The following is a 118,792-nucleotide window of genomic DNA, read 5'->3' as shown; positions in this document are numbered from 1 at the left end:
GGCAAAATTATTTTTAGATTAATTTAAAATTTTAATATTATCTTTGTAACAACTTTTATTAATAATATGTTATTTGTAACAACTTCTATTATTATGAGAAGAGATCATTGACTCCAAGAGTAACTCTAAACACTTACTCCAAATCTAGATTCTTCATTTTAAAAATAATTAATGGTTGTGATTAATTCATAATAATTGTTAAGGTGGGGTGTTAATGGCTGTCATTAATTCATAATAATTGTTAAGGTGGGGTGTTAATGGCTGTCATTAATTCATAATAATTGATTAACAATTGTAATTCTCATCTCAATTCTGCATATCCAGATATTGAAAGTTTTTGATCCTTGCTCAGCTATCGATATTTCTTTCAACAATTATCCGTTCTCTCTTTATTTTCTTGTGAATAATTTGTTAGTTTTTCATTTCCTCAAAAAAAAGTTTGTTAGTTTTCAATAAACCTATGACATCTTATGTTACGCAAGTGTATGACCATTAAAAAGGTTGCGTGAATTTCTGCCATTACAAACCTATAACATCTTGTTAATTTGTTTGTTTAATCTCATATTTGGTGTTTTCTGCCATTACAAAGGTTGTGTGAATCAATTATTTTGTTGCTGAACAAGGTTGTATTAATCAATTAAAAAAACCAATGGTGTTGTATGCCATCAATTAAAAGCCATGAGACACCACAAAGTAGCAATTGAAACCAATTATTTTATGAAGTATGTTAGATTTTTATTTATTTTTCTAGATTATTAGAAATAAAAAAAATATATTGATGGAGTAAAGTGTAGATATTAACATAAGAGGGGAGGGGAATGTAATTCAAGCTTCTCTTGGGGGAGGGGTGTGAAAAAATTTCTAATATGTTTTGAATAAGAGGGGAGGGGAGTGTATATTTTAACATAAGAGGGGAGAGGAGTGCAATTCAAGCTTGTGTCAGGGAAGGAGAGTGTAATTTACTCATTATATTATCCTTGTAACCACTTTTATTATCACTAGCGAAAAATGGACACTCACGTTCCTGTTTTTCCGCTCTTTTATTGCCTTAACTCGTCTAAATTATGAATAGTATTTTTTATGAAATTTTGATTTTAATTTACCTTATAGATACAAATATTTATGACTTCGAATAGTAACAAACCCAAAAAACAATGTTTTTCTTTTTCAATAACAACAATAATTTAACAAATATAATATAAATCCCTATCGTAGTGGGATATTTCCTATTTTAATAGAATTTAATTTTTAAATTAAAATTTAAAATAATATTATTAAAGGATAAATTAGTAAAGAAAATAGTTTAAATGAAGGGTAAAATAAGTGATGAAAAAGTTAGCTCAAACTAATGTATTTTAATTCTATTTTCATTATATATTTTTAATCTTTGATTCCAATTTGATGGGATTGCAAATGAGTTTTATTGGAATCAACTATGGGGACTAAAGATGTTTGAGAAAATGACCAAAAGAGCATGAGACAGAGACGATGGCTGGCAGGATCGCCGTGTGAGACATTTGAATGTAGAAATTATTAAAAAATAAAAAAAAATAAGTAGAAGGGTTTGTCAACCTGTTCAACAGGTTAATAGGTAAAGGAAATAAAAGAGTGGATGAAGTGGCTAATTTTTATTGGAGTGTGTTAGAGGGTGTGACTCTAGTATTCCTCATCCTTGTAATAATTTTACTATTCTTAGGTTATATTATTCCTTTAACAACTTTTATTATTAGATGATTTTTTTTTTTTTTTTTTTTATCTTTTGTCGGTCTATGAAATCGTAAAAACAAACATTTTTGTATATTAATTAAGTTTGAGGGTAAAACAGTAAATTAATTTTAAAATCCCTCCTCTTATGAATCAAACACATTTTTAATTAAAATTTCTCCATTCTTTCGAACCAAACATATATTTATTTAAAATACCTCATATTCCGTCCCCTCCCTTTCTCCCTCCTCCATTAAAATCCATCCCCTCTCATCCCCTACGTTGAACCAAACTGATCTTTAGGGTGTGTTTGTATTGAGGGTTTAGGAGGGAAGGGAGGTGAAGACTCACTTTTGTTTTTAAAATTACAAACAATGTAAATTTTTTTTTAAAATAAATTAAATGTTTTTTTAAAATAAATTAAATGTTTTTGAAGTACTCCTTCGCGAGGTTTGACATGGAAACACTGGTTGATAACAATGTCAGTGGGGTTGAGGAGGATAGGAGGAAGGTGAGGCCGATGATAATTGTGAGGGGTGAGGGAGAAAAAAAAGAAAGTACATGAATCAAAAAGAGAAGCGAGATAAAAACAGAGAGGAAGGGGAAGGAGGTAGCTGGGGAGGGCGATAAGGGAAGGAAAGGCGAGGGAGTCAGTACTGCGTGTGTTGGTCAGGTGGAGGTTAGTGTTGGGGTGGGGGGAGGGAAGAAGAGAAGAAGGTCAAAGAAGAAGAAGGAGGGTAAGGGTGTTACAATGGTGGTGAAACCGCAAGAGAGAGGTTACGCATGTGGGGCTAATGGCACATGAGTGGAACAAGAGCAGAGGGAGGTGGAAGGAAAGGTGTTTCTTAAGGCGACAGAGGAGGTTCCCATGCAATGCAAGTCTGTTCAACCAGAACAACGGCAAAAACCTGTGTATTAAATAGCTACTGACTATCATACTTGGGTATCTGCGTGTTTAGTTGCGACGTTGGTGAAGGGGGATTCTTCGTTAGACTTACAACAACGGGTCAAGGATGCCAGTTTCCACAACGTCGTGGTTACGCCTATGGGTGGTCATAAAGTGTTTTTGCATTGCTTAGGAACGGACGATATGTTACAAGTGTTCAATGACGCTATTGACTTCTTTAGCATGCTATTTTTTTATTTGCATAAATGTACGTTGTTAGATGCTCGGTATGAATGGGGGAGAGTGGATCCTTGTGTATGGTACTCCCATTCATGCATGGAACGAATCGTTTTTCAAATTATGTGTTTCAGAATGTAGCAGATTTATTTGGGTCGACAATTGTACGGTGGATAAGGCGAGGCTTGATTTTGCACGTATTCTCATTTCTACTCCCCTTTTGGAAGTAGTGAATACGTCAAGGGATATCCTTGTGGAGGTCTCAATTACACTTTGAATTTGGAGGAGGAGTGGGGTTGTTGCCTCGGGGAGGATACAATTTTTTAAGAAGATATGGATGAGTCTAGGAAGGATGCGGTATCTGATTTTAATGATGTTCCGGAATTGGATGAGGTGCTAGGGGAGATGGAGGTTTTAGTCAATGATCTTCATAAGGATTGGTGTTCTAAGGAAAATCCTCAAGCTGAAGATGCTTCTTTTATTGGTGAGCAGAAGCCGGTTTTAGATGTCAGGAAGTCCGAGGAGGCGGTGTATACTCACGGACACTTGGATGAGGCGATGGATCAGATTAATGTTCCAGTTTCCAATCCCATTCAAGCAGCTAAGGAAACTTCTCATGGTTGGCCAGTGAATGTGAAGAATAAATCAACACATGCTAATTCTTGTACGCCGAATCGGTGTCGTTCAATACATACGGGGACGTGGAGTCTTGAATGGCTCACTCATATTTCCCATGGTGATGTTGGAATCATCTTTTCTTCAAAATTAAATAAAGGTCACACCAAGGAGGTTCCACAACCGTATCTGGTTAGAAAGAGGAAGGTCGAGCGAGGTCTTAAACATCCGGTCCATAACTTGAAACGAGTAGCAAGGATGCCAGTCAAAGATAGAAAAGAGGTTTTGAATGTATTAAAGAATCATGCTAAGAAGCAGAAGGATCGTAATTCATTTCATTTTTCACATGTCGAGGTAAAGAATTATTCTGAATCTTCAAACAATTCACGTTCTTCCACGAACAAAGATTGGGAGAATTGGGTTCTTCTACATGGTACTTGTCATACCCCAATTTTTGACCCAAGATCTCACTGACACACGCCATTTAAACCTGATCGGTCTCACGTCTCAGTAAAAAATTCGGCAGGGAGGTATTTTGAAATACCTCATAAAGTTCCGAATCGGGCCCTCTTCTCTCAGTCTTTAATTATTTATTTCCATCTTTTAATTTAGAACTCTAATTTTAATTTTAGTCCAAGTTAGATTAAATTTCTTTTATTCCCATTTTAAAAATTTTTCTTTTTTATTTAAAACCAAAAATGTAGATATTATCCTTTTAATTATTTTTTCTTTTTAAGTCCAAAAAGTCCAAAATCCAAAAAGTCCAGGTTCAAGATAACAGCATCACGCATATGCTGTTCTAATCCAAATCCGGATTCACGCCTCATCTGAAACAAATCCAATAAAACAGACGCGTTTCCCTTTTTCTCCTCCACAAGCCACTGCTTTTTTTGCTCATCAGTAACAAACCCTAGCCTCAAACTCACTCTATAAATAGAGACCCGCACAACAAAGAAAAACACGAAGAAACAGAGGACGGCATCGCAACACAACACACAACAGAAGCCAGAGAGACGCGCATAAGAAACAAAAATCGCACAACAGGAACCAGAGAAGCACGCATAGAAACGGAAACACGGCCGCGCGCAACACAACACACACACGCACACACAGAGGCGCGCAAACCGTTACAACAGCGACAATCACATCACAGAACCGGCCACAAGAAAGCCGAATCCATTTCTTAAACAAAAGGTATAAATTTCTTTCTTTTTTTTAGATCTAGGCGTTTGGGTAAAGGTTTTGGGAACTTGAAGGCTAGAAGTGAACAGAGGGAGGGAAGTAGAAGAGAAAGAGCGAAAAAAATCAAAAAAAGGAGGAGCTTTTTAGCTCCGGCGCGGCGGCGCAGCCGCGATGGCTCGCCGGCCACCGCGCCGGACTTCTCCCGGCCGCCCCATCTCCAACCGGAGAAGAAGAAAGAAGTAGAGAGAGAAGAGAGGATTTGAGGGATAAGAGAGAGAAAGAAAAATGAAAAATGAAAGAAAAAACCCTACAACCCTTATATATCCCCCAAACCGGGTCGCCCATGACCCACGACCCGCGACCCGGTTCGTTTCCTTAAAGCCCAATTCTTTTTTTTTTGCTTTCTGCACACCCCTATTTACTACTGCACCCCACCTTGTGTTTGGACCATTTTTTTTTTATTTTTCCTTATTCCTTTTCGTATTTGTTTATTTATTTTTAGCATTTTAATTTTTATTGCAGACCTTAGAATGTAAATAGGCTTTTTATGTAATAGTCATAGATTTTACGTTTCTAACTTAGGGTAGCCGCGCTTTTATTCTTTATGCTCCGTTAGTTTATATATTTATCCAAAAATCACAAAAAAAAACATGCAAATAACCAAAAATCACAAAAAACATTTTTTCATAATAAACCTTGATCCTAAATCAAGTGATCGTCCTTTTTTTCATTTTATTTTCTTAATCAAATATCAATCAATTTAATCATACTTCGAGTTATCTTTTTTTAATAAAAAACACAAACAAATTCTTATTTGCCACTTGGCTTTTATTTTTTAAACCTTTTTTCAAAAACTAATAAAAAACACAAAACCAATCAAACGTCGTTTTCTACCCCGAACTACGAGGTTTTGATCCTTCACGGGTACGTAGGCAGAGGACCATGTCCTTCCAAACAATAAAAAATGTAGATAAATTAGGTCTCACTTTCTTTTTCTTTTAATCATCACATTAACTTCTTTTTCAAAAGCAAGCAAGTTATAGCACATTAAATTAAATAAAACCAAGAGGTTCCCGTAGAGTACTACGGACATAGAGGGTGCTAATACCTTCCCTTTATGTAACTAACCCCCGAACCCTAAATCTTTTCAAATAGGGGTAATTTGAACTTTTTTCCCCTTTTCTTAATAAAATTAAATGTTCAGTCGTGAAATAATTAGTGAGTCAAAAGCTAATCAAATAGCCTTGATCTCCAAAAAATGACGCGACAGAAATGGCGACTTCACTGGGGACCCCCCCTAAGAGGGTTGAGCCTAACTTGGCTTTATTTAATTCTTTGTGCTATAACTTGCTTAAAACAAAAACAAAAAATAAAGATGGAAATAATTGTATATATCCTTTATCTTCTCTCTTTCTTCCTTTCTTTTTAAATATGAGTGGTGAGATAAAGCCCTACACCCGGGCTTGAGAGAAACATAAGATAGGACGGTGGTATAACCAAAGTGCCTTTCCGAGAGTCAAGTCTCGTGTTTAGGTTCATGTGGTACAACCCCACTCAATGGAGGAATCTTGAAAGTAATCTATGTTGGCATGAATAGTCGTGTTGGCATTATATTTTCAAGTGACCGTCGAAGTTGAGGACCTTTAGTTACCCTTAACCCATCTTAGCCTTTTTAGGACGTAGTGCGGTGGCTAATCAAGAGTAGTCTTGAATTAGTTGATACGCGATACTACACTCAAATGAAACTTTCCTACGGATATTATTGGATCAAGAGTAGTCTTGTAACCTGATAACATTCGGAGGTAGTTGATGACTTTGGGAACTGGATAGAACCCGTAATACAGGTACAAATGAAACCATAGTCCTTACCAAATGGGGGTTATTACCTTTAAACTCCAACATGATGAGCTTAACCTACGCATAATCATGCATACATGCATTCATTCATAATTTTATCTTTTTTCATCAAAAAATATCGAAGGGCTTATACTTGTTTTTGTAAATATCAAAGGCATGGAAAGAAGAAATACTAGGAAGTTTACATTCAGGAAATTGGATCTAGAGAACTTAAAGAAGCTTGCATTTGAAGTAACTAGCTTGGAGAATTTTTGTGATCGTCATGGGAAGTTGCTTGGTGTCCTCTGGACAAATATCGATAAGGGGTGCTTGGAGACCTTGGTCCAGTTCTATGACCCTGCTTACCACTGTTTCACCTTTCCCGACTACCAGCTTATGCCTACCCTCGAAGAATACTCTCACTTAATTGGCCTACCCGTACTTGATAAGGTACCTTTCACTGGCTTAGAACCCTTTCCCAAAGCTGCCACTATTGCAAACGCCCTCCACCTCAAAACCTCTCTCATAAAAGAAAAACTCACCCTAAAAGGGAATTTCCCAAGCTTACCTACTAAATTTCTTTACCAACAAGCCTCCGATTTCTCCAAAACAAACAATGTTGAGGCCTTCTATTCTATCCTAGCTTTACTCATCTATGGCCTAGTATTATTCCCAAATATTGATAACTATGTTGACATCCATGCCATCCAAATTTTCCTCACAAAGAACCCAGTCCCCACATTGTTAGCTGATATATATCATTCCATTCACGATCGAACCCAAGTAGGTCGCGGAGCTATCCTTGGTTGCGCACCCTTACTATACAAATGGTTTACCTCTCACTTACCTCAGACCCACTCCTTTCAAGCCAACCCAGAAAATCTCTCCTGGCCCAAAAGAATCATGTCCCTTACCCCATCCGACATAACCTGGTACCGTGCCACTTGTAACTTCACGAACATCATTGTCAGTTGTGGAGAATACTCAAATGTACCCCTTCTCGGTACGTAAGGAGGAATCAGCTACAATCCTATCCTTGCCAAACGTCAGTTCGGATGTCCAATGGAAGCTAAGCCAGATAACATCTACTTACAGGGTGAATTCTACTTCAACCATGAAGATCCCTCAAACAAAAGAGGGAGATTTGTCCAAGCATGGCATGCCATTCGCACACTCAATAGAAGCCAGTTGGCGAGGAGATCAGACTCTTTACAGGGGTCTTACACTCAATGGGTCATCAATAGAGCTTCCGATCTGGTCTTACCATATCATTTGCCGAGGTACCTATCTTCAACAACCCCAGCGCCGGCTTTACCCTTGGCCCCCGCAACTGTGGAGGAATGTCAAGAGAAGTTGGCCCGATCGGAATGTGTGGGTGCTACCTGGAAAAGGAAGTATGATGAAGCTATGCTCAAGATGGAAACTATGAGTGGTGAGATAGAGCAACGAGAGCATGAGGTTCACAAGTTGAGACGACAAATAGTAAAAAAGAATGTTCAGATCCGAGCTCAGAGCACAAGGCTATCACAATTTATCAGCGCAGGGGAGCGTTGGGAATTCTTCAAGGATGCACATTCAGATTCCGATGAATAGTCCACTTCAAAGAGCTTGAGAGTTCCTAGTTTTTCTTTTTCTTAGCTTTAAGTTAGATATTTATCTTATTTTATTTAGAAAGGGAATTATCTCGTAGTATGCAAATTATTCAATGGAATTCTCAACTATGATATTTACAAAAATACTTTCTATAAGTCCTTCGATAAAAAAATACGTCTATATTTTTGCATAAAAATCATGCATCATCCTGCATTTCATAGTCTCAAGTCAAAGTCTCACACAAACTTTCTTTTCCAGAAAGAAAAAGGTCAACTCGTTTCAAAAGGTGGCCCCACGTATCATCTACAAGTCAACCCGTACTCACTACACTCGAGCAAACGTAAAGAAGAAGATGGATTATCTTGAGCAGGAAAATCGGGTAATTCGTGAAGAATTGACAGTCATGCAGACTAGGATGGACGAGATGGCTGAATTAATAAAAACAATGGCAGAAACTCAGACTCAAGCTCAAGCACAGATTCAAGCACAAGCGCAAGCATTGGCACAAGCGCAAACTCAAGCTCAGGCCGTAACAGAAGCGCAGGCCCGATCACAAGCACCTCCACCTCCTCCTCCTATCAGAACTCAGGCCGAGGCATCTTCTTCTTGGACACTATGTGCTGACACTCCAACGCAGTCCGCTCCGCAACGTTCCACGCCTTGGTTTCCACCTTTCACTGCTGGAGAGATATTTCGTCCTATCACTTGTGAAGCTCAGATGCCCACTCACCAGTACACGGCTCAAGTACCCCTACCTGCCATGAGGGTCACTCCAGCCACCATGACCTACTCAGCACCTGTGATACATACAATCCCGCAAACTGAAGAACCTATCTTTCATTCAGGGAATGTAGAGGCTTACGAGGAAGTAAGCGACCTACGAGAAAAGTATGATGAACTACGCCGAGACATGAAAGCCCTCCGTGAAAAAGGGAAATTTGGGAAGACTGCGTACGATCTCTGTTTGGTACCGAGTGTGCAGGTACCTCACAAATTCAAGATCCCAGATTTCGAGAAATACAAAGGAAGTTCTTGTCCTGAGGAACATCTAAAAATGTATGTGAGAAGGATGCCTGCGTATGCCCAGGATGATCAGATTCTTATTTACTACTTCCAAGAAAGCTTGACCGGCCCTGCTTCAAAGTGGTACACAAACCTAGACAAAACAAGGGTTCAAACTTTCCGTGACCTTTGTGAAGCTTTTGTGGAACAGTACAGTTACAATGTAGACATGACTCCGGACCGAAGTGATCTCCAAGCCATGACTCAGGGAGATAAAGAGACGTTCAAAGAGTATGCCCAACGGTGGAGAGACACCGCTGCCCAAGTCAGCCCACGAATTGAGGAGAAAGAGATGACCAAGCTCTTCCTAAAAACTTTGAATCATTTTTATTACAAAAAGATGGTCGGGAGTACACCAAAGAGCTTCGCGGAGATGGTTGGTATGGGAGTCCAGTTAGAAGAAGGAGTCCGAGAAGGACGCTTAGTAAAGAATACAACTCCTGCCAGTGGGACCAAGAAGACCGGGAACCATTTCCCGAGGAAGAAAGAACAAGAAGTCGGTATGGTGACTCATGGAGGGCCTCAACAAACTTATCCAGCCTATCAACACATTGCTGCCATCACACCCACCTCTCACCCTTTTCAACAAACAAATAACCATCCTCAAATACCACAATATCCTCAAAAACCACAATATCCTCAAATACCACAATATCCTCAATTCCCACAAAATCCTTCACCACAAAATGCCCAACAACAAAATTTCCAACAACAACCATACCAACAACAACCATACCAACAATTCTCATACCAACAATACCCTCAACAAAATTTCCAACAACAACCTTATCAACAACGCCCACAACAACCGCGACCACCAAGAATGCCGATTAACCCAATACCAGTCACCTATGCAGAATTACTTCCCGGCTTACTCAAGAAAAACCTTGTCCAAACTAGAACAGCTCCTCCTATCCCAGAAAAACTACCATCTTGGTATAGACTTGACCAAACTTGTGACTTCCATGAAGGGGGCCGTGGCCATAACATTGAAACTTGTTATGCCTTTAAAAGCACAGTGCAGAGGTTGATCAATGATGGAAAAATAACTTTCACAGACTCGGCGCCAAATGTCCAAACAAACCCATTGCCGAATCATGGTGCCGCAACAGTCAACATGATCGAAGATTGTCAAAAGACTCGTCCCATTCTGAATGTTCAACATATCAGAACACCCTTGGTCCCGTTACATGCCAAGTTATGCAAAGTCGACCTTTTTGAGCATGATCATGATCTCTGTGAAATATGCCTTATGAACTCCGGAGGATGTCAGAAAGTAAGAAATGATATTCAAGGGCTTCTAGACCGAGGAGAGCTTGTGGTCGAAAGGAAGTGTGATGATGTGTGTGTAATAACTCCCGAAGGACCTTTGGAGGTATTTTATGACAGTCGAAAGTCAACTATCACCCCTCTGGTGATCTGCTTACCGGGTCCACTGCCATATGCTTCTGAAAAAGCCATTCCATACAAATACAATGCCACCATGATTGAAGAGGGTCGTGAGGTTCCAATACCGCCCCTATCTAGTGTGAATAATATTGTCGAAGACAGTAGAGTTCTGAGAAATGGGCGCGTTGTTCCCATAGTGTTCCCAAAGAAGATTGATGCTACAATAAATAAGGAGGTTCGGACTAAAGATGCTGGTATCGCCAAAGAAGTGGATCAACCCAATGGGGCTGGTACAAGTGCAGAGTTTGATGAGATTCTCAAGTTAATAAAGAAGAGCGAGTACAAGGTTGTTGACCAATTGATGCAGACTCCATCCAAAATATCCATAATGTCTTTATTACTAAATTCTGAGGCCCATAAAGATGCATTAATGAAGGTTTTAGAACAAGCTTTTGTGGATTATGATGTAACGGTGGGTCAGTTTGGCGGAATAGTAGGGAACATCACTGCATGCAACAACTTGAGTTTCAGTGATGAAGAGCTCCCAGCAGAAGGAAGGAACCATAATCGGGCGCTGCATATATCTGTGAACTGTAAAACCGATGCTTTGTCAAAAGTGCTGGTGGATACTGGATCATCTTTGAATGTATTGTCCAAAACAACTTATACCCAACTCGCTTACCAAGACGCACCTTTGAGACGAAGTGGGGTAATGGTGAAAGCATTTGATGGCTCGAGGAAGGATGTCCTTGGTGAGGTGGTTCTACCTATCACAGTTGGGCCACAAGTTTTTCAAGTTAATTTTCAAGTCATGGACATTCAAGCTTCGTATAGTTGCCTACTGGGTCGACCCTGGATTCACGAGGCAGGGGCTGTCACCTCCACGCTGCATCAAAAGCTGAAGTTTGTGAAGAATGGGAAGCTAGTAACTGTAAACGGTGAAGAGGCTTTATTGGTGAGTCATTTGTCATCTTTCTCTTTCATTGGGGCAGACGATGTCGAAGGGACACCTTTTCAAGGGTTTACTATAGAAGATAAGAATACCAAGAGGAATGAAGCCTCTATCTCGTCTCTGAAAGATGCTCAGAAGGTCATACAAGCAGGGGGGTCCACAAGCTGGGGAAAGCTGATAGAGCTTCCAGAAAACAAGCACCGAGAAGGTTTGGGTTTCTTCCCATCTACTAGTTTGTCCACAGCAAAGAAGGGCACTTTCCACAGTTCGGGCTTTATCCATGCAATCATTGAAGATGATCCTGAAAGTGTGCCACGAGGTTTTATAACGCCAGGAGTATCCAGCCACAATTGGGTTGCTGTAGATGTCCCTTTTGTTGCTCACTTGTCCAAGTAATGCATTTGTCTAGTTTATGCTTTTCTTTTCAAAAAAAAAACATCCTTTCGCCCCGCCCCAAGTGAAAGTGAGCTTATCTAGGGCTTTTTGTTTCAAGAAATTATCATCAATAAAATAAAAACGTCGTTTTTTTTCCCGATGTTTTGTCTCATTTTCTTTTATGCTTTTCTGAAAAGTGGTAATACAAAAAAACCCAACATGAATTTTCAAAAAAATCTGCATGTATCTTCTTTCTAAAAATCATCCATCACATGTGCAGATTAGAAATCGACGAACCCGTTGAACAACATAACCCTATGATCTCTCCCAACTTTGAGTTCCCTGTGTATGAGGCGGAGGAAGAAGAGAATGAAGAGATCCCTGACGAAATCTCTTGACTACTCGAACAAGAGAGGAAGACCATTCAGCCTTATGGGGACGAACTAGAAGTGATTAACTTGGGCACCAAAGAAGACAAGAAAGAAATCAAGGTTGGGGCATCGCTCGGAACAAGTGTTAAAAAGCAAGTAATAGAGCTCCTCAAAGAATATGTTGATGTGTTTGCCTGGTCCTACCAAGATATGCCGGGTCTAGACACTGATATTGTGGTACATCACCTACCTTTGAAACCTGAGTGTCCGCCAGTCAAACAAAAGTTGAGAAGAACACGTCCTGACATGGCTCTCAAAATCAAAGAAGAGGTACAGAAACAGATCGACGCTGGTTTCCTCATCACATCAAATTACCCCCAGTGGTTAGCTAACATAGTGCCTGTTCCAAAGAAGGATGGTAAGGTCAGAATGTGTGTTGACTACCGTGATTTAAACAAAGCTAGCCCGAAAGACGACTTTCCTTTACCTCATATTGACGTGTTGGTTGACAGTACTGCAAAGTCTAAAGTCTTCTCATTCATGGATGGATTCTCCGGTTATAATCAAATCAAGATGGCACCCGAAGATAGAGAGAAAACATCATTTATTACACCTTGGGGCACTTTCTGTTACAAAGTAATGCCGTTCGGTTTAATCAATGCCGGAGCTACTTATCAGAGGGGTATGACTACTCTTTTCCACGATATGATACATAAAGAGATTGAAGTCTATGTGGATGATATGATAGTCAAGTCAATTACTGAAGAAGACCATGTCAAGTATCTACAGAAGATGTTCCAGCGCCTGAGGAAGTACAAACTTCGTCTGAATCCCAACAAATGCACTTTTGGTGTTAGATCCGGAAAGCTTCTAGGTTTCATTGTCAGCCAGAAAGGCATCGAAGTAGATCCTGACAAAGTCAAAGCCATCAGAGAGATGCCTGCTCCGAGAACAGAAAAAGAAGTAAGGGGTTTTCTTGGACGACTAAATTACATCTCCCGGTTCATTTCTCATATGACTGCAACTTGTGGGCCGATATTCAAACTACTCCGCAAAGAACAAGGTATTGTGTGGACCGAGGATTGCCAGAAGGCTTTTGACAGCATAAAGAAGTACTTGCTAGAACCACCGATTCTCATCCCTCCAGTTGAAGGAAGACCTTTGATCATGTACCTAACAGTGCTAGAAAATTCCATGGGTTGTGTGCTCGGACAACAAGATGAAACCGGAAGAAAAGAGCACGCCATTTATTATTTAAGCAAGAAGTTTACTGAATGTGAATCTCGCTACTCCATGCTCGAGAAGACGTGTTGTGCTCTAGCCTGGGCTGCCAAACGCCTCCGTCATTATATGATTAATCACACTACTTGGCTGGTATCTAAAATGGATCCAATCAAGTACATATTTGAGAAGCCCGCTTTGACAGGAAGGATTGCACGGTGGCAGATGCTACTATCTGAATATGATATCGAGTACCGTTCCCAGAAGGCAATTAAAGGCAGTATTCTTGCTGATCACTTAGCTCACCAACCACTTGAAGACTATCGACCTATCAAGTTTGACTTTCCTGATGAAGAGATTATGTATCTAAAGATGAAAGATTGTGACGAGCCACTATTCGGAGAAGGACCTGATCCAGATTCAGTGTGGGGTTTAATATTTGATGGGGCTGTCAATGTATACGGCAACGGCATAGGGGCAGTACTCCTTACTCCTAAGGGTGCTCACATCCCTTTCACAGCAAGACTCCGGTTTGACTGCACGAACAACATCGCTGAATATGAAGCCTGCATCATGGGTATTGAAGAAGCCATTGATCTAAGAATCAAGAACATCGAAATATATGGAGATTCAGCTCTTGTAATCAACCAGATCAAAGGAAAATGGGAAACTCTTCACGCAGGACTAATACCTTATCGAGACTATGCAAGACGTTTATTGACCTTCTTCAACAAAGTGGAATTACATCATATCCCTCGGGATGAGAATCAGATGGCTGATGCCTTGGCTACTTTGTCTTCAATGATCAAGGTGAATCATCACAATGACGTGCTACTAATCAGTGTCAAATTCCTTGATAGACCCGCTTATGTGTTTGCCGCTGAAGCAGTTTTCGACGATAAACCTTGGTTTCATGATATTAAGGTGTTTCTCCAAACTCGAGAGTATCCTCCTGGAGCATCCAACAAAGATAAGAAGACTCTCAGAAGATTATCTAGTAATTTCTTCATGAATGGGGATATCTTGTACAAAAGAAACTTTGACACGGTCTTGCTCAGATGTGTAGACAAATATGAAGCTGATTTATTGATACATGAAATACACGAAGGATCCTTCGGAATTCATCCTAATGGGCACACAATGGCTAAAAAGATATTGCGAGCAGGCTACTACTGGATGACAATGGAATCAGATTGCTACAAGCATACCAGAAAGTGTCACAAGTGTCAGATATACGCCGACAAGATTCATATGCCGCCAACTACACTCAATTTGCTTTCCTCTCCGTGGCCTTTCTCTATGTGGGGCATTGACATGATCGGAAGGATTGAGCCCAAAGCTTCAAATGGACACCGTTTTATCCTAGTGGCTATTGACTACTTCACTAAGTGGGTTGAGGCCGCATCGTATGCCAATGTGACCAAACAAGTAGTGGTCAAATTTATCAAGAATCATATCATTTGTCGTTATGGCATCCCCAACCGGATCATCACCGACAACGGAACAAATCTAAACAACAAGATGATGAAAGAATTGTGTGATGATTTCAAGATCGAGCACCATAACTCTTCACCTTACAGACCCCAAATGAATGGTGCTGTCGAAGCTGCAAATAAGAATATAAAGAGGATTGTCCAGAAGATGGTGGTGACTTATAAAGATTGGCATGAAATGCTTCCCTTTGCATTACATGGATATCGTACTTCTATACGCACTTCAACAGGGGCAACTCCCTTCTCCCTGGTGTATGGCATGGAGGCAGTACTTCCTGTAGAAGTCGAAATTCCATCATTAAGAGTTCTAATGGAGGCTGACTTATCAGAAGCTGAATGGGTTCAGAATAGATACGACCAGTTGAATCTAATTGAAGAAAAGCGCATGACAGCCCTATGTCACGGACAATTATATCAGAAAAGAATGAAACAGGCCTTTGACAAGAAAGTTCGTCCCCGTGAGTTTAAAGAAGGTGATCTTGTGCTCAAAAAGATTTTCTCTTTCCAACCAGACTCCCGAGGCAAGTGGGCTCCTAATTATGAAGGTTCGTATGTTGTTAAAAGAGCCTTCTCAGGTGGTGCCATGACTCTACAAACCATGGACGGTGAAGAACTTCCACGACCTGTGAACACGGATGCAGTCAAGAAATACTTTGTCTAAAAACTTTAAAAGAACAGCTCGGTAAGTCGAAAACCCGAAAAGGGCGACTTAGGCAAAAATGAGCGTCTCGGTGGACTGAAAACCCGAAAAGGGCGGTCCAGGCAAAAATTAGAGACAATAAACAGAGATCATTATCCTGATAGAGTGAAAACCCGAAAGGGCAGTCTATGCAAAAATTAAGGATTTAAAAAAAAAAAAAAAAAAAAAAAAAAAAAAAAAAAGAGAGACAAAGTAACTGCATCCAGTCGAACACAGATACACTTGGGGCATACCTGATATCAAAAGTATTCGAGCCACAAGATAACGGATTTCAAAGTTGTTAGAGAACGATAGAGTTATGAAGTTCAACGTACCTTTCCATTTTAAATTACCATTTCTTTTCAAACTTTGTAAAGAACTCCATGAAGTCATGCCATTGGCATAGCGTCATTCGATTAATAAACTTTGAGCTTTTACCTCTCTTTTGACTCCTACTTGTTTTGTTTCTCGATTTTTTTTTTTCCCTCTTTTATTGATGATAATATTTTGAAACAGATTTCTAAAACATTATATAAAAAAAAAAAAAAAAAAAAAAGCATAAACAAATAGATACAGCTTGGCACTCGGGAGTAAAAGAGGCATATATCAACTCAAAAGAGGTTAGATCCTGCTAAAAGCGTGGCTCGACACTAAGGAAAGTCTCTGAATAAACAAATACAAAAATAATACAAAGAAGCTCGCTAAGTTGAAAACCTGAAAAGGCGACTTAGGCAACAGAGGGCGTCCCGGTGGACTGAAAACCCGAAAGGGCGGTCCAGGCAAAAATTAGGGGCAAAACAAAAAATATTCCCGGTGGACTGAAAACCCGAAAGGGCGGTCCAGGCAAAAATTAGGGATTTTCTTTTAATAAAACAAAAGGTATGACTGCTGAAGCATACCAATGGAAGGACACTCTGTGCCGGTTTACAAATGGCGACTTCTTCCAGACTTCTTTCATCGACAATGGGCTCACCCCCCAGGAGGCATCGGTGGCTACCTAGTGCCAGGTTCTTACACCATCAACGGCTCGATTTGCTCACAATAATATCATCTCCAAGGAAGGTTGCCGAGTGTTTGTAATGCAATGTCGGTCCGACTCCCATCTTACCTGTCTTGTCTCGGTTCATCGACTCACGTGTCATGTACATTCATATATCCATACATTCATAGAATCATGCATTCACCAATATTTTCACATAATCATACGTTTATGCGTACACGACATATGCATAACATCAATTCACACATAATTGCATCAGTCAAAGCTTACCATTGTGTCAAGCCGCAAGTTTCTACAAATGAGCGTCTTCCATTTCAAATTTCAAATTCAAAAGTGTCATCCCCGGCGTAAAGCCGTGCTAGTTATGTCACTAATCAATGTCAATTTCAATTTCAAATTCAAAAGTGTCATCCCCGGCGTAAAGCCGTGCTAGTTATGTCACTAATCAATGCCAATTTCAACTTTAGTTTCGAAGTGTCATCCCCGGCGAAAAACCGTGCTAAGTCATGTCACTAATCAATGCCAATTTCAACTTTAGTTTCGAAGTGTCATCCCCGGCGGAAAGCCGTACTAGTCACGACGCTAGTTAATCTCGATGTCAACTTCAAACTCCAGGTATCATCCCCAGCGTAGCTGTTCTAGAGATGTCACCAATCCAAACTTTTCAAGCGACCGATTCCAACAAACGAATAGCCTATGCCAGTTTTTTTTCCTTTCGAGCAACCAGTTCCAACAAACGAACAACTCATGTCAATCTTTTATCTTTATGCCCAGCGACCGATTCCAACGAACGAATAGCCTATGCCAATGTTTTTACCTTCCGAGCAACTAGTTCCAACAAACGAACAACTCATGTCAATCTTTTATCTTTATGCCCAGCGACCGATTCCAACAAACGAATAGCCTATGCCAATGTTTTTTACCTTCCGAGCAACTAGTTCCAACAAACGAACAACTCATGTCAATCTTTTACCTTTATGCTCAGCGACCGGTTCCAACCAACGAACAGCCTGTAACAAGTGGCCAATTTCAACCAACAAATAGCTTGTATCCTTCTATTATTTCATTTTCAAAACCAAGTCCACAAATGGACATTGGAGTCTGAACCATTTGCGCTTTGTTTCAAGATGTCGAGACAATGAGGAACAACCATTTTCCCCAGTGAAACCAGATTCCCCAGTGAAGTCGGATCCCTTTCTTCGAAGAATTTGGGTATCCTAGGGTCTTTTCATTCCAGTCGAGCCGTCATTGTCATCATGCATTCATAATTAAATCATGAACATTCATAGTATCTTAGGTCAAAATTGGTGCACTTTTGTATTTAAGTCTCTTCGGCTCATCGAATCAAAGATTCCATCTTCAAAATCTCTGAACGAAGAAACTTAAATAGGGGCATCTGTCATACCCCAATTTTTGACCCAAGATCTCACTGACACACGCCATTTAAACCTGATCGGTCTCACGTCTCAGTAAAAAATTCGGCAGGGAGGTATTTTGAAATACCTCATAAAGTTCCGAATCGGGCCCTCTTCTCTCAGTCTTTAATTATTTATTTCCATCTTTTAATTTAGAACTCTAATTTTAATTTTAGTCCAAGTTAGATTAAATTTCTTTTATTCCCATTTTAAAAATTTTTCTTTTTTATTTAAAACCAAAAATGTAGATATTATCCTTTTAATTATTTTTTCTTTTTAAGTCCAAAAAGTCCAAAATCCAAAAAGTCCAGGTTCAAGATAACAGCATCACGCATATGCTGTTCTAATCCAAATCCGGATTCACGCCTCATCTGAAACAAATCCAATAAAACAGACGCGTTTCCCTTTTTCTCCTCCACAAGCCACTGCTTTTTTTGCTCATCAGTAACAAACCCTAGCCTCAAACTCACTCTATAAATAGAGACCCGCACAACAAAGAAAAACACGAAGAAACAGAGGACGGCATCGCAACACAACACACAACAGAAGCCAGAGAGACGCGCATAAGAAACAAAAATCGCACAACAGGAACCAGAGAAGCACGCATAGAAACGGAAACACGGCCGCGCGCAACACAACACACACACGCACACACAGAGGCGCGCAAACCGTTACAACAGCGACAATCACATCACAGAACCGGCCACAAGAAAGCCGAATCCATTTCTTAAACAAAAGGTATAAATTTCTTTCTTTTTTTTAGATCTAGGCGTTTGGGTAAAGGTTTTGGGAACTTGAAGGCTAGAAGTGAACAGAGGGAGGGAAGTAGAAGAGAAAGAGCGAAAAAAATCAAAAAAAGGAGGAGCTTTTTAGCTCCGGCGCGGCGGCGCAGCCGCGATGGCTCGCCGGCCACCGCGCCGGACTTCTCCCGGCCGCCCCATCTCCAACCGGAGAAGAAGAAAGAAGTAGAGAGAGAAGAGAGGATTTGAGGGATAAGAGAGAGAAAGAAAAATGAAAAATGAAAGAAAAAACCCTACAACCCTTATATATCCCCCAAACCGGGTCGCCCATGACCCACGACCCGCGACCCGGTTCGTTTCCTTAAAGCCCAATTCTTTTTTTTTGCTTTCTGCACACCCCTATTTACTACTGCACCCCACCTTGTGTTTGGACCATTTTTTTTTTATTTTTCCTTATTCCTTTTCGTATTTGTTTATTTATTTTTAGCATTTTAATTTTTATTGCAGACCTTAGAATGTAAATAGGCTTTTTATGTAATAGTCATAGATTTTACGTTTCTAACTTAGGGTAGCCGCGCTTTTATTCTTTATGCTCCGTTAGTTTATATATTTATCCAAAAATCACAAAAAAAAACATGCAAATAACCAAAAATCACAAAAAACATTTTTTCATAATAAACCTTGATCCTAAATCAAGTGATCGTCCTTTTTTTCATTTTATTTTCTTAATCAAATATCAATCAATTTAATCATACTTCGAGTTATCTTTTTTTAATAAAAAACACAAACAAATTCTTATTTGCCACTTGGCTTTTATTTTTTAAACCTTTTTTCAAAAACTAATAAAAAACACAAAACCAATCAAACGTCGTTTTCTACCCCGAACTACGAGGTTTTGATCCTTCACGGGTACGTAGGCAGAGGACCATGTCCTTCCAAACAATAAAAAATGTAGATAAATTAGGTCTCACTTTCTTTTTCTTTTAATCATCACATTAACTTCTTTTTCAAAAGCAAGCAAGTTATAGCACATTAAATTAAATAAAACCAAGAGGTTCCCGTAGAGTACTACGGACATAGAGGGTGCTAATACCTTCCCTTTATGTAACTAACCCCCGAACCCTAAATCTTTTCAAATAGGGGTAATTTGAACTTTTTTCCCCTTTTCTTAATAAAATTAAATGTTCAGTCGTGAAATAATTAGTGAGTCAAAAGCTAATCAAATAGCCTTGATCTCCAAAAAATGACGCGACAGTACTGCTAAAGCTATAGTTGAAGAAGTGTGGGGCATTTGCAAGTCGATAGGAGTTAAATATAAGGGAGATAAAATGAATAGGTTTAATTTGCTTTCGAGATTGGGGATAAAAGAGTGGAGGGCAACATTTCGACGTCAACATCCCTCTATTTTATTTTATTATTCATCTTATGGACATACTCTATTTTCTCATCTATTCTAGGATATATATAAACTTTATTTCCGATATCATTCCCTATTCCTCATTCTTAGTCTCAAGATGTTTTCTTATTCATTGTCTCGCTATATAACTTGGTTCTTCCTCACCATTGTCATTAACTCTTTCAAACTTATTCTTCTCATTAAAGCGACTTTATATCTTATTATCTCATTCTCACATTCCTCGTCATCTATACATTGACCATTCTCCTAATCTTAATTTTGTTCTAATTTGAAATTATTATCACACCTTATCATTACCTTCAACTTCAATAACTTTCGTCACTACGACTTCATTATAATTCAAGGTTTTATTCTCTCGATACCAGTTGTTATTATCATAGTCTAACCTTATAGCTAATATCTCATATCCTCTTTCCTATCCATCTTTCTCTCTTCTAATCGATTCCTATCCTAACTCACAACTCTTACTACCCCTCACGTCATTCATTTACTTCATACACAACTCTATATCTTCGTCTACATTTCATAACTATCCACTCATCATCAACATCAATTCTCTAATTCGACATCATTATTTACACCGTTATGATCTTGTCCCATTATTCATGAGTGCTCGACATTCATCCTTACCGCGACTGATATCTCTCACCTTATCCCTTTATTTAACCCACTCCCCTTTATCATCGGTTACCTACACCTCATCGTATCTTTATCAGTATCATCTACCTTGACTCTTCTTCTCTTCAACCTAACAACCTTCATACGTTCTCGCTCTTCATATATACTCGTCGCTAAATTTATCCTTTACTCTAATTTACTATTATTTTCATCCTTATTAGTTCATGAATTAACCTCTTACAACTCTCTCTACTTTACCTTCAAGTCTTTCTTAAGCATCATCTGTTACGTCGTTCATCATCATCATCATCATCATACCTCATCATATTATAACTTTAACATCTCATTCATCGATTAACATCATATCTACCTATCATACATATTGTTTACATCTTCGATATTTCGACATCATGTTTAAAACACACATCCATCAATAGTTGTATCTCCATTTTCTATATCTTTTGTCATGGTGACAGGTCTTACCCTTCGCTCTCAATCTTAAGATATTTTTCACTCTACTCGTCATTCCTCATAATGTCTTTCCCCTATTCTTTTAGGCTTACTAAGTTTAGGATCCTATCTTCATATATAGTTCCATCGTTACTATCTTCTATTGTTTTACGCCACTATCACTAGTTCATGTTTTAGACTCGCCATTTCCATAAGGTAATAACTTCTATTTATGCATAAACACAGTTCCTCATTTAGATATATAGTCTAGGGATCCTTACTTTTACCTTTCACGTTAACACCTTTATTAAAATCACAATTATTTTCTATGATGGTCTGAGGTCCATTGAAAGGATTGTGCCGAAGTTCCATGAAAAACACATTATGACCCATGTACAGTAATTTGATCATAACTCAAGTTGTAGGAGTCTAAAAGGAGTCCCTTCAAAGACACATCAAAGCTGACATCCATATCTACAACTTTCATGCAGACATCTAAGTATGAATCAATTCACATTTATATGAATCGATTCAATCAAGTCCAAAAACTTTCTGTGATATGATTCAAGGAGTATGTGATTCGATTCAAAATCCCCAGATGAAGATTGATACGATTTACATAAATTTGAATCGATTCAGATGCCTGAAAAACATATTTTTCGGCCTTAGAATCAATCATAAGTTGTCCTAAACTCCTACTTTTGGACCCTTAACTTACCCAATTTGTCCCTAAACATCACTCTAGGGTTATCCTACTGTTTAGACGTTATTAATTCCCTCTTATCCTATCCAATTTTACACTCTTTCGGGTCAAATTCTTAACCCTAATCTCTAAACTAGGTTCCCTTAGTTTTACTCTTTCAACAACAATTTTATTCATTCTTCATAATTTTTTAGTGGAATTTTTCATCATAACAACAATCATATCTTAAGAATTAAACAACACATCAATAATTTCATCACCATTATAACATCACTCACTCTCTAATCTCTTTATAGCCCCACAACAAAATATTAACCCTATAGATGAATAGATTCTCTCCCTTACCTCAAATCCATAGAAACCTTTGGTTTGACCCGATGTTGCTACACTAGGGTTTCGCTTCTCTCCCTATGCTTCTCTTCTCCCTTTTCTCTGATCAGCAAAACTGATTTCTAATCCCTAATATTCATATTTATATCTAGGCTCACTATTCTCTATAATTGCCTTCCTTTTTTATGCAATACTCTTTTACTTCCCCCCTTCCTCACTTATTAAAATCTTACTTTCTACACCCATGACTCTTTATTTATTTTGTTGGACTCTCCTCTTCATTTCTTTTAATTTTCTCAAACCACCTCCCACTCCACATCATTATTTCTATTTTATCGTCAACAAAATAATACTCAAGCACAAACTACATCAACAATAATATTAATCGTCTTCGTGAGCTTAACTCAGTTGGTATGAACAATGCATAATATATGCATGGTTCGGAATTCGAACCCTGACCACCACAAAAGAGAATATTAATCAAAACTCCACCTATTAAATATCATTGAATTAACTAAAAATAGAAAATTAGGGTGTTACACCACAAAGCCACAATTCTATTATTAGAATGAGTCAAATTTAATTTACAAAGAGAGTATATTAAAATGAGTAAGTTTTTAGTTTACAAACAGAAGAGATATAGATGGATGGATGTTAGTTGCATTCCACTTTCCTTTCAATATGTATATTAAAATGGATCAGAGTAGCTAAACTATAATATTTGATCATAGCATATTCTTTGGAAGAACTTTTTTTCCCTGATGACATATGACCTAATTTCACACATCTATTTCTGTTCATTTTGTTTCCCACATTCATGCCATGTAGCACAGATCATTACTAGTAAGCAGCATATATGTAATATCCCTAAGAGTAAGTGAAAGGGGCAAAGAAGTCTTTTCCCAGTTCAACCCATAGAATTGGTCAATACCGATTTTTCTACATCTTCCACACACTTCCCCTCACAAAACTTAAAATATCTCTCCCTCTTATTTTCTTTCTCAGCTGAAGGCTTTCTTCACCTCCTAACCCCAAAAAATCTTCCATTACTATTATCCTTTCAAGCTTACATGTCTTTCTTTTTTCTTCCACTCAAGCTAAAGGAAGCAAAACTCATTCCTTTCTAGTGCTACAGTGGCCGAACCAGAACCAATCCCTTCTTTCCCCAATTTCAATTTTCTCTCAAATCCAAGGATGAATGGCTTACATGTAGAGAAATCATTGACAATCCTTCATGTTGGAAGAAGAAAGTTTAGAAGAAAGTAAGAGTTTGGAGCTTTAGGACATCTTGTATCAAGAGGGTATTTCCAAATGAGGTGAGTTCTTTACTAAATTGGGATTAAAGAAATTGTGAAATTGTTAAAGGTTGTAGTAATTGTAAGTGTATGTTATTAGAGTTCATGGTAACTAGAGAAGTTGATAAATTGGGATTACAGAAATTGCTATGGAATTGGATGAAAATAGTTATATGAGAACCTTGAAATGAATTATTTTTGCTGTATTATGGAGTGGTGGTGTTGAAACTGAGTGTGATGGTTAAGACTTTACGGCTGAATATTTTGGCATGTTAGTTTAAAATTGGTAAGGACAGATTTATGGTATTTGGGTCATATCTCTGGCTGTGTAACCCATAATTGAATAATTATTGGATTTTTGGACTCTACACTTAATTCCCTTCAGTTTGGATATAAATTTTGTATGTTTCGGATTAGGAATGGATTTAGAAAACGGGTTTGAAGTTTGGATTTTATGCTGAAAAAATTGCCTACGGCTTTGTTTGCGAGTTTGGAGGGGAAGACTTGGGAAAAAAGGAATGAGCAAGTGGAAGAAATAGAGGAAAATGGGAGATGAAGGTTTTGGGGGGTTAACTTTTCTTCATAATACAAAATCTTCCTCATTTGGAGGAACTACAAAACTGTATTGGAGGAGGGTTTTGGGGCGTTTTGGAGGGTTAGTAAGAATTTTTCAAATTTAATCTATGTTGTTATAATATTTTTAAAATTAAAAATAAAGTAATCATATGCATTAAATTATCATTCTCTAAAAAACTACTCTTTTAAAAAATTTGAAAGATTTCTCTATATTTCCTTATATTTTGCACCCCTCAAAGCCTTTCCTTTCCTTCCCCTCCAAACTCCCAAACAAAGCCTACGGGTTTGGCCAGGATTTTTCCGAAATAAGCTAAAACGTGAATTTAAATTGTGTGAATAGTTCCAGAACTTAATATGTATGTTCGAAGGGCTGAATAAGTGTTTGTTTTGAGTTGAAATGCAGAAAATTGGAAGCTGACGTAAAAAGCCGCAATAAACTGTTTAGTAGAAAAGCGCTTATGAAACTGACAAGAGTTTATTTGAGACTTAAATGGTATAGAGAATTCAGGAAAATGCCAAGGTAAGTTCCTTTAGTTAGTTAACTCTCCCTTTGGGTAGTTTGAATTATGTCATTAAAATTGTGTTATTTACTTTTACTCAATATAAACGAGGTTTTAATGGTTATGCAAAGTTATGATATAATGCGAATGAAACTTTATATGATATCAATGTTATGAAAGTGTTGATCATATGAATTGGTTCTAGAAATAAAACAGTAAGCAAGACAATGGATGTATATACTTATAGAAATGATTTGAAAGAAAAACTGAAATGAGTAACATACTCAAAGAAAGAAAAAAAAAGATAAAACAAATGCGAAGATAAAATTGAAAACTCCGTTTGCTACAACGAAGAGATAATGTAGTCTATGAGGTACGGCTCATAGTAATAAATGTGAAAATTCCGTTTGCTACAACGAAGAGATAATGTAGCCTATGAGGTACGGCTCATAGTAACAAATGTGAAAACTCCGTTTGCTACAACGAAGAGATGATGTAGCCTATGAGGTACGGCTCATAGTAACAAATGTGAAAACTCCGTTTGCTACAACGAAGAGATAATATAGCCTATGAGGTACGACTCATAGTAACAAATGCGAAAACTCAGTTTGCTACAACGAAGAGATAATGTAGACTATGAGGTACGACTCATAGTAACAAAAAAAAAAAAAAAAAAGTTATTGTTGCCACCACGAAGAGATATATGCACATAGTAAAATGTATAATTAATGGCATGAACTTTTAGCTAAGAATTATGATTATGATTACGAGTATGTGTATGAATAAGAATATGACATTATGAAAAAAAATCATGATAGTATTCTTCGTAGAGATCTTAGTTATCCCCGATCGCTCAGTTATGTATGATAAAGACTGTATAAACCTGAAATGGGTTGAGTTTAGAACATATGGCGATCCTAATTTCCCTGAAATTGCCTATAGCCTAGGATAGGTGGAACTCACTGAGACATCCTATCTCACCCCAATCCCTTTTATTTGTTTCAGATATTCAAGTTACCAGAATGGTTCGTGATGAAGAAGCAGAAGTCGCTGGACCATATAAAGTTCACGTAAGTGGTATTATTTCAGAGGTATAAGATGAGAATTTCTATATCTTATTCAGAGGAAATTTTTATTATGGTAATTAGGGGTGGACATGGTTCGGTTAACCTAAAAAACCGAACCGAACCGAAATTTTGAAATGGTTCGGAAAAACTGAACCGAACCGTTTCAGGTATGCTGGTATACGAACTGAACCAAAGTTATGGTTCGGTTAACCGTTTTCTTACCTATGAACTAAACCGAACCAAAACCAATATTTTGAACCGAAATGTATTTTTTTTTCCTTTTGTGAATTTAATTGTGTTTTTTATATCCAAAATGCAAAATATTTTTTTATTTACTTTTTTTTTAAAAATATAATTTTTTTTAGTAATATTATTATTACACAAACAAAATAAAATAATAAGTTTAATGCAAAATATATTAAGAAATAAAAATTACAGAATGAAAATTATTATCGATTAATTTTTGAAAGATATGAAGTAATAATAATATATATTAAATTAATGTAATATATAAGATTAAACACGGTAAAAAAATATGTATTAATATTTACTTTCGAGGTTCGGTTTAGTTTGTTTCGGATTTGAAAAAAACGATCTGATCCGAACCAAGTCAAAAAAATCAACATAAGAGCACATAAACCATAAAAGCTTAATCATTAAGTAACAATAAAATCAACTTCAGTTTGAAGCATAAAAATGCACAATAATTCCTTAGTTACTCTCAATACATCATACTTGCATAAGTTAATAGAGTCAACATCCTTCCAAAGAAAACTATTACAATGGCAAAACAAAATAAAGCTAAATGTTTATAATAGCAGACATCTTCTCTCAACAAGTAGCTAATAACTTCAATTTTGCAGTCCAAATTGATCTCTGGCTTTATGAATTATGTTTGATCATTCATATGGTATTGGCCTTGTAAAACAAAAAGACAAGAATTGAAGTGAATTGACATAGAAAGGGATTCAAGACATTTGACAGTAACTAATACTATATATTAACCAAACATATTTATCTCAAGTGTTACCTTTATGATTCAAGTGGATGGTTTTCAATTTATATCATCTAAGTGGACTGATTCTTGAGATGTAATCTCTACAAAAAAAAAAGATATATATTAACCAATGTTGAAAATAAGAATCAAAATGCACAAGAGTAATAATATAGATACGAGTAAATTTACCTTTCTCCAATCTATGGATGTCATCAAGGTCCTCTTCAGAAAACAAGGGGATGGCCTTTCCTTTCAACCCGTCTTGCGTGGAAACAAGCGCTTCCATTATTTTGGGTGTTAGACAAGTTCTATAATCACTAACAACCCTTCCACCAGTGCTGAATGCCGACTCTGAAGCTACTGTAGATGCAGGAATATCTAACATCTCTTGAGCTATGCTTGCCAAAATAGGATATCTAGTTAAGTTGGCTTTCCACCAACCTAAGATGTCAAAATCAATTTCTTTCTTGTAAGGCACTCGAGCTTCTTTTAGATATTTTTCAATTTCATCTTTAGAATCAGAAACATGCCTGGTTTCTTGACTGTAGTGGCACCAAATATCATCGTCATCCTTCTCATGACTAGTTTCTAGTAGACTAGATTGAGCGTAATCTGTACCACCATATTGAACATAAATTTTTCTAAAATCTGACATCAATTTGTCCTTCAGTTGTTTAGCTTTTCCGACGCTTGCATATAGAAGGTCAATATAAAATTCAGCAAAATGCAGTTTCGCCCGTGGATCAAGAACAAAAGCAATCAATAGCAAGATATTTAAGGTGTCTGGATCTCCCCAATACTTGTTAAACTTAATTTTCATCTTGTTCGCTGTCTCCATGATGTACTTATTTGTACTACTCATATGCTTGTTGATCCCTTTCCCAATGGCGAACACCTCTGCCATATACGAAGCACTTGTCACATACAAAGAACCAGACAAACGAATTGTGGATTTATAAAACAACTCAAGCAAGGGAAGCACAGATTCAACATAGTCCCAATCTCCATCTGTTATTCCATGCGTTGTTTTCTCTTCCATTTCTCGACGAAATGTGACCTCTCGTACGCTTAACTTGTGAAAGGCCTTTCTATACTTCAAGGCAACCGACAACATTGAATACATTGAGTTCCAACGAGTGTCAACATCAAGTACAACAACACCTTTGTATGGAATTTTCTCATCAGAAGCACATCTCATGAACTTTTCCAATCTAGATAGCGAGGATTTAACCCATTTAACAACATGACGAATCTTTGAAATAGACCCTTGTTTATCCTCCTTCAAGCCAGATTTCACAATAAGGTTTAATACATGCGTGCAACACCGCATGTGAACATAATCCCCATTTAGGACGTGATTGTCCCAAGAACTCATCATGTTATGCAGATATCGAATCATAACATCATTTGCCTTGGCATTATCCACCGTTATCGTTAATATCTTACCATACAACCCCCAATCCCTCAAATAAGTGTCAACATATTTACCCAACATGTCTCCCGTGTGACCCATGATTTGGCAAAAGTTGATGATTTTCTTGTGCAGCTTCAATTCACGATCAACAAAATGAACGATGAAACTCATGTAATTTAAGTTTTGATTTGATGTCCATGTATCAGTTGTCAAACAACTCTACCACAATTCTTCAAGAATTTTTTCAATTTTCCCAACTCCTCGTTGTAGAGCGCCCAGATGTCACGCCTCAATGTATATCGTGAGGGGATGTTGAATCGAGGCTGCAAGATAATCAACAACTTTCTAAATTCTTCATTTTCCACAAATTGGAATGGGAGCTCGACACACACAAAAGTTCTCACTAATTGCGCTTGGCATGCCTCTTGATCAAATTTGGAAAAGCTTGGAGAAGAAAGAACTTGACCCTTTTTAACGATTTTTCTCCTTTTCCTTGATTGGGTCCCTTGGGTGTCACCAGAGTTATACTTAGCGCATCTTCCTAGATGATTCCACATACCACTTGTCCTGCTAATCACAATGAGCTTAGGGCAATAATTGCATTTAGCCTTTTTCTTTCCATTTACCAGTAGATTGAACATCATGTTCAACATTAGATTCAAGTTCATTTTATAGTTCATTCGACGCATTGAGGTTTGTATCTTGTGGCACTGTGAAGTCTAAGATATTATCTGACATCTTTGTAACAAGAAAATGGACAACAGATCAGAATGTGACCGAAATAATGAAGAATCGCAACAACAGTGCAGTAGTAGCAGTAACAAGTTGAATATAAGTTATCTTAGTAATGTAAACAAGCTAAGAAGCCAAGCCATCACACAAGGTCATTATCATAAAAGGGATGTGATTATCAAGGTGGAAATCACTATCAGGATGCTTCACAACAATAGCAATATAGACACTAACTGCTTCATCCATTCTACCATCAGCACAAAGAGTAGTTACTATTTCTGCAAAACAATCTTTATCTGGTTTAAAACCTTCAGAATGCATGGCATTGAACAAATGTAACACATCATCCACCTTGTTAGATTCCAGAAATGCCTTAAATAAGACAGACATCAAAAGTTGATACACGGGTGGCATGACATCGAATCTTGTCAGTATAGTAATTCAATTTACAAATGGATTCCAGAACCTTGTTAAAAGAAATCCATATAAGTTATCTTAGTAATATGAGAGTAAGACTACAAGAACTCATGACTTTGCACAATGATACTAAGACAAGATTGACAAAGAAGATTATCTTAGTAATGTAAACAAGCTAAGAAGCCAAGCCATCACACAAAATATTCACACAATCTATTATTATAAACTGACAAGGATCTATAGCAACATACTTGCTGTTTCTTAACAGTTACACTAATATATTCTATCTAGACTCTAGAGCCAACCAATGTGCATGCAAAACTTGTGCCCTGTTTTTTCCATAATGAGAACAACGATAAATGCATGAGGAAGAACAAAACCAATGAATTGAAGTGATATCCCTAGTGCAGAAAATTAGTATGACAGATTTGAAAACAAAAATCTCAAGTTAAATTCTCTTAAGACACAAGTGATTCTGGTAGTTTTCTTGATATACAGTGATCAACAACTTGAACAAGTTTCACCTCCATTTGACACCTCCAACTTGAACAGTCTACTGGTAAATGGAAAGAAAAAGGCTAAATGCAATTATTGCCCTCAGCTCATTGTGATTAGCGGGACAAGTGGTATGTGGAATCATCTAGGAAGATGCGCTAAGTATAACTCTGGTGACACTCAAGGGACCCAATCAAGGAAAAGGAGAAAAATTGTTAAAAAAGGTCAAGTTGTTTCTTCTCCAAGCTTTTCCAAATTTGATCAAAAGGCATGCCGAGCGTAATTAGTGAGAACTTTTGTGTGTGCCGAGCTCCCATTCCGATTTGTGGAAAATGAAGAATTTAGAAAGTTGTTGATTATCTTGCAGCCTCGATTCGACATCCCCTCACGATATACATTGAGGCGTGACATCTGGGCGCTCTACAACGAGGAGTTGGGAAAATTGAAAAAATTCTTGAAGAATTGTGGTAGAGTTTGTTTGACAACTGATACATGGACATCAAATCAAAACTTAAATTACATGAGTTTGACCGTTCATTTTGTTGATCGTGAATTGAAGCTGCACAAGAAAATCATCAACTTTTGCCAAATCATAGGTCACATGGGAGACATGTTGGGTAAATATGTTGACACTTATTTGAGGGATTGGGGCTTGTATGGTAAGATATTAACGGTAACGGTGGATAATGCCAAGGCAAATGATGTTATGATTCGATATCTGCATAATATGATGAGTTATTGGGACAATCACGTCCTAAATGGGGATTATGTTCACATGCGGTGTTGCACACATGTAGTAAACCTTATTGTGAAATCTGGCTTGAAGGAGGATAAACAAGGGTCTATTTCAAAGATTCGTCATGCTGTTAAATGGGTTAAATCCTCGCCATCTAGATTGGAAAAGTTTATGAGATGTGCTTCTGATGAGAAAATTCCATACAAAGGTGTTGTTGTACTTGATGTTGACCCTCGTTGGAACTCGATGTATTCAATGTTGACGGTTGCCTTGAAGTATAGAAAGGCCTTTCACAAGTTAAGCGTACGAGAGGTCACATTTCGTCGAGAAATGGAAGAAAAAACAACACATGGAATAACAGATGGAGATTAGGACTATGTTGAATATGTGCTTCCCTTGCTTGAGTTGTTTTATAAATCCACAATTTGTTTGTCTGGTTCTTTGTATTATGTGACAAGTGCTTCGTATATGGCAGAGGTGTTCGCCATTAGGAAAGGGATCAACAAGCATATGAGTAGTACAAATAAGTACACCATGGAGACAGCGAACAAGATGAAAATTAAGTTCAACAAGTATTGGGGAGATCCAGACACCTTAAATATCTTGCTATTGATTTCTTTTGTTCTTGATCCACGGGCGAAACTACATTTTGCTGAATTTTATATTGACCTTCTATATGCAAGCACCGGAAAAGCTAAACACCTGAAGGACAAATTGATGTCAGATTTTAGAAAAATTTATGTTCAATATGGTGGTACAGATTACTCTCAATCTAGTCTACTAGAAACCAGGCATGAGAAGGATGACGATGATATTTGGTGCCACTACAATCAAGAAACCGGGCATGTTTCTGATTCTAAAGATGAAATTGAAGAATATCTAAAAGAAGCTTGAGTGCCTTACAAGAAAGAAATTGATTTTGACATCTTAGGTTGGTGGGAACCCAACTTAACTAGATATCCTATTTTGGCAAGCATAGCTCAGGAGGTGTTAGCTATTCCTGCATCTACAGTAGCTTCAGAGTCGGCATTCAACACTGGTGGAAGAGTTGTTAGTGATTATTGAACTTGTCTAACACCCAAAATAATGGAAGCGCTTGTTTGCACGCAAGACTGGTTAAAAGGAAAGGCCATCCACTTGTTTTCTGAAGAGGACCTTGATGAGATCCATAGATTGGAGAAAGGTAAATTTACTGATATCTATATTATTACTCTTGTGCATTTTGATTCTTATTTTCAACATTGCTTAATATATATTCTTTTTTTTTTTTTTTTTTTTTTTTTTTTTTTTTTGTAGAGATTACATCTCAAGAATCAGTCCACTTAGATGATATAAATTGAAAACCATCCACTTGAATCATAATGGTAACACTTGAGATAAATATGTTTGGTTAATATATAGTATTAGTTATTGTCAAATGTCTTTGAATCCCTTTCTAATTCAATTCACTTCAATTCATGTCTTTTTGTTATGCAGGGTCAATACCATATGAATGATCAAACATAATTCATAAAGTCAGAGATCAATTTGGACTTCAAAGTTGAAGTTATTAGCTACTTGTTGAGAGAAGATATCTGCTATTATAAACATTTAGCTTTATTTTGTTTTGCCATTGTAATAGTTTTCTTTGGAAGGATGTTGACTCTATTAACTTATCCAAGTATGATGTATTGAGAGTAACTAAGGAATTATTGGGCATCTTTATGCTTCAAACTGAAGTTGATTTTATTGTTACTTAAGGATTAAGCTCTTATGATTTATGTGCTCTTATGTTGATGTCAACTGTATCTTATGTTGATGTCAACTCTACAAAAGATATACTTCTATTGCATTTTTTGAAATTTACCAAAAGATGTGCTCTTGTGATTTATGTGCTCTTATGTTGATTTTTTTGACTTGGATCAGATCAGATCATTTTTTTCAAATCCGAAACAAACTAAACCGAACCGCGAAAGTAAATATTAATACATATTTTTTTACCGTGTTTAATCTTATATATTACTTTAATTCAATCTATATTATTATTACTTCATATCTTTCAAAAATTAATCGATAATAATTTCAAAAATTAATCGATAATAATTTTCATACTGTAATTTTTCTTTCTTAATATATTTTGCATTAAACTTATTATTTTATTTTGTTGTGTAATAATAATATTAATAAAAAAAATTATATTCTTAGAAAAAAAGTAAATAAAAAAATATTTTGCATTTTGGATAAAAAAAAAAACACAATTAAATTCCCAAAAGGAAAAAAAATACATTTCGGTTCAAAATATTAGTTTTGGTTCGGTTCGGTTCATAGGTAAGAAAACGGTTAACCGAATTATAACTTTGGTTCAGTTCGGATAGCTGCATACCTGAAACGTGCAGTATCCTATTGTAACGGTCTTCCCTTGGCTTTGGAGGTGATAGGTTCTCAATTGTTTGGAAAAAGTTTAGCTGTATGGAAGTCCTCATTAGATAAATACGAAAGAGTTCTTCGTAAAGACATCCATAAAATTCTGAAAGTTAGCTATGATGATTTGGAAGAAGATGAGAAGGGAATTTTTCTAGACATCGCTTGTTTCTTTAATTCTTATGAAATAAGCTACGTCAAAGAAATACTATACTTACATGGTTTTCATGCGGAAGATGGCATACAAGTGCTAACTGACAAATCTCTCATGAAAATTGATACCAATGGTTGTGTGAGAATGCATGAGTTGATTCAAGAAATGGGCAGAGAAATTGTGAGGCAGGAATCGACATTGGAGCCTGGAAGGTGCAGTAGATTATGGCTTAGTGAAGACATTGTTCATGTTTTGGAAGAAAACAAGGTATGATTGCAAGAGTATCCCCTCGTTTGCTTTCTTATATTTCAACATTTTGATTAATATGTATTAGTTAGTTTACAGGATTGTTAATTTTCCATGCTAAACTATAAATGTTTGATGAAATTTATTACTACTAGGAGATAAGGACATTATGATTAAGAAATTCGTTTATACAACAAAATATGTAAATGACAAATTCTCAGCCTTTAATTTGTGTTTGAATTGTGATTTTGAATTGAAAGGGAACTGATACAATTGAAAGTCATAATCGCCGACTTGCGCAAAGACAGAAAAGTGAAATGGTGTGAAAAAGCCTTTGGGCAGATGAAGAACTTAAAAATTCTTATAATTCGAAATGCACAATTTTCCAATGGTCCTCAAATTCTTCCAAATAGTTTGAGTGTGCTTGATTGGAGCGGATATCCATCCTCCTTCTTACCATACGAGTTTAATCCCAAGAATCTTGCAATACTTAACCTGTCTAAGAGTCACCTTAAATGGTTCCAATCACTCAAGGTATGTATTCTTTTAAAAGCCTCAAACTAATATATATTTGCAGTTGTATCCTAACAATTTGAGGCATCTACTTCTTATAGGTGTTTCAGATGTTGAACTTTCTGGATTTTGAAGGATGCAAGTTCCTAACTAAAGTACCTAGCTTATCTAGAGTACCAAATTTGGGGGCATTGTGTCTTGATTACTGCACTAATTTAATTAGAATCCATGACTCGGTTGGGTTTCTTGACAGGCTTGTGTTATTAAGTGTTCAAGGATGCACCCGACTAGAGAGTTTGGTTCCCTACATTAACTTGCCATCTCTGGAGACTTTAGATCTTAGAGGTTGTTCGCGTCCTGAGAGCTTCCCAGAAGTACAAGGAGTGATGAAGAATATAAAAGATGTTTATTTAGATCAGACTGACCTATACCAATTGCCTTTTACAATTGGAAATCTTGTTGGTCTCCAACGTACGGTTGTAGAGGATTTCGATCATCTGAAGAAAATGAAGAAAAAGTGAGACCAAAAGTGTTTGCAAATGCCATGTGTGTTTATAATGAATATGGGAAATCCTTCCTTAATGTGTATTCTCGTAACCTAAGCTCAAACGATGTGATAGAAGTAAGTCATCCTTGGTGGAGTCAACATGGTTATAATCTCTCAAATTTTGAATTTGACCTCTTTTGTTTGAAACTTGAACTGGGTAAGCTTAAAAGGAATGAATCATCAGTGTGTTTTTGGTTCCGAATAAAATTCCCCATGACAGCTCTATGGTGTCTTGTAAAACTGGACAGCATTTGGACAACATGGTGTTGGATTTCAAGTTGAATGTACTTTTAACTGTCTATTTATGTGCTACTAGCAATCATAAATTGACTACAAGTCTTTACTTTTGTGTCTGATATGAAATCAACTGAAATCTTACCATCTTGGCTATCCATGTATTTTATGGCGCCTGTATTATTTCGGTTTGATACCCTGGTAGAAAGATTGTATGCTAAGTTGTTTATTTTTATTAATGTTTTGTTTTCTGCCCATTTTAGAAAGAAGAAGGCTGTCCACAAGACAGCTACTACAGACGACAAAAGACTTTAAAGCACTCTGAAGAGAATTGGAGTGAATAGTATCCCTGCCATTGAGGAAGTCAACATCTTTAAGGATGATGTAGTTATTCAGTTTCTATACCCCAAAGGTAATATTAATTCACAATACTATTGTATATATTTTATTTTAAGATCTAATTAAGCTAACTGTTAAACTTTAATTGTTTACAGTACAAGCAGCTATTGCTGCCAACACTTGGGTTGTTAGCGGTTCTCCTCAGACAAAGAGTAAGCATATATATCTTTTTCTTCATATGCTTAATGATTCATTATCAAACATGGCTTCTGCTGTTTATTTACTCTAGTGTGGCGCACAAAACTGCAACACCTAACATAGAACACTGTCAACATCTTTGAACATTATCTGTGAATGAGTTATCCACAGTTTTCTTTCCATTAATGTTTAGAAATTGTAGATTTCGTAAGCACCATTGTTTGCATCAATGTTCAGAAATTTTAGACTTCGTAAGCACCATTGTTTGATGTGTATCATATTGAAATGTTCAAAATTTTGTACAATTTGTAGTGTACCATACCATGCATTGTTTTCCTCATTTCGAGTGAGACTTGACATTAGTGATCCTTTTGATTTTGATCTGATTTCATGCTGGACTGACATTTTCACTTGTATAAATTTTCCCTTTTGTAGAGTTGCAGGATATTCTCCCCAACATCATTCACCAATTAGGTATGTGATTGATATCTTATCTAAGTTGTATTATAATCTTATATATTTTTTTTTTGTTGGAAAAATGTAGGGCCAGATAACTTGGAAAATCTGAAGAAGTTAGCTGAGCAATTTCAGAAGCAGGCTCCTGAAGCAGGAGCTGATGCAACTGCAGCACAAGAGGATGATGATGATGCTGTACCAGATCTTGTCCCCGGGGAGACTTTTGAAACCGCTGCTGAGGAGACCAAGGCTTAAGTGTTATTCTGTGCCCTCTTTAGTTTTGGATGTCATTTTATCCTTTTTTTTTTCTCTTCAAAATTATGTATTTCAGGTGATTTTTGTTGCTCCTCTTTTAGATACTTAAAGTTGTTAAAAACTCTTAAATCTGCTCTATGATCTAACAAAGTGTATCTAACTGCAGCACCCAAGTTTGTCTGCTGAGTTTGTCTATTGTATGTCCACCATTTATGGAGGTAGCAATCAATTTTGGTATTTGTATTCATAATATGTGGTCTCACTTATGTGTGTAAAACTAAATGTTTAGGGGAGCCATAATATTTTTATGGTTCTTGTTGATTCTCCAATGGTTATTTTGGACTGCTGATCCATTACCATCTGCCATTTCAGTCATATCTGTATGCGTTGTTGGAAGGATTGCTCTCCTTTTGCAGATGAGACTGCAAATAGATGGGTGTTAATATTGAGTGAAGTAGTACTTTCTTTAAAATGAACGAGACACAAGGATTAAAATTGAGCAATGATATTTGTACAACCATTTTAACAATTTTTGAGACGATCTTCCCTCTTCTTAATAGTAAAAAACAATAGAGAGAGGAAGACTCAGCAAGTACAAAATAAGAGTATGAGACATAAAGTGTTTCAAAATAGTTGTACAAATATTATTTTTATTTAAAGTAGTGTTTTGAACTTATTGGGTAAATCCATGTAAGTTCTACACTTTGGAAATATATCTCACAAATGATGAGTGTTGTCGGGGTTCTTTTACCTTTATTTTACCATAAGTTTCTAAACTGGCATTCAAGAATCCCGTTTGTTTCTTCTATTGTGGTCAAGATTCCCCTCTTAAATGTTTTTTTTTTTTTTTTTCTTGTTGTGAAAGTGCCTTAAAATTGAAGAAATTGGAATTTTGGAAGCTGAAAATCGGTGGCTGATTTTCAGAGCACGGTGGCCGATTTTGACCTGTTTTATTTGAGCTTCTGGTTCGACATTTATCGATGGCCGATTTGGTGAGCACGGTGGCCGATTTTGTGAGCACGGTGAAATAAAACAAAAACATATTTTACGGCCTAGATTTGTTCCAAGTTTATTGAAGATTCTTTTACTATAAATATAGACATTGTATCGGTGTAAACCTTGAGATAGAGAGGGCTGAAACAAGGGTTTAGAAATGCAACAACAAAACTAGAGTTTGTATAGAGTTTGTCTATTTGGAACAAACACTAGGGTTTGAGGGTTGATTCGCCTTGGGAAACACTATTAGGATTGAGTCTCTTGGTTACGGGAAGAGATTGGGACTTTTGGTAGAATTAGGCGGGAGACTTATTCTTGTAACCCATTTATATATCTTTTGTAAGGTTACTCATCATATAATGAAACGGATGACTGCTCTCTCCCGCAGACTAGGTCAATTTGGACCGAACTGGGTCAACAAATTCTTTGTGTTCTCTTTTCCTTTCTCTCTCGTTGTTTTCTACTTTTGCTTGTGTTTATAATTGTTCCTTACACTTTGTTTTGGTTACTTGATTATTCCTTACTTCACACATGAAGTTTGTTATTGGTGTGAGTTTTCATCGAATTCACAATATTTCTTTGTATGATTTTCCTCTCTATTTTATGTATTGTGAATCTTGTTTTTGGATGCAAGGATTGTCAATAACTGGAAATGGAAATTTCACAACACATGTAATTTGATACCTCAATTCCCTTTTTTATTTTATACAACTTAATTCACTTTTCTTTTGTACAATAAAGGACCCAAATTATCTTAGATACGAAAATGAAGATAATCATTCTGAGTATTTGACTCCACAAAGTTAAATTAATGTTCGGAATAGAGATTTTCGTTGAAGACAAAGAAGATAATTGAAGGCGTGGATATATTTTCATTGGATCTCTCCCATCAGAAAATTTCATATAGTTCCACAGCCAGATATTCAAAGGCATGAAAAGATCAATATAGAACCTAACAAATAATTGATTCGATATCATTAATCGAATAGAAAACAATTACAATTGAAAAATGAAATTCAAGAAACGGAAATTAGAAGCATCGAGGAACCTCCCCCTCGATTTCATTGCTATTTGATTCATAATTTTTTTTTCCTTTTTAATTTAAACACTCCTAAATTCAACGATTGGAACCATCGACTAAATAAATTAAGAGACATCCTCGCGAGCTTAGTTCAGACTGATATGGACAATTCATAATATATACATGTTCTAGGATTCGAACCCCGGCTACCACAAAAAATAAATAAATTAAGAGACTTACTCAATTTTAATAAAGGAGAAAAATATTAACGGCCATGTGTTAAATAAATTAAGTGACTTATTCAAATTTTAATAAAGGAGAGAAATATTAACCAAACAAACAATACATACTAATATTTTTACATTTACCCCTAAAAAAAAATATTTTTACATTTACCGTTTAAAATCTACTTTTCAACTTCGAGGTGAAGTTTATTCGGCGACAAACGAATATGATTGCTCACTCTTTACCTAGAGCAGCCATGGGCTAGTCACCATATTTGAGTTTCTTTCTTTTTGTATTGAACCCTTCCTTATTAATGATACGAGTTAATTTTGCTTTTGTAAGAAAAAAAAAATTATTACTCCATCCGTCCCAAATTGTATGACGTTTTGGGCATTTCACACATATTAAGAAATACAATTAATATTGTGTGGAAAAGAGATATTATGAATTATTTTACAAAATTATCCTTAATAAATAATATGAGAAAGATAAATGAAAGAATTGAAAGAAGAGAGTAATAAATAGTTAAGGTTATAATAGGAAAAATAACATTAATGTTGCATTGGTATTGTAAAACGACATATAATTTGGACAAATTTTTTCCCTAAAGCGACATACAATTTGGGACGGAGGGAGTAATATTTACAAATATTATAAGGATCTATTACAACGACATTTGAGTTTAATGTCTTTGGTCAAGAAATGTTCATTTTCATAAGGATACTATATTACTACTCCTGCAGCTCGTTTGTCTCATCCCATCTTAGATATTTTTCTTCTTTATTTGAAAAAAGGGAACATTTAGATCAGAAATCAAGGAGGAGAAAAAAAGTTAATTAGTTAATTCTTAATTCCTAATTAATTCTCTAGTACCGTTCATGGCACTACCTTCTCTGTCTTCCTTCACTTGTGACTGGACTTATGATGTTTTCCTCAATTTTAGAGGCAAAGATACCCGAAACAACTTCACTGGTAATCTCTACAACTCTCTACAAAATCAAAGAGGTATACAAACTTTTATGGATGATGAAGAAATTCAAAAAGGAGAAGAAATCACACCTACTCTTCTTCAAGCCATTGAAGAATCTAGGATTTTCATTGCTATTTTCTCACCTAACTATGCATCTTCAACGTTTTGTTTGACTGAACTTGTCACCATCCTTGAGTGCTCCATGTCACAAGGAAGGTTATTTTCGCCGGTGTTTTATGATGTGGATCCATCTCAAATTCGATACCTGACTGGAACTTATGCCGAGGCTTTCAAAAAACACGAGGAGAGGTTTGGAGATGACAAGCATAAGATGCAGAAATGGAGAGATGCTTTACATCAAGCTGCTAATATGTCTGGATGGCATTTCAAACCAGGGTATGTACTTCATTCACACCATCCCTTCACATAAGATAATTGAAATTATCTATTTATCTATTCTATGAATGTTAAGTATGACTCATGTTCACTTATAAATTGTATCTTAGTATCTAAACATTATAATTTATTCTATAAGTATTGCTCAGTCGAAAAAAGACTGCAACCACTCTATTTTCAGAGACTTAGACACAATTGTCCGAACTCCGTGATCAATTCATTGTATTCTTGTGTGCTCTTATTTTCTTTAGAACCCGATTTTTTGTCCTAACATGTTCATTCTAGGAAAAGTTTTTCCCTAACGATACATGACAAAACATATCTCTTTTTTTGTTATTTTTTCTCATATTCGTGGAATCTTGCGCTATGTCTTTACTGGTGAACATATAAATCTGGATGCCCAAAATATAGCAAAGATGTAATAATTTATATGCAATTAATTTTTGTTCAAGTGATTAAGTTAAACTAAGGACATTCATTGATTCTCTTTCATTTTACATGTACTACTTCTGTAATGTGCAGGTATGAATTAGAATATAAATTTATTGAAAAGATAGTTAAAGCAGTCTCTGTAAAGATCAACCGCATTCCTTTACATGTTGCAAAGAACCCTGTTGGCTTGGAGTCTCAAATATTAGAAGTGATATCTCTCCTTGGACTTGACTCGAATGAGAAAGTCAACATGGTAGGCATTTATGGAATCGGCGGAATAGGCAAATCAACAACTGCTCGTGCTGTGCATAACTTGATTGCTGATCAGTTTGAAGGTGTGTGTTTTCTCGATGACTTAAGAAAGAGGGAAATTAATCATGATCTTGCACGGCTCCAAGAAGCACTACTTTCTGATATATTGGGGGAGAAGGATATTAAAGTAGGAGATGTTTACAGAGGAATGTCGATAATTAAAAGGAGGCTTCAAAGAAAGAAAGTCCTTTTGATTCTTGATAATGTCGACAAAGGTAAGCAGTTACAGGCATTTGTAGGAGGAGATGATTGGTATGGCTCCGGAAGCAAGATCATAGTCACTACAAGAGACAAGCATTTGTTGGCCAGTAATGGGATTGTGAAAGTATATGAGGTTAAACAGCTAAAAAATGAAAAGGCCCTGGAGTTGTTTAGTTGGCATGCATTTAAAAATAAAAAAAATTATCCAGGTCATCTGGATATCGCAAAACGTGCAGTATCTTATTGTCAGGGTCTTCCCTTGGCTTTGGAGGTAATAGGATCTCAATTGTTTGGAAAAAGTTTAGCTGTATGGAAATCCTCATTAGACAAATATGAAAGAGTCCTTCTAAAGATATCCATGAAATTCTGAAAGTTAGCTATGATGATTTGGAAGAAGATGAGAAGGGCATTTTTCTAGACATAGCTTGTTTCTTCAATTCTTTTGAAATAGGCTATGTTAAAGAAATACTATACTTACATGGTTTTCATGCAGAAGATGGCATACAAGAGCTAACTGACAAATCTCTCATGAAAATTGATACCAATGGTTGTGTGAGAATGCATGACTTGATTCAAGACATGGGGAGAGAAATCGTAAGGCAGGAATCAACGTTGGAACCTGAGAGACGCAGTAGATTATGGTTTAGTGATGACATGCATTGTTCATGTTTTGAAAGAAAATAAGGTATGCTAGTTAGCATATCCCCTCTGTGCTTTCTTATATTTATGCGTTTTGATTAATACGTATTAGTTAGTTTCTAGGATTGTTAGTTTTCCATTCTCAACTGCATATATTTGATGAAATTTATTTACTTGAAGAAAAAGACATTATGATTTTGACATTTGTGTATACAATCAAATATATAGATCACAAATTCTCAACCTTTAATTTGTGTTTGGATTGTGATTTTGAATTGAAAGGGAACTGATACAGTTGAAGTCATAATCGCCGACTTGCGCAAAGAAAGTGAAATGGTGTGGAGCCTTTGGGCAGATGAAGAACTTGAAAATTCTTATAATAAGAAATGCCCGATTTTCCAACAGTCCTCAAATTCTTCCAAATTGCTTGAAAGTTCTTGATTGGAGTGGATATCCATCCTCCTCCTTACCATCTGAGTTTAATCCCAGGAATCTTGCTATACTTAACCTGCATGAAAGTCGCCTTAAATGGTTCCAATCACTCAAGGCATGTATTCTTTTAAAAAGAAAATAAATAATCATGTCTTGAACATTTTCTGTTGGCCTTAAACTAATATATTTCCAGTTGTATCCTAAACATTCGAGGCATCTACTTTTTTTAGGTGTTTGAGAGGTTGAGCCTTCTGGATTTTGAAGGCTGCAAGTTCCTAATTGAAGTACCTAGCTTATCTAGAGTACCAAATTTGGGGGCATTGTGTCTTGATTACTGCACTAATTTAATTAGAGTCCATGATTCAGTTGGGTTTCTTGACAGGCTTGTATTATTAAGTGCTCAAGGATGCACCTGACTAGAAATTTGGTTCCCTACATGAACTTGCCATCTCTAGAGACTTTAGATCTTAGAGGTTGCTCGCATCTTGAGAGCTTCCCAGAAGTACTAGGAATGATGGAGAATGTAATATAGGAGAATTAATATGAAATAATAAAGAATTAATGAGGAGCAAAAGTCATACCACAACAAATCAAAGCATGGAACTGTTACAGCTCAAAAGTCAATGAGACAACAAAACAAATCATGTAATTATAGTAATTGTATTATATGTATTTATGTAGTATTGTATATTTCCCTGATTGTAGCATAGTGCATGAATGCACTCGGTTCACTCTCTATCTATTAATAGAGATTATTCTCACAATTGTAATTCATTCAAAAATAATATAAACCACTGTTCTTATATGTAAAAGATGTTTATTTAGATGAGATGGACCTATACCAGTTGCCTTTTACAATTGAAATCTTGTTGGGCTGCAACGTTTGTTCTTGAGGGAATGCAAAAGGATGATTCAGCTACCAAGCTACATATTGCCAAAATTTGAGATAATAACATCTTATGGTTGCAGGGGATTTCGATCATCTGAAAATGAAGAAAAATTGTATCCAAAAGTGTTTGAAAATGCAATGCGGGTTTATAATGAATGTGGGAAGTCCTTCCTTAATGTGTATTCTCGTAATAAAACCTCCAATGATGTCATAGAAGTATGTAGTCCTCGGCGTGAATCTTATCTCGATCTTTCACCAGAGAGAATATGTTGGGGTGAGCTTAGACATAATAAATCATCAGTGTGTTTTTGGTTCCGAAAAAAATTCCCCGAGATAGCTCTATGGTGTGATGTACGACCTCAAAAGCATTTGGACAACATGGTGTTGGATTTTAAGTTCAATGTACTCGTTAATGGTACTAAGCACCTTACTTCTTCATGTGTCTACATATTTTATGCAGAAAGAGAGACGGGCCAAATTCTTTGTTGTGATCTACAGTGCAGAGTGGAGGGTGTATTTTCAGAGAATGAGTGGAACTTCGTAGAGATTTTTTGTGAGATAGAACATCTCATTCCATGTGATTCTAAAAGGTTAATGGCCTACCAGTACTGGACCACTAAGAATATTCTAAAGAATTCTTTCATATATGTCTACTTAGAAAACGAAGAGGATGGTTACCACTTATGTGGCAATTCTTATTGTCTTCCGTCAACTGAAGATAAATTTCAAGAGATGCGGGAAATAAAGGAATGACTATGGGTCATCTTCTCCAAACCTTGTAGATTGGAACATGCATTACTTCATTTACTTGCATATCAAGGCACGTTTGATGTGGATTCAACACATGACACTACCAGAGGTTCTAAGCTATTCTAGGGAAATTGGGTCTAACCAGATTAAGCATGTGTGAGGCTAGAGGCCTGTTCGAGTGAGGAGAAACTCAGTAGTCACATGGATATTAAAACACGTGAAGAAAGCTGTGGGATTGACTCAGCTATTTCATAGTTAGCAAAGAATAGTTCTAGAAGCTTAGATATTTTTTCCCAGATGCTTAATCACTTTGTTAGAAGATTACATTTCCTGAGGTAGCAATCAATTTTGGTATTTGTATTCATAATATATGGTCTCACTTATGTGTGTAAAACTAAATGTTTAGGGGAATTAACAACGTTGTCGTAACATTTTTATGGTTATTGTTCTTGTTGATTCTCCATGGTTAAGTTGGAATAGATATTCATTTTATAAGTCAACAAGGAAGGATAACACTTGCAGTTTGTTTGCCACGTTGACCTTTCTTCTATAGTCTAAACTGAGATTTGGAGATTAAGGGTGTTAATTTTTCACTCCTAGTGCAGTGGTTTAATTAGTATCATTCATGGCTATATATGATACCCATTTAGCTAAATATTCGTTTATTATACCCACGGATACCCATTTAGCTACCCGCCCCGTACCCATGACAGATTTTATCCACGGATACCCATGGACACAGATTTTTTTGCCACCCTTAGTTCGGATTACGTAATCCACATTGTATCTCATATTTTTCTGGATTACATAATCCGAAGAACATTTTGGTCTTTTTTGTAGGACACGTGAGAATAAAATAGGGTGGAAAAAGTAATAGACATCCCCTAATATACACACGAAGCCCAATGTCAGACATACAATACATGGGGAAAATTGTTTTTTGACAATTAAAACATCCTTAAAAACACAAGTAAATGACGTTTTTGCCCCATGATAGTTAACTACCGCAGAATTGATCCGGCGGTAGTTAACTACCGCTATATACCAACACAGCTTAAAAGAAAGATTAAAAAAAAACTCCAATGATAGTTAACTACCGTGGAGTATGAAACAATAGGGATTTGTATTAGAAGATGCATCAGCAAGCAGCACACTTCCCACACATGTGTCTGCCTTGATTATTCCTATTTCCTAGTTAAATAGGCATTTAATTCGCATAATACAAGCATCAAGGTGGAATACACTTTACTAAGCAGTACTGTAAGTGCTTATTTAGTGAAAAAGTAGTAAATGCAGGTAAGTTGAAGTTGAAGCTTACATTGATGGGATCCAGTATAGAAACTCTACGTTGATTATTGTCTGAGCACTACACCCTCCGGTCACAAATATAAGCAAAAATGCATGTGGTCTTTATTGTAAACAACATACATCATTTATTGAATGAATCTAAAATACGAATTTTTTGCTTATATTTGTGACCGGAGGGTGTATTAGCGTACATAGTACAATTGGTAAATCGAGTATTTGGAGAATTAAGAGAAAGAATCATTCACGGTATGCAGCACTGTTATTGTTTCATAATCCATGGTAGTTAACTACCGTTAGAGTTTTTTTTTTTAAGCTGTGTTGGTATACAGCGGTAGTTAACTACGGCCGGATCAATTCAGCGGTAGTTAACTATCATGGGCAAAAACGTCATTTAATTGTGTTTTTAGGAAGTTTTATATACCAGAAAAGCAACTGTCATACATGGGAGTGAGAATTAAATGTGGTGTTACATATGTATGTGGTGCTATAGTCAGATTGTTGTGTTTGTTGGTTTCATGCCAACAATCATTTTCCTCCGGTACACCCATTTGACACCCATGTGTGGGCAAACCTGATGGAATGTGAACTCTCTCTCACATTCTCACCCTGCAGGAATTAAATATTTCCTCCCTTGAACGTGAGTTGGCTATATTGGATTCCTAGGAATAATTTATTGGTGGAAATATTTTTTAACTCCCTCTTCCCAAACACGATGGGAATAGATATTCATTTTATTAGTTAACGTGTAGCCAAATTCAAGATTAAACAAGGAACAATGACACTGACCTTTCTTCACTAATCTAAACAGAGATTTGGAGAAAAAGGAAGTTGACTCTTCATTCCTAGTTTAGTTGTTTAATTAGTATCATTAATGGCAGTGACACTTCCTTCTTTAGCTTCCTTCACATGTGAATGGACTTATGATGTCTTTCTCAGTTTTAGAGGCATTGACACAAGAAACAACTTCACTGGTAACCTCTACAATTCTCTCAATCAAAGAGGTATACGAACATTCTTTGATGATGAAGAAATACAAAAAGGAGAAGAAATTACACCTACTCTTCTTCAAGCCATCAAAGAATCCAGAATTTTCATTGTTGTTTTTTCCACTAACTATGCATCTTCAACTTTCTGTTTGACTGAACTTGTTACTATTCTTGGGTGTTCCAAATCACAAGGACGGATATTTTTACCGATTTTTTATGATGTAGATCCATCCCAAATTCGAAACCTAACCGGAACTTATGCTGAAGCTTTTGCAAAACATGAGATGAGGTTTGGAGATGAGGAAGATAAGGTGCAGAAATGGAGGGATGCTTTACGTCAAGCTGCTAATATGTCTGGATGGCATTTCAAACCGGGGTATTTACTTCAATTTCAAACTATCCTTTTATATTAATTTCTCTGTTTTTCCAATTACCCATTTTTTTGTTTTTGTTTTCCAACACCTGAGATAATTAATATATATATATATATATATATATATATATATATATATATATATATATTTGTTCTATTATGTTGAGCATGAGTCTTATTTTTTTATAAGCTATGAGCCGACCAACATTGATGCATATGTGTCTGATGTGGTGTTCGATCAGAAATGTCAGTGTTACGAAACTTACAATAGCTCGAGTGCAGTGGAGCAAGAGTGTGTGTCCTTTGAGCTTCACTCATTCGTCAGTTGAGTCGTTCCTATAAAATGGATTGTACGCAGCGGTGAAACATAACATTGTACTCTGCAAGCCTAAGTACGGCACAAGTTTGGTCTAGTTTAATTTTTCTCAATTAGTCATTTGATGTGTTATATTTTTGTAAAACATTCATTAATCGAAAAAAATACAATAACCACTCTGCTATCAGAGATATAGGCACGATTGACCGAACTCTGTGATCAATTGCTAGCGCTGTTTGTCTGTATTATCTTTAGAACCATACCTTTTGTCCTAACATATTCATTCTAAGAAAAGTTTTTCCCTAATGACACATGGTAAAATTTCACACATCTGTTTTCCATTATTTTTCCTGACATTCGTGCAATCTCGAATGGATTATATAAATCTAGTTAAAGGAAATATTGTGAAGTAATTATTTGCTATATGATTAGTTTTTGGTTGAAGCACATTCAACGACTCTGTTTCAATTTACATGTATGTGCAGGTCTGAATCAGAATATAAGTTTATTGGAAAGATAGTTGAAGAGGTTTCTATAAAGAGCAGCTGTATTCCTTTCCATGTTGCTAACTACCCAGTTGGGTTGGAGTCTCGGATGTTAGAAGTGACATCTCTACTAGGACTTGGGTCTGATGAGAGAACAAACATGGTAGGCATTTATGGAATCGGCGGAATAGGCAAATCAACAACTGCTCGTGCTGTGCATAACTTGATCGCTGACCAATTTGAAAGTGTGTGTTTTCTTGCTGGCATAAGAGAGAGGGCGATTAATCATGGTCTAGCTCATCTCCAAGAAACACTACTTTCTGAAATACTTGGCGAGAAAGATATTAAAGTGGGAGATGTTTATAGAGGAATTTCAATAATTAAAAGAAGGCTTCAAAGAAAGAAAGTCCTTTTGATTCTTGATGATGTGGACAAAGTGGAGCATTTACGGGCACTTGCAGGAGGACATGATTGGTTTGGACTTGGCACCAAGATAATCATCACTACAAGAGACAAGCATTTGCTGGCAACTCATGGGATTGTGAAAGTGTACAAGGTTAAAGAGCTAAACAATGAAAAGGCTTTTGAATTATTTAGTTGGCATGCATTTAAAAATAAAAAAATTGATCCATGTTATGTGGATATTGCAAAACGCGCAGTATCTTATTGTCATGGTCTTCCCTTGGCTTTGGAGGTGATAGGTTCTCACTTGTTTGGTAAAAGTTTAGATGTATGGAAATCTTTGCTAGATAAATATGAAAGAGTCCTTCGTAAAGACATCCATGAAACTCTTAAAGTTAGCTATGATGATTTGGATGAAGATGAGAAGGGTATTTTTCTAGACATCGCTTGTTTCTTCAATTCTTATAAAATAGGCTATGTCAAAGAAATACTATACTTACATGGTTTTCATGCGGATGATGGCATACAAGTGCTAACTGACAAATCTCTGATTAAAATTGATGCCAATAGTTGTGTGAGAATGCATGACTTGATTCAAGGCATGGGCAGAGAAATTGTGAGGCAGGAATCAACATTAGAGCCTGGAAGACGCAGTAGATTATGGTTTAGTGATGACATTGTTCATGTTTTGGAAGAGAACAAGGTATGACAGTGAGAATATTTATACATTTTGATTAATATTAGTTTATAGGATTGTTAGTTTTCAATTTTCATGTACAAACGTTTAATGAAGTTTATTACTACTAGCAGAAAAGGACTTTATAATTTAGAAGTTTTTGAATACAACACAATAAGTAGAAGATTAATTCTCAACATTTAATTTGTGTTTGATTTGTTATTTGAAATTCACAGGGAACTGATACAATTGAAGTCATAATCGCCAACTTGTGCAAAGACAGGAAAGTGAAATGGTGTGGAAAAGCCTTCGGGCAGATGAAGAACTTGAGAATTCTAATAATTAGAAACGCACGATTTTCCAGAGGTCCTCAAATTCTTCCAAATAGTTTGAGAGTGCTTGATTGGAGTGGACATGAATCATCCTCCTTACCATCTGATTTTAATCCCAAAAATCTTGTATTACTTAGCCTGCGTGAAAGTTGCCTTAAACGGTTCAAATTACTCAATGTAAGTATTCTTTTCACACAAAAGTAATACCTGAACATGTTTTGATGGCCTAAAACTAATATTTATGTCCAGTTGAAACCCAATAATTTGATTGTCTATTTTTTGTGTTTAGGTTTTCGAGACATTGATTTTTCTTGATTTTGAAGACTGCAAGTTCCTAACTGAAATACCTAGCTTATCTAGAGTACCAAATTTGGGGTCATTATGTCTTGATTACTGCACTAATTTATTTAGAATCCATGATTCAGTTGGGTTTCTCGACAAGCTTGTGTTATTAAGCGCTAAAAGATGCATCCAACTACAAAGTTTGGTTCCCTGCATGAACTTGCCATCTCTAGAGACATTAGATCTTACAGGTTGCTCGCGTCTTGAGAGCTTCCCAGAAGTACTAGGAGTGATGGAGAATATAAAAGATGTTTATTTAGATGGGACTAACCTATACCAATTGCCTGTCACAATTGGAAATCTTGTTGGGCTCAAACGTTTGTTCTTGAGGAGCTGCCAAAGGATGATTCAGATACCAAGCTACGTATTGCCAAAAGTTGAGATAGTAATATCGCATCATCGTAGGGCAGTTCGATCATCAAATTATGCAGAAAAAGTGAGTCCAAAAGTGTCTACAAATGCCATGTGTGTTTATAATGAATACGGGAAGTCCTTCCTTAATGTGTATTCTCTTAATGTGAGTTCCAACAATGTCATAGAAGTATGTAGTCCTTCGTGGAATCAAGACGGGCATAAACTCAAAAATATTGGTTATCGTCTCTTTTGTCACCCGATTCATAGTGGGAGAGTAATTATGGATAAGGTTAGAAGCAACAAATCGCCAGTGCAGTTTTGGTTTCGAAAAAAATTCCCCAGAATTGCTCTATGCTGTTTTTGTGAAACTGGAGAGCTGTTACACAACGTGGTGCTGGATTTCAAGTTGAATGTACTCATCAATGGCACTAAGCAACTCTCTACTTCATGTGAATACATATATTATACAAAAAGAAAGATGCACCAAAAGCTTTGTTGTGATCTACAATGCAATAAGGAGGGTATATTCTCAGAGAATGAGTGGAACCATGTGGAGATTTTATGTGAGATTGAACATCACATGCAATGCCATTCTGAAAATGCCGTGGACGACCGCGACTGGAACACTAAGAGGATTCTCAAGTCGTCTGTCATACATGTCTACAGCGAAAGCAATGAGGATGATTTCAATTTAGTTGAGAATCCTGATTTTCCTCTGTCATCTGAACAAAAATTTCAAGAGATGCAAAGAAGACTTAAAAGATTACAATTTATCCAACTCCATTTTAATTTCATTTGAATGAGCATGTTACTTGATTTGTGCTAGAACCACATGGTAATTTACAATGTTTTCCACTGTAAGATATGACAGAAAATTGGGAGCCTACAGTTTCTCGTCCTTTGGACGAGTGTGAAGGATTGTGATGGCTACAATATTAATGGTGTTCCAATGTGTGAATGCTTGAAAGGTTTTACACCAAAATTTCAAGCTATGTTGAATTTATCAGATTGGAGTAGTTAGTGTGTACTGTGTAAGGAGAACGAAGTTAAATTGTCTCAATACCTCGTCATCCTAACTGAGATATGTATTTTTATATCTTTTTTTTCTTTCTGAAATGAAGTATTTCAAGGGTTGTTTGTTGCTCCAACTCTTTGACGTGTCAGAGTTTGTCTATTGTACGTGCTTCATGATTGGAGGTAGAAACCAATTTTGGTATTTGTATTCTTAATTCTTAAAATATTATCTTACTTATGTGTGTATATCTAAATGTTCAGTTCAGGGGAGTTAACAATGGTTATCTAAATATTATCTTACCAATTTTGCATGGTTATTTTGGAGTGCTAGCTGATGCATTACCATCTGACATTTCAGTCATATCTGCATGCTTTGTTGGAAGCATTACTTGCCTTTAGCAGATTCATTAATACTACAAGGACAATTGTATTGCACGGTAGCTCACCAACTGTTTTGTGTAAATCATCAAGAGTTTGTTTCCAACGAAATGAGGGAAGATCTTTTCCAGTAACATCAATGAAGTAAAATACTCCTAAGGAACCTTTTTATGACTCTCTATTCTCAAATCTTAGAAGAAGAGAACTTCAAGAACTTGTCTTCCAAAGCAATAACGGTTGGAGTCTAAGATTTTTGTAGAAAAAAGGACCTAAAGGTGAAAATGGTGGACAAGAAAGAAGAAAAACCAGAAAATTAGAGAAGACGATAAAGTTTTGAGAACAAAGTAAAAAAGTTGAGATACTTTGATACATTAAGTTGTATCATACTTAACAAATATATAGAGTCAAACCATAAGCTTGCTTGTAAGATTGAACATAAAATCTGCATTAAATCTACTCTAAACATTAGGGGAAACTTCAGTGTGCCATAGGACCAATCATATTTTGACACGTGTCAAGGCTTATTAAAATAATAAAAAAAACAAAAAACAAGTTTAAATGAAATAAAAAAAACGCGATGCAGAAAAACATGTTCTTTCTCCCTTCCAGCAAACGCGATCCAGAACCCACCACCGGTTTTCTTCGCCGTCCGCCGCCATAACCATCAACCACCACCCTCCACCACACTGTTGAACATCAATTTATCACAGGCCGCCGGCTATTCACATCCCTCCTTCTCATTCTCGTATTCGATTGAATCCATGTTGTTTTGGTGAATAAGATTTTTGGCTTATCAAGATGATTTTTGGTGTGTCAAGGGTTGCAGGAAGGTTGGATCTGTTTGAAGGATTTTGAACAAGAAGACTGGACAGCTGCTATTGGGAAGGAAAGTCTCTAAAGAAGGCTTAGATCTTGTTATGTGTATTCAATTAATTCATTTTTTATTACATGTATATTAGATTAAGTCGCTGTCATGTAATTTGGATCTCAATGTGTATATGAAATTAAGTTTTATCCATCAATGAAATCATTTTTTTTTGGTTAGTATTATGCTTTCTCATTATTTCTTCATAACAATGGTTACTCTTGATTGAAAACAATGGTATTGGTGCTGTTTTGAATCAATTGTAGAATAATGGTATACTAATATAACAAGTTTGTGTTTGTGTTTTTTGCGCGACTGGTTTTGGTTTGCTGTTTGTGATTTTTGTGCACAGTATCCATAACTTGGGGGCTGGTTTTGAGGCTGGGATATACTAGGCTGGGTTTTAGAGAGTTTTGGTGCTTTGTTGTGCCTTTATGCGGCTGTGCTTGTGGCTGGGATCCTCTGTTACTTTGTTGTATATGTTAGCATCATCACTACCTTTGGACTTTGGTTGAATTAGGATGGTTGTAGGGGCTTTGTTTGGACTTTCAGGAAAACAAAATTGGTTACTCCAAAGTTGGTTAGGAGTTAGGACTGTGTGCTGAAACAACACCAGTCTGTTACAAAATAAAGGTTGCTTAGCCTATCTTTACAATATTGCACAATTAATTTATGTATATAAAGGATTTGAATTGTTAGTGCAAAATTACTAACTAGTTTACACTATTTTGCTACATCAGTCCACTTTTATAACTGCACTTTACAATTAATGCTATGACCAAAGCATACACACAATTCACTAAATTGAAACTAAGAGTACATAATATATATATATTTTTTTTTGAATCAACTAATATTATTCACGATGAGATGTACTAAAACGGTACTGCTCGCGGATAAAACAAAGAAAACCGGAACAAATCAAGGTGCCGCATTTATACGGAACACCTATAGATACTCCCAACAAAAAATACAACTCCACACTAAGAAGCCCAAAAGCTACACATGATGCTAACATATACAATTAAGGAACAGAGCTAGAAATGAACAACTAAAAACAGTCCCTAATGGAAACTGTCAAAATGCAAAAATCCACTATTCCCAGCCAAGCATATCCAAGCATCAAAAACAGCCCCTGAGAACACACCAACAGAGCTGTACGAATCCAAGCAGCAGGAGACACACCAAAATTCTAATCACTCTCAGTAGCTGCCAGCCGCCATTAAAAAACAGTTACCAAATACTCCCCTAACAGAGACTTAATCAGCTCCAAATACAACCTTGTAGATGCAAACTAACTGCACATAATAATTTTCAAAAAATAACCAGCTCCGTTTCTTTCGATTGAGATCGAAGGTCAAAGTAATGCTCCAATATTTGTATCATCAAAAGGTGCCTACATTAATAACAAAAAATAATTAGAATCATGATTGTGTGATGAAAAATAATTAGTATAAGAATAGTTCCTTATGAAAAAAAAAAAAATGAAATTACCATCAACATAGTTGTGTAACTAACAAACATACCCCCACGTGCTAGCGGGGGCTCATAAGTTGGAGGCGCGGAACAAGATACTCCATTGACCATATTAGTTGTTAATTCTCTAACCTAAAATGATTATGCAACATTAAAATAAGTGAAAGTACATGTAAAACTAAAACAAGTAATCTATGTATCGACTTATATACCTGTGAACTTCTTTGAGGTGGGACACGGCTAGATTGAGCGTGTTTACTTGGAGGAGCACTTCTTTTCTTGGGCTGACGCTCAAGGAAACTTTTATGTCGCTTAGTTCCCTTTGAGCTGGGTTGTTTCTTGAATCCCTTTGATTGCATAGCATCATAACTCACAAATGATGGATGATCATTGTCATTGTCTCTACCTTGTGTTGGACATTCTATTACTTTCTTGAACATTTCATCTACACTTTTATCAACAAACATGAGACTTTCTTCACTATCGATGCTGCTACAGTTGCCGCTCTAATGAACTTAGAGAAAACTTGTCTGAACATTCGATTTCTAGACAACTTAGGATCTTGTTCAACCTCTTTTCCCCTAAAATCTTGCACAATGCCACAACGGGCTTCTCTTGTCCATCTTCTTAAAATATACATATCAGGAATCACTTTAACATCGTTCAACTCAAACACTTTTAATCCATGCGAACAAAGTATGCCAAATGTTTCATACTTCTTACAACTACAAGTAATTGAAGTTGAAACACGATTAAATGACACTCTAAAAGATCCTTCATGTTTCTTATTAGTGATGACATATTCACATAGAGAGTCAGTTTCATGTCTAATGGGTACAGACAAAGCCAAGAATAACTTAAACTCGTTTTGAAACAACTCAAATATAGTGTGTGTGTGTGTGTGTGTGTGTGTGTGTGTGTGTGTGTGTATATCTTTCCCATTTGGATTAGTAATGGTGAAGTTTCATACACTAACCTTGCAAGCTTATGTGAGGACTCATAATCACATTTCAGTTCTTTTTCTCTCTTCTCCCCAACAACTCTTTCGAAATGTTTGAAGAATTGCAGGATACTCAAATTCGGTTTTAGACAACATTTAAAGTGAGCATTCAAACTTTCACTAACTTGTGTACTTCGCATGCCAAGTGTTAATGCTTCCTTCATATAACATGCAGCCCATTTTTTATTTATTTCATAAACTGAGTTGATCCAAGTTGTTCCATGAAGATTATGTTCATTGACCAAGTCAAACCAAGCTTTCTCAAAATCTGCTTCAATGCCAATCTCATACATGCACTTGCTGAAATCTGTTAGCAAAGAAGCTCCTTTCTTCATCCTGTTTCCAAGATGTTTAATTCCATTCTGCAACAAGTGCCATGTGCATAAACCATGGTGAGTCTCAGGCATCACTTCTTCAAGTGCCCTAGACATTGTTTGATCTTGGTCAGTGAAGATCGTCTTTGGTTTTTTGTTGTTGTGTGCTTGTAAGAATGTTTCAAACAACCATTTAAATGATGGAATTGTCTCATCATACATTAGAGCTGCACCAAAAATGATCGAACCTCTATAATGGTTGAAACCAGAAAAAAAAAAGCAAGCGGTCTATTGGCATCGTTGGTACAATATGTAGTGTCCAATGAAACAACATCACCAAAATACCCGTAATCCAAAATCATATTTGCATCACACCAGAACACATTTGTAATCTGTTCATCTATATCCATCTGATATGCATAAAAGAAGGACGGATTCTCCAACAACTGTCGTTGAAAATACTGTGAAAGATATCCAGCATCACCATACACCATACTTCTTTGTCTTTTTTGTAGTGATATAGTTTCGTACATCCACCTCTGTAAATCCAACATTAGCGCTATGCCCTGCATGTGTGCTCATAAGTTGATACATTTCCTTCTGCCTTAATACAGAGTCATCAGCCATATCAATCTCATATGCTTGTACTTCAGTTATCTTTCTATGTGATCGAAGCATGTGTGTTGTCTCTCGATTTAGTAGATCATGGTTATGGTTTTCTACAAACTCATTGATAACCAACTTTCCATTTTTACTTGAAAGTGTAATTTTTGCTAAGCATTTCGTTCTAGTCTCACCTCTCCGAATTTTTCCTTCATATGCACATTTATCCTCTTTCTTCCGTATTCCTTCCTTACAACAAACAAACCTACATGACGATACACTACCGTCTTTCTTCCTGTTTGTAAAGCGTACTCTAACTCCGAAGCCCTCACGTAAACCATAAGCAAGATAAAATTGTTCAGCCTCTTCTCTAGTGTCAAATTCCATTCCAAGTCTTGGCTTCCAATCCTCATTTGAAGAAGCCATGTCAAATACCCAAATGAAGGTACCTGACAAGTAAATAAAGGAGGTAAGAACAAGGAGTGTCACTGAACAGGTTAACAATACATCCAAATGAAGGTACCTACTCATACATCAGACCAAAAAACAGAGCAAATTTATTGCTCCTAAAAAACCTAATTCATCTAATGTTTTAGCTATTAAACAGAGCATATGTATTGCTCCTAAAAAACAGAGCATATTTACCCCTTGCAATGGGTTTACTTCAATCATAAAATAAAACCCTAAATTTCTTAAAATCTAATCCTACATAATTGAAATTGGTTCAAAAGGTTTGTTTTCTTTCCCTAATCAAGTGTAGTTAATCCTTATTTTAATTTTGATTTTGATTTTTGTTTGTTCTCATGACCATAACTATTCAAAAGATGAAGAAAAAAAAAAGATAAGGAAGAAAGAAACGAACCTTACGATGCCAGACTATCAAGCGACGACGCGGCGGATAGGGATGACAATTGGACCCAGACCATATGGGCACCCGCAAAAAATACCCGCTATGGGTAGGGTAAAACCCCACTTTCATGGTCCGGGCTTGGGTATGAGTAATTACCCGCAAATTTATATGGGTATAGACACGGGTATGGGCACTGTACTATCCAACCCCGCAACACGCATATATGTATTTATATAATATTATAAATAATTTATTTATTTTTGGTGTACAATTAATTAATAAATTTAACTATTTAAGCCTAACCTTAAACCTAAAACAAATTAATAAAAACTTTAATAAACAATTTATTATGATTTTAACATGCAACTACAACTTTTTAACGTATAACTGATGTAAGGTATCTATTTTTTTTTCTTTCCAGGAATATTTTGGATGTTTTTTTATTTGGCTAAATATTACGATTCATATTATTTCGTAAGTTGATTTAAAAAAAATTGGATCACAGTTTTATTTCAAGTGTGGTAATTTTTATTATCTTTTTATGGCTAAAGTGCGGGTAATTGGTGTGGGTATGGGCACTTAAGTGCTCATAGGGTATAGGAAAGGGCACTAAAGTTGTTGCCCACGAGGGTACGGGCACAGGTATGGGCATTTTTTACAAACGCGGGTATGGGGATGGATACTATAGTACCCTACCCATTGGGTACCCATTGCCATCCCTAGCGGCGGAGGTGGTCATCGGAGGCGGACGCGTGAATACTAGTTGAGGTGAGTGTCACTGCTGCTGCTTGAAGTGGCAAGAAGAAAGAGCGGCAATCGTATTCTACGTTTTGTTTTTCTCCATCGCGTTTTTTATTTATTTCATTTAAACTTGTTTTTTATTTTTTTTTATTATTTTAATAAGCCTTGACACGTGTAATAAAATATGATTGGTCCTATGGCACAATGGCACCATATTACTATGGCACTGAAGTGCTTGCCAAACATTAGTCATCATTACCTAAGAACCGTATACATTATTACCTAGAGACTTTTTCACTTGCTAAATAAGCAACAATCTAATTATGACAGAAAATTACAAACACAAGTAATTATTAAACCAGAAAAATATCAATCTCCAACACTCATCCTTAATATTTTTCTTGCAATTTTCAAACCTAATCTAAACAATAACATTTTGCTAAAATTAAGGAAAAAAATCCTAAACAACCTAAATTACATCTATACTATATATAAAGAAAACAACCCCTTTCAGCTTTTTTGGGCCGACTTTTCTCTTTTCAAAAATGCTCTCAAATTTTAATACAAATAATACATATAACAAATAGATAAGAATAAAAATAATGTAACAAACACGATATGAATATATATGTTTGGTTTTCTTTCATTTATCATTTCGAAAGTATAACAAACTAGATGAATATATTTATACTTACTTTTTTATTATTTCAATTATACCCTTAAACAACTTTTTATATAATAAAGATTGTTGTTGGTGTCATTTAAAAAAAATTAGATTATATTTTTTGTTATATGGTTGATGTCATTGAAATAGATATTCATGGTTAGTTTGGTTTATTGTAACTTGAAATCAACAAATATTTATATCTTTAATTTTAATCAAAATAAAAAATTTATAAAAAAAACACCGCTCATAATTTTGAAACGTTAGCGTAATAAAAAGAGCGGAAAGATGGGCACGTGACTACCCGTCTTTTCACTAGTGTAAATAGGATTAACATGACTTACTTGAAGAAATTGAGGTCAAATTTGTGCAATCGAAGTTGGGGTGAAATTGAGTTTGTTTTGTTTAAGCTTCTGTAACAGAAGCTGAAGTTTCTGTGTTCTTTTAAATTCATTGCAACAGTAGTTTACTATCATTGGGTTCAGCCGTAGTTAACTACCGTCGATTTTTTGCAGCGGCAGTTAACTACCGCTGAGGATATTTCAATAATTTCTATGTATTTTTAGAAAGTTTTGTATATCAAAAAAAGCTATTTTCAAAACACAATTATATCATTAGAACGAGTCAAATTTAGTTTACAAAAGAGAGTATAAATATTTAAATTTTAAAATGAGTATAAGTTTATATCGCCGAAAGCATTTCAATGTTTATTCTTTTTTTGTTGAGAGTTTTCAACGTTTGCTCTATAAATTACTATTTCTTGGTTCACTTTTTTATATTGCGATTCCTAACGAGAAAGTTCCCCCCTCCTTCCTCTCTCTTTCTCACTTCCATCACTTTAATTCCTTTGAAATAAGGACAAAAGGAGACAATTTAGAGAGAAATCAACGAGAAAAAAAAGGCTCGTGTATCATGGAACAACTAACACTTCCTTATTTGTCTTCCTTCACATGTAACTGGACTTATGATGTTTTCCTTAGTTTTAGAGGCATTGATACTAGAAATAACTTCACTGGTAATCTCTACAACTCTCTCCAAAATCAAAGCGGAATACAAACTTTCATTGACGATGAAGAAATACAAAAAGGAGAAGAAATAACACCCACTCTTCTTAAAGCCATTAAAGAATCTAGGATTTTCATTGCTATTTTGTCCCCTAACTATGCATCTTCAACTTTTTGTTTGACTGAACTTGTTACCATTCTTGAGTGTTCAAAGTCAAAAGGAAGGTGGTTTTTGCCGATTTTTTATGATGTAGAACCAACCCAGATTCGAAACCTAACGGGAACTTATGCTGAAGCTTTTGCAAAACATGAGGTAAGGTTTAGAGATGAGAAGGATAAGGTGCAGAAATGGAGGGACGCTTTGCGGCAAGCTGCTAGTCTCTCTGGATGGCATTTCCAACCGGGGTATGTACTTCACACCATCCTATTATTCATTTTTTTTAAATTTTTTTTATACCCTTTTTGTTATTATTTTGTTTTCCACCATCCTGTTTTGTAGAATTTAGGATTTAGCGTCTAGGGTTTGAAGCAGCCAACTTCACCGCCCTTGGTTCTGCTAAAACCCGCAATTATCTATTGATTTTTACATGTTGGACTCATCCCTCAATCTGTGTTTGTTGCTCTCGTGAATCTGGGTGTGTTTAGCTTTCCTGATCGACAATTATGTTCTAGATATGTTGAGATATGCAGGTCTCAAAGATTCAGGTTTACTTACACTCCGGTACTGGAGTCTGGAATGAATTAGGCCAGAAAAGGTTGTTAATTTTTGATTCATCGCAATAAATAGTTTTTTGCGTGTGGATTTGTTAGTTACCGTGTTGGTGGTCAGATCCACTCCCCCCCGCTTTGAAGATCTGGTCTAATGCTCGTCAACTATGTATCTCATTTTTGCAATTTGGTTTCGTGCCTGTATACGGATTTATTTCGGATTCAGTTTTGTGATCTTGAACTCTATTGAGCTGTCGTGTGTTTTCTTTTTTGTTTTTTTACTAAGTTAGACTATATGTTCCCCAACTTTTGTAATTTTCCCTTTTTAATTGAATCTATTTAGGATGTTGCAGATAAAAAAAGAAACAAAAAATCTATCTATTCTATTAAGTTGAGTATGACTCATATTCATGATATACTATGAATCACTAACACTGACACCTCGATCAAAAGTGTAAGTACTATAAAGCTTATAATTGCTTGAGTATAGTGGAACAAGAGTGTGTGTTCTTTGAGCTTTGCCTTCGCCCATTTGTCATTAATGTGTTTGCGATTCATGGGTAAACTTACAAAATGGACCAGAGTAGTTAAACATTACATTTTTTTTTGGTCAAGTAGTTAAACAGTACATTAATTCTACGTATTGCCTAATTGAAAAATTATAATAATTTATCATAAGATATTCATTGTAAGAATTTTTTTCCCTGATGACATTTGACCTAATTTCACACATCTATTTTCTGTTATTTTTTTCCCACATTCATGAAATCTCGCACGGATCATTACTAGTAAGCATATAAATCTAGTTGAAGGAAACATTATGAAGAAGTAGTCCTATCTATGTTATATGATTAGTTTTGGTTGAATCACATAAAATGACTGTTTCAATTTATACGTACTACTGTAATGTGCAGGTCTCAACAAGAATATAAATTTATTAGAATGATAGTTGCAAATGTGTCTATAAGGATCAACCGTGTTCCTTTGCATGTTGCAAACAACCCAGTTGGGTTGGAGTCTCAGATAATAGAAGTGGCATCTCTCCTTGAATTTAAGTCTGATGAGAGAGTGAACATGGTAGGCATTTATGGAATCGGAGGAATAGGAAAATCAACAATTGCTCGTGCTCTGCATAATTTGTCTGCTGATCAATTTGAAGGTGTTTGTTTTCTTGGTGACATAAGAGAGAGGGCAACTAATCATGATCTGGCACAGCTACAAGAAACACTGCTTTCTGAAGTATTCGGGGAAAAGGGTATTAAAGTGGGAGATGTTTACAAAGGAATGTCAATGATTAAAGCGAGGCTTAAAAGAAAGAAAGTCCTTTTGATTCTTGATAATGTTGACAAAGTGCAGCAGTTACGTGCACTTGTAGGAGCACCCGATTGGTTTGGCTTCGGAAGCAAGATCATAATCACTACAAGAGACAAGCATTTGTTGGCCACTCATGGGATTGTGAAAGTATATGAGGTTAGACAGCTAAAAGATGAAAAGGCTCTTGAATTATTTAGTTGGCATGCATTTAAAGACAAAAAAAATTATCCTGGTTATGTGGATATTGCAAAACGTGCAGTATCTTATTGTGAGGGTCTTCCATTGGCTTTGGAGGTGATTGGTTCTCAATTGTTTGGAAAAAGTTTAGTTGTATGTAAATCCTCATTAGATAAATATGAAAGAGTCCTTCCCAAAGATATCCATGCAATTCTGAAAATTAGCTATGATGATTTGGAAGAAGATGAGAAGGGTATTTTTTTAGACATAGCTTGTTTCTTTAATTCTTCTGAAATAGGCTATGTCAAAGAAATACTATACTTACATGGTTTTCATGCGGAAGATGGCATACAACAGTTAACTGACAAATCTCTCATGAAAATTGATACCAATGGTTGTGTGAGAATGCATGACTTGATTCAAGACATGGGCAGAGAAATTGTGAGGCAGGAATCAACGTTGGAGCCTGGAAGACGCAGTAGATTATGGTTTAGTGATGACATTGTTCATGTTTTGGAAGAAAATAAGGTATGTTAGTTAGTATATCCCATCTTTGCTTGCTTACATCATAAGTTTTGATTAATATGTATCAGTTATGGTGTGTTTGGATGGAGGGTTTAGGAGGGAAGAAAAGTAAACCCTCCCCTGCCTTCCCCTCTTAAATCCTCAATCCAAACACACCCTTAGTTTATAGGATTGTTAGTTTACCATTCTCAACTGAAAATGTTTGATGAAATTGATTTGCTTGAAGACAAAGACATTATGATTTAGACATTTGTGTATACAACCAAAAATATAGATCACAAATTCTCAACCTTTAATTTGTGTTTGGATTGTGATTTGGAATGGCAAGGGAACTGATACAATTGAAGTCATAATCGCTGACTTCTGCGAAGCAAGAAAAGTCAAATGGTGTGGAAAAGCCTTCGGACAGATGAAGAATTTGAAAATTCTTATAATTGGAAACGCACAATTTTCCAGAGATCCCCAAGTTCTTCCAAGTAGTTTGAGATTGCTTGATTGGCATGGATACCAATCATCCTCTTTACCATCTGATTTTAATCCCAAGAATCTTATAATACTTAACCTGGCTGAAAGTTGCCTTAAACGGGTTGAATCACTAAAGGTATGTATTCTTTTCACACACACAATTATTCCTGAGCTTGTATTGTTGGCCTTAAACTAATATTTATGACCAGTTGAAACCAATAATTTGATTTGTCTATTTTTGTGTGTAGGTTTTCGAGACATTGATTTTTCTTGATTTTCAAGACTGCAAGTTCCTAACTGAAATACCTAGCTTATCTAGAGTACCAAATTTGGGGTCATTATGTCTTGATTACTGCACTAATTTATTTAGAATCCATGAATCAGTTGGTTTTCTTGCCAAGCTTGTGTTATTAAGTGCTCAAGGATGCACACAACTAGACCGTTTGGTTCCGTGCATGAACTTGCCATCTCTAGAGACATTAGATCTTAGAGGTTGCTCGCGTCTTGAGAGCTTCCCAGAAGTACTAGGAGTGATGGAGAATATAAAAGATGTTTATTTAGATGAGACTAACCTATACGAATTGCCTTTTACAATTGGAAATCTAGTTGGGCTCCAAAGTTTGTTTTTGAGGAGATGCAAAAGGACGATTCAGATACCAAGCTACGTATTGCCAAAATCTGAGATAGTAATATCGAATAAGGTTAGCGGATTTCGATCATCAAATGTTGTAGAAAAAGTTGGTCCAAAAGTGTCTGCAAATGCCATGTGTGTTTATAATGAATACGGGAAGTCCTTCCTTAATGTGTATTCTCTTAATGTAAGTACCAACAATGTCATAGAAGTATGTAGTCCTTCGTGGAATCAAGATGGGCATAAACTCAAAAATATTGGTTATCGTCTCTTTTGTCACCCGATTCATCGTGCGAGATTAATTATGGATAAAGTTAGTAGAAGCAACGAATCGCCAGTGCATTTTTGGTTTCGAAAAAAGTTCCCCAGGATTGCTCTATGCTGTTTTTTTGAAATTGGAGAGCTGTTTGACAACGTGGTGTTGGATTTCAAGTTGAATGTACTCATCAATGGCACTAAGCAACTCTCTACTTCATCTGAATACATATATTATATAAAAAGAAAGACGCACCAAAAGCTTTGTTGTGATCTACAATGCAATAAGGAGGGTATATTCTCAGAGAATGAGTGGAACCATGTGGAGATTTTATGTGAGATTGAACATCTCATGCCATATGATTCTGAACGGGGCATGGTTTACCATGACTGGATCACTAAGAGGATTCTCAAGTCGTCTGTCATACATGTCTACAGTGAAAACAATGAGGATGATTTCAATTTAGTTGAGAATCCTGATTTTCCTCTGTCAACTGAACAAAAATTTCAAGAGATGCAAAGAAGACTTAAAAGATTACATTTTATCCAACTCCATTTTCATCAAATTTGAATGAGCATGTTACTAGATTTGTGCTTGAACTACTTGGTAATTTACAATGTTTTCCATTGTAAGATATGCAGAAAATTGGGAACCTACAGTTTCTTGTCCTTTGCACGAGCGTGAAGGATTTTGATGGCTGCAATATTAATGGTGTTTCAATGTGTGAATGCTTGAAAGATTTTTCACCAAAATTTCAAGCTAAGTTGGATTTACCAGATTGGTCTAGTTAGTGTGTACTGTGTAAGGAGAACGAAGTTAAATCGTCTCGATAGAGATGGCTTTTTTGAAGTAATCTATTATGAAATTTCCTGATATCTCATCATCCTAATTGGGATATGTTTTTTTTTATCATAGGTTATTTGTTTCTGAAATGAAGTATTTCAAGTATTGTTTGTTGCTCCAACTCTTTGACGTATCCGAGTTTGTCTGTTGTACGTGCTTCATTATTGGAGGCAGAGACCAATTTTGGTATTTGTATTCTTAATTCTTAAAATATTGTCTTACTTATGTGTGTATATCTAAATGATCAGGGGAGTTAACAATGGCACCATAACATTTTCATGGTTCTTGTTGATTTTTCAACAAAATGAAGGAAGATATTTTAGAAGAGGAAAAAGTTTATGCAACAAACATGTTGTTATGTGTCTTCGATTGCAACAAAATGAAGGAGGATATTTTACAAAAGAAAAAATTGAAGCCTCTTTTATCATATCATTCCCATGAAAAATTAGTCAGATAGACATTAAGTAATATCATTGGAAATAAATCTAGAAAAATAGAGTAACAAACATTACATAAATAAAAAGTCGAACTAAAACATTTAGCCAATCTAGACAATAGAGTAAGTTGAGTCCATATCTTGTAAAAGAAAAGATTAGGACATGAAAAGTAAGAAAGAGAAACAAAAACTATCATACACAAGGCTAAATTACATTTTTGGTCCTCTAACTATTTAGTTGGTATCGGATTGGTCCTCTAACTAAAAATTGATTTATTTCGGTCCTCTAAGTTTCTCACCGTTACTACATTTAGTCCTTTCTGTTAGTTTTATTCAAATAAACGTTAGGGTTTGTGTTATGTGGGTCCTCTAACTTTATTTATTAGCATCATTTTGGTCCTATTCCTTGTTAAGGTATTATGATTAAATAGTGACGGATATTTTTGGTAATTGTTATGGTTCATATGTATGTGTGAAATAGGAGGTCAGGTACCCATATAACACAAACCCTAACGTTTATTTGAATAAAACTAATAGAAATGACTAAATGTAGTAACGGTGAGAAACTTAGAGGACCAAAATAAATCAATTTTTAGTTAGAGGACCAATCCGATACCAACTAAATAGTTAGATGACCAAAAATGTAATTAAGCCTAAAAAATATCACCCTAGAATTGTTTGGAGAAGTGAAGATGAACCAAAATCAAATATTTAAGCACACGATGATCATAAAATAAGACAATAATATAGTAAGAAAAACGAAAAACAAACATTACATAAATAAAAAATCGAGCTACAACATTTGACCAATCTAAACAATAGAGTAAGTTGAGCCCATGTCTTTCCAAAAACATTCAAAAAATATCAAGACATGTATGAAGACCGAAGAGTAAGTTGAGCCCATGTCTTTCCAAAAACATTCAAAAAATATCAAGATATGTATGAAGACCGAAGAGTAAGAAAGAGAAACAAAATCTATCATATATGTTGCGAATTCGACGAGAAAAATCACACCAATAACAACTTGATGTGTGGAGCAAGGGATAAACAAGCAACCAAACAAAGTGTATGGAACAGTTATAATCACAAGCCAAAAGTAGAAAACAACAGCAGCAAGAAGAAAAAGAATAGAGAACACAAAAGAATTTGTTGACCCAGTTCGGTCCAAATTGACCTAGTCTGGGGGAGAGAGCAGCCCTCCGATCCACTATATGATGAGTAACGTTGCAAAGAGAAATCAATGGGTTACAAGAATAAGTCTCCCGCCTAATTCTACCCAAAGCCCCAATCACTTCCCGTAACCAAGAGACTCAACCCTAATAGTGTTTCCAAGGTGAATCAACACTCCATCTCTCTCTCTGCTCTGATAAAAGGTCTATATTTATAGTAAAAGTCTCGCTTAAAATCTGTAACAAATCTGCTTAAAATCTGTAACAAATCTGTACCCAAAAATACGTTTTATTTTTATCTGCCAGCGCACCATCGTGCCACGATGCGACCCCATCGTGCCATGATTTTTCCAGTGCCTTGCCTAAAAAACTAAAACATCCATCGTGCCACGTTGCCCTTCAATCGTGCCATGATTATGCAGAAACCTGATTATAAGAGTTAACTCTCACAATTCTCCACCTTGACTTCAAATCAGTGACGATGCCAATCATTAACCTCCTTGCTGCTATTTCCCTTGCTTCCCACTACTCCAAGTAACTCCACAAGTTTACACCCTAACCTCTTCAGCCATCAGAATGTCTTCCGCCTTCTCGAAGATGCTTGTAGTCCAACTATGCTAGGAATTTCAGATAGTTCTACAAGACTATACCATACCCTCTTCAATTCGAGATATCTCCCGCTTCCTTGAAGATCTACTTGTTCCCAATCACCCTTGGCTTTTAGAGTAATCCACAAGTATACACCTTAACCCCCTTCAGCCCTCGGAATATCTTCCGCCTTCTCGAAGGTCCTTGCAGTCCAACTACGCTAGGAATTTTAGGTAGTCCCACAAGCATTCACCATAACATCTTCAGCGCAGGACATCTTCTGCCTCCTTGAAGAATCACCTTGCATCCAATCACCCTTGGCATTCTTTTAGGATAATCTCACAAGCCGTGCTAAACATTCTTCAACCTCATGAAGAAATCCCTTGCTCACCATAGAGCATAGCACACAAGGTCCTTCATAGTCGTACCATTACCGGTGTGTTCAACTCCACCTCACGCTGAGTGTACTCTACCTCAACTAGCAAATGCGTACATCCCACTATGTCTTCAACCTTGAAACTCCACCTCAACAGGTAGATCATGAGTATTCTTACCACCGCCTCTCCAGGCTGATGTTGAGTGTTTAACGTCTCTCCAGACGACTACCGCTCCACTAGGCATCAATCCCAAGGTGAGACACATCACCTTCTTCATCCTCCAAACAACACCACACCATCAGAGCACTTGCATCCTCATAACTCTCTGAGACAATTTGTGCGGAGTTACCATTAATCTCCGGACAATCCTTCTTGAAGTGACCCATCTTGTGACAGTTAAAGCATTCAGGCTTTGACCTGTTACCACTCTTTCTCCGGTTACCTCTACCTCCACCATTCCCTCTTGAGACACTAAGGCCTTCACCGTGTTCATGATCTCTCAAGTCCTTGGACTTGGTCAACTCCTTGGTTCTCAAAGCCGCTTGAACTTCTTCCAAGGTAACAGTGCCTTCTTTGCCATAGAGAATGGTATCTTTGAACGATTCAAAAGATTTCGGTAGAGCACACAACAAGAGTATAGCTTTATCCTCATCCTCAAGTTGCACCTCAATATTCTCCAAGTCATCTAGGATTTTGTTGAACTCCGTAAGTTGCTCCATGATGGTCTTCGACTCCACCATCTTAAATGAGTAGAGTTGTTGCTTTAAGAATTGCCGATGAGCCAAAGACTTTGTCATATACAAAGATTCCAACTTTGCCCATATCGATGTCGCGGTTCGTTCCTTTGCTACTTCTATCAAAACTTTATCCCCGAGGCACAAGACAATGGCACTCCTGGCCTTGTCCACCATCTCGGTCTTCTCTGCTTGTGACATGGTGACCGGTAACGAACCTTCACCCTTCAAAGCTTTCTCACACTTTTGTTGTATTAATGATGATGTTGCATCAACACTAGCTTTTAGTTATGTTTTGTCATTTTTAGGACATTAAGAGAGTCAACTATTTGTAAATCATGGTGAAATCAGATCAAAACAGGAACAGGAGCTCAAAAGACCGAACTGAGAAAAAGATGGAAAATTCCTAAGAATATAGAATCGTGCCACGATGAAGCTGGTTCGTGGCACGATAAGTGAACGTGGGACAAAGGTTCAGCACTGGAAATTTCGTGGCACGAAGCAAATCGCAACGTGCCACGATGCTAGGTTTTGTCTGCTGCCACGTAGGATTAATGATGCTATCGTGCCACGATTGGATCGTATCGTGGCACGATGATGGGCTTTCTGGAACTCGTAAAATCTTTCTATATAAGGCTAGATGCGGCCACGGATTAGGGTTTGCGGGGGGAAGTACGATTTTGAGCATAGAGGACATCAGAAGACCGAAGGACAAGCCCTGAATCTCATACCAACTCATAGTTGGTCCTGATTATGTATGTTCACTGTCAATTATGTTATTAATCGTAAAACCATGAGTAGCTAAACTCTCGGTATGATTGAGCCATGATGAACCGTTGTAATATATGAATTAGTAGTTGATACTCTCTTATTTAATAATATTATTCAGTCTTTATTCAGAATTATTTGTGTTCATTGCTTTTCATATAATTGCTCGGATGACTATTAACCCTAGCTTCTTAAATTATATGAATTGATATTAGGAATTGAATGACTCTTAACCCTAGCTTTTAATCCTGAATTAGTAATTCTGTTTGATTCAACATAGGAACCTAGAGATAGGAAATTGAGAATCATGACATATGAATTAACGTTATTTATCGCTTCCGCAGTTATTCAATCGGTTTAAGAGATTAAAAGGTTATAACTTAGGAAAGGGTTTTGATTCAAGAGATTGATCAAAACCAATTTGTTAATTCGTCGTAAAGAATGAATAGTAATAAGTAAATAAGGGAGGTAATTACTCATATAGAACAGTAGGGGATTCATCGGCTTAATCATTCTTCTCAATCATCTTTGCAAACAATCTTTATTTGCTTTTTTGTATACGAAAAATCATCTGCCTAGGGCAATCAATATGACTTTTACATATCCTAAATTAATAACGTACCTGCTATAATTGGAATTAATACAGTCCTTGTGGAACGATATTTATTACTACTTCGATAGTTATTGGTACACTTGCCAATTATCTATCAAGTTTTTGGCGCCGCTGCCGGGGACTGTTGATTTATTTCAACAAGGCAATTGCGTTTTTTTCATTAGGATTTCTGCAATTTATTTTCTGTTAAAATTTTTTATCTCTTGTTTCAGTATTCATTAATTATTTTGTATTGTGCAGTGCTACTGAGGTATTTTGCTGTTTATGCGAGGTAGACGTAATTCCGAAGACCTCGAGTACGATCCTGAAATTGAAAAGACTGCACGAGCTAACCGGAAAGCTGTCCGGGTGTCAAGGTCAGTTCCACCGGGTACACGCACACCTATACCAGATCCGACACTTATTGAAACTGAAACAACCACCCCTCCTCCGGTAATCACAATGGAAGAGGGAGACCCACCACCAGCAAGGCCTAAGTTGGGAGATTACGGGTTAGCAAATCACCGTGGTCGCCTAACTCACGTGTTCAGACCGGCTAATCCTGTTGCTTTTGAAATCAAGGCATCCGTTCAGAATGGATTGAAGGAAAGACAGTTTGATGGTACTGGGACCATCAGCCCTCATGAACATCTAAGCCACTTTGCTGAAACTTGTGAGTTTTGTGTTCCTCCAGCAAATGTTAATGAAGACCAAAAGAAACTCAGGCTTTTCCCGTTCACTTTAATTGGTAAAGCTAAAGACTGGTTATTGACTTTGCCTAATGGGACTATTCAAACATGGGAGGAATTAGAGCTTAAGTTTATAGAGAAGTATTTCCCTATGTCCAAGTACTTGGATAAGAAGCAAGAAATAGCAAGCTTCCGGCAAGGTGAAGGTGAATCACTTTATGATGCTTGGGAAAGGTTCAATTTGCTTCTGAAGAGATGTCCAGGACATGAGTTTTCTGAGAAACAGTACCTCCAATTCTTCACTGAAGGATTAACTCATAGCAACAGAATGTTTCTAGATGCCTCGGCTGGAGGTAGTTTAAGGGTAAAAACTGATCACGAAGTTCAAATTCTGATTGAAAACATGGCCAGCAATGAGTACCGTGCTGAAACGAAAAAGAAAGAAAGAGGTGTTTTTGGGGTGAGTGACACTACTTCCATACTAGCTAACCAAGCAGCCATGAATAAGCAAATCGAAATTTTAACTAAGGAGGTACATGCTTATCAATTGTCCAACAAACAACAAGCAGCTGCAGTACGGTGTGATTTGTGTGGTGAAGGCCATCCTAATGGTGAGTGTGTGCCAGAGGAAGCTAGTGAAGAAGCCAACTATGTGAACTATCAAAGGCAAAACCCTTACTCCATGAATAAGCACCCTAACTTGAGTTACTCCAACAACAACACCTTAAATCCCTTGTTTCCTAATCCACAACAACAACAACAACCAAGGAAGCCTCCAGGTATTGAGGAAACAATGATGAATTTCATGAAAATGACTCAAAGTAACTTTGAAGAAATGAAGAAGAGTCAAGACCTTGAAAGGAAGAACAATGAAGCCTCACGGAAAATGCTTGAAACACAACTTGGGCAATTAGCTAAGCAGTTGGCTGAACAGAACAAAGGGGGATTCTCGGGAAATACTCAAGAGAACCCTAAAAATGAAACTTGCAATGTTATTGAGTTGAGGAGTAAAAAGGTTTTGGCACCTTTAGTTCCAAAGGTTCCCAATAAAGTTGATGAAAGTGTTGTGGAGGTAGATGAAAATATTGAAGATGAGGAAGTAGTTGAAAAAGAGAGTGATCAAGGTGTAGTTGAAAATGAAAAGAAGAAAAAAACAGAGGGAGAAAAAAATGAGAGGTTAATAGATGAAGACTCGATCTTAAGAAAGTCTAAGAGCCAAATTTTGAAGGATGGGGATGAACCACAAATTATCCCATCTTATGTGAAGCTCCCCTACCCTCATCTAGCCAAAAAGAAGAAGAAGGAGGAAGGACAATTCAAGAAATTCATGCAACTCTTCTCACAACTTCAGGTGAATATTCCTTTTGGTGACGCTCTTGATCAAATGCCGGTGTATGCTAAATTCATGAAAGAAATGTTAACGGGGAGAAGAAAACCAAAAGATGATGAGAATATCTCTCTTTCCGAGAATTGTAGTGCCATTCTCCAAAGGAAACTTCCTCCTAAGCTTAAAGATCCTGGTGCTTTCACTATTCCTTGCTCCATTGGGCCGGTAGACATTGGAAGAGCTTTATGTGATTTAGGGGCAAGCATCAATTTGATGCCCCTTTCAATGATGAAGAAGCTTGGAGGTGGGGAGCCAAAACCTACAAGAATGACTCTCACTTTAGCTGATCGGTCAATCTCCTATCCGTTTGGTGTGCTTGAAGACGTGCTAGTTAAAGTGAACGATCTAATATTTCCTGCTGACTTTGTAATCTTGGATATAGCTGAAGATGAAGATATGCCTCTTATTCTAGGAAGACCATTCCTTGCAACAGGCCGTGCTTTGATTGATGTTGAAATGGGGCAGCTAATGTTGAGATTCCATAATGAACAAGTGGTTTTTAACATTTTTGAAGCAATGAAACACCGAGCTGAAAATCCTAAGTGCTACAGGATTGATGTGATTGATGAAATAGTTGAAGACAATTCTCGTGAACACAAACCAACACACCCTTTGGAAGAGACAATTGTTAATTCTATAGAGAATTGTGAACTTGTCGAAGATCTTGAGGTGCAAGAATGTGTTAAGCAACTTGAAGCAAATGAGCAGCTGCTTAAACCCACCAAACTCGAAGAAATGGGTAATGAAGGGAAGTTGGGGGCGAAATCATTGAGCAATGAGGAAGAAAAAATTCCAGAATTAAAAGAACTTCCTTCTCACTTAAAATATGTCTTTCTTAGCAAGGATGTTTCAAAACCTGCAATCATCAGCAGCACCTTGACACCTTTGGAGGAAGAAAAATTGATGAGGGTGCTAAGAGAAAATGAAGGAGCTTTAGGTTGGAAGATTTCTGATTTGAAGGGTATTAGTCCAGCTTATTGTATGCATAGAATCCACATGGAGGCTGAATACAAACCAGTTGTTCAACCTCAAAGAAGACTGAACCCAACCATGAAAGAAGTGGTCAAAAAGGAAGTGCTAAAATTACTGGATGCAGGTATGATTTACCCTATCTCTGATAGCTCATGGGTGAGTCCTGTTCATGTTGTACCAAAAAAAGGTGGAATGACGGTGGTGGTAAATGAAAAAAATGAGTTAATACCCACCCGTACTGTCACTGGTTGGAGAATGTGCATAGACTACCGGAGGTTGAACACCGCAACAAGAAAAGATCACTTTCCATTTCCATTCATGGATCAAATGATTGAAAGGTTGGCTGGCCAAGCCTTTTACTGTTTCTTGGATGGGTATTCGGGGTATAATCAGATAGCGGTGGCCCCAGAAGATCAAGAGAAGACTGCCTTTACTTGTCCATTCGGTGTGTTTGCTTATAGGAGAATGCCCTTCGGGTTATGTGGTGCACCGGCAACCTTTCAACGGTGCATGCTCTCCATCTTCTCTGACATGATAGAGAAGAACATTGAGGTATTTATGGACGATTTCTCTGTATTTGGTAAGTCGTTTGATCAATGCTTGTTTCATCTCAATGCTGTCCTTAAAAGATGTCATTTTATGGTAACTGAAGGTATAGTTTTGGGTCATAAAATAAGTTCTAAAGGCATAGAGGTGGATCAAGCTAAGATAGAGGTTATAGAAAAACTTCCTCCACCTATGAATGTTAAGGGGGTAAGGAGTTTTTTGGGGCATGCCGGGTTTTATCGGCGGTTTATAAAGGATTTTTCAAAAATAGCCAAGCCCCTCTGTAACCTTTTAGTTAAAGAAACTGAGTTTGATTTTGATGTTGAATGTTTAAATGCTTTTTCTTTGATTAAAAACAAGTTGGTGACTGCACCAATAATCATTGCACCAAATTGGGATTTACACTTTGAACTTATGTGTGATGCAAGTGATTATGCTGTTGGTGCAGTCCTAGGCCAACGCAAGAACAAATTTTTCCATGCAATTTACTATGCAAGCAAGGTTTTAAATGAAAGTCAAGTAAACTATTCAACAACTGAAAAAGAGTTGCTTGCGGTAATATTTGCGTTGGAAAAATTTCGTTCTTATTTAATAGGCTCCAAAGTCATTGTTTTTACAGATCATGCAGCTCTTAAGTATCTCCTGACAAAAGGGGATTCCAAACCTCGACTTTTGAGGTGGGTCCTTTTGTTGCAAGAATTTGATCTTGAGATTCGTGACAAGAAGGGAGTAGAAAATGTGGTGGCTGACCACCTCTCAAGGCTTGAAAACAACGAGGTGACAAAGAAAGAAGGGGCCATCATGGCTGAATTTCCGGATGAGCAGCTTTTTGCAATAAGAGAAAGACCGTGGTTTGCCGACATGGCAAATTTCAAGGCCGGGAACATAATTCCGGATGACATGGCGCAACATCAAAGGAAAAAGTTTTTCAAGGATGCAAACCACTATTTGTGGGATGATCCTTATCTGTTCAAGGTAGGCACTGACGGTTTGATTAGACGTTGTGTTGCAGGTGAAGAGATCAAAAACATTGTGTGGCATTGCCATAGCTCAGCCTATGGGGGCCACCATAGCGGCGAACGAACCGCTGCGAAAGTCTTGCAAAGCGGGTTCTGGTGGCCTACTCTTTTCAAGGATTGCCATGATTTTGTGAGGCGGTGTGACAATTGCCAAAGAACAGGTAGTATTTCTAAGAGGAATGAGATGCCCCTAACGGGAATCATTGAAGTTGAACCATTTGACTGTTGGGGCATTGATTTTATGGGACCCTTCCCTCCCTCTTCCTCTTATCTCCATATACTTGTGTGTGTTGACTACGTCACCAAATGGGTTGAAGCAATACCATGTGTTGCTAATGATTCCAAGACAGTTGTCAATTTTTTAAGGAAAAATATTTTCACTAGGTTTGGAACACCTAGAGTCTTGATCAGTGATGGGGGGAAGCACTTTTGTAACAACTTTCTTGAAACGGTGCTTAAAAAGTACAACATTAAACATAAAGTTGCAACTCCCTACCACCCTCAAACTAGTGGTCAAGTAGAGGTGTCCAACCGTCAATTGAAACAAATTTTGGAGAAAACTGTAGCGTCTTCTAGGAAAGATTGGTCTAGGAAGTTAGACGACGCTCTTTGGGCTTATAGGACTGCGTTTAAAACGCATCTTGGGTTGTCACCTTATCAATTGGTCTTTGGCAAGGCGTGTCATCTGCCAGTAGAGTTAGAGCACAAAGCTTATTGGGCCATCAAAGCCCTTAATTTCGATCAAACTCTAGCTGGTAAGAAAAGACTCTTGAAACTCAATGAGTTAGAAGAAATGAGACTTGGTGCGTATGAGAACGCCGTCATTTACAAAGAGAGAACTAAGAGGTATCATGACAAGGGTCTGGTGAGGAGAGAGTTTTATGTTGGACAACTTGTTTTGCTGTTTAATTCCAGGTTGAAGCTATTTCCCGGGAAATTAAAATCCAAGTGGTCTGGACCATTTATGATCGAGAGTATATCTCCTTATGGAGCTGTGGAGCTGAGTAAACCTGGAGAACCAGGGACATTTAAGGTTAATGCTCAGAGGATAAAACCATACCTCGGAGGTGAACTCCCTACAAACAAAGGGGGAGTGGTGCTGAATGATCCTTAGGGTCGTCATAAGTCAAGCTAGTGACGATAAAGAAGCGCTTTATGGGAGGCAACCCATCGGACTTAGATCCGCGCAGGTAGTTCTTTCTATTTACTTTTGTATTTAATTACGGCAATTTCTTTTATAAAAAAAAAAAAAAAAAAAATTTATTTTTTTTAGAAGTTGAAAAGAATTTTTTTTCTCTAAGTCAAGTCCATCGTGGCACGATTTGAGAACTTCCCAAAAGAGGAGAGCCACTGGAAATATCGTGGCACGAAATTTCTCAAATCGTGGCACGTTTGCTGGAAGAACTAAGATCGTGGTACGAAGGGTATATGATCGTGGCACGGAACTGGGAATTTCAAACATTTTTGACCGTTACAGAAGGTATCGTGGCACGACATATCCGTATCGTGGCACGATTTCTGGCCTCTATAAATTCATTCCACGAAATTTCTCATTCAAACCAATCTCCCCTACCAAAACTCTGCCAAAATTTTCAATTTTCCTCACAAATTTCGCCCCATCACCAATTCCTCACCTTAACTTCATTACCGACCTTATATAACCTATCAATTTCACAAACAATTCATCTTTCACCATAAATCAAGCCAAACCCTAACTCCACAAATCCATAAATTCATCCACCAATTTTCCTCAAACCTACCCAAACCCCACAAATGGCTTCCACCAAACGCACCAGAGGATCCCGCAACACCCAATCAACCCAACCAACACAGCAACCCGGCTATGAGAAATTTTCTGATCCACAATGCGAAGAACGGTTTGAAAAAATTAAGGGGTACAAGTTTGCAGGCGAAAGGAAGTTTGATTTTATCAATTTGCAAAGGTATCCTCAGTTTGAAACGAAGTTTACTGCTTTAGGGTGGAAAGGGTTCAACAGGATGGTGGTCAAAGAAAGCAACCGTACAATAGCACTTGAATTCTTTGCTAATGCTTACGGTAAGGAAGATGATAAGGCTGTTGTTAGAGGTAAAAGGGTTGATTACAGTCCTGAAGTAATCAATGAATTGTTGGGTTTAAGGGAGCCAGCAGAGTGTCATGTCGAATGGAGGAGATCCAGAAGCATTAGGAATTTTCCTACTGATGACGAGTTGGCTCAAATTTTGGCTGAAATTGGGAAACAAGGGGTTGATTATGTGCGTTCACGAGCAACAGGTTTTCCAACTAGGATGAATGTGGTGGATCTGAAACCGGAGTACAAGGCATGGGCTTCTTTCATTCATTCTACCTTAGAAAGTGTATCTGCTACATCTGAGTTACCCATGGAGAGATTGTATATCTTGGAAGCTATCATTTTTGGCCATGGAATCAATGTGGGGCGTCTGCTTAACATGAGTATTCAACAAATGGCTAATTGTGGCTCTTCTGTGACTTTGGGTCATTGCTGCCTAATTAATGCATTGTGTCAAGCTAAGGAGGTTCCGGTGGAACGAGGGGACATAATGTTTAATTCTAAAGGAGACATTGATGATACAGCTATGACAAAGTTTGAGAGGGAGTTAGCTAGGCAAGGTCGTCGTGAACCTCAGCAGGTTCAGCCTATGCAAGAGGATGCACCACAACACCCACCACTACACCCAATGTTGCACGATTACATATGTGGTATGGCTAACTGGGCACAAGACACTTCATCCGAGCTTTATGTGAACGGGCCTTATTTTGGAGCGGAACTTTCTCTTGCTGCTGATCAGCACCGTCAGATGCCTCTCCAAGGAAATGCATTTGAGAGATTTAGTACCGAAGAGGCCATGGAGACCTATTTTGTTGATCAAAGAGGACGAGCTCAAGCTAGGGAGCAGCGTGTCAGAGCTGACTACGGACGAGGGAAGGCAGCAAGTGAGCAGAGGGCTAGTCAATTCTATGCTGACATTGAAGGAAACTCTGAGGATGAGCAGTGATGGGTTTTGGAGTTTATGATTGCCTTTTCAGCTTTCTTTATTTCTATGAACTTTTTAATTTTTGCAGACATTGGGTAGATGCATCACTTGTTTAATCCTTAAGCTTGTATGTTTTTCTTTGTTTATTATTAATGAATCTGTTTGTTTTTGGAAACTTATCAGTCTCATAACAATGCTGTACCAATGATATCTCAAAAGTTCAAAGGAGGATGATGCCTAATATGTCAAAGGGAAGTGTACAGCAAGGAATTAGGTCACCACAACTTCCAGATACCTCAACTTGTAAGGTTCATGGCCACATTTTTATTTTTTTTCAATTTTACATATATGAGTGTTCCATGCAACTGCTGTTTCTAGAACTTGAGATATTGCTCTATGTGTTGATTGGTCATTGTTTTGTACACACTAAGGCAAGTGCTTGGTACCTCGAGCCTTTTTGAGCCTACCTTGATATAATTGTTCAAATACCCTTTGTTAAGCCAATTTGAGCCTTTAGGTATAGATCTTTTTTCTTTTCGGTGACGAGCCATGTTACAAACCTAGAAGCCTTAGGAAGAATGCCCAAGATTTTCTTTGAAGTTAAGCTTTTAGGTTGTGTGAAATGTGCAAGTTTGGGGTTGCTTCTGGTATTAGCAACTTATTAAGTTTGGGGTAGGGGATACTAGAGAACAAAGATAAAACCATATTTAAAAAAAAAAAAAAAAAAAAAAAAAGAGAGAAAATAGCAAGGCACTTGTTACATGTGCAGAAAAAAAAAAAAAAGAAGGAAATTGTTCAGAGACCAAAAAGATCTATATGTCTCGAAAAAATAGAAAAGTTCTCTAGTATTCTCTTGTTTTAAAGTTGTAAAGGAGATTAGTGTGGTGTGTTCTCAGTGATCCAAGTAGGATGAGCTTAACTTCATTGTTGTCAAACTACTTTCCAAAATAAATCCACCTTCCACCTAAGCCCCGTTATAACCCCGAAAAGACCTTTAAAGTGTGTACTTAATTTTGACTTTGATTGACAGTTTAGAAATGTTTCAAGCTTATGGTAATACAGCGGACCTGCATGATGATTGAGAGTACCTATTCAAACATTTGCGTGGAGTTGTGGAAATTGTGGTATGAGCTAGGCATCCGGTATATCATTACACCGGAAAGGCGTGAACTTTTGAACATGTCATTGGTTGGTAATCTGTTATATTACTGCAATTTTTCCATTTGCAATTTCATTCCTTGAGGACAAAGAATAGTTTAAGTTTGGGGTTGTGATGATGTTGCATCAACACTAGCTTTTAGTTATGTTTTGTCATTTTTAGGACATTAAGAGAGTCAACTATTTGTAAATCATGGTGAAATCATATCAAAACAGGAACAGGAGCTCAAAAGACGGAACTGAGAAAAAGATGGAAAATTCCTAAGAATATAGAATCGTGCCACGATGAAGCTGGTTCGTGGCACGATAAGTGAACGTGGGACAAAGGTTCAGCACTGGAAATTTCGTGGCACGAAGTAAATCGCAACGTTCCACGATGCTAGGTTTTGTCTGCTGCCACGTAGGATTAATGATGCTATCGTGCCACGATTGGATCGTATCGTGGCACGATGATGGGCTTTCTGGAACTCGTAAAATCTTTCTATATAAGGCTAGATGCGGCCACGGATTAGGGTTTGCGGGGGGAAGTACGATTTTGAGCATAGAGGACATCAGAAGACCGAAGGACAAGCCCTGAATCTCATACCAACTCATAGTTGGTCCTGATTATGTATGTTCACTGTCAATTATGTTATTAATCGTAAAACCATGAGTAGCTAAACTCTCGGTATGATTGAGCCATGATGAACCGTTGTAATATATGAATTAGTAGTTGATACTCTCTTATTTAATAATATTATTCAGTCTTTATTCAGAATTATTTGTGTTCATTGCTTTTCATATAATTGCTCGGATGACTATTAACCCTAGCTTCTTGAATTATATGAATTGATATTAGGAATTGAATGACTCTTAACCCTAGCTTTTAATCCTGAATTAGTAATTCTGTTTGATTCAACATAGGAACCTAGAGATAGGAAATTGAGAATCATGACATATGAATTAACGTTATTTATCGCTTCCGCAGTTATTCAATCGGTTTAAGAGATTAAAAGGTTATAACTTAGGAAAGGGTTTTGATTCAAGAGATTGATCAAAACCAATTTGTTAATTCGTCGTAAAGAATGAATAGTAATAAGTAAATAAGGGAGGTAATTACTCATATAGAACAGTAGGGGATTCATCGGCTTAATCATTCTTCTCAATCATCTTTGCAAACAATCTTTATTTGCTTTTTTGTATACGAAAAATCATCTGCCTAGGGCAATCAATATGACTTTTACATATCCTAAATTAATAACGTACCTGCTATAATTGGAATTAATACAGTCCTTGTGGAACGATATTTATTACTACTTCGATAGTTATTGGTACACTTGCCAATTATCTATCAATTAACACCACTTCCATCTTTACCTTCCATAACCCAAAATCGTTATTACCGGTAAACTTCTCAATATCCCACTTTGAACCCATGGTACTTAATTATCCTTTGACCCTTGCCCCACGGTGAGCGCCAATTGTTGCGAATTCGACGAGAAAAATCACACCAATAACAACTTGATGTGTGGAGCAAGGGATAAACAAGCAACCAAACAAAGTGTATGGAACAGTTATAATCACAAGCCAAAAGTAGAAAACAACAACAGCAAGAAGAAAAAGAATAGAGAACACAAAAGAATTTGTTGACCCAGTTCGGTCCAAATTGACCTAGTCTGGGGGAGAGAGCAGCCCTCCGATCCACTATATGATGAGTAACGTTTCAAAGACAAATCAATGGGTTACAAGAATAAGTCTCCCGCCTAATTCTACCCAAAGCCCCAATCTCTTCCCGTAACCAAGAGACTCAACCCTAATAGTGTTTCCAAGGTGAATCAACACTCTATCTCTCTCTCTCTGCTCTGATAAAAGGTCTATATTTATAGTAAAAGTTTCGCTTAAAATCTGTAACAAATCTGCTTAAAATCTGTAACAAATTTGCACCCAAAAATACGTTTTATTTTTATCTGCCAGCGCACCATCGTACCACGATGCGACCCCATCGTGCCACGATTTTTCCAGTACCTTGCCTAAAAAACTAAAACATCCATCGTGCCACGTTTGCGCTTCAATCGTGCCACGATTCTGTAAAAACCTAATTTTAAGTTAACTCTCACAATATACATTGAAAAATACCCCCTAAGAATTTCTTCGAGAAAATAAAGATGATCCTAAATCACATATTTATATAGACAATGATCGCAAAATAAGACAATAATAAGTAATAAAAATTACAACTGATCAGTCTACTAATTATTATTTTTCATCAATCAATAGTACAATGTGTGAGTAGTGGCTAGTACCAAAACAAAAGTAGTGCCTACAATAAATCGTCAAATGTGTAGACATAGACATCTCTATCTCTCTCTCTCTCTCTATATATATATATATATATATATATATATATATTATACATGTATTCTAACCTACATTTTGCTTACATGTCACTTCACCAATGATCCTCTTTCTAACTTTTATTCTTGATCATTCTACTACTTTGCTTATGTGTCACTTCAAGCCATTATACATAATAATTTTGATAAAAAGAGTTACACTAATCAATTGCAATCTTAATAAGAAAGAACTTTTACATCCTTCATTCTTATAACCCCTTCAACTACTATTTTTTAAAAACATTGATTATTTGTTATAATATTTACACCATCTCCATTGAATTTGTCTGTTTACATTCTTCCACATAAAGGTTAAAAAGATGTTACATTTTAGCTCATCCATATTTCCCTTTTTCCCTTTCACCTATATGATAACCAACGCAAATCTCATTCCTTTTCTGCTCATTCTGTAATATTTGATGATCAATTTTATCATTTACCTCATTTTTTCTTGACTTTTCCACCATGTCTACTATTGATGTCAATAACACCAAACCATCTTTCTACACTTTTCCTCTACCATGCTATCTAAATGTTCTAATCTTATATCATGTTTTTTACTATCATGTCATTGAGAAACATTGTGTGTATAAATATGTGATTTTGTGCACCAAATTTTGGGTTTTGTTCATCACCACATTCAAGCAACAATTGGTTAGTTCATCTTCAATATTGTATTACTGTTTTTTCCACTCATTTTAACTCTTCATCTCTTGATTATTAATTGTTTCTTTGGCATGATAGGGAGTCAAATTACTTTTAGATTGGTCAAATATTTAAGCTATATTTTTTTTATATAATGTTTGTTAGTCTATTTTTCCAACTTTCTTTTATATTTTCTTTTATTCCTTAATGTGTATGTGGAAATTTTTTATGTGCATTAGGAAAATAGGATAGATAATTATTCTATTTTTTATTTTGTTGCACTGTTGTTACTCATGAAGAAGTTTATAAAAAATGGTTGTTCATCATTAATTTTTCTAAGAAAATATTGGATGGTACCTTTCAATTTGGTATTATATTTCTTTTCTATTTTTTACTTATCATCTCTTGGCTATTCATTGGTTTTATGACTTAATAGAGACTCAAGTTACTTTTAGGTTGACCAAATAGTTTATATTTCTGAAGAAGAAAAAATTAAAAAAAACTAAAAAGTTACTTTTAATTAGTTAATGAAACGTTATGAAATGTAATGATAATTGCTTATGTCTATATTTATTTTCTTTTTGCAAAAGCACTGCATTTACTTCACTTCATGCAAGTTGTACAATGAATGCATTATAATATATTTTTATTCTATCCTCTTACACACACAAGTTTACTACAAAGCTTCTCATTTTCTTCTTCCATTTCATTTTTTGATAGTTCTGATTTTCTGTTCAAGCTTCGTATATGTCTATTTCTATAATTTTTTGTTTTCTCTAATGAATATCCTTTCTTTGATTTCACATACATAAGTTTTGAGAAAATGGAGGGTTTTGTTGAGAGTGCACTTCATATATGAAAAGGTGGTTGTTTTCATTGAAATTAAAGTTTTTATTTTTTATTTTTTATTTAACATTGTTATAAGATCAAGAATCTAATAAAGAAGTGGAAGGGAACATATTAAAAATGCATTAAAAAAGTAATATTTTTTATTCATTTTCATTCCAAGCCCGTGTGTTATGTTTTTAATTGAATAGTTTCTTATAAGAGTTATTAGCATGAATGCCTTCTTTAAAAAAAAAAAAGCATCAATGCCTCGGTAACTAATCGTAGAATCACATATCTACTCAAAACTCTAATGAAACGCTCTTGATCTTTCTGAAATTAGAGAGACAAAGTCATGTTTTGATGATTTGAACGCGGCAACAAGGAAATTTAACCCTTGACTATGGAATTGATTGACATTCATACTTTCCATCAATTGAGTTTCTTAAAATTAAAAGTAAATTTGGGTACAAAATTGTGATGATGTTGATGTGGCACCTCAAGACCTTCCCATAAACTAAACTTGAGTCATTCATTATTCTGAAGTTATAATTATGCATATGTGCCACCTCTAAAAATATATTCTTCAATATAGTATAACTTCTCACCCTTTCTTATTCTATCTAATATATCTATCTAATAATTATGAGAATGCAAGCAATTTTAAGTTACAAAACTTATCATTCCTTCTTAATAAATTTGTTGTTATTATTTACCATTCATTAAATTAATTTAATAAGAGTAAATGAATAAATTAAAAAAAGGATATAAAAAAAAGATTAAAAAAATTAATATCGAAGGCTTTTTGAGCTTATCGTTCTCATATCAAGACCAATATATGTTGCACATTTTTTTATTAGTATTTAGTTAAATTCTTTGTAAACTAAATTTGGTTGTTCTTCAGAAAATATTGTCATAATGTGTAAGAACTAAACAAGTTTCACGACTATTATTCTATCTAATATAGTAGCCAACAAAAACTCTATTACCTAATACAACTCTTGGATGAATTTTGAAGTGGATTTTAATGTTCATCAAGTGTAATTCCTTTTTCAAAAAACATTCTCACATATAAAAAAAATCTTCTCACATATCTTATAACTTCTCACTCTTTCTTATTCTATCTAATAACTATAATAACAAAAGTAATTTCAAGTAACACTTCTTAATATGTTTTATCCTTTACAAAATTAGTTAAATAAGAAAGATTAAAAAAATAATTGGGCATATGGCCATCCTTTATACTAAAAAAGAAATAATATTCAAGCCTCTTTGTGCTTATTGCTCTCATATCAAGACCAATATAAATGACACATTTTTCCTTATTAATATTTAACTAACTTTATTGTAAACTAATTAAAATTCTTCTTGAAAAAAACACTGACATAATGTTTAACATCTAAAAAAAGTTACATAACTCTATTGAAATCTCTACAACGCACGGGTTATATGCATAGCTTCATTGAGCTACAAGGAACACCATCTATACAACAATAGTGGGAGGACAATTGTTGCCGAACTCAGAAATGGATTCAAGTGAGAGCTCAACGAAAAATAACCCACAAATGAAGAAAAAAAAAGAAGAGGGAAATGATTCATAAAAAAAGGGATGGATTTCTCGCTCTTACCAATGATTACATGTTGAGATCACCTACTTCTCGGTGCTCAACAGTTATGTAGTGGAACCATGGTTCGTTCACTCGACATCAACAGAGAGCAATCTACGACAATAACACCGCCGACATCGTTTATGATGGTGAATACGGATCAAGGATTGATTTAGCCTTGGAAACTGTCAATCATAACATGCAGAGTTCAGATTGGGTAGACGGATTTTATGATTTAAAAAATTTAATGTTTTTAGGGTTTGAGTTGTGTTTTTTTTTTCAATTCCTTTTATATTTTTTTAATGTGAAAAAACTCCCTTTTTATGTGTTTGTATTTTTTTATTTTAAAAAAGTCACTATTTAATTTTGATAGAATATATGCTAACTTTTTAGGATGGAACATATGTTATTGGTAATTTTGAATTTTTTACCTTTAAAATATAGGCCTACAAGGTAAAATCCAAGTTTTTTACCTTAAATCTTTATTTAATTTTTTTATTGTCATGTACACTTTCATTCTTTTCATTTCTATCCACTCAGACACATTAATCTTTAAATATGGTTAGTGTCTCTTTAGATAGGCGGCCAGTAAATCACGTTTTCCTTTAAATCATGACATAAAACAACTTTAACATATAATCTCTAATTCTTAACTACTTAAAATCAAGGTAAATTTACATCTAATAGCATGCAAATGCGCTTTTGCTTCATCAAACCCAACTCCAAAATTAAAAAAAATCTTTGCAAAAATAATCTTATTTTAAAAATAAAAAATGACCAACATTTTCTTTTCATTTATGTTACAAAATTTAAACAAACCCGTGCCTTAGTATATATATATATATATATTCTATGCTACACTTTGCTTATATGTCATCTCACAAATGTCCATTTTCTAACTTATTTTCTATAAGCATTCACCATGTGGTTTTCTCTTTACTAAATATTTATATATATTCATTCTTATAAACCAGAAAAAAAAAATCAAAGGTAACCAAAAAAAAATTCATTCTTATATTTATTATGTAACTTGCCAAATTGAACTTTGTAACTTCCCACTATCTATTTTTTCATCTACCAATTACAAACTAACTTCCCACATGTATTTTACCTTGGAAAAAAAAAGAGCAGAACTTACGTATAAAATGATATCAAAGCTAATCATTCATGTCTTAAATCAAGTGATCTTCATATAGTGTCAATTTTGAAAAGAAAAAAAATATTAAACCAAAAGGCTATATTAGAAGTTGGTAACCAATATTATAAATAAAAAAAAAAAGTTAGTAACCAAGCATGATGGAGGTTCAATGACAATTGGTAAGTCACAAATAACGTAAATTAATGGTACAGTTTTTTCTTTCACTTGAATGCAGCTTTTTTTATTATGAAAATGAAGAGCATGTTCACTATTTATTTTTTCTATGAGACCTTTCATTTGCATATTAGATTTTAATTACACACCAACCTTTTAGTTCACATATTTATTTCACTAATTGAAAACCAAATGTTGTAATTCTTTTAGTATATATATAGTGTTCTATTTTTTCAACCATCTACCCTACCTTCTTAACATGGCGTCTTTGTAGAAATCTAGAGGTAAGCAAGTATAGACAAGGCACCCCAACATAGGTCAGACAACAATCTTTTCAATTGCATAGGCAAGAAATCATGATGTCCTTCGTTGCAATCATGTAGTCCTTCTTATTGTTAGTTTCGTGTTAATTACAAGTAAGACAAGATTCTTTTCAAGAATATTAAGGTCGCTTTTGTGGTGGTGACAACATAACTTACATATATTGCATATTTTAGTATCTAAAAAAAATTCTACCTCTCTTATTCTATCTAATTATTCCAATGTATATGTGTTCGTATGATTGAAGAAATATACAATTCATCTAAAGTCTAATAAAAATTGTAGCTTTGGATTTTATTGTATACTGTCTCTCCGACAACGATAAATCACATGTTCAATTTTTTTACTATGCTTTGTTTGTAGTGTTTGACATATTGTTTTAGTAGACTTTTTCCATGATATAACCATAATTAAGAACAGAAAAGGCATGTAATTTTGGAATTTTTTATTTGAGTCTTTTCTATTTTGTTTACCATATGAAAGATCAGTTGATTTTCCTTCTTAAAGCCTTCAACAGGAATCAAAAAGAAAATGGTGGAATTTCGTATTCTCTGTCAAGGTTCATCAAATTTATTTCAAGTGTAAAAAGAAAATCAGCAAGCACTAATGTAAAAAAGTTGGTCATGTTATTTTTTCCATCCTTATCTTACATTTGTTTGTACAACTATAAATTTCATTATTTTTAACTTTTCAGGTTTTTTTAATCACATTATAATTCTCAGTAAAAAAATGGATTTTGAATCAGGTTTAATAACATCTGTTTTCCATTATTTTTCCCCACATTCGTGCGTGCAATCTCGCATGGATTATATAAATCTAGTTAAAGGTAATATTGTGAAGTAATTATTTGCTATAAGATTAATTTTTGGTTGGAGCACATTCAATGACTCTGTTTCAACTTACATGTATGTGCAGGTCTGAATCAGAATATAAGTTTATTGGAAAGATAGTTGAAGAGGTTTCTATAAGGATCAGATGTATTCCTTTCCATGTTGCAAACTACCCAGTTGGGGTGGAGTCTCGGATATTAGAAGTGACATCTCTACTAGGACTTGGGTCTGATGAGAGAACAAACACGGTAGGCATTTATGGAATCGGCGGAATAGGCAAATCAACAACTGCTCGTGCTGTGCATAACTTGATTGTTGACCAATTTGAAAGTGTGTGTTTTCTTGCTGGCATAAGAGAGAGGGCGATTAATCATGGTCTAGCTCATCTCCAAGAAACACTACTTTCTGAAATACTTGGGGAGAAAGATATTAAAGTGGGAGATGTTTATAGAGGAATTTCAATAATTAAAAGAAGGCTTCAAAGAAAGAAAGTCCTTTTGATTCTTGATGATGTGGACAAAGTGGAGCATTTACGGGCACTTGCAGGAGGACATGATTGGTTTGGACTTGGCACCAAGATAATCATCACTACAAGAGACAAGCATTTGCTGGCAACTCATGGGATTGTGAAAGTGTACAAGGTTAAAGAGCTAAAAAATGAAAAGGCTTTTGAATTATTTAGTTTGCATGCATTTAAAAATAAAAAAAATTGATCCATGTTATGTGGATATTGCAAAACGCACAGTATCTTATTGTCATGGTCTTCCCTTGGCTTTGGAGGTGATAGGTTCTCGCTTCTTTGGTAAAAGTTTAGATGTATGGAAATCTTCGCTAGATAAATATGAAAGAGTCCTTCGTAAAGACATCCATGAAATTCTTAAAGTTAGCTATGATGATTTGGATGAAGATGAGAAGGGTATTTTTCTAGACATAGCTTGTTTCTTCAATTCTTATAAAATAGGCTATGTCAAAGAATTACTATACTTACATGGTTTTCATGCGGATGATGGCATACAAGTGCTAACTGACAAATCTCTGATTAAAATTGATGCCAATAGTTGTGTGAGAATGCATGACTTGATTCAAGGCATGGGCAGAGAAATTGTGAGGCAGGAATCAACGTTGGAGCCTGGAAGACGCAGTAGATTATGGTTTAGTGATGACATTTTTCATGTTTTGGAAGAAAACAAGGTATGATAGTGAGAATATTTATACATTTAGATTGGTATGTATTAGTTTATTGGATTGTTAGCTTTCAATTTTCATGTACAAACGTTTAATGAAGTTTATTACTACTACCTGAAAAGAACTTTATAATTTAGAAGTTTTTGAATACAACACAATAAGTAGATGATTAATTCTCAACATTTAATTTGTGTTTGATTTGTTATTTAAAAATCATAGGGAACTGATACAATTGAAGTCATAATCACCAACTTGCACAAAGACAGAAAAGTGAAATGGTGTGGAAAAGCCTTCGGGCAGATGAAGAACTTGAGAATTCTAATAATTCGAAACGCAGGATTTTCCATAGATCCTCAAATTCTTCCAAATAGTTTGAGAGTGCTTGATTGGAGTGGATATGAATCATTCTCCTTACCATTTGATTTTAATCCCAAGAATCTTGTAATACATAGCCTGCGTGACAGTTGCCTTAAACGGTTCAAATCACTCAATGTATGTATTCTTTTCACACACAAAAGTAATACCCGAGCATGTTTTGTTGGCCTTAAACTAATATTTATGTCCAGTTGTAACCCAAGAATTTGATTTCCCATTTTTGTGTGTGTAGGTTTTTGAGACATTGAGCTTTCTTGATTTTGAAGACTGCAAGTTCCTAACTGAAATACCTAGCTTATCTAGAGTACCAAATTTGAAGTCATTATGGCTTGACTACTGCACTAACTTATTTAAAATCCATGATTCAGTTGGGTTTCTTGACAAACTTGTGTTATTAAGTGCTAAAGGATGCATCCAACTAGAAAGTTTGGTTCCCTGCATGAACTTGCCATCTCTAGAGAAATTAGATCTTAGAGGTTGCTCGCGTCTTGCGAGCTTTCCAGAAGTACTAGGAGTGATGGAGAATTTAAAAGATGTTTATTTAGATGAGACTGACCTATACCAATTGCCTTTCACATTTGGAAATCTTGTTGGGCTCCAACGTTTGTTCTTGAGGAGCTGCCAAAGGATGATTCAGATACCAAGCTACGTATTGCCAAAAGTTGAGATAGTAACATCGCATCATCGTAGGGGAGTTCGATCATCAAATGATGCAGCAAAAGTGAGTCCAAAAGTGTCTGCAAATGCCATGTGTGTTTATAATGAATACGGGAAGTCCTTCCTTAATGTGTATTCTCTTAATGTAAGTTCCAACAATGTCATAGAAGTATGTAGTCCTTCGTGGAATCAAGACGAGCATAAACTCAAAAATATGGGTTACAGTCTCTTTTGTCACCCGATTCATCGTAGGAGAGTAATTATGGATAAGGTTAGAAGCAACGAACCGTCAGTGCATCTTTGGTTTCGGAAAAAATTCCCCAGGATAGCTCTATGCTGTTTTTTTGAAACTGGAGAGTCGTTTGACAATATGGTTTTGGATTTCAAGTTGAATGTACTCATCAATGGCACTAAGCAACTCTCTACTTCATGTGTATACATGTTTTATAGAAAAAGAAAGACGGACCAAAAGTTTTTTTGTGATCTACAATGCAATATGGATGGTAGATTCTCAGAGAATGAGTGGAACCATGTGGAGATTGTTGGCATGAGTTGTCTCTTATGTAATTAGTCAATATTTAGGAGATACACATCAGTGTTAATCCCTGATTCATAGGCTATTTTATTTTCTTGTTATATATAGCTTTTAGTCAACATGTATAGGTTAAATGCTATTTATTACATTCATGTATATATACCCAATAGAGGGCTCTGCTGTATATACAAAAAATATAAACAAGAAATATTTTTCCCCTTCAATGCTATTGTTCTGAGTTAACATGGCATCAGAGCGATCCGACGACGATGATGTCGTGAACGATCATGAAGGTGAAAAACACAAGAAGGGGGGGGTTGAATTGTGTTTTCTTTTTCTCTTAAAAAATACTTCTTCTGATAAAACTTCAGAAGCAGTTTGATTGCTTCTGATGAAATGATCAGAGTCAGATTGCAGCGGAAAAGAACAGAGCAGAGAAAAGAAAGACAAAGACACAAGCAGTTATCCTGGTTCCTTCCACAACACGGAAGTAGTCCAGTCCCCCTTGCACTTCCAAGGAGATTTCACTATAATCACAAAGATTACAACTGCTCAATACTTTCAAAGTATGAGACTTCACAAAACAATGCTCAAGCACACAAGCAAGAGTCTTCCAATGCTCAAGCACTAAGCAAGAGACTTCTAATGCTCAAGCACGCAGGCAAGAGACTTCTAATCAAACAAAAATACAGAGAATTGAGTTTGAATTGAACACTTGATATACAATCAGTGGTGTTCACAATACAATACAGAAAAGACTCTAGACTTTGAATTTCTAAGATGTATCAAATCAGTGCAGAAATTCAGTGTGCTTTGTAGAATCAAATTGACAGAGTTTTGGCGCTTTTGAACTTATGTATCTCTCTATCTTGAATCTTCAAGTCTTCACTCCTTTATATAGAGGTGTGAAAGAGACGTTGAGATAATCAGCACGTCTAAAGAGTCGTTTGAAATCCTTTGATTATCCACCAGTGATCCTTTGCCTGATTTGGGTGTAGTCCTTTGAAGAATAAACTTCAAATTCATTCCCATCTTGAGTGTACAAATTCTGCAGGCATGGCTGTTGTTTTGTCTTGTAGCGTAGACAGAAAACAGAGTAGTGGAGGTAGTGGTTGTACACTTGTACTTTGTCAACTCTATTAACGAGAGACAAGAGCTCAGTGCTATCCATATATCCGTTGATACCTCCCTTTCAATTCTTCGTTCTTCTTTGATAAGACTGAATTGAGAATCAGCAACTTTGAATCTTCAGTTTGATTAAAGGATCAAAAGTAGCTTCTGGTGAAGATATTGCTTCTGATGACTTTCTGCTTCTGATGACTTTCTGCTTCTGATGACGTTCTGCTTCTGATGACGTCATCTCTTCAGGAGCAGTTTAGCTTCAGGAGCAGTTTTCTTCAGATGCTCAGAATTTCTTTTTCTTTCCATTGTTCTTCCAAGACCTATTGAAATAACTTGAGTAGCCTTTGGTCCTGTACACTTGAACAATTATTAGTAATAACCAATTGACAATTTTTAATACCTTGTTATCATCAAAACTTAATAAGGTTCATTGTGAAACACATTTTGTTCCAACAATCTCCCCCTTTTTGATGATGACAAACAATAGTATTTAAAATGTTCAATTGTTGTTGATCTAATTAATAAGTTGACTACTGGGACAGAGGTTTGTAAGCTCCCCCTGAGTCTAATAGTTCTTTAAGGTGAGGTTTGTAAGCTCCCCCTAAGTTCTATTCTTATTAATTAAATTTCAATAAAATACTTATAAAATCAAATCAGAAGTATTTAAAAGAAATTTAGAAGTGGTTATAGCAGGGCTCAGTGCCTTAACAAATACTATACATTTACTCCCCCTTTTGTCATCAACAAAAAGAATAGAAACAAAAGAAAGAGTATCAGAGCCAAATCAAAACAAACATATAATCTTTCAGAGCAAGCAGCATTGAAAACAGTAAATATCATCAGAGTTAAAGCTTGTAAAACATATTGAAGGTGAAAAAGCACAAGATCCAGAAACAATGATAATATATATAAAGAAAGATTAAGATACAAAGACACAGCTACTAAGAACAAAAGTAAAAAACAAGCTAGAGTTGGGTGTGCAACTAAGGTTGGGCTTGCTTATACAACTGTTCTAAGAGATACTTGATCTGATCATCCTTCTTCTGAAGTAGCTCATCCTTTTCCCTCATTCTTTGTTTAAATCCAGCCTGAATTCTAGCAGCCCTAGTGATGTACTCTTCTTCTGGATAGAAAGGAGTGATGTCCAGCAGAGGCACAAAATTCAGCTCTTTCTCCTTAGCTGCTTCATGCATATCATCCAAAAGCTTTTTCAGCATAGCAGAGTGAGATGACACACATTTAGTTCTAAGCTGATCCAGCAGCTCATCAAAGCTCTTCTGTAGATCCATCCACTTATCATAATAGTGAATAGGAGGTGCAGGAACTGTTCTGCGAAGAATCAGTGCCTGAATCTCATCACTAAGTCTGATCAGTTGTTCCTCTATATACTCAGACTCCAGGATATGGTCAGAGATGGGTGAAGGTTCAGTTTGAGTTGTATGTGATGTGGAAGGTTTGTCAGAGGTTAAGTCTATTATAGTGGGTGAGTCTGGTTGTTGTTGTTGTTCTGTTGTTTGGTCAGAAGTTGTTTGGTCAGGAGCAACTTGTTCAGAAGCAGTTTGCTCCTGAACAGTTTGCTCAGGGATGGTTTGGGTTTCTGTTTGGGTTTCCAAGACAGTCTTTTCAGAAACTGTCTTAGAGGCCTTAGTGGGTGTTGGTTGCATTTCACCACCTAGATGTTTTTCTAAGTTGTGAAGGGTTGAGGATTCTTGGTGTTGGGGGGTTTCTGAAGTAGTTGCATCTGAAACTACTTCAGAGGCTTTTTGTGGAGTTTGGTTAGGTTCTTGGTTGGGTTCAGGTTGTTGTATACTAACAGGCTCTGGAATATCTGGATATAGTGGATGAGTAGTAGGCAAATTGAATTTCTCACAAAGTTTTATCCTATTTTTTGAAAATTCTATTTGAGTACTCTCATAGTCAAGTGTTCCAAATTCTGTTAGTTTGGTAGGTTTGGTTTTTAGAAGCTTGTCTATATGTTGGCTAAGGGGTTGGTCATCTGATTCTGTGGATGATGAAGAGGGTGAAGAGGGTAGAGATAGAGACTGAGTATTAGTTGGAGCTTTAGATGGATTACCTGAGGACTGAGCTTCTGGATGAATTGCTTCTGGAGCTGTTGAAACTGGATCTGATGAAGTTGCTCCTGAAGCTTGCTTATTCTTCAAGGCTTGAGAAAGCAGAGTTGCTCCATACTGAACTGTTTCTAACTCAGACGCTAAAGCAGCAATGTCAGGAGTAGGCACATACCCTGCAGCCTTGAGACGCTCATCCCTTTCTTTCTCAAACACTTCCTTCAACCTTTTCTTTTCTGCTATCTTGGATGCAGAAACCTCTCTAGCGTACTGCCTCATTTCTTCAGTCATTTCAAAACTGGGCATGACTATGGGCTCAGAAGTTGCAGTCCTTTTTGCCTTCTTGGGGCTAGAGTCTTCATCCCAGTTCTCTTCCAGTTCTTTCAACATTTCTTCCCTTCTTCCTTCAGCTGTCTTCAGATTTCTTGTAAAATTAGACCTCTTCCTTTTGATGGTCTGAAGAGCAGCTTCTCTTTTATTTTTGGGACTTGAAGGCTTTTCAGAAGCAGCTTGATCAGAAGCAGCTTGTTCAGAACCAGCTTGTTCAGAAGCAGGCTGTTCTGCTGTTTCTTGAGTACTCCTTGTCCTTTTTCTGATAAGAGGGACATCATCCAAATCCTCCACTTCCTCAAGAATGGTGGACATAGCAGATTTTTCCTTCTTAGCTTTCTTATGCTTCTGAGCACCCACCTCAGTAGCATCTTCAGCAAGGTATTCTTCCTTGGTGATCTGCTTCTTTTTAGATTTTCTGCCTTTGGCCACAGGCAGATCACCACCATACATTTCTTCTGGGATATCTTTCAGGCTGATTTTCTTGTTGTAGCTCTTGTAGTAGTCCAAGATGTAGGCCCTCTGCACATCCAGGGGATCTTTCTTGCAGATAGGGATGTGATGAGTGACTAGATCAGATATGACATCAGATTCATGCATATCTGTATCTAGTTTCTTGCAAGTTGAAATTAGCCTCATCTTGACTAGAGTTGCCCCATTGATTATTTTTCCTGTGACTGCTCCCAGCTTCTGATTATCATAAATACCCACGTCTTTCAGGGCACTTAGGAGTCCTCCTTCTTGAAAGATTATGGAGAGCAGCCTTCCATAGGGAACAAACTTCCTGTTCTCCATCTGGCTCTTCTTGAGTTCCTTGATCATGTATTTAAACATATACTTGGGAACGTTCATTGTTGTTTCCTGAGAGATGGTGTGATGCAGAAAGACTTTGTGACCAAGTGAAGGTTGATCATTTCCTCCACCTTTGGGAAAAATGTTTTCATTTTGGATCTTCAGCAGCATTTTCTTTTCCATGCTTAAGGTGCTGTAAGGCTTAGCATCCTTTGATCCGTAGATAGTGTTGTTTACTATCTCCTTCCATGGGCTTGTTCTGGGGTTAGGAATCTCTTCTCCATCGTATGTCCCAGAAGCATCCCTTCTCATGGCTTGAGCAATCACATGCTCATTGATTGTTACAGGAATCCCCATGACGTTTGATCTAATCTCAGTCCCAGTGAAGGCGAGTAGACCCATTTCTTCTCTGGTTTTTCCCTCCAAAGTAGGATCAACCAGAATCATCTGAGCTTCTTCCTGTTTAGCAGCAACTTTGTCAAACACTGAAGCTCTTACCCAGAATTGTCTGACAAGCACTTCATAAGTAGGACCGTTGAGAAGACTGAAGTAACTCATCAGCTTCTGCTTTTTGTAGAATCTTACCAAGTCGCATCCATGATGAGTTAGAGAAGTGAAATCCACTGGATTTTCCGCTTGAATGATTAGATCCCATTCCTCAATCGACATAGTTCTTCCTTTGATTTCATAAGCAGGAGTATCTATATCCATATTCGATGAAGAACCACCAGCAGAACTTGAAGATGCCATTGATATGAAGTGGTTTTAGGGTTCTAAAGAGTTTTTGAGAGGATGAGAGAATGCGTTTACTTTCGCAGAGGGTTAAGACGAAAAAAATAGAAAGTGTTTGTTGTGAAGTGAGTAGTGTGTGAATTGACTTAGTGTTTTTATTAAAACGTTTGTAATTCAGAAGGGACAAACAAACACAGCATTAATGACAAATTGGGGGCGCGTGTAAGTATGTTAAAAAGCGAATAAAAACATCATTGCCCTTTTTGTTATACTCCAATACAAATAGACCACGTCAGAGACTCTTCAGAAAACTACTTTTTGGGTAATGGGACAGCTGTTTACATAAAGTAACTACCAACGTTCCCACTAACCAAGCTATTCAGAAGCAAAGAATAACACTTCTGAAGTTTTAGTGCTGACGTCATCTTCAGAAGCACATTTTCCTCAGAACCTCAGTTAAGAGCTTCTGATGAACCAAAATGCTCCTGAATAAACATCAGAACCAAACTTCTTATTCAGAGGCAAGCAATTTTTCAATCAGACACAAAATGCATGTTCAAATTTTTCTTAATAAAATCAAATCTTTCAACAGACAAAGGTTTTGTAAATATATCAGCCCATTGATGTTCAGTATCAATGAATTGTATATCTAAAATTCCTTTTTGAACATAGTCTCTGATAAAATGGTGTTTGATTTCAATATGCTTGGCTCTTGAATGTAGAATTGGATTCTTTGACAAACAAATAGCAGCAGTATTATCACAATAAATGGGAATACTGTTAGCATTGATCTGATAGTCTTCCAACTGATGTTTCATCCAAAGTAGTTGTGTGCAACAGCTTGCAGCTGAAATGTACTCTGCTTCTGCTGTAGACATAGCAATAGTTGCTTGTCTTTTGCTTGCCCAGGATATCAGATTCTCTCCCAGGAATTGACAATTTCCACTGGTTGATTTTCTTTCAATCCTATCACCAGCATAATCAGCATCACAGAATCCAATCAACTTATAATCTAGGGATTTCCTATACAGGAGTCCAAGATTAGTTGTTCCTTTCAGATACCTGAAGATTCTCTTAACTGCAGTTAAATGAGATTCTCTAGGATCTGATTGAAATCTTGCACACAAGCATACACTGAATAAAATATCAGGTCTAGATGCAGTGAGGTATAACAGAGAACCAATCATACCTCTGTATAGCTTCTGGTCTACTACTGTTCCAGTATCTTCTTTGCTTAAGGTGCAGGTTGGATGCATTGGAGTGTTCATCACTTTACAATCTTCTAGCTTGAACTTCTTCAGAAGCTCCTTTGTATATTTTGTTTAATGAACATATACTCCTTCTTTACTTTGGTTGATTTGAATTCCCAGAAAGAATTTCAATTCTCCCATCATACTCATTTCAAATTCATCCTGCATTAACTTAGAAAATTCTTTGCAAAGAGATGCATTAGTAGAACCAAATATTATATCATCAACATATATTTGCACAATCAAAATATCTTTCTTAAGAGTCCTTCTGAAGAGTGTTGTGTCAACTTGTCCTCTTTCAAAATCATTTTTAATTAAGAAATTACTTAGTCTATCATACCAAGCTCTGGGAGCTTGTTTCAAGCCATATAGTGATTTCTTAAGTTTATAAACATGGTCAGGATGCTTAAGATCCTCAAACCCAGGAGGTTGTTTAACATACACTTCTTCTTCAATGACACCATTAAGAAAAGCACTTTTGACATCCATTTGATATAATATTATGCCATGATTAATTGCGTAGGATAGAAGTAACCTGATTGCTTCCAATCTTGCAACTGGAGCAAATGTTTCAGTGTAATCAATGCCTTCTTGTTGACTGTAGCCTTGAGCAACAAGTCTGGCTTTGTTTCTGGTTACTTCTCCTTGTTCATTCAGCTTGTTTCTGAATACCCATTTTGTTCCAATAATGTTCTTCTGAGAAGGTTTGGGTACCAGATCCCACACATCATTCCTTTGGAATTGATTTAGCTCTTCTTGCATAGCTAATATCCATCCATCATCTGAGAGAGCTTCTTCAACAGTTTTAGGCTCAATTATTGAAAGTAGTCCTATTAAAGACTCTTCTTGTCTAAAATGTGATCTTGTTCTTCTAGGACTATCTTTGCTTCCAATGATTAGCTCCTCAGGATGTGAAGATTTGTGCTTGAATTTAGGTTGTATAACCTGCTGAGTGTTATCTTGAAAGTCCTCAGAAGCACTTTCATTCTGTACTTTTGGGCTAGGTTCTGCTTCTGAATTAGACTCAGCTTCTGGAGTGATTTCAGCTTCTGGACAAGATTCAACTTCTGTATACTTTTCAGAATCAGAAGGTTGATCAGATTCTGATGCATCTTCAGAATCAGTTGTACCTGCATTACTTTCACTTTGCTCTGAAGTTTTACTTCCAGGCTCTCTATCATCAAATTTTACATGCATAGATTCTTCAACACATTGTGTTTCTGAATTATACACTCTGTATGCCTTTGACCTTTCAGAGTAACCTAAAAAGATTCCTCTTTGAGCCTTGGCATCAAATTTCTTCAGATAGTCTTTAGTGTTTAAGATGTAACAAGTACATCCAAACTGATGAAAGTAAGAGATATTGGGTCTTCTTCCTTTAAAGAGTTCATATGCTGTTTTCTCCAACATAGGTCTGATATAGATCCTATTTTGAATATAACATGAAGTATTGACTGCTTCTGCCCAAAAATGTTTAGCTAAGTTGTTTTCATGGATCATGGTTCTGGCCATTTCTTGTAAGGTTCTGTTCTTTCTCTCTACAACCCCATTTTGTTGTGGAGTTCTAGGAGAAGAAAACTCATGGAGAATCCCATGTTTTTCACAAAAAAGTTCAAATGGCTCATTTTCAAATTCTCCACCATGATCACTTCTGACTTTCAAAATTTTCAATTCTTTTTCAGATTGTATTTGAGTGCAGAAGCTGCTAAACACTTCACAAGCATAGTCTTTACTTTTAATGAATTTTACCCAAGTCCATCTGCTGTAATCATCAACAATGACTAATCCGTATTTACTTCCATATAAAGATGCAGTGTTAACTGGACCAAAAAGATCAATATGGAGTAATTCTAAGGGTCTGGAGGTTGATACAATGTCTTTAGATTTGAAAGAACTTTTCACAATTTTCCCTTTCTGACATGCACCACAAAGTGCATCTGAATGATAATCAATGTTAGGCAATCCTTTGACCAGTTGTAACTTGCTAATTTTAGAAATTAATCTCCAATTAGCATGTCCCAACCTTTTATGCCATACCCATTTTTTATCATTCATTGACAGAAGGCAAACTACCTTCTGATCAGCCAGATCAGAGAAATTTATTTTATAGACATTCTCAACTCTCTTTCCCTTGAATGTAATGGATTTGTCATCCTTGTTGACTAGTGTGCAGTTGGTCTTACTGAACGTTACATCATACCCATTGTCACAAAATTGACTAATGCTCAATAGGTTATGCTTCAGACCATCTACTAGCCACACATTATTAATTGAGATGGAGGAATTACCAATAGTACCTGTACCAATGATCTTTCCAGTTTGGTTGCCACCAAACTTCACTTCTCCTCCATCTTTCATTGTAAGGGTAAGGAACAAAGCTTTCTCTCCAGTCATGTGCCTTGAACATCCGCTGTCTAGGTACCATGACCTTTGTTTCTCTCTTGCCCTTAAGCACACCTGCATTTTTGGCCAATTCAGATTTAGGTACCCATATCTTCATGGGTCCTTTTGGGTTAGTTTTGGAGGTTTTACTTTTCCTCCCTTGTACCTTAGGGTGAATGCTGAGTGGCTTCTGATCATTCAATACTTTAGGTTTGACACCTTTTGGTATTGTTTTCTCAGAAGCAGTAGCTGCTTTGTTCTTCTGATCCTTTTGTTTTGGAATTTTAGATTCTGGTTTAATCAGATTCTGATGAACAGGTTCTGATCTTTTCAGAATTTTAATCTTTTGACTCTTAGGATCAGATTTTGTCATTACCTTGATCTTAAGATTCTCTGGCTTTGATGTGATCTTAGCCTGTGAACCTGAAGCTTCAGGTTTTGACTGAACAGCAGTTATAGCATTTGTACCTTCAGGCACAAAGGTGGATTTCAATCCATCCTTGATACAATCACAGTAGCTCTTGAGACTGTATTCTTTGGATTTCTCCTCAGAATATCCAATCCCTTTGCCTTTGTTCTTGTATGTGCTGTAGATCATAGAAGCAACTTTGCTTCTGTCTATTCCAGCCATAATAAAATCATCCAAGGCAATCTCATGTTTATTGCCTGAACCTTTATCACATTTTTCTTGTAGCTTCTGACAAAGACTCTTGAGTCTATCTTCATATGTTGTTGATATGAGGTTAAATCCTTTGAGTTCTTCTTCAGAAGCTTTCAGTTCCAATAGAGTTGATTTTTGTTGTTTCATCAAATCAACATATTTTTCTTTTAAATCTGTCAACTCATTGGTTCTGTGTTCAAACAGTGATAAAAGTTCTTTTAGAGAATCAACAAGTTCTTGTCTAGGGATTTTGGAATATACCTCATTTTCATCTTCTGAATCTGATTCAGCTTCTGATACTGCTTCTGATGATACTGTTGCCACTAACCCAACGGCTGCCTTAGCATCATCATCAGCTTCTTCTTTATCAGAACCAGATTCACTATCCAAATCTTCCCAGGTCGCCATCAAGCTCTTTTTGATTTGCTTTCTGAATTTACTGGAGTTGAAGCTTGATTTCTTGGATTTGCCTTTAAACTTCTCCTTCTGAAGATCAGGGCAATCAGCAATGAAATGACCAGGCTTCTTACAATTGAAGCATCCCTTCTGATCTTCTTTCTTGAAGTTCTTGTAGCTACCTCTCTTGCTCAAAAATTTCTTCTGCTTCCTTGCCAGATACTCAAGCTTGTTGGACAGCATAGCCATCTTTACAGATTGATCTTCATCAGAATCTCCATCAGGTGATTCTTCTTCAGATTCACTGGCTTTGTAGGCTTTGAAAGACTTTGAGGTCTTTCCTTTAGATGGTAAAGCAATGGATTTACTCTTCTTAGAGGTTTCATGCTCATTTAAACTCATTTCATGCACTTTGAGTGAGCTAACAAGATCTTCAACACTTAAAGTATTTAGATCCTTAGCTTCCTCAATAGCAGTTACTTTGGGTCTCCATCTTGAAGGTAAGCTTCTCAAAATCTTACTAACATGATCAGAGGCAACATAGCTTTTCTTCAGTATTTGCAATCCAGAAACTAAAGTTTGAAATCTTGAGTACATTTCTTCTATACTCTCATCATCCTTCATTCTGAAAAGTTCATACTGATGAACTAGCATCAAAGCTTTAGCCTCTTTTACTTTCTTGCTGCCTTCAAAGTTTGCACATAGAGAAGCAAACATAGCCTTCGCAGTAGATTTGTCACTCATTTTCATGTATTCGGTGCGAGGTATAGAAGCCACAATGATTCCTCTTATCTTGTGGTGTTTCTTATAAAGCTTCTTCTGAGCAGGAGTATGTATTCTTCTGTCTATAGCAGCTCCTTCTTCATCCAAATCCAGATCATCAACTCCATCTTCCAGTATATCCCATAGCTCTTCATCCAATCCCATGATAAAGCTGTACATATTAGTTTTCCACCATGAAAACTCTTCTGGATCTCCATTAAACTTTGGAGCTTTTCCAGAGTCTGTTTTCTTGTCAGCAGTATCATAGTCATGCTTGACACTTGTGTATTTTGGAGTAACTGATTCCTCATCTCCAGACATGTTTTTCTAATAGATCTTGAACTGTAACACGGTTAAGTGCTGTGATAACAGAGCAAGCTCTGATACCAATTGAAGGTGAAAAACACAAGAAGGGGGGGGTTGAATTGTGTTTTCTTTTTCTCTTAAAAAATACTTCTTCTGATAAAACTTCAGAAGCAGTTTGATTGCTTCTGATGAAATGATCAGAGTCAGATTGCAGCGGAAAAGAACAGAGCAGAGAAAAGAAAGACAAAGACACAAGCAGTTATCCTGGTTCCTTCCACAACACGGAAGTAGTCCAGTCCCCCTTGCACTTCCAAGGAGATTTCACTATAATCACAAAGATTACAACTGCTCAATACTTTCAAAGTATGAGACTTCACAAAACAATGCTCAAGCACACAAGCAAGAGTCTTCCAATGCTCAAGCACTAAGCAAGAGACTTCTAATGCTCAAGCACGCAGGCAAGAGACTTCTAATCAAACAAAAATACAGAGAATTGAGTTTGAATTGAACACTTGATATACAATCAGTGGTGTTCACAATACAATACAGAAAAGACTCTAGACTTTGAATTTCTAAGATGTATCAAATCAGTGCAGAAATTCAGTGTGCTTTGTAGAATCAAATTGACAGAGTTTTGGCGCTTTTGAACTTATGTATCTCTCTATCTTGAATCTTCAAGTCTTCACTCCTTTATATAGAGGTGTGAAAGAGACGTTGAGATAATCAGCACGTCTAAAGAGTCGTTTGAAATCCTTTGATTATCCACCAGTGATCCTTTGCCTGATTTGGGTGTAGTCCTTTGAAGAATAAACTTCAAATTCATTCCCATCTTGAGTGTACAAATTCTGCAGGCATGGCTGTTGTTTTGTCTTGTAGCGTAGACAGAAAACAGAGTAGTGGAGGTAGTGGTTGTACACTTGTACTTTGTCAACTCTATTAACGAGAGACAAGAGCTCAGTGCTATCCATATATCCGTTGATACCTCCCTTTCAATTCTTCGTTCTTCTTTGATAAGACTGAATTGAGAATCAGCAACTTTGAATCTTCAGTTTGATTAAAGGATCAAAAGTAGCTTCTGGTGAAGATATTGCTTCTGATGACTTTCTGCTTCTGATGACGTTCTGCTTCTGATGACGTCATCTCTTCAGGAGCAGTTTAGCTTCAGGAGCAGTTTTCTTCAGATGCTCAGAATTTCTTTTTCTTTCCATTGTTCTTCCAAGACCTATTGAAATAACTTGAGTAGCCTTTGGTCCTGTACACTTGAACAATTATTAGTAATAACCAATTGACAATTTTTAATACCTTGTTATCATCAAAACTTAATAAGGTTCATTGTGAAACACATTTTGTTCCAACAGATCAGACACTGCAGAAGCAAATTGTTGTCTCTACAGATTTCATTGAATCTTTGGCAACAAAGATGACCCAAGTTCTGACCCAAAACCAAACCCAAAACCAGACTCAAATACCCATAACCACAAATGAACATTCCGCTGCACAAATTGGTATCAAACTCGACGGTACCAACTATGCTTTATGGTCTCAAGTGGTTGAGATGTATATCTCAGGAAAAGACAAGTTGGGGTACATCAATGGAGATATTCCCCAACCTGGATCAGCAGATCCCACATTCAGAAGATGGAGAACAGAAAATGCCATAGTCAAAGGTTGGTTAATCAATTCAATGGATCCAAATCTTGTTAGCAATTTTATTCGTTTTCCAACTGCAAAACAGGTTTGGGATTCAATTGCGGTAACCTACTTTGATGGATCTGATACATCTCAAGTATATGCCTTGAAGAAACAAATAAATGGCATGAAACAAGTTGGAGGATCTATTGAGTCTTACTACAATAATCTTCAAGGTCTATGGCGAGAAATTGATTTTAGACGTCCAAATCCAATGGATTGTCCTGTTGATATACAAAAGTATAATGCTTTTTTACAGGAAGACAGAGTGTATACTTTCCTTGATGGGCTAGATGACAGGCTAGACAAGATAAGAAGTGATGTCCTTCAGATTCAACCATTCCCAACTGTTGAACAAGCTTATGCGCATGTTCGTAGAGAGGAGATCCGACAAACAGTGATGCTAGCAGGTTCAGAAACTACAATCTCAACAGTTATGACAACCAAAGGAGTTAGGGGATTACAACAATCAAACAACCTTCAAATGATAAAGGGAGGAGATCCATCTTCAAATGGAGGAAAAACAAGTACAAAGATCAAAGGTCAAGTAATCGATGGTGGTGGCTGCTCCCACTGTGGAAACAAAAAGCACACCCGTGACACATGCTTCAAGTTGCATGGGTATCCAGAATGGTGGAATGAGTTTAAAGCAAAGAAACAGAAAGAAACCGCAGGTGGCTCGGGACGAGTGGCCTTCGCTGGAGCAGAACCACAACTTTCTCTAGTTTCGCAGGTTGAACATGACATTGAGTCAGCAAATGCACAAAATGAAGGTAACAATAGTTGTGCTTTCCTCACTTCATATGACGACAGGTACAATGGTTGGATAGTGGATTCGGGAGCAACAGACCATATGACGTTTTGTGAAAACGACCTTGCATCAAAGACTACACCGAGACAGACTAGCATTATCAATGCTAATGGAGTTAAATACCCTGTTAGTGGGGCTGGAACTGTGGCATTATCAACCTCAATTTCCTTACCAAATACTTTATTGGTTCCATCCCTTTCTACTAAACTCATATCAGTAGGACAAGCTACTGAAGATTTGAATTGTGTAGCTCTAATGTATCTAAAATTTTGCCTTTTTCAGGACATCCTCACCAAGGAGATCATTGGGCGTGGTACTAAGAGAGGGGGTCTCTACTACATGGAAGACTTCAACTCAAGCAGAGTTCACCATGTACAACACTCAGGTGGAACCAAGGAAAAATCAATATGGTTATGGCACTGTCGTCTAGGACATCCTTCATTTGGCTACATGAAACATTTGCTTCCAAAACTATTTTCAGGCGTAGACCTATCCGTTTTTAATTGTGATACTTGTATCTTAGCTAAAAGTCATCGTGCACCTTTTTCAACTAACTCAAATAAAAGTAGTACTCCTTTTGCTTTGGTTCATACAGATGTTTGGGGTCCATCTCCCATTAACAATGTATTAGGGAACCGTTGGTTTGTGACTTTCATCGATGATTGTACTCGCATGACCTGGTTATATTTTTTAAAACACAAGAATGAAGTTTTTGATGTGTTTTGTGTCTTTCATGCTATGATAAAAAATCAGTTCTCAGCAAATGTTAGGATTCTTAGATCAGATAATGGGGGAGAATATGTGAATAAATAATTTCAAACTTACTTCCAAACCCATGGCCTTATACATGAAACCTCATGCCCTCATACTCCACAACAAAATGGGGTAGCTGAACGTAAGAACCGACATATTTTAGAGACTGCCAGAGCCTTGCTGATTGAAACCGAAGTACCCGACAAGCATTGGGAAGATGCAATTAGCACATCAATTCATCTCCTAAATAGAATGCCATCCAAGGTATTGGAGTTCAAAACTCCTTTACAATCTTTAGCAAATCACTTTACATTGCCTTCTAGCTCTCTCATTCCTCCTCGAGTGTTTGGATGTGTTGTGTTTGTCCATTTACATAAACACCAAAGAACCAAACTTGACCCATGTGCCGTAAGGTGTGTGTTTTTGGGATATGCCACTAACACAAAAGGCTATCGCTGCTATGATCCAACCACAAAACGCTATTACACCACGATGGATGCAACTTTCCTAGAATCTGAATATTACTTCTCTTCCTTACCCATCACTTCTCATCTTCAGGGGGAGATAGGGAGTAAAGACCTGAAGTGGTGGGATTGTCAAGAAACTAAGGATGTTGGTCACACTACATTGATGAATGATGTGAGTACTAATGAAAGTGGGAGTGATGGTACAAATAATATTGAGCATGATGCCTTGGTGGATGTAGCCAAGGATAACGATGTAGCTTTTGTAGATAATAATGATATAATTGATGTGGATGTGGCTGGTCATGATGTTAACGACGTGAATAATGGAGCTATTGATGGAAGATGTGTTAGCAATACCCCTCTCTCGTGCGCACGCAGCAATGACACTCCCGAGGATGTCCATGAGGTAAGTCCTACTAAACTAGCTGGTGATAATAATATAGATACTGCTACTATTGGTTATCAATTACCATACAGGTGTAATAGGGGTAAACCCCCTGATCGGTATTCACCAGACATTGGAGAGAAGGGTCGCAGGTATCCAATTGCTAATTATGTTACCATGGAGAGGCTCTCTGAACCTCTAAAGGCCTTTGCACACAAGTTGTCCTCTTGTCATATTCCAGTTGGCGTGAATGAAGCATTATCTGATCCAAACTGGTCCCTAGCAATTCAAGAAGAGATGGAAGCATTACTAAAGAATAACACATGGAATCTAGTCCAGTTGCCTAATGGAAAAAAAACTGTAGGTTGCAAGTGGGTGTTTTCTGTGAAGTACAAGGTAGATGGGTCTGTAGAGAGGTACAAGGCAAGATTGGTGGCCAAGGGATATACACAAACTTATGGTGTAGACTATCAAGAGACTTTTTCACCAGTAGCAAAGTTAAATACAATTAGAGTTTTGTTATCCCTTGCTGCAAATTTAGATTGGCCATTACACCAATTTGATGTGAAGAACGCCTTTCTTCATGGTGACCTTGAGGAAGAAGTGTATATGGACATTCCACCCGGCTATACCGTGCCATCTGGTGATAGGACTGTATGCAGGCTGCAACGAGCTCTATATGGATTGAAACAATCACCACGTGCTTGGTTTGGTCGGTTTAGCATGGCCATGAAAAAATATGGGTTCCAACAAAGCAATTCTGATCATACACTTTTCTTGAAGCATCAAAAAGGAAAGGTAACTGTGTTAATAATCTATGTTGATGATATGATTATTACTGGTGATGATACAGATGAGATCACCAAAATTCAAAGACAACTTGGAACTGAATTCGAAATGAAAAACCTTGGAGGGCTAAAATACTTTCTTGGAATAGAAGTAGCCAGATCAAATGAAGGTATATTCATTTCTCAAAGGAAATATGTATTGGATTTATTATTTGAAGTTGGAATGCTTGATTGTAAGCCAGTTGATACACCAACCATCCAAAACCAAAAATTAGGAGGAGATAGTGATTCAGCACCAACAAATAAAGAACAATACCAGAAGTTGGTAGGAAAATTAATTTATTTGTCGCACACTCGTCCTGATATAGCATATGCAGTAAGCGTTGTAAGTCAATATATGCAGAATCCAAGTGAAGTTCATATGGATGCGGTGATTAGGATACTCCGTTATTTAAAATATGCTCCTGGTAGAGGACTTATGTTTTGCAAGAATAATCATCTAAATGTGGAAGGGTATACCGATGCAGATTGGGCGGGTAGTCTATCGGACAGAAAATCCACGTCCGGGTACTTCACCTTTGTTGGGGGTAATCTAGTTACATGGAGAAGTAAAAAGCAAAAGGTTGTGGCTCTATCTAGTGCAGAAGCAGAGTTCCGAGGAATGTCTAAGGGCCTTTGTGAATTGCTATGGTTAAAAAGGTTGTTGACTGAAATTGGTGTTGAACCAAAAATGGAGATGAAACTGTTCTGTGATAACAAGGCAGCAGTTGAAATCTCGCATAATCCTGTTCAACATGATCGTACTAAGCATATTGAGGTGGATAGACATTTTATCAAACAAAATCTTGAGGAAAAGATCATCAAATTTCCATTTGTGAGATCTGAAGATCAACTAGCAGATATGTTAACAAAAGCTGTCTCTAGTAAAGTCTTTCACAACTCACTAGACAAGTTGGGTATTAGAAATATCTACTCACCAACTTGAGGGGGAGTGTTGGCATGAGTTGTCTCTTATGTAATTAGTCAATATTTAGGAGATACACATCAGTGTTAATCCCTGATTCATAGGCTATTTTATTTTCTTGTTATATATAGCTTTTAGTCAACATGTATAGGTTAAATGCTATTTATTACATTCATGTATATATACCCAATAGAGGGCTCTGCTGTATATACAAAAAATATAAACAAGAAATATTTTTCCCCTTCAATGCTATTGTTCTGAGTTAACAGAGATTTCATGTGAGCTTGAACATATCGTGCCATGTGATTATGAAAGGGCCTTGACCCACCACGACTGGACCACTAAGAGAATTCTCAAGTGGTTTGTCATGCATGTCTACAAAGAAAACAATGAGGATGATTTCAATTTAGTTGAGAATCCTGATTTTCCTCTGTCATCTGAACAAAAATTTCAAGAGATGCAAAGAAGACTTAATAGATTACGTTTTATCCAACTCCATTTTCATCAAATTTGAATGAGCATGTTACTAGATTTGTGCTAGAACCACATGGTAATTTACAATGTTTTCCACTGTAAGATATGCAGAAAATTGGGAGCCTACAGTGAAGGATTTTGATGGCTGCAATATTAATGGTGTTCCAATGTGTGAATGCTTATGCTGGAAAGGTTTTACACCAAAATTTCAAGCTAAGTTTGATTTATCAGATTGGTCTAGTTCGTGTGTACTGTGTAAGGAGAATGAAGTTAAATTGTCTCAATACCTCATCATTCTAATTGAGATACGTGTTTTGTATCTTTTTTCTTCTTTCTGGAATGAAGTATTTCAAGTGCTGTTTGTTGCTCAAACTCATTGACGTATCCGAGTTTGTCTATTGTACATGCTTCATTATTGGAGGTAGAAACAAATTTTGGTATTTGTATTCTTAATTCTTAAAATATTTTCTTACTTATGTGTGTATATCTAAATGTTCTGGGGAATTAACAATGGCACCATAACATTTTTATGGTTCTTGTTGATTTTTCAAGGTTATTTTGGAGTGCTGATGCATTGCCATCTGACATTTCAGTCATATCTGCATGCTTTGTTTGAAAAATTACTCGCCTTTAGCAGATTCATTGACACTACCAAGGACAATTGTATTGCACAGTAGTTCACTAACTGTTTTGTGTAAATCATCAAGAGTTAGTTTCCAACGAAATGAGGGAAGATTTTTTCCAGTACCATCAATGAAGTAAAATACTCCTAAGGAACCTTTTTCTGACTCTCTATTCTCAAATCTAGAAGAAGAGAACTTCAAGAACTTGTCTTCCAAAGCTATAACTATTGGAAGAGTCTACGATTTTGAGAGTCTACCTAAGATTCTGCACAATTTGTGTCTTCATTTTCTACTTACAAGACGAGGAAGCTTTGAAAATGTAACATATGTTGATTTGCGTCTCATCATCCACTACCTCATCAAAAAGATGCCTCTCAATCTCAACTATATGGTTTTACAGAATATGATTGAAGCCACTCAAAAGAAGAATATTTCTATTGCACCATATGGATTGGTCCTCACACTTATCTTTAAAATTCAAATACTTTGAGGTTTCTTTGAAAGATGAAGTTTCTGAGTTGGACTATCAAGTATTTGACAAACCGGAGGTTGATAAGAACTGAGGGACAATGCCCCCTAACATAAGTGGGCCTACTAGCGAACAGGTACTGGATCGGGGGAGGGGGGTTGGTTTCGAGCAAGGCCTTCGCAGTAGGAAGAGGACTGAAAGTTGATAGCAATGAGAGTCTTTGATTCTCTATCTCTTAAAGATGTCTACAAAGGAAAAGGAAAAAAAGCAGAGTTGTCGATCACACATATGGAATTGAGGATGTCTTTTGAGACGTGTTGTGAATTCGATTGAGAAAACCACACCAATAAAACTTGATGCGTGGAGCAAATTAATACCAAGTAATCAAATCAAGCGGGTAGCAAATAATCCAACAAAATAAAACAGCAAGAGATAAAAGGAAGAGGGAGAAAGAACACAAGAATTTGTTTACCAGTTCGGTCTAATGATGACCTAGTCTGGGGGAGAGAGCAGCTCTCTGATCCACTATAATGATATGAGTTTCTTTACAAAGAGATATTGAGTTACAAGAATCAGTCTTCAAACCTAATTCTACCCAAGTCCCAGCCTCTTCCCGTGACCAAGACTCAATCCTAATAGTGTTTTGTTCAAGGTGAATCAAAACAATCCCAACCCTAGTGTTGTTGCCAAGAGAAATTCTCTATAAACCCTAGTTTGTATGTTGGTTTCTAAACCCTGTTTTTCTACACACTTTATCATCTGATACAAGGCTTATATTTATAGTGGAAAGTAAACCCTTAAAAAACTGAAACAAATCTAACTGAAAATACGTTTTTATTTTATCTTTAGCGCGACCATCGTGGCACGATGCGGGGCCATCGTGGCACGAAATTTCCAGTAGCTCCCTCAGAATCTTGCTTCAACAATCGTGGCGCGATGCTTCTCCATCGTGGCACGATTCTCCAGATTCCTGATTTTAAGTTAACTCTCACAAGACGGTTGCATACATCCATTGCAAAACAACATCTAAATGATTCCAAAGGTCGGACTCGCAAGCTTTGATGGCAGAAGCTGCTTGGATGGCTTGCTCGTCAGAAGATGGGATGATATGGTCGAACAAGTTGTGGATGCGTGCTTGCACCTTAAAGAGGGCGGACCATGAGAGATAGAGGTTAGATTCATTGTCTAACATCATTGGTATGATGGTTTTTGATGTTTACGGCAAAACACCAAAATTACTATAATATTAACAAAAGTATAATTTTTATATATAGAAAATTAATAACAATCAATCATACATATAACTTCAGAACTAGTTACGATTAAAATCAAGCGTTTTTCAGATTTAACGTTTGCAATTGATCGACGATGTACAATATTTTATACAGCAGCAACATATATGAATAAAATCCTCAAAACAAACTACTGTGCTATAACATGTGTCACCTCCAAATTATTTGATATTTTTCAATAAAATTTGTCACATCTTAGCTCCTAGACAAAATATACGGGTGGATTAAAGCATATTTATAATAATATTGAAAGTTTGATTTTCTACCCAATAAAACCATGTCCTGGCTTCTAGACATATTTATCCGGGTGAATCAAAATAAATTTAAATAATTTTTTTGATAAAGTTATTATCAATTTGTTTGTCTTATAACATTGTCGAAAAAATTATTATCAATTTGTTTTAATTCACCCAGATAGTTTATCTAGAGCCAGGGTAAAAAATTATTAATATATATATCATCCTTGCTAAATAAATTCATCCTGATTGTCATCTCTACCTACATTGATTTCTATATATGCATAAACAAAATCATTTTGTTATTACATCTTGTAGAGAGCATTGATTTAAATATAAAAATCATGTCTTCCTCTGTTAGTATATTCTACACCATCTTCATGCTCCTCAGTCTTGCACTTCTCCTTATTTTCACATGTGGTACAAATTTACTAAACAATCTATATTTAATCTCTTGTGCTTCTTTAATTCTAATCCTTATTTACCTTCTTAATTTTCTTTATATTATCATTATTTTATTTTTATATGTAGAGGTGAAAGCTAAAATATGTGACAGTCCAAGTAGAACATGGTCAGGGCCTTGTATTCGTGACTCGGTATGTAATACAACATGCATTGACGCTGAGTACTCAAATTATGGTGCTTGTGGAGGCTATGGTTTTGATTGCATTTGCTTCTTCAAGTGCTGAGCACCGAGTTTATGTTCACGCAGATATGATGTATCGCTAATCCAAAATTAATGTTGTACTCATGTTGGGGACCGTATATTTTTTGCCATGAACAAGAATTTCAGTCATATTGTAAAAAAACACAGAAGATGACTAGTGTTTTACCAGTCATATATCTGATATTATGAAATATTAATATGCTGATTTTTTTTTGTAAATGCACTAACAAACATATAAGCTTAGATTGTTTAGAAAACATTTATTTGGTGAATCGATTTTTGGTCACAAGCAGGATGAAAAGGAACCAGAAAAACAAAGTGCAGGCAAAGAGACACCTGTGTTTTTTGACATAGGGAAAGAGTAGTTTCCTACAAAATGTGAATACCATTAGAATGTGAATGAGAAAAAAATCCTACCACTCGCTAACTCGTTTCGCTCTCGCCAAAAATGACTAATATAAACTTCTTTATTCTTTCCGACAACCTGTGAATTTGATGCACTAACTGTTAATTAATGATGGGTATATTCAGTACTTTAATGCCAACATTGCAACAATTTTTGAGTCATACTAAATTTCATCCATGTGTGTGTCACAGTGGCATTCTATCGGGCCTCTAACAATGAGATTGAAGCTTCATTTACTGAACACTCTTTAGATAAAGATCTTGTATTATCCCTTGCTGCGTAGAACCCGGGTTCATTTGGTTTGGGGAGTAACCTTTCACCCTTTAACATAAAGACCACAGATGACATATTAGGCCTATCTTCTGGTAGCTGTTGTACACACAATAGACCAACATGAATAAATCTTATTATTTCTGAACATATGGGCTCATCATCGTCTAATATGTCTGCTATTAACTCTAGTGGTCTTTCTTCAATCCATAGTCTCCATGCCTAAAATGACATCAAAGTTAGGGCTAGAGTAAGCAACTATAATATTCAATAGTGTGTCACAACTCACAAGATAGAGAAACATATACACTCCAAAACTTACATGCCCAAGAAGGTTTAGACGATGTTGAGGGTCACAAAATCCGCTATTCTTCTTACCGCTGATTATCTCAAGTACAACGACTCCGAAGCTAAAAACATCAGATTTTATTGAGAAAGATCCATGCACTGCATATTCTGGAGGCATATATCCACTGCAAGAAAAAATAATTAAGTTATGATAAAAAAGATATTAAAAGGAATTGTGACACGGCAGAACTAGTAACATAACTTTGTGGTACTTGGTCCCTAAAAAAATTCTTATTAGTATTAATACTTGAAACATAGAAAACAATCCTTGTAATATTTGTCCACATTGAAGACAATCCATGTATAGTCTACATATTCCAACATGGACAAAAATTACCAAAGACTAAAATCCAAAAAAATAAAGATAGCAAACAATCTTTCTATATGTTAGGAATTCAATTCAACCTGACAAGTAGTAATTCACAGAAACTAAAACCAAAAATGATATATGTTAGATACTAAAGAGTTATTTAAGCCTTCAAACGAAATAAATTAGTCAGAAATTACTATGTTCCCATCACTCTATTTGTATTCGCCTCAGCTTGGTCTCCCATAAATGATCTGGCTAAACCAAAATCTGATATCTTTGGGATCATATCAATATCAAGAAGAATATTGCTTGTCTTGAGATCTCTATGTATTATTCTTAGTGTAGAATCTTGATGCAGATACAACAGCCCACGAGCAATCCCATCAATAATTTCCAAGCGCTTTCTCCAATCGAGTAATTTACTTCGCGTAGTATCTACCAAATGACACTTTCTGAAGTTAGCATGAGAACTACATTATGGCAAGAGTAAAACTGAGAACAATAATTTGGTTGGTGTGAAAGTTCAAACCAAAAATAAAGTTCGGCATGAATTGGTAGATCAACAACTTTTCATCTTGGTGAATAGAACAACCAAGAAGTTTTACAAGATTTCTGTGCTGAAGTGTTGCCATCAACTTCACTTCATTTTTGAACTCCTCGGTTCCTTGTCCTGAGGTTTTAGAGAGCCTCTTAACAGCAATCTCTCGGCCATCTAACATTACGCCCTAGTAATATATTTAGAAATTTAAGTACTTATAGTACTTTCTGAAATAAGGGGATGAATTAACTTGGTAACCAAGACAATACCTTGTATACCGGTCCAAAACCACCTTCTCCCAGCTTGTTTCTGACATAGAAGTTATTTGTCGCATTAGTGATGGTCGAAAAATCAAATATTGTTGCCAAGTCGTCACTATCTTCCTCGTCCTTTTTGTGAAGCAACTTTTTTAAACATCCTGAAGTAACAATTCAAGTGGTTTATTGTTAACATAGCAATCAAACTTCAGAATTCATTATAAGCTATAACTAGTTATTATTGCAACATGTTTTCGTAGTATTTGAGCAAATCATGAATATTTGAGCTTTTCACCTGGCTTACCAAGCTTCTTTTTATATGCTGATGTGACCAATACAAGAACGATTAGTCCTATAATAAATGTAATAACTCCTGCAACAGTCCCAGCATGCTTCAAGTTCCTCTTATTCTTTTTATGATCTGAGGATTGAAATAAATGTTAGTCAACAAGCTTACTAAAAAAATAAAAAGAGGCATCTAAGAGAACAACACAACTTCCGCAACTTCTATTTGTTGTGCTATATATCAGACTGAAAAGGCAAAAGATGTAATAGGAAATGTAAATACCAAGTTCTGAAGATGCCAGCCGTATGAAAATGTCTTGTCCTTGGTCTGGATGTTTTCTCATATCAACAATGTTGTCAAACCAAAGTAAGCAGCCACTTCCAACATATCTGATATCTAAATTTGCATATGCAGTGCAAGAACAGTTTTTCAAACACACTGTCATACATTCCTCAAGGCTCAAGCTCTTGTCAAACCACGATGCTGACGTGTCTGGTAACTTCATGTTTGCGTATGGTAAAAACCCATCTCCATAGACACAATTTAAACTTGTTTTCCTTACACACCCACCAGACCAATTTGATGACTCCCACTCTGGTTGAAATTTTGGCATGAAACCTTCCAAGCATTCACATGTTGGAAAGTTATTACTATTGCAGTTAGAGTTGATACCGCACAAGGCATAATTATCACATTGGTCTGCAGGACGAGAAGATATAGCCTCCCAAATTTGTGTCGTATCTGACCATAGAAGACGTTGTGAATTTCCGGATGGATCTAGCTCCATTCTAGTAATAATTGAACGGTTCATAGTTTCATATTGATAAGAGAATTCTTTGTCAGTGAACATTACTGAGAAATTCAAGACTCTGTGCATTCTTTGCCAAGAAACACCAGTGAAAAGAAATCCATTCCATGACCCTCCTCTATACAAAAATCTTTCTCCCTTTTCAGTAACCAGTTGAGGAAAACCATGCATATCTATCCTATATGAACACTCACCTTCAGCAGGATCTTGAGGGCTTCTCCAAGATGTGAGATATCTATATGGACCAGTAACTAAATTACTTTTCAGCTTCATTCCCGCAAGGAAATTGTTACCAGGATAATCAAAACTTTCCCACAAAAAATTCTGTGCTCTGATTGTATCATTCAAAACAAGATTTCCTGAATCCAAAAGCTGAACAACCGGTTTCACTCCAATTCTTGATGAATTGGAATTCCAGATAATGCCTTTGGAGCCATCAATAATAACAAGACTTCCTTGATCAGTAAGTTTCATCATTGCAGTTGAGTTTTGTACAGGAGTATTTCTATTGGCAACCCACACAATAGTGCTTGGTGATATATTCTTGTACCATATACCGAAGTATTGGCGTTGTGAATCGCCAAAGTTGAAAAATCCTGCTTCATACCTCTCAGCTGCAGAAACAAGAGTATCACCGAATTGCATAAACTGATTTGGAGCAATAGTAGTAAAAGTGTTCTGTTTAGATAAAGTGGGCATGGAGCAAAATAAAAAAGTGCAAACAATTAGCATTGGCACCTTAGTATGGTTCTCCATTGTGTTTGTGTTGGTTTGTTTGTTTTGTCCTAATCATTTTCATTATATCAAATTCCATATTCAATTGACATGGCTTAGTCGTCTAAGTCGTCCTGTTTGCGTGCTAATTGATGCAATTTTTCAAAAAAAAATCAACAAGTTTATGGTGCATAATCTAGTCTACTCAACTTAAAGTTGGCATGTTGACCAAGACTTCTAGCTTTCCGTGTAACATGGATGATGGAAAAGGGAATGCTGCCAAATATGTGAATGTCAAGAAGCATACTTAATTGATTCAAAATATCAATTTAGAGAAAGAAAATCACTCACTCAATGTCATTTTAAATGACCCATATTGAAAATGTGTACTGTTCACAATCACATACCATGCTTTGACCCGATTTTTCTACTAATATATAAAGATATAAGATATTGTTGGATTTATCTCGATAAATATTTTTAAATTATCAAATTTTTATAATTTTTTCTAATAGATTATTAAAGATATTTAAGATCAAAATTATAAATTGACATACGTGATATTGTCAATTGTCACATAATATGAGACGAAGGGAGTAAAAAACAAAAATCTGGAGGTTAATAAGTTGGATAGAAATATTACTAAAAAAATAACATTGTTTGGATAGAAATATGATATATGATAGAGTATTATGACGTCGTTTGATCCATGCAGCCGACCTCGCTTAATGGAATAGAACAGTTGGTTGTTGTTGTTGTATGCATATAGACAAAAATATAGTAGGGCTAATATTAAAATATAAAATAAAAAAAAAATATATCAGAAATGGAAAAAGAAATATACATGCATATTTTTGTTTGGTTACCTTAGTGGGTAGCCCCCATGGCCCCACGAACATGTCCATTACCTTAGTGGTGCTGCTAATTGTCAATTTATCCGTTCACATCTTGCTAACAAACCAAAGCTTTAAGCTGAGTAGACTAGATTATATACCACAAAACTGTTTTGATTTTTCATCAATTATCACACAAGAAGACTTGGACTAAGTTGTGCCAATATTTTGTTTATCAGTATAATTTGTTGGAAGAATTTCTATCATCTATTTTATTGCTGTATGTGTAATTCATCAAGGTTTGTTTGTTAACAAGGAGAAGGGATAACAATTGATATATTGAAATATCAATATGCTGATTTCTTTGTAAAGGAACTAAGTTTCATCTAAGCTTAGATGAATAGTTTTGAAAATATTTATTATTGGTGAATCTTTTTTTGTTTCATAAGGGGAAGAGTAGGTTCCTATAAAACATGAACACCAGTAGACTGTGAATGACCAAAACAAGCCAAGTCAACCTGCCAAGTAGACTGATAATTTGCTGCACCAAGTGTGAAATAATGATGTGTATATTCAGCATTTTGATGCATACATTACAACAATTATTCATAGCTTTGAAAATTCTTGGCCACCAAGTTACATATAAATCAACCACATAATTACAAGATAAGCTACATCGTACTTCAATCCATTTGCAGGTTGTAAATTCCAACACACATATAAGCTCCTAATAGCCATAACTTCAGAAATCATACAATTTATTCAGGTGGGTAAAATAGTTAGCTGTTCAGAGCAAAATAGAATTTTCCCCATTATATTTGTAGAAACCAAATTTTAGCACATTTGTACAGTATTTAATCCATGTTAGTCATTCTAACGCGCCTCTACCACTGTGATTGAAGCTTCATTTATAGATAAAGATCCTATGCTATTTGTATCATCTTTTCCTGCGTAGAACCCGGGTTTACTTGGTTTGGGGAGTAAATTTTCACCCTTTAGCATAAAAACCGCAGATGACATGTTAGGCCTATTTTCTGGTTTCTGTTGTACACACAGTAGACCAACGTGAAGAAATCTTATTATTTTTGAACATATGGCCTCATCATCGTATAATATGTTAGCTATGAACTCTAGTGGCCTTTCTTCGATCCATAGTCTCCATGCCTGAAATGACATAAAATTTACATCAAGAATAAGCTCAATCCATACTCTATTTTCATTCGAAGTAATGATTGATAATTGTTACTGTGAAGGTCTGTGGTGTTTTCTGTTAACCAATCGTCGTGATATGAGTTAGTATTATTTTTTAATTTCTTTTACCTTCCAGAAGGTTTATTGCGACAAAATAAAGATAGAAGTAAAGCAACTACCAATAGTGTGTGGCAAGATAGAGGAACATATACACTTCATAACTTACATGACCAAGAAGGTTTAGATTGTGCAGAGGGTCAGAAAATCCACGATTCTTCCTACCGCTAATTATCTCAAGTACGACGACTCCGAAACTAAAAACATCAGACTTTATTGAGAAAGATCCATGCACGGCATATTCTGGAGGCATATATCCACTGCAAGAAAAAACAACGAAGTTCGGAAAAAATAAATTAAAATGAGTTGTGACATAACAAAACTGAAGGTTTAAATAACATTTCAGTACCTGTAATATACAATAGTGACATGATTTTCTTGTATTTAGTCCCTTAATTTTTTTTAATCAATATGGTCTACATATTCCAATGTGAACAAATATTACCAAAGACTAAACCAGAATAATGACAAAAAACAATCTATCCTATATTTTAGGAATTCAACAGACACAAATATTTGGTAGAAACTAAAACCGAAACGATGTATATTACAAAGACTAAAGAGTTATTTAAGCCATAAATCGAAATAAATAAATCGAAATTACTATGTTCCCATGACTCTATTTGTCTTAGCCTCAGCTTGGTCTCCCGTAAATGATCTGGCTAATCCAAAATCGGATATCTTAGGGATCATATCAATATCAAGAAGTATATTGCTGGTCTTGAGATCTCTATGTATGATTCTTAATGTAGAATCCTGATGGAGATACAGCAGCCCTCGAGCAATCCCATCAATAATTTCCAAGCGCTTTGTCCAATCTAGTAATTTACTTCGCGTAGTATCTAACAAATGACACATTCTTAAGTTAGCATGAGAACTGCATTATGGCAAGAGTAAGAATGACAGCAATAAATTAGGTTAGTGTGAAAGTTCAAACCAAAAATAAAGTAATCCAAGCTTCTGTTGGGCATGAATTCATAGATCAACAACTTTTCATCTTGTTGAATAGAACAACCAAGAAGTTTTACAAGATTACGGTGTTGAAGTGTTGCCATCAACTTTACTTCATTTTTGAACTCCTCAACTCCTTGTCCCGATGTATTACAAAGCCTCTTAACAGCAATCTCTTGGCCATCTACCATTAAGCCCTAGTAATGTTTCTGAAAATTTTAGTACTTACCTTACTCGGTGAAATAAGAGGAGAAATTAACTTGGTGACTAAAACATTACCTTGTACACTGGTCCAAAACCACCTTCTCCTAACTTATTTTTATTAGAGAAGTGATTTGTTGCATTAGTGATGGTGGAAAAATCAAATATTGTAGCCAAGTCACCATCTGCCTTCTCTTTTTTATGCTTCCGATGAAATAACTTTTTTATATAACCTGAAGTAACAATTTAAGTGGTTCAATGTTAACAAAGTAAAGTGACAAATCAACGAAACTTTGAAATTCATTGTAAGTTGTAACATTTAACTCTACTTTGAGTACTATTTAATTAAATCAAAAATATTTGACATTTAATTATCATAACTTTTTCACCTGGCTTACCAATTTTCTCTCTATATGCTGATGTAACCAATACAAGAACGGTTAGTCCTATTATGAACGCAATGACTCCTGCAACAGTCCAAGCACGCTTCAAGTTTCGCTTATTCTTTTTATGATCTGAGGGTTGAAATAAATGTCAGCCAACAAGAAGGTATAGAAGCTTACTATAACAAAGGAAAAATGCATCCATAATCAAGTTCTTAGAAATAGCACCGGTATATGCTTAAAAATGACAAGAGAATTTAAGTGTCACCTAATTTCAAGTTTACAACAGTGCTTAATAATATGAAGAAAAATGCTGAAATATATGCACTTGTGCTATATATATCTCACTGACAAGGCAAAAGATGTAATAGGATACAAAAAATACCGAGTTCTGAAGATGCGAGTCGTATGTAAATGTCTTGTCCTATGTCAGGATGTTTTCTCATGTCCACAATGTTGTTAAACCAAAGTAAGCAGCCACTCCCACCATCTCTGATATCTAAATTTGCATATGCAGTGCAAGTACAGTTTTTCAAGCACAGTGTCTTACATTCCTCAAGGCTCAAGCTCTTGTCATACCAAGATGTTGACGTGTCTGGCAACTTCATGCTTGTGTACTTCAGAAAGCCATCCCCAGTGTGACAATTCAATTTTGTTCTCCTGAGGCACCCACCAGACCAATTCAATGACTTCCATTTTGGTTGAAATTTTGGCATGAAACCTTCCAAGCATTCACATATTGGAAAGTTATTAATATTGCAGTTAGAGTTGATACCGCACAAGGCATAATCATCACACTGGTCTGCAGGAGCATTAGTAATAATCTCCCAATTTTGTGTCTGATCCGACCATTGAAGACGTTGTGAAGTTCCATATGGATTTAGCACAACTCTAGTAATAATTAAACTGTTTAAAGTTTCATATTGAAAAGTGACTTCTTTGTCAGTTAACACAAATGAGTAATTCAATATATTATAATTTCTTTGCCAAGTAGCTCCAGTGAAAAGATATCCATTCCACGACCCTCCTCTAAATATAGTTGTCGTTCCCTTTGCAATTTGGTGTTGAGGAAAACCGTGAGTATCTATCCTCACTGAAAACTCGCCGTCAGCAGGATCTTCAGAGGATCTCCAAGAAGTGAGATATCTATATGGACCAGTAACTAAGTTACTTTTCAGCTTCATTCCAGCAAGGAAAGTGTTACCAGGATAATCAAAACTTTCCCACAAAAAGTTCTGAGAGCTGTTTGCATCTTTCCCAACAAGGTTTCCTGAATCCAACAACTGCACAATAACTGATTTCACCGCCACAATTCCTGATGAATTGGAGTTCCAGATGACACCTTTGGAGCCATCAAGAATAACAAGATTTCCTTGGTCGTTGAGTTTCAGCATTGCTGTTGAGTTACGTACAGGAGTATTTCTATTGGCAACCCACACAATAGTCCTTGGTGATATGTTCTTGTACCATATACCGAAGTATTGGCGTTGTGGATCTCCAAAGTAGAAAAATCCTGCTTCAAACCTTCCAGTTCCAGAAACAAGTGTATCACCGAATTGCATAAACTGATTTGGGGCAATAGTAGTAAAAGTGTTCTGTTTAGAGAAAGTGGGCATTAAGCAAAAGGAGAAAGTAGACACCATTAGCATTAGCATCTTATTATGGTTTTCCATTGTGTTTGTTTATTTGTCCTCATCATTTTCATTTTATCAAATTTAAAATTCAAATGACATGGCTTAGTCTTCCCATGTGTGTGCTAATCTAGTCAACCCAACTTAAAACATGGTGTGTTGATTAAAGTCAACTCATTTATTTTCAAGTGTAGCATGGATAAATTGACAATTTACACCATTTGGTTCTCCATTGTGTTTGTGTGGGTTTTCCATGCTTACTACTCCCTCCGTAACGGGACATAAACAAAAATTTATGTATTTAAGACCAAATACATCAACTTTGATTGATCCATTTTTGCTTATATTTTGTTATTGGAGTACATTATTTTTTTTGAACAAGTAGTGCGGTACATTATAATATCATTATGTTAATTTTTATTTGGCTTCAAAAGCTTCCTCCTTAAATTTTTTACTTGCCCGCCATCCTTCCATCCGTAGTTGACACCATTGTTTGTCCGAAGCGTGGAAATGGCAATGCAGAATCCCAACGGTATATCTTGGGTAGGCTCTGATACCGTGTTAAAATTGGGTCTAACCCATCTTTACAAAACCAGCCCATGAGGTGAAGAGTGTATCCTCTTTATAAGCTTTTATCAAGAATCTTATCTCTCCGATGTGAATTTGGGTTTTTCCTAATAAATTTACAAAGTCTTAATTAGTTGGAAATACCATAAGGTCTCCAAACTAAAGTCCTAACAAGAAACCTGTGATCTAAAACCTAAAGTCTTATTCAACTTTGAATGAAGACTCTGTTTATAGAATTGTTGGTGAAACATGGTTGTTCAAATTGAAAAATCAACGATGACTATTCTTACTAGAAACAACTTTCAATTAATGTGTGTATTTAGACACCTCATATACAATGATGATTGAATCGGTATGTGGTGTATAAAATAAACAAACAATACAAATATAAATATAGTTAGAACTTATTCCAAAGTCTTTTTAATCCTCATTCCTATTATTGAAATCATGTCATACATTCCTATTATAGAACTTACTAATGAAGCAACGATGGTACCTATTTAAATAGGGTTAGGAGGGTTTCATAAAATGGATTCGGAACTGGGTTTTCAAAATGGAACTGCCGACCATTGAGCAACTTGACATAATAAACTCTGACTAGAAAGCATGCTAATTTCTCATCATCGTAATAAAATAAGGCTAAATTACATTTTTCGTTTTTTATCTTGGTTTCAAATAATGATTTATTTGGGTTAGAATCTCGTTTTTCCGCTCTTTTTACTACCCTAACGCGTGTAAATTATGAATGGTATTTTATATGAAATTTTGATTTTGATTAAAATTACAAGTATAAATATTTGTGACTTTCAAATTGTAATAAACCCAACAAAATCATATTTATCTTTTTCAATAAAAACAATAATTTAACAAATATAATATAAATCTTTATCTTTTTTAATACCACTAACAATATAACATTAATATAAGATAATTTGTTTAAGAGTATAATTGGGAGGAGAAACAATACCATATCACTTTCCCCAGGAAAATTACGGTCCATCAGATTTATAAAAAAAACGATATTTTAATACCTCATCACGAAGAGCTATAACCGAGGGAAATTATACCCTTACACATATACTTTCACCCTAACAAATTTTCAAGAATTCCAATTTTACCCTTTTTCAATTTAACCTTTTCTCCATTAGTTTACCCCACTTTCAATTTAATATGAGTTCACCCTCACTTTCTCATGACATATGAATTTCCAGAAACTTGTAACAGGAAACCATACATAATCACAACATGAACATAGCATTAAAAAAACAAAGAATTGATAAAAAAAATAGCAAAGAACGGTTCGGTAACAAATGTCCAAAGAATTGATAGATATAAATATTGAATGATTTGATGAATAGATTCTACGGCTAAGCTAAATCTATAATTGATGAATAGAACGGTTCCGGTAATGTAATATCCCTAAGAGTAAGTGAAAGGGGCAAAAGAGTCTTTTCCCAGTTCAACCCATAGAATTGGTCAATACCAATTTTTCTACAATCTTCTTCCACACACTTCTCAAATCCAAGGATAAATGGCTTACATGTAGAGAAATCATTGACAATCCTTCATTACTAAATTGGAAGTTGGTAAATTGGGATTAAAGAAATTGTGAAATTGTTAAAGGTTGTAGTAATTGTAAGTGTATGTTATTAGAGTTCATGGTAACTAGAGAAGTTGATAAATTGGGATTACAGAAATTGCTATGGAATTGGATGAAAATAGTTATATGAGAACCTTGAAATGAATTATTTTTGCTGTATTATGGAGTGGTGGGGTTGAAACTGAGTGTGATGGTTAGACTTTACGGCTGAATATTTTGGCATGTGATAAGGAGTTTGTTTGTGCAGAAATTAAATTCCCTTTTGACAGGGAAAGTCCAAGAGGGTGAGACAGAAATTGAAATTAATTTTTCATAGTCTTTTCATTCAATATTAGACCATGTACAATGGTTCAACACAATAATA

At 36.2% G+C, this 118,792-nt stretch overlaps 8 protein-coding genes across 13 annotated transcripts; 6 read left to right on the top strand and 2 right to left on the bottom strand.

The window, feature by feature from the left end:
* Window positions 1-23,180: 23,180 nt before the first annotated feature.
* LOC11413187 (disease resistance protein RPP2A) lies at window positions 23,181-34,432 on the top strand. Of its 2 annotated transcripts, XM_024779901.2 has the most exons (6): window positions 23,198-23,584; window positions 24,543-24,659; window positions 25,645-25,709; window positions 32,915-33,318; window positions 33,558-33,831; window positions 33,912-34,432. In XM_024779901.2, exons 4-6 carry the CDS (start codon window positions 33,299-33,301, stop codon window positions 34,329-34,331), a joined length of 714 nt encoding a protein of 237 aa, XP_024635669.1. In that variant the 5' UTR covers window positions 23,198-23,584; window positions 24,543-24,659; window positions 25,645-25,709; window positions 32,915-33,298; the 3' UTR covers window positions 34,332-34,432. The 2 variants fall into 2 exon arrangements, with proteins under 2 accessions (XP_039687535.1, XP_024635669.1); XM_039831601.1 differs by lacking the exon at window positions 24,543-24,659 and having other exon boundaries at window positions 23,181-23,584.
* Window positions 34,433-38,818: 4,386 nt separating this feature from the next.
* LOC11412708 (disease resistance protein RPV1) lies at window positions 38,819-42,847 on the top strand. Of its 2 annotated transcripts, XR_003010532.2 has the most exons (3): window positions 38,819-39,447; window positions 39,970-41,077; window positions 41,314-42,847. XR_003010532.2 is itself a non-coding variant. In XM_024779900.2 (2 exons), the coding sequence occupies exons 1-2, from the start codon at window positions 38,960-38,962 to the stop codon at window positions 40,760-40,762; spliced, it is 1,281 nt and encodes a 426-aa protein (XP_024635668.1). In that variant the 5' UTR covers window positions 38,819-38,959; the 3' UTR covers window positions 40,763-41,297. The 2 variants fall into 2 exon arrangements, 1 of the variants encoding a protein (XP_024635668.1); XM_024779900.2 differs by lacking the exon at window positions 41,314-42,847 and having other exon boundaries at window positions 39,970-41,297.
* Window positions 42,848-45,151: 2,304 nt separating this feature from the next.
* On the top strand, window positions 45,152-51,107 carry LOC11420251 (disease resistance protein RUN1). Of its 3 annotated transcripts, XM_039831600.1 has the most exons (5): window positions 45,687-45,772; window positions 46,012-46,161; window positions 46,571-47,675; window positions 47,885-48,157; window positions 48,270-51,107. In XM_039831600.1, exons 3-5 carry the CDS (start codon window positions 46,680-46,682, stop codon window positions 49,473-49,475), a joined length of 2,475 nt encoding a protein of 824 aa, XP_039687534.1. In that variant the 5' UTR covers window positions 45,687-45,772; window positions 46,012-46,161; window positions 46,571-46,679; the 3' UTR covers window positions 49,476-51,107. The 3 variants fall into 3 exon arrangements, with proteins under 3 accessions (XP_024635667.1, XP_039687534.1, XP_039687533.1); XM_024779899.2 differs by lacking the exon at window positions 46,012-46,161 and having other exon boundaries at window positions 45,152-45,772; XM_039831599.1 differs by having other exon boundaries at window positions 46,012-47,675.
* Window positions 51,108-52,290: 1,183 nt separating this feature from the next.
* On the bottom strand, window positions 52,291-54,752 carry LOC112420036 (protein FAR1-RELATED SEQUENCE 5-like). The gene is made up of 6 exons (XM_024778635.1): window positions 54,255-54,752; window positions 54,069-54,169; window positions 53,535-53,973; window positions 52,622-52,915; window positions 52,428-52,541; window positions 52,291-52,329 (listed from the first exon to the last, which is right to left on the bottom strand). The coding sequence occupies exons 1-6, from the start codon at window positions 54,750-54,752 to the stop codon at window positions 52,291-52,293; spliced, it is 1,485 nt and encodes a 494-aa protein (XP_024634403.1).
* Window positions 54,753-57,379: 2,627 nt separating this feature from the next.
* On the top strand, window positions 57,380-62,775 carry LOC11411685 (disease resistance protein RPV1). 2 transcript variants are annotated; one of them, XM_003598701.4, is made up of 4 exons: window positions 57,380-57,990; window positions 59,208-60,312; window positions 60,638-60,910; window positions 61,023-62,775. In XM_003598701.4, the coding sequence occupies exons 1-4, from the start codon at window positions 57,494-57,496 to the stop codon at window positions 62,229-62,231; spliced, it is 3,084 nt and encodes a 1,027-aa protein (XP_003598749.2). In that variant the 5' UTR covers window positions 57,380-57,493; the 3' UTR covers window positions 62,232-62,775. The 2 variants fall into 2 exon arrangements, with proteins under 2 accessions (XP_003598749.2, XP_039687532.1); XM_039831598.1 differs by lacking the exon at window positions 57,380-57,990 and adding an exon at window positions 58,049-58,340.
* Window positions 62,776-83,898: 21,123 nt separating this feature from the next.
* Window positions 83,899-84,644, top strand: LOC11422884 (disease resistance protein RPV1). The gene has a single exon (XM_024779902.1). It carries the CDS (start codon window positions 83,899-83,901, stop codon window positions 84,556-84,558), a length of 660 nt encoding a protein of 219 aa, XP_024635670.1. The 3' UTR covers window positions 84,559-84,644.
* A 290-nt stretch (window positions 84,645-84,934) lies between these two features.
* Window positions 84,935-86,633, top strand: LOC120579477 (probable WRKY transcription factor 19). The gene is made up of 3 exons (XM_039831853.1): window positions 84,935-85,036; window positions 85,250-85,522; window positions 85,638-86,633. The coding sequence occupies exons 1-3, from the start codon at window positions 84,935-84,937 to the stop codon at window positions 86,631-86,633; spliced, it is 1,371 nt and encodes a 456-aa protein (XP_039687787.1).
* A 20,953-nt stretch (window positions 86,634-107,586) lies between these two features.
* LOC11417718 (uncharacterized) lies at window positions 107,587-116,503 on the bottom strand. Its single transcript, XM_039831852.1, has 14 exons — window positions 115,016-116,503; window positions 114,637-114,762; window positions 114,326-114,480; window positions 114,033-114,243; window positions 113,700-113,937; window positions 113,205-113,355; window positions 112,666-112,951; window positions 109,715-111,025; window positions 109,442-109,567; window positions 109,159-109,307; window positions 108,824-109,076; window positions 108,549-108,786; window positions 108,016-108,166; window positions 107,587-107,915 (listed from the first exon to the last, which is right to left on the bottom strand). The coding sequence occupies exons 1-14, from the start codon at window positions 116,301-116,303 to the stop codon at window positions 107,622-107,624; spliced, it is 4,977 nt and encodes a 1,658-aa protein (XP_039687786.1). The 5' UTR covers window positions 116,304-116,503; the 3' UTR covers window positions 107,587-107,621.
* Between the last annotated feature and the right edge of the window lie 2,289 nt (window positions 116,504-118,792).

Source organism: Medicago truncatula, chromosome 3, assembly GCF_003473485.1.
Source record: "Medicago truncatula cultivar Jemalong A17 chromosome 3, MtrunA17r5.0-ANR, whole genome shotgun sequence".
NCBI lineage: Eukaryota > Viridiplantae > Streptophyta > Magnoliopsida > Fabales > Fabaceae > Medicago > Medicago truncatula.
Note: the sequence above shows the minus strand (reverse complement) of the source record. Positions and strands in the feature narration are given on the sequence as shown.

Coding starts and splice junctions, on each gene's coding strand:
- LOC11413187 (XM_039831601.1), top strand. CDS start 33,299: ATGTTTTGGAAGAAAACAAG. Junction 33,319..33,557: donor ATGTTTTGGAAGAAAACAAG/GTATGATTGCAA, acceptor TTGAATTGAAAG/GGAACTGATACAATTGAAAG. Junction 33,832..33,911: donor AATGGTTCCAATCACTCAAG/GTATGTATTCTT, acceptor TACTTCTTATAG/GTGTTTCAGATGTTGAACTT.
- LOC11412708 (XM_024779900.2), top strand. CDS start 38,960: ATGGCACTACCTTCTCTGTCTTCCTTCACTTGTGACTGGACTTATGAT. Junction 39,448..39,969: donor GGATGGCATTTCAAACCAGG/GTATGTACTTCA, acceptor TGTAATGTGCAG/GTATGAATTAGAATATAAAT.
- LOC11420251 (XM_024779899.2), top strand. CDS start 45,282: ATGGCAGTGACACTTCCTTCTTTAGCTTCCTTCACATGTGAATGGACT. Junction 47,676..47,884: donor ATGTTTTGGAAGAGAACAAG/GTATGACAGTGA, acceptor TGAAATTCACAG/GGAACTGATACAATTGAAGT. Junction 48,158..48,269: donor AACGGTTCAAATTACTCAAT/GTAAGTATTCTT, acceptor TTTTGTGTTTAG/GTTTTCGAGACATTGATTTT.
- LOC112420036 (XM_024778635.1), bottom strand. CDS start 54,752: ATGGCTTCTTCAAATGAGGATTGGAAGCCAAGACTTGGAATGGAATTT. Junction 53,974..54,068: donor AATATGATTTTGGATTACGG/GTATTTTGGTGA, acceptor CAACCATTATAG/AGGTTCGATCATTTTTGGTG. Junction 52,330..52,427: donor GTTACACAACTATGTTGATG/GTAATTTCATTT, acceptor TTATTAATGTAG/GCACCTTTTGATGATACAAA.
- LOC11411685 (XM_003598701.4), top strand. CDS start 57,494: ATGGAACAACTAACACTTCCTTATTTGTCTTCCTTCACATGTAACTGG. Junction 57,991..59,207: donor GGATGGCATTTCCAACCGGG/GTATGTACTTCA, acceptor TGTAATGTGCAG/GTCTCAACAAGAATATAAAT. Junction 60,911..61,022: donor AACGGGTTGAATCACTAAAG/GTATGTATTCTT, acceptor TTTTGTGTGTAG/GTTTTCGAGACATTGATTTT.
- LOC11422884 (XM_024779902.1), top strand. CDS start 83,899: ATGACTCTGTTTCAACTTACATGTATGTGCAGGTCTGAATCAGAATAT.
- LOC120579477 (XM_039831853.1), top strand. CDS start 84,935: ATGGGCAGAGAAATTGTGAGGCAGGAATCAACGTTGGAGCCTGGAAGA. Junction 85,037..85,249: donor ATGTTTTGGAAGAAAACAAG/GTATGATAGTGA, acceptor TAAAAATCATAG/GGAACTGATACAATTGAAGT. Junction 85,523..85,637: donor AACGGTTCAAATCACTCAAT/GTATGTATTCTT, acceptor TTGTGTGTGTAG/GTTTTTGAGACATTGAGCTT.
- LOC11417718 (XM_039831852.1), bottom strand. CDS start 116,303: ATGGAAAACCATAATAAGATGCTAATGCTAATGGTGTCTACTTTCTCC. Junction 113,938..114,032: donor CTTGGATTACTTTATTTTTG/GTTTGAACTTTC, acceptor GTCATTTGTTAG/ATACTACGCGAAGTAAATTA. Junction 108,787..108,823: donor TTTTACTCTTGCCATAATGT/AGTTCTCATGCT, acceptor GTCATTTGGTAG/ATACTACGCGAAGTAAATTA.